Source organism: Vipera ursinii (genome assembly GCF_947247035.1).
Source record: "Vipera ursinii genome assembly, chromosome: 2".
NCBI classification, from domain to species: domain Eukaryota; kingdom Metazoa; phylum Chordata; class Lepidosauria; order Squamata; family Viperidae; genus Vipera; species Vipera ursinii.
Window position 1 is genome coordinate 173,927,911 of NC_139513.1, and position 109,884 is coordinate 174,037,794.

The window sequence follows — 109,884 nt, forward strand, 5'->3', positions numbered from 1 at the left end:
TTAAGAAGAGACTGGACAGCCACTTGTCTGAAATGGTACGGGGTCTCCTGCTTAAGCAAGAGGTTTGACTAGAAGACCTCCAAGGTCCCTTCCAACTCTGCTATTCTGTTATTATTCCGAAAGTTTCTTCTTCTTTACCTGCCTATTGTACTAGAAGCACCAGAAAATGTCTGTTTCATGCTTATAATTCAGAGATGGGAAAATCCATTTGGTGGTCCTCCAGATGTTGCTGAACAAAATATAGTGTTTAGTCCTAACTTGGTGCAATGAACTCTGTCAATTCAAGCTGTAGGCAAAAAAAAAAAAGTTTTCCAGTCTCCATGCATGAAGCATTTGCTGCAGATCTAGTGCAGCAGAGCTTAGGTGCTTGTTTTGTTTAGTTTAATTTTAACAATTAATTTAAAAATTGTATCTCTCCTTGCCGGTACAGTCCATTCCATTCAGAAACTTTCAGGCGAGCTTCCTCTGAGTTGAAGAAATTCAACTCCTACAGATGTTCAAAGAGTGAGTTAAGGCCAGAGAGCAGTCTTTTGCCTTACTGCTAGCATTACTCAGAGAATTCATTCAGCCATGAATAATTGAGTTATAGCATATTTCCAAAGCAATAATTCAGACAGAGTAGGAAGCATTGGATATTTCCAAACGAGACTGTTGTTGGGCAATCATCTGGTCTCAGTTGCAGAATGTTATCAAACTAGTGAGGGCCAAGAAAAATCAAAGTGGTTGTCTACATAATTCCCAAGAGACATGCTTTTCAAGGGAGACTTTATCTTTAGAGTCCAGGAAATCACCAAATTCTTCCTGATAGTAGCTGGAAAGAAGATCATGAATTAAGAGGGAACGATCCAAGAAAGTATCTAATGGGACAATGCCAGTTAATAATGAACCCAGTTTTTTATTGTTGCAGAGGAAGGAGAATGGCATGGAAAAAGGAGTTAGGATTGGCATAAACCTTCAAATACTATCTTCAAAGGGTGGCTTTAAGCTTAGTAGGTCTTTTTGAGCTACTGATTCCAGTCTTAGAGGTCTCTGCTAGAGGCTTTGCAGTTTCAGATTCCCCCTCCAGGTGTTGCCCCTGATCTTTGGTTATTTCCCGTTGCAAATATGTTAAATAGTGGTTAAAAACCAGAACTAGATGAAATGTTTCTTCATACATCCCATCCTTCCTACATGGTTGGTTCCAGACTGCTAAGTCCAAGTTTGATCGAAGCAAATTTTCTTCAGTTATAGATGACTTTGAAAATTTTAAAATGAGTGTTATTTATATATATACTGCATGTGATACCTATTACAGTTTTGTTAAATGTTAAACTTGTTAAAGTTTGCATTAAAATAACTTTTAATTCAAGCTTGATTGTGTTAGGATTTTTTTTTAGTGGCAGAGTTTGAAGAGGTTCTTAAAGAATGTTTAAACTCTTTAGTTAAAACTGATGAGATGGATATATTTATTATTTATTTATTTATTTATTTTAATTCCATTTATATTCCGCCCTTCTCTGAAGACTCAGGGCGGCTTACAAACTTAGCAGTAGCCTTCATTCTATGTATATGCCTGCTTATTAGGGCTTTCGCCCCCTAAGCAGCATTATTACAAAGTCAGCTTAATTGCCCCCAACAATCTGGGTCCTCATTTTACCTACCTCGGAAGGATGGAAGGCTGAGTCAACCTTGAGCCTGGTGGGATGCGAACCTGCACTAATTGCAGGCAGCTGGTGTTACTTAAGGAGGCATTAGCCCACTGCTCCACCAAGGCTCTTCTATATATGATCCACAAGATCTTATAGGTTCATAAAATTGATCTTTTAAAGGTGTCATAAAACTTTAAAATTTTAAAAGAATAAATGCCAAAATAAATGGTACTATACAAGCCTCATGTTTTAAAATTTTGGAGTTTCTACTGAGAATTCAATATGTGATAGGAGGCTTTCCTGAAATTTTGTTCCACCAGAATATCAAAACCACAACTTAAAAGCAAGTTTTGAAAGGAAGAAGAATGATACTAAGATAATCAACACCTGGATGCAACATTTTTACAAGAGTTCTGTTATTTCCCCAAATAATAGTTGAAGGGCCTTTCCCACTGCTGAGATAAAGTGTCATTTCCCATATCTTTTGGCCACACTTTTTAGAAAACAATGACATCCCTTATCCCCGTTGCTAATCCCTGTCCCTCCTTTACCATACCGACTCTGAGTCATTGCTGACTGGAGAATGTACCAGTCATTATGGAGAAGGTGACCAGTATCTTTTCAGGCTTTGTTGCCAACTCTCTTAAAGGCTAACATCAGCCTCTGGGAGCAACAGCTTCTAGTCAAAATGCTGAGCAAAGAAGGGAATGTCATGGTTCCGACCAGTGCTTTTTTTGTAAAAGAAAAAGGTGCCGGAACTCACACATGTCATACAAGCCACCTTGCCTACCCTACAAGGTTCCATCCAAAAAAGGTGCCGGAACTCCATTCTGAGCGTTCTATGAGAAAAAAAGCCCTGGTTCCGACAGATGAAACTCTTCAAAAGAACTTCGAGGCATTGTTTACCTTAAAGAATCTTTTATTCAAGAAACAAAGTATCAGACATTGCATAGTTGAAAGCAAAAACTAAATTCCCCTCCCCTGGATACCAAGTACAATTCCCTCCTCCAATAAACAGTCATAAATCACATTCCCCAATTAGCTTGAAGCGCAGGCTTTCTCCCCAGGACTCCAGCCTGCCAAAACACTATCAGCTCTGGGCCCAATGTCCTTGGGTTCCCACGGCTAAACTATTATTGTTATGACTAGCTGGACTCTCATCCCTATTCCCCCTCCCAGCATCGACTAATTCTAAAAGCATAGAGAAAAGCGTTGACATCAATGGGTTCGAACTCAAGATTCTCTTTGGGGTTTTCTAAATAGGTTTAAGAATAACAATGAGAATATATACCGGTGTATATATATATATATATATATATATATATATATATATATATATATATATATATATATATATATATATATATATATATATATATATATATATATATATAATATATATTTCTGAGGTTTTTATATATATATATAAAAACATATATATATATATATATATATATATATATATATATATATATATATATATATATATATATATATATATATATATATATATATATATATATATATAAACCTCCTCCCATACTTAAAAGGGACCACAGACAGAATCAGCAAGGTCCTCCAAAAACACAACATCAAAACAGCATTCTACACAGACAGAAAAATATCCACCATCCTAAGAAACCCCAAGGACATAATTGGTTTAGAAAACCAAGGAGTATACGAAATCCCATGCACCACCTGCCCCACCACATACATCGGACAGACCAACAGAAGAATAAGTGCACGCATTGAAGAGCACAAAAACTCGCTCAGAAAAGGAGAACAAACTTCATCCCTGGTCCAACACTTTGAAGCCACGGGACATGAAATTGATTTTAAAAAAACCAAAACTATCGCCAAAATTGAACATTTTAACAACAGAATAATCAGAGAAGCCATTGAGATAGAAAAACGCCCCCACAGCATAAACAAACGAGATGATACCTCTCGCCTACCAACCATTTGGAAACCCGCCTTGATTGACAGACGAGTCCCAACCACCAAGAAGGATAGACCCAAACTCATGATAACACCACATGACATCACCACCACACAACCATTCAAAAAGCAAATCCGAACCCACAATGATAACGAGGCACAACCACAAAACAGAAACCTAACTACAGCTGCAACATCAGCCACTTTAAACCCCTCCAAACCACACAATAAGCAAACTGACACCCACTATAAAAACATGGCACCACCACAAACACGAAGCCGAACAAAAGCAGCACAACTCACCAGCTCAGGTCTAAGGCTGGCAGCTGAGACCAGCCCATCCACTCAAAACACACCCCCACCCAATCAGAACACACCCACCATTCAAAACACACTCCCACCCAATCAGAACACACTTACTCCCCCACCCAATCAGAGCACACCACCCACAGAACACACCCCCTCTGGCAGTTTAAAAAAGAGGAACAAACAGCCACATGCTTCTCCCAGAAGAAGGAAGCTGAAGAGAGAGAGAGAGAGAGAGAGAGAGAGAGAGAGAGAGAGAGAGAGAGAGAGAGAGAGAGAGAGAGAGAGAGAGTGTATCAAAGACAAGGCAAAAATCTACTAAAGAAAGAAGGTATAACCAAGAGTTGTATCTTTATATCTATATGTAAATATAGATAAAATCTATAAAAGTAAATTAAAATCCCCAAATCAGTGATGGATTTTGACCTCATAACTAAGACCAGAGACTGTAGAAATTGAAGCCTTAACAGTGGTGGCAAACCTATGGCATGTGTGCCAGAGGCGGCACTCAGAGCCCTCTCTGTGGGCATGTGTGCCGTTGCCCCATCCTCGCCTCCCTCCATGGCCACCCTCAGCAGCAGCCCCCAGACACGGCCCGCACAGAGCAGCGCAGCCAAGGACATAGCTGGGGAGCAGGGACAAGACTCTGCCCTCGCACCCCATAGTGTGCAGATGATGCTGCAGGGTGTGGGTGGAGGGCGTGGCTGCCATGGCGCTGCAGGGCTGCCTGGGCAATCTGCTGCGGCAGGCCATGGAGGCAGTGCATGGCCCTACAGGTGGGCGGGGCAGGGGTCAGGTGCAGGCAAGCACAGGCAGAGCAGGCAGGGCAGGAGACGGAGCGTGGGCAGGGGGCGGTTTTTGGGCACTCGGTCTCTAAAAGGTTCACCATCACTGCCCTAGAAAATATTGCTAACAACAGTTTTGGGAGTTGATGGAACACCAGGAGAACTGTTTGAAATCATGCAAGATAATACATAGAAAGGACTCCTTGAGGGATGTAAGCAGGAATCAAAAATATAAGGGTAAGCAGGGTGGCCAAGAGACTGGAAAGGTTTTTTTATTTATATTTTTATTTTAAAAAAACAATAAAAAGGAGCAGCACATAAACTGCCTTTCCTGAAACTGCATTTATTTTATAAACTATTTAAATAGTTCAAGGTCTTACAGTGTTCAGCACAACATGGAGTGAGAACTACCAGATGGATTTTGAAACAGCAGGGACCCATATCATGTTGCTAGCTTCTGACATAAAATGAAAAAGGCAAAGGATTTTTTTTTAAAAAGAACCCATTTTCCTTTATTGGTTATGCAATAAACACATGCAGAGTTCAACCCTCTCCCCCTCTTATTGAACAGCTAAATGAGACCATTGAGTAAGACAATCTGTTGAAATGTCAGTAATTCCCAGCTTTATATCTCGACTCCTGGCTGAAGATGTGATCCTAAGATATTTTCCCAGTTCTGGAGGCTCTAAGGGGCTGGTTGGGGAGGAACAGGCTTAGAATCAAATCTAGAACAAATGAATCACAGTTGCAATGAATTATCATTTTTAGTTCTCAATGAGGGGACAAAGTTCCCAGGTGGAACTGGCAAGTAATTTATTGGATCTCCTGGACTCTTGGTACTGTGAGGTGACAGCCATGGCCAGGAGGATTCTTGTACAATCTAACTTATCCACCAGTCCAATTTCTGGATCAGAAAGCCCTTCTTACAATCACTTAGGAGCTGGTTATCAAAAGGAGTATCTTCCTCTTACTGTTGTTTTTGATTTGTTTATTGCGTGCTCTAATTTTAGGGCTTGTGTAGAAAACAAGTCACAATTTAGGTCATATTTATGCAGAAATATTGAACATTCAAAAGGGTCATAAACTTTTAAGCACTACTGTAAGTTACGTTTATAAGTAAACATATCTCTTGCAGACATTATCATAGTTCTGCCTCAGTTAGCTAGAAGAATGTGTAAAAAGCAGCAAGAGGATAAAGAGATTTGAGGGGAAAATATCCAGTGTTTCAAACAAGGATATTCTTCATATGAATGTCAATCATCTCGCACAGTAAAGGGACATTACTATATACACGAGCCACATCCCATTATTGTAATATCAAGAAGCTATGGCAGCTTTGGTTATGGCATAAGGGCCATAACTTTGTGGGTTTTTTTACAAATTTTATTAATTTTCTAATATTACATTCACATATTTGAAAAGCAGCGTGGTGGCTGGGTAGTAGTAATTCAGTTACATACAAATATGATTAGTACAGATTTCAGATGGCTACCATAAACATTTCCTCTCTTTTTCCCTTCATATTTGTGAATTTAAAGACAAGTTTTATCATATCAATCACATAAAAAATAACTTCCTTACATATATCCATAGTTTTTAGTTTACACATATTCAAGTTGTTTTAACATACAATCTTTTAGACAATCAATGGCCTAATAAATTTTTTCAATTTTAATTTCCACTAAAATTTAGATTTAACGATTGATATTTATCATTCCCAAGATTTTTAATATACTCCCAATTCATCTATCACCGTTCCTCACAAAATGTAATATTCAAAATACACATCCCGTTTACTTAACTTCTCACCCTTTATGTCAACAAATTAAGGATACAATATGATATCCTTCCTTTTTGCTAATTTTCAGTTGTTTTTTTTAAGTAATAATCAAAATTTCTTTTTTTATTTCAATATTTAATACTTCCTCTCTTCCTCTTTGTATCTGCTATCTCTTGCTTAAACTGATAGATTTTCATTTTTAACGGTCCATATAGACCTATTTATCACTTTCAACAATACGTTTTTAGCTTATCTACATTATTCACCCTTACATGACCTTTATGCACAAATCAATATTTAAATTAGCTATTAGTATTTATACTGCTAAATTTTAATGACCAAAATTTTTCTTTATCTCAGTTCATAACAATGTCTTGTGTTCAACATATACATCTTATCTATTTAAGTACATTCTGTTTTAGACTTCAATAAGATGGTCAAAACTCCATTCTTTTTGAGTCTTATTCTGGCTTTTTTCCTTTGCCAAATCATCTTCCATGTCCTTGTTTTTGGGTCATCAAACCAATCTCCTTGTAACATCATGTATATTAATTGATATTGGCAAAACCATCCAGCCATTTTATTGAGAGGACTTGTAGGTCTAGTGCAGGGGTAGGCAACCTCGGCTCTTTTATGACTCCTGGACTTCAACTCCCAGAATTCCTGAGCCAGCATAGCTGACTCAGGAATTCTGGGAGTTGAAGTCCAGGAGTCATAAAAGAGCCGAGGTTGCCTACCCCTGGTCTACTGGGTCATCTCTTTATTCTTCCATATCGACATGGTTGTTCTGAATTGTATGTCTTCTCATCCAACTGTTCTTTTTCTAGATCCTCTAGTTCCTTCTGTGTTGTGTAAGAAACATTTTCCTTTTTCCAAGTTGTCAATATCTTTTCTGGATTTTCAAATATCAATATTTGTTGAATTGTAGATTCTTCTGTCATAGTATTTGAAAGTTTCATTTTTTCTATTGTATTTTGTAGGAGTATCTTCCTCTTATTGTTTCTGCTTCATCAAATTTACACTTGATGAAATTTTCAGGTTTTCTGCCTCATAGACATGTTGGCTGTGTTTGTTCTCTGAAACAGTGTCTCTTGAGTTCTATACGGCCCTAATCCTGTTAGTCTTTTGTAAAAAAGAAAAGAAAAAAATCAGCAGAGCATAGGGGCTGCCCAATATTGATGGGTTTTTTTGGAAATACTGTATGTTCATGCTGGTTATCCTTCTCGACAGCAGCATATATTCTGTTATTGATTGGTCTCTCTTATTTATTGTACTAGCAGTTTTAACTTCTTTTGTGTAAATTCTCTAGATTTATGTGGGTGATTGAGATGGTCCAGCAGCTGACAAACAAACAAATAACCACTAGATAAAAGCAAAATTCCAAATAACCAGTGATAGGAGATTAATAATAATAATAATAATAATAATAATAATAATAATAATAATAATAATAATAATAATAATAATAATAATTTTATTTATATACCGCCCTTCTCCCGAAGGACTCAGGGCGGTGAACAGGGCAGACATATAAAAAAAATACAAAAATACAAAAGTTAAAAGGAATTAAACATATGCCCAACTAAAAACAGTAAATACATATATTAAAAATGACAAAAAAAACCCAACCCATCCCCCATCAGGTCAGGCCGGCTTGTTCAAATAAGTGTGTCTTCAGATCGCGATGGAAGGAGCGAAGGTCGAGTGCCATCCGGAGCTCAACCGGCAACCGATTCCATAGCTCCGGGGCGCCCACAGAGAAGGACCTCCCCCTGGGGGCCACCAATCGACATTCAGATTTTTCTGAACTTCTTTGCTGACAACTAGTGATCATCTGGATTTTTGCTGCACAGATATGGTAGCCTTAGATTTAAGCCCACCCCAAAGGACAAATTTCCTTTCCTCACAGAATAAGGATTTCATGCTATTCAGGCAGTTGAAGATTGCTACTTGATACTATTCAGTAATGGATTTTCATTGCCCCAGGGAGCAGATACCTTGGGTAGATTGGAGGGCAGAAGGGATGAAGCACTGGAGGAAAGACCACTACAAAAGCACTGACCTGACAAGCAGGACCTGAACCCATTCCAAGAAACTAGTTTGAGTAAATATCTCAAGCAAGCCCCTCTCTAGTTAAGTTGAGGGAAGGGGAAGCACATTCAGACTTGCAAGATGCTGTTAGTATTGCTAATATAATAAAAGTAGTTTTGACCTATACTATACTGCTCAAAAAAATAAAGGGAACACAAGATAAGACATCCTACTATTAAATACAGTACATTGTGTTGTTTAAGTGTTCCCTTTATTTTTTTGAGCAGTATAGTTTTGGCCCTGGTTTCTTAGGTCTGGTCTAGTTTAGAGGGCTGATAAGTAGTCCCTGAAAAGGGTTTGCGGAGGATGGCTAGGCAGAGTTGAACTAGGTTGGAATGCAAGAGGGTTTAGTGTGATCTGACCTCCATCTAAGTTAAGTCAAACAATAACTAGGGAAGAAAACCAAGAATTATGGAGGCTTACTTTGATATAATTATATTGAAAGTTTTAAAGGCAAGAGTAAAAATTAATACAAACTAAAATAGAGTAAGAAGAAAAGGGAATAAAAAATAAGAAAGCCAAGGTATGAAAAGAAAAAAAGATACAAAGAAGTGGCTTCCAATCTTCTTTACAGCAGTTATAAGTACAATAGTAAATTTCCCTGTTTCTCTAAAGTTACATTGTGACTCTCTTCTATCATCTATCCTCTCTAATCATCAGAACTAGAGATAGATAATGCAATTCGCTACATATTATCTTTTCTCTAATTAAACAAGTCAATTTGGCCATCTTAGCCAGTCCTATCATCTTCACCAACCATTCCTCCATTGTAGGGATTGCACAGATACATCATTTTAAAGTAGACTATTATGTCTTCAGAAACTATTGGTTGCAATTCACAATGAAGAATGGTTTATAGATAAAAGAACCGTGAGTCAAGAGCACATCAGCAAAAACCCCGGGGGGGGGGAAAATGTCTTGACCCAGTAGTTTTCCCCCCTAGCAAATCAAAAGAAAAAGAAAAAGAAAAAAAGGGGGCTTCTAACATTGTACAAACCCAGGCTTTGTTTCCAGTATTCTGAAAAGAGATAAATACCTGGCAATTCCACAACCATCTGCATCCTTGCATTGCACATACAGACAGCTAGATAATTTGTTTGAAAGAAAATGTTGTTTCATGAGGTTTTTTTTTTCATGCCTCCCCCATGAAGCAAAAAGAATAACAGGAAAACCTTGAACAATTTTTTAGGAAGGATTATTTCCTTTTGAAGAATATTGAAAACAAGTTGCATGTCCATAGAATGCTTTTTTGGTGGTTTTCCAAGGATGGCTAGAAAAAGGCTGACTAGGCTTTATTGTTAATGCATGACTCACCAGTTTTCACCAGGCCACTTAAGATGTGTATTTAATACAAATAAGAAGCAATGAGAAGTAATTCTAGCAGAAACCGCACAGTAATGAATGTAACTTCAAAGAGAAAAGCAGATTCACTTTGGAGAGAATAGGAACTGAATAATTAGAGGCTAGTTCAGGGATTCCATTGCCATGGCTCAATACTGAATAGGAAATTTAAAAAAAGACAAGAATCAGAAACTGTTTTTAAAAAGGCTCAAGTAAAATGCTCTATTTGTTAAGCAGGAACTTTCAAGAAAGATATACTGTAAGAATTCAAGTCCTCTTCCAATTTATTAACAATAATTCCACTGAACTTAGAGTGATTTTTTTTTACTTCTACGGGAAAAGTTTTTAGTTGACTTTATATAACAGAATAACAGAGTTGAAAGGGACCTTGGAAGGCTTCTAGTCTTAACCCCCTGCTCGAGCAACAGACCCTATACCATTTCAGACAAATGGCTGCCCAATCTCTTCTTAAAAGCCTCCAGTGATGGAGCCCCCACAACTTCTGAAGACAAACCGTTCCACTGGTAATTGTTCTCACGGTTAGGAAATTTCTCCCTAATTCTAGGTTGCTTGTATTGTGTAGTGGGTCCGACGCAAGAGAGACACCAACCGGTGTGTGAGTTCAGCTCTTTATTGGAAGGGGAAGTGAACTGGGGAATGAGGGCTACCTGGCCTCCTTATATACCTGGCCAGGTAAGCTAACAGCCAATGGGGTTGGCCCTAGGTTTCCCGCCGAAACTGTCCAGGCCAACACCCCCTGGTGGCTGTTGCTATGCAGGTGCCTGCATACATAACAGCTTGTCTCCTTGATTAACAAAATAACAGAGTTGGGAGGGACCTTGGAGGTCTTCTAATCCAACCCCCTGCTCAGGCAGGAAACCCTTTACCATTTCAGACAAATGGTTTTCCAATCTCTTCTTAAAAACTTCCAATGTTGGAGCATTCACTGCTTCTGGAGGCAAATTGTTCCACTGATTAATTGTTCTAACAGTCAGGAAATTTCTCTTTAGTTCTAGGTAGCTTTTCTCCTTGATTAGTTTCCATCCCTTGCTTCTTGTCTTTCCTTCAGGTGCTTCGGAAAAGCCAACACAAGAAACAACGGATGGAAACTAATGAAAGAGAGAAGCAACCTAGAACTAAGGAGGAATTTCCTAACAATGAGAACAATTAGGGCTTACCTTCAGAAGTTGTGGGCGCTCCACAACTTCTATTACAATATTCCAGTATTTTATTGGCATCTGGTTTTCTGTTAAATAACAACCAAACAGCATATTGTTAAATGAGTTCATATTTACAACTACTAAAATCATAAAATGATTTAGTGTTAGCTGGAAGCACTATTCTTTTGGCGAAGAACTTGAAAATACATATTGGATCATACCATCTAACCCTCTTCTTAGATCTTTTGGTTTGTAAACACGTTTTCCCCCAAAGCCAGACTCTCTGTTGATTTCGTTTACCTGAAGGTGGTTTTTGATTCTATCATATTTGATCTGAAGGAGTCTATTAATTAGGATCTATTATGGAAAAGTTTCCATTGTGGAAAATATTAAATAATCTAGATTAAAAACTTTTATATCTCATTTGAGTTTTATACGCAAACATTTCACTATAAAGGAGAATATTTGTAACTCAGGGTTGACATGAGGGGTCCTGGGTGCTCTCAGAGCTGGCTTGTTTTCTTGCAGACCTTTCATTACTCAAACTATGATGTTACCTAGTTTGGGTAATGAAACTTTTGCAAGAAAACAAGCCAGCTCATAGAGCACCCAGGACCCCTCATTTCACTATAAGTTAAACTAACCCTACTGTGATTCTAGGCAAGTTAAGCCAAGGCTTGTGCTGACCCCTTGCTCCATTTCTATATTAATGACTTATTATACACAAATTTGTGTATAATTAGGAGTGATCAACCTCAGGAAAATTGGTAATCTTATTTTAGAACTTGGGGGCTGAGGGTGGGAGGTAAATGCTATCTTAACGTTTCAATGGAATTCTGAATATGTGATAACCCATGACTCTTTATTCTTTCATTTTGATTGTTGTGTGTTATGGGCAAACAAAATAAACCATGACTTGGAAAACATTAACATAATTATGCTTTTTGTTTGACCTGAATCTATAGCCTTTACATTTCTTTGGGTAATCCCATTTTACAATGAGTGAAAGAAGAGAAGACATCTTCCAATCCATGTTGTCTATAATATTATGTTAATTATGTTAAGAAGTAATTTTCTTTCGTACATTTTAATGAAATAGCTTCAAATGCTTTAGTATTTCCTGTAAGACAGGTCTTCTTGATATTTTTATGCCTTGAAATCTTTTTTATACAAGGAACAAATCATCAGCCTTGGTGGAGCAGTGGGCTAATGCCTCCTTAAGAAACACCAGCTGCCTGCAATTTTCGCATCCCACCAGGCTCAAGGTTGACTCAGCCTTCCATCCTTCTGAGGTAGGTAAAATGAGGACCCAGATTGTTGGGGGCAATAAGCTGACTTTGTAGTAATGCCGCTTGGGTGGGCGGCGCGAAAGCCCTAATAAGCAGGCATATACATAGAATGAAGGCTATTGCTAAGCACATTGATTTGTGCTTAAATTGTAAGCCGCCCTGAGTCTTCGGAGAAGGGCGGGATATAAATGGGATTAAAATAAAAATAAAAAAATAAAAAAAAATTCAAATATAATTGTCAAAACATTAAAAATAACAGATATTTGAATTTATAAAGCAACAAACATTTGAACACTATATTAATGGGTCCGAAGAATTCTCATTTGAACTGTCACCAATGCGACAGCATGTATCTTCACTGTTTGCAAGCTGAACAATTGTTTTTATTTCTAACTAGGCACAGTGTTGGTAAGTATCTGGCCAAACACACTGCTGTCTGAGAAGGAAGAATGGAAGGGAAAAAGACTTCACAAAGCATTGCAAATTTCCAAAATTTTAGAGTTCATGATTTATGCTTAGGAACAAAAAAAAATATCTTTGACATGCAGATCATTATTTATCACAAACTTTTGAAGAAAAGGGAACTTCACACAAAAAAATGGATTCTGAGTTTTTTTAAAATAGTATAAGATTTTACATAGGGAGATTTATTGATGTTAACAAACATTTTTGGAGTTTAGGGACCATAATTTACTTTGTTGCCAACATCATTCTTAATTCCTTTTTCTTTCCTTTTTATGACCTTGTAATGCCTTGATTTGGGTAGAGTCGGGGCGGCTGAATGGAGTTGAATGTTTATTCGCCGGATGCTCTTCCTGACGCCTATCTAGAGTTTGCAGCAGATATTTTCTTTTTGCACCCTGAGAAAGACACATTTGCTGCTACCAAGGATTTGAACTCTCAAGCTTCTGAATGGGAGGTGAGCCTCTTCACCACTAGGCCACCATGGCATTCAAATTCTTAACTAAATGAAAACCTAAATTTCAGCTAGAATACAGGGAAAATAAAGTTGTAATTTTTTTCCTATTCATAGATCCCCTGAAATTTATCCACAGACCCCCAGGTTAAGAACTCCTAATGTAGAGAGAGCCAGGAAAAGATAGCTTGGTGTAGTGATTAAGGCACCTGACTAGAAACTGGGAGATGGTGAGTTCCAATCTTGCCTTAGGCTTGAAGTTTGCTGGTGACCTTGGGACAGTCCCTCCTTCTCTCTCAGCCTTGGGAAGCAGGCTGTTAAGCATGAATACATTTCACCATTAATTTCACTTTCTTTATATACTGTATATATATTTAGACTCTTGTGTAATTTGTTTTAGTTTTCACTAGTATATAAGTGTTATGAATATAAATCAATGAACGAATAATTAATGTGGTTGCAGTAAACTTTCAATTTCAGCATTCAATTCAGCATATTTGTGAGACAAATCAACTATTTCTTCACTATGATTTAACAGTTTACGGGAGTACCCCTTCTTCAGCTTGTCTTTTGGTTTCAGAGATAGCACAAAGGCGACTTTTAAAAATCAAAATATACATTATGTATGTCTAAATACAAGTGTTAAACTGCAGTTCAAGCCCCTGCCCCAGGCCATTTTAATGCAAACAATACTTTTGGGAGAGTAGACTAAAATTGGAGAAATGATGGAAAGTTTAGATTATATGTTGTTCTTTCCATACAGTTCTATATTGCAGATGAGTATTTAACTGTCTGGAAGTGGCAGAAAGATCTGGAGAGGCAATCTGGAGCAGGAAATTGCAGGTAAGGAAAGGGTTAAGCATCTTCTTCTGCTTTCCACTTTTTGTTCCCCAAACTTTCCTACATGCATAGACTGTATGTTTTATGTGTGCATGAGAGAGAAAGTGGGACCGATTTCAGGCTACTATTATTTTTCTGTACGTGTAACGTGCTTTTGGCCCCTTTAAAAGCCAAATTCATCTGTCTGCTGACCAATAAGGTTGCTGACTCATATGATCTTTGCAACTGCTTTACCCAGAGGGAAATTTACGTAAAGGAAAGCACAACCAACTCTGGGGGTATAGTAAGAACAACCTGTCTTTTTTTTTCCTTTCCATTTTCACCCCACCACTATCACCATCAATACTACATTCATCTTTTTAGTGTCCTCCTTTCTCTTCAGCTCACACACACCGCAAACCATAAACGGGGCAAGTGTGATCTAGCCTGCTTAATTGCAAAACAGAGGCCAACATTTCCACTTCCTATCTTCAGTGGTTTTCTCTCAAAGCCTTCTGAAGACTTTTTTAAGGCCTGCTTCCCTCCTCCTGCTTGCTCTCTACTCCCCCCCCCCACACACAAGGCCTTGGGAGACTGAACAGTTTGTGAGTGGTCAGTGCCAGAAAGATACAATGCTTTCAGCTGCTTATACAGTATTAATAAAAGTATTATTATTGCTTCTCATAGATTTTTGACGTACACTGCTGCTTAGAGGGTTAGTTACAGCAGGTGTTACCAACCCCGGGGCCACAGACCAGTATCGGTCCGTGGCATGTTAGGAACTGGGCTGCACAGCTGGAGGTGAGCAGTGGGCAAGCGAGCAAAACCAAAACCATCCCCTCCACCAGTCAGTGGAAAAATTGTCTTCCACAAAACTGGTCTCTGGTGCCACAAAGATTGGGGCTGTTGTCTTAGAGGACATCTGGGAAAAGTAGGACACGCCCTCTGTCTGCCAGGAATAGCCTTAAAATCAAATATGCTTGACTATCTAAAATGCTTTCTGTTTCTGAGCAGCTTTTATTTGCTTCTTGATAAGTACTAACCACAGGTTAACAAACCTAGTTCTGTGATCTTAATTAATTGATTAGCATTCTCTGCTGGCTTATGCTGCTGTCCTGAAATTGACAAGGCCTGAATCAGCTTTTGCCTCCTCGGTCTAGCACATTTTTGCCATTAAAAAAATAATCTTTCTGATGCTGGAGAAAATAATTTCATATACATATAAGTCTTAAGTACTTTTTTTTGCTCTCAGTTTTTCAATGGAACTTTTAACATAGATATCAAGAAAGTTAAACCATTTTCCTTTCCAATTCTCTGTGTCCTCCTTTTCCTGTTCTGATAAATCTATTCAGAGCCTCATTGGACAGAAGTAGTACAGAAACTACATCAATCAACCAATCAATCAGACTGGGGTGCCTAGCAATATTAATTTGTGTTAGTTTCAATTTAAAAAAAAACATTTGAAGAGTTTTCATGATGTCCCTGTTAAGGAATTTGTTGTGCAGGGTCTCCTTGTGCTACCAAAGAGTTGCACAGACAAGGAAGGGTACTGAGAGCAGTAAGAGTCACACACAGGAGTACACTGAGGTGTTAAAACAAAAAGTATTTTACTTTTAAGGTGGTGTAAAAACAAAAATGCACAATCAAAAATAAACAGTCCAGGTCATAAACAATAGCAACAGTCCAAGGAGTAATCCAAACTACAAAGTCTTCTTACCGGTCCAGAGGTCAATACACAGTTCAGGTTTACAACAGTAGTAAACCAACAGCAGAGCAAAAACAGTAATAGTAGAGAGCAGTGAATTCAGAGAGAGAGAGAAGCTACTTCCTAGCTTCCTCTTATGGCCATGAGAACACTTACACACCCATTGGCCAATTAACTTCTTAAAGTCATAGTATTATGGTTAATATATTTTCAACCCAACATTGTAGGCTAACACCATATGCCTAACAGTCCCCATGAGGACAGCAGTCTGGGTAGAATACACTTAGCCTAAGAGAAGTGTAAGTTGTATAAATTATTGGTTCTCTGTTAAAATTCAGCCATGGATTGACCCTTCATATATTCTTGCAACTATGGTTGCTTCGCTGATATGAATCGATTTTTCAAACTGTTTTTATTTTCTTCACTTATGAAAAATCTGAGAAAAGTGAGAAACCCATGAAATCCAAGGCAGAAACTTCAGTTCAGGAATAATTCACAAGTACATGGTAGCACCTGGAATTCTAGAGCTTTTACAATTGTATTTTTCCAACACCAAATCATAAAATAATTTATAAATTATTCTGTCCCTTATTTTATTTTATTTTATTTTATTTTTTAAAAAAGTTAGTGTCATGTGTGAGAATAATCTTAAAAACTTCAAAGCAGGAAGTATTGGCAGACAGCTCTGGGAAATTGATGGGAGGCTATAGATGCTCTCTTGAGAGGTCTTTGTCAATTCTTTTTTTTTCTGAGTTTATCCTCAAATACCGTTGTGGTGTTTTACACTTTAATAATGTTTTTATTCTTTCAACATATTAAGTTTAAGTTTAAGTTTATTAAATTTTTATACCGCCCTTCTCCCGAAGGACTCAGGGTGGTGAACAGGGCATATAATAAAAATACAAAAGTACAAAAGTTAAAAAAGAATTAAATTATTGCCCAAAATAAAACAGTAAGAATATATAAATAATTAAAACCCTAAGTTGACTCCCCATCAGGCCAGGCCGGCTTGTTCGAATAAATGGGTCTTTAACCCGCGCCGGAAGGAGCGGAGATCCGGTGCCATCCGGAGCTCAACCGGCAGTTGATTCCACAGAGCCGGGGCACCCACAGAGAAGCCCCCCCCCGGGGGCCACCAGCCGGCATTCTCTGACTGGAGGCACCCTGAGGAGGCCCTCTCTGTGGGAACGCACAGGGCGGAGGGGAGTTGACGCCGGCAGCAGGTGGTCTGGAATGCCTGGAATCACTTTTGTGATATTAGGCAGTCATACAAATCAATTAAGCTCTAGAGACCTAGAAGCAAGTGAAACAACGTAGAAAGTAGTTTAATGGTGACTGGAAGGATTGCTGAAGCTGCTGCTGGACACTACTGATCACCTTCTCCACCAGTAAGAAAGGGCAGATGTGAGACATCAGATTTCTGGCCTAAGTGCATAGTGGAGCCATCTCCTCATTCTTTAGAACTGCCTTGAAGCAGAGGTTAGCCCCTCCTCAATAAGAGAGAGAGGGAGGGAGGGAGGGAGAGAGAGAATAGGGACAATCACACAATCTGTCCTCCTTTGCAGGAGCAATGAAATACGCACTGTATTGTATTGTATTTCTGAACACGGTTGTGACACTCCAGACATGTATATAAGCTTCTATCACAACATAATAACGCATCTACCATCATTCTAAAGTTCTAGTTTAGTTTCTCTGGGATGTCTATGAGGGAAATGGTGTCCACTACTGTATACTGTATATAGGGGAAGCACATCAGCAATTGACACCCATGCAGTTAAGCAAGACTTACACGAAAAGAAGCAGATATATTTTTGGTGCCAGTTCTTGGTACGGCAAAGTCCCACTTCACCACCATCTCTTTTCCTGCTGCTCTTGCTACTCATAAGCGGCAGGAAAAGGGAAGTCCTTCTGCTGCTGCTTCTCCACTTCTATGAAATCTGGGGAGCTGACCTGCCTCCAAGGCTCTCTCTTCCACTGATTCCAGATGAGCTGTCATTTCAAAGACCTCTTCCCCTCCTACCACCCGTGAGTCGGAGAAATGGGGGAGGTGGCCTTTTTGGCAAAGGCAGCCTTCAAAATCAGAGGCCAGGAACCAGGGGTGGGGAGGGCGGGGAAGGTTGAAGGCTTGTCCACAGTAGCCTCAAGTGGCTAATGGGAGAAGGGTGAGCCCCTACCTCAAGTCTACATGAAACAATTCATTACAGACTTCTCAGTCCAGCAAGGTGGGCTGGAGGTGTGTGTGGGGGGGAGCCCTTTGGTGATGGAGAAGCTACAGGCTCAGGTTGTCTGGGTAATGGACCAGGGTTGGGTTGAGGAGGCGGCTATGCATTCAGGTACTCAGCAAATATTTAATGGGAAGCCTTTGTGCTGGGACAAACAGGAAGTGGTGGTGAATCAGGGTAAGATTTATGGAAAGTTGTACCATCAACTCAGGAATGGAGGAGGGCCTGAAAAGTAAAACTTGTAAAAGCCTTGGTGGAGCAGTGGGCTAATGCCTCCTTAAGTAACGCCAGCTGCCTGCAATTAGTGCAGGTTCAAGTCCCACAAGGTTCAAGGTTGACTCATCCTTCCGAGGTAGGTAAAATGAGGACCCAGATTGTTGGGTGCAATAAGCTGACTTTGTAATAATGCCGCTTTGGGGGCTGGGCTGAAAGCATATACATAGAATGAAGGCTATTGCTAAGCACATTGATTTGTGCTTTAGATTGTAAGCCGCCCTGAGTCTTCGGAGAAGGGCGGGATATAAATGGGATTAAAAAAAAACCTTTCAGTTTTCTTAGGATGAATTCATTTTTACAGTTAGTGCACAGACCTGTGCTTAAACCCGATTGCCAGGTTTTGAGGCTATCTTTTACAGGTGAAAGGGACGCGGTGGCTCAGTGTGTTAGGATGCTGAGCTTGTCGATCAGATGGTCGGCAGTTTGGCGGGTCGAATCCCGAGTGCTGCGTAACAGAGTGAGCGCCTGTTAGTTGTCCCAGCTTCTGCCAACCTAGCAGTTCGAAAGCACGGAAAAATGCAAGTAGAAAAATAGGGACCACTACGGTGGGAAGGTAACAGCATTCCGTGCGCCTTTGGCGTCTAGTCATGCCGGCCACATGACCACGGAGACGTCCTCGGACAAGCGCTGGCTCTTCAGCTTTGAAACGGAGATGAGCACCGGCCCCTAGAGTCGGAAACGACTAGCACACATGTGCGGGGGAACCTTTACCTTTTACAGGTGAAAAGTCGGGGTGAGCTGCAGTTCCTTCGACTCGCATGGGATGGGCGAAGGGAAGGAAAGGGAAAAAAAATAACCACGTGTTGCGAGATCTTCAGCTATAATAGCACATTTCTCTCGCCATCACTTCCAGAATCCCTTCCTAGGAAAAGGGCTGAGCTCGGGGCTGGGGCTGGACCTGATCTCTCTCTCTCTCTCTCTCTCTCTCTCTCTCTCTCTCTCTCTCTCTCTCTCTCTCTCTCTCTCTCTCTCTCTCTCTCTCTCTCTCTCTCTCTCTCTCTCTCTCTCTCTCTCTCTCTCTCTCTCTCTCTCTCTCTCTCTCTCTCTCTCTCTCTCTCTCTCTCTCTCTCTCTCTCTCTCTCTCTCCTCTCTCTCTCCTCTCCTCTCTCTCTCTCTCTCTGTCTCTCTCTCTCTCTCTCTCCTCTCCCTCTCCCTCTCCCTCTCCCTCTCCCTCTCCCTCTCCCTCTCCCTCCCTCCCTCCCTCCCTCCTTTCAATATTAATTTTTAATCCATCCTTGACTTTTTAAATTGTAAATTTTATACACTTCGTGTTGTAATGTTTTTAACCTGACGAGTCCCTCTGCGAAGTAACTAGGCGGCTTTTAAACATTTGATACCTAAATAAAGACACAAACACTCAGATAAACTCCGCTCCTTCGCCCTTTGCGCGGGGGCGGGGCATGGCCTCGCGGGAGCGTGTCACCGTGGCTGGAAGTTTCCCCAGCGCCACGCGGAGGTTGAGGTGCTTGGGGCGACATTCGAAATCGATCGGGGGTTTTCCGTAACCTTCATCAGGCTGCGTGGGAAAAAAGAGGCGTTTCCCGGAACATTTATAAGGAGAAGCAACTCGTCTCTTCGGGCAAAAAAGGCTCAGGTGCCGGACTGCGTGTGGATCTAGCGGCAGCAAGCAGGCTTTGAGTTTGTTTTCCTGGGCCACTGGGCTACTTGGCGACCGGGTAGACGCCTTCCTCTAAGTTTTGAGTTTCGCCTCGATCATCATGCAGCGGTCTTCCATCTTTTTCCTCCTTGCTTTGGGCTCCTGGGCTTTTGGAAAAGGTAAGGGAGCGGTACTTTCCCCCCCCACAAGGTACAGTTTCTTCCTCCAAACTTTCAGCTCCTACTTCGAAGAGGAGATCTGTCACCGGTGGAATGTGGGATCTATAGGTTTTGATGAGGGAAATTGCCTTTCTGGGTCCTCTGCCTACAACCCTCTGCTCCCGAGTCTGTCCGGAAACAGCTGGAAGATTTTTGTACTCTTAATTCAGGCTGCAGAGTTACTTTATAAGTCTGAGGATTGGCGTTAGAAATGAATACATGAGAATGAACTCGGATCAAACCTCAGCACCGTCTAAGGCGTATCTTAACCGGCACACTAGAGATGTAGTCGTTAGAAACTGGAGAACTCTGAGTTCTGGTTCTGTTTTAGGCATGAAACCAGCTGGGTGACTTTGGGCCAGGCATCCCATGGGCTATGAGTTAGGACATTGTCCAAGGGCAAATCTGCAAAACCTTGCCAAGAAAACTGCAGATTTTAGTCCGAACAAGGCACATTCCTAGACGCAAACTTCATGTTCACTTGTTGCCCTAAATTTATAATTTTCTTCTTCTTTTCCCTCTGCTTATTCCTGGAAAAGAGCAAGAATGGGACTTTTTAATCTTAAAAAATTAGGTGATTCCCCAAATCAGTTTCGGAGACAGCAGTTGCAGATTGTTTGTCCTAAACATTCATTCCCTCTGGTCTTTTAATTATTTGCCCAACCTGAAGGCTTGATAAATAAGGTTTCTTATTTATCTTCCCTGAACTTTTGCACACTGCAGTCAATCTGTTAGAAGGAAACAAACAAGAGGTTTCTCCCACGAACCCTACAATACTCAGATATTTCCACCTCCTTCCATTTGATCTCCCATGAAAAACACAGCAGGTTGAATATTATTTGGTAATCACGTTCTTTGTGGAGGCAGAATATAGATTTTATTGCAGGCTCAGCTGATTAATTAAAGAACTGTAGGGTAATATTTAGATGCTGAAGCCCATACCTTGAGTGCTGGCCAGACATTAGGGAGGATGGGGGAATGAGGTATCTTCTCCAACCTGTGTTTTCTTGTAGATGTAAGTTAGATTTGTCTCTTAGAGACACCAGTTAACTGTTGCTTCAGAAAATAACACAAAGGTTGAGAAAGGAGACTTTGCTGGAGGAGGAACAGACATTCCTCTCTAGAATTACTCACTAAATTTACTCTAAATTTATTCACTTTGACAAAGTGACTAAATTAGTGGACCAGCAAAATGCTGTGGACGTAGTATACTTGGATTTCAGTAAGGCATTTGACAAAGTAGACCACAACCTACTTAGTAAATTAGAAAAATGTGGGATAAATAGTATCCCCACCAGATGGATTTGTAACTGACTGACAAACCACACTCAACAAATAGACCTCAATGGAACTACATCTACATGGAGGGAGGTAAGCAGTGGGATACCACAAGGTTCTGTCTTAGGCCCAGTACTCTTCAATATCTTCATCGATGACATAGTTGAGGGAATAGAAGGGGAATGCACCCAATTTGCAGATGACACCAAGCTGGCAGGAATAGCCAACATCTCAGAAGATGGGCTCAAGATCCATAAGGATCTCAACAGACTTGAACACTGGGCCCTATCTAACAAAATGAAATGAAATTCAATAGTGAGAAAAATGCACATTACACTTAGGCAAGAAAAACCAAATGTACAGGTTTAGACTAGATGGAACCTGGCTTGATAACAGTAAGGGCAAAAGGCATCCTAGTGGACAGTCAAACATGAGCCAGCAGTGTGTGTCAGCAGCCCAAAAAAAAAAAGCCAAAGCAGTCCTAGGCTGCTTTAACAGAGGGAGAGAATCAAGATCACATGAAGTATTAGTACCGCTTTATAAGGCCTTAGTAAGACCACACTTGGAATATTGCATCCAGTTTTGGTTACCATATTATAAAAAAAAAAGATGTCGAGACTCTGGAAAGAGTGCAGAGAAGAGCAGCAAAGATGATAAGGGAGCTGAAGGCTAAAACATATGAAGAACAGTTGCAGGAATTGGGTATGTCTAGTTTAATGAAAAGGACTAGGCGTGACATGATAGCAGTGTTCCAATAGTTGAGGGGCTGCCACAAGAAGAGTGTGTCATTCTATTCTCCAAAGCAACAAAAGACAGGACAAGACGCAATGGATGAAAAGTAATCAATGAGAGAAGCAACCTAGAACTAAGGAGAAATTTCTTGACAGTGAGATTTAGACTAGAGTGACTTAGTTTAGAAAAATATGAAAAATGTAGGGTTAACTTTTTCATCAGCAGTTGCTTAAGAATTCTGGAGAATTCCTATGAAACACAGCTACCAAAGCCCACCCAGCTTGTTGTCCCTGTTGAAATGCGTTTCAGTTGCATGTTGGTTGCTTTTTATTCCCTTGGCAAGAAGGTTATTCAGATAGGAGAGAGCCAAAAGGCTTCTTCTCAAGTTGCAACATAGATGAGACATCTAGCAGCCCCTCCCATGTTGATTCAAGATGATCTCTGAGCTTGGGGGGGGGGGGGCAACAATAAACCTTAGAATTGCAGTCAAGTAACTCAAGGGTTTCTTTAAATGGACATTCTTCTGTTCATTCAGTTGTGCAATTTCTGGGAAGGAGCTATATTTCTTTTAGCACAGGCAAGAGAAGGAGTGGCAGTTAATCCTAGACAGACAGGTGCCTTAAGCCTTGAAGCTCCTTCTGAGTCACATCTGAACACAAGCAGTGAAGTAATTCAGTGATTGTGACTCCCTAAGTATCACCAAAGGCAATGCCTCCAAAATTGCCAGGAACAGAAGATTTCCGCATTCTGTAGGCTACACCTTTTTTGCTGAGCTATCAGAACTGCTTTCTCCAATCCGCCACACTTTGATGTGTTGAGACTCCCAGAATTCCCAGTCAGAACAATGATACATTTAAAAAAAGAAGTAAAGCTTTAATCGCGTGGCCATGGTTGCCATCTTAACTTTTTGGCACTGCACTCCCACCCCCATGGAGATTTCTGCTGAAGCATTCAAGAGTGCAGGAACTGGGCTAGATGAACTAATGAAAAACACTTGTGAAGATTACAGCAATATTTTTGGTGGCTAGAGAACAAACTTCAGGGAGAGAGGGATTTGTCAGATTCCAAAGCAATCTGGACTTATTCAAATTCAGTCTATTTTCCCCCTGTTTTGGAGATGTGTCAGAGGAAATGGAGAGTTTTGGATTAAAAGTGTCTATGCTTTTGGAATATCAATAGTGCAACAGCAAGGACTGAAATTTCTGAATTTCATTTCTTTGGGAAGGCAGATCTCCTCCTTAGTTTGATCTTGCCCCCTACATTGTCCTCCCAAGAGGAGTATAATTCCTCCCTAATAAAGCAGTTAGAACAAATATTGAATGGTTTCCTGCAATTTTACTAGTCTTTGGAAATGAGACATAACTTGGTATTAATCAAAGAACTGAGTTCCTGGTATTCATAATAAAGAAAAGGCAGGAAATATATAGCTCTTAGTTCTGGAAAGATATGCTATGTTCTAATTCCTGCTCATAAGGGATGTGGTGGCTCAGTGGGTTAGGACGCTGAGCTTGTTGATCGGAAGGTCGGCAGTTTGGCGGGTCGAATCCCGAGTGCCGCGTAACAGAGTGAGCGCCTGTTACTCATCCCAGCTTCTGCCAACCTAGCAGTTCGAAAGCACGTCAAAATGCAAGTAGAAAAATAGGGACCACTACGGTGGGAAGGTAACAGCGTTCCGTACGCCTTTGGTGTCTAGTCATGCCGGCCACATGACCACGGAGATGTCCTCGGACAAGCGCTGGCTCTTCGGCTTTGAAACGGAGATGAGCACCGGCCCCTAGAGTTGGAAACGACTAGCACGCATGTGCGGGGGAACCTTTACCTTTACCTTAATTCCTGCTCAGAATTTGGACAGCAACTAAGTAACATTGAGAGAGAATTGTTTTGTCAACACAGTGACCTCTCATATTCATAAGGGGCATATGATGGCCATTGTGCATGTCCCCTTCTCTCTAATCCATCATTTCTCAGTCTTGACCACTTTAAGAAGTGGACTTCAGATCCCAGAATTTGGGGAGTTGAAGTCCACACATCTTAAAATAGCCAACGTTGAGAAATGCTGCTCCAATCTCTTGGGGCTGACTTGGCAAAAGGGGCATTTTTGAAGATAAGAGACTTGTCTTTGTTTCACGATCTCATCAAATCCATGAGAACTATTCATTTACAACACTCAAAAGCCTAACTGACCTTAACAGACAGTCTTGAATAACATAACTTTATTGCCTGCTTTATTTGTCCACATTCGCTAATGCCTGTTATTTATGTTTTGATATTTATATGGCTGCACATAATGCAGAAGTGATTTTGGATGGTGAATATGGTTAATACTAGAAAATTAAATCTCATTGCTTTTAAGCCCTTTCCATTCTTTTATAAGTGTATTTTTATGCAAGTTGTATTTTTTTAATTTCAGGATTCGCAGAGGAAGTCTTTGTGAGAATTTGGCCAGAAAATCCTGTGGTGCAATTTGGAGGTTCACTTCAGATAAACTGCAGCGCCAATATTGAAGCAGAAGCGATTCGCCTTGAAACAGCCTTCAAAAACGAAATAATTGGAAAAGGATCCAATTGGAAAGCCTTCCTTGTCTCCAACATCAGGGACTGGAAAAGTTCCCTCTTGTGCTATGCTCCGGATCACCCGGGAAAATCTGCAAAAGCAATCATTACTACTTACAGTAAGTCACATGATGACTGTATGTTCTGTACCAGCCTGCTACCGGCCCTGCAGCAAAAGCAGGGACGACCCCTTTACAAACGGCAAGAGGCTAGAATAAAGACTGCCAAATTTATTCACATAAAACAGAGCAAGACAAGACACCAACCATAAAACACGAGCTAAGAAGCAGGAACAATCCAAGCAGTTGCCTTCAGCAAACCAGCCCTCCCACACATTCCCCTTAAATACAGTTCAGGGCGTGGCCTCTCTGTGCCTCCTTCCGAGGTGCCCCATTGCCTTCCTCTGTTTACTCCTGACTGACTGCTTCCTGCGTCGGGCGTCCTTGAACAGGGCCAGATGTGGGTCATCTTCATCCACGCTGTCAGGCTCACACAGCTGGGTCTGCATCGTGACCAGATGAGAGGGGCCTTGCTGGGGGCTCTCATCAAGCTGTCCAATCCCCTCAGCAAGCTCTTCGACACCCCCCTCCTTCTCCTCTGAGTAGTCCGACCCAACTGCCGAACCCACAGGCTGACCCTGAATCACAACACTGTAACAGCAGATGAAAAAATATTGGGCATCTAAATTACCCTCAGTTCAAATTCAACAGGAAGCCACAAAAGAGTCCCTTAGTCCAGTAGAATCAAACCTTTTAGCACTGTTGGCTGCAGTGGTCAAATAACCAAGTAATGGACAACAGAAACTGGAATAAAAGCAATTAACAAAGTTTTATTGAACAATTTGGGATACTTATGCAGGAGAGTTTTGTTTTGCCCCAGTTGCAATTGATGTATTTTCTTTATCAAAATTACATAGCTACCCATCCCACTAAAAGTGGGAGCAGCATACAACAAAGGTAAAACAGTGAAGCAATACATGAAGCTGGTATGCAGGGCAGCAGGAGGGGCCCACCATGGCAAGCCACCCAGAAGAGGAGGCTTTCTTAGGCAAGATTTTTAACTCTTCAACATTTCTCTCCCCTCCTCCCCTGGACTCCTTTTGGGAAAATAAGACAGGTCACAGTTGCATAGTTTACATTGTAAGGTGTTCAGGGGAGAATAAGTGAGGAGAATATGTGATCAAGTATTGGGGAAATTGACAAAGGAAAGCTATATTTTGGTGAGGATTAGCTATATTAATGCCTAGCAAGAATGCACACACCTAGCTAAGGGAAAAGATGGAAATAATGATCTAACTAGGGCAAGCAAATAGAAATAGAATGTTCAGATGACAAGAGACAAGATATTCCTTTGGAGAAAGCTAAGGAGTGCCATCCACTGTCCCTTATAAATATATAGAGAATGTACAGGAATATATATATATATTTTCCAAGCTGGAGAATATGTACTTAGACATAGAGAACTTAATTGCCATAGAATAAATAACAGAAGAGCCGTGTTATTGCTAGTTCATCACTTCTAGCATATGCTAATCAAACTAAATTTTATTTCATTTCAGAATCTCCAGACAGTGTTGAGCTGGATCCAGTACCGGAAATGGAAGTGGGCAAGTTGTATAACTTGACATGCCGGGTTTCTGGTGTAGCCCCCATCCAGAAACTCACCATAACCTTGCTGAAAGGGGAAGAGCAACTTCTGGTAGAGACCTTTGAAAAGGACAAAGCTGGTCCTCTTGTGGTGAACCATGGCATAAGAGCTCAGCAAAATGACTACAATAAGACAATCACCTGCCAAACATCCCTGGATCTGAGACCAAGAGGACCACTCCTAAAAAACACTTCCCACGGCATATCGTTACGGACTTTTGGTGAGATCCCATCCATTGCCCCAGTTCTGATTTAGATATACTGAACCCTGTGGCTAGACAATGCTAAATCTCCAGGGGAGGGGTGAGAAAAAAGTTGGTCTGTTTTGATTTTTGTTTGCATAGATTTGATGTCCTCTGCAGTTGCCCCAGCACTGAGAGGCTAGGGAGAGAGTATATTGTGGCTGTGATTTCTTTTGCAATAACTGACATGATTTCTCTTACTTCATTGGCAGATTTTGTAAAGGCTCCCCTGCTCCAGGCTGGCCTGTTCTTAGAAGCTGGGACCATGATGGAAGTGACGTGTGATGTACCTGAGGCTTTCCCAGCTGATGAAGTCATGTTTGATCTGTGGTTTGCAGGGGAACCTTTGAGCTACAGCAGTGGTGTCAAACTGCCAGCTCACGGGCTGGATGCGTCACACGGAAGCCGCGCCCACCCCAGCTATGTCAATGGGAAAAAAGTTGTGATACATCATGACATGTCACATGACGTGGCAACTTTGACACCCATGTTCTACAGCATCAGCGTGATGGGAGGCTTGGCAAGAGCCCAGGCTGTGATAACCTCTTCCTCAGTTGGAGATCAAGAGTTGATCTGCAAGGTTTCTCTGGGACCAGTGACCAAAACCATGACGAAGATGGTGAATGTGTTTGGTGAGTCTCCTATCTGTAATTACTAACACAGACAGATTTAGAAGAGTTTTCTTCCATCTATTTGAACAAACCTAGAAGAAGTTAAAAGTTAGATTGATTTAATTTTGAAAAGCAATGAATTGGATCAATCTAAGTAGCTTGAGAGAGAGAGAGCCCTTTGAAACCAATGGAACAGATCTGTTTATCTGTTCTATTTTCATTGAGATCCAATACAAGTATTTTAGGATGAACCAAAAAATATTCTTATTTAGATTAAATATATACAGAGCTTAGATCTGACAGAAAGCCATTAGACATGAAGCCATTACAACTTATGATTGATTTGTTTTTACTGTATTGCATTTTGACTTGCAATATTTATTTAAAGAGGTCCATATGTCTTACCCAAATAGAGAATGCAGAAATTTTTAAAAAACAGCCACTCTCATCCATTTCACTTCTTTGGAACATCTGGTATCCAGCCATTCCAAATGTGTTATTTCTAAAACATGGCCTCTAGCCAGGTTTCATACAAGAACTGTGAGATGAATGTGGACTGAGAGAGCGTGTGAAGGAGAAAGTCCTTCACTAAGCCTCTATGATTGTAGATGGACTTGAACTTGGGGTTCCTCTGTCCTAGTCCTTACTCACAGTTTTAATATCTAGGGCAGGAGGGGGAGACATAACCTTTAGCCAGCATTTGCTTTAACAATTTGCATTAACCATTTTATAACCATCTAAGTACATTATCACTTCTCTGCTCTATTCCCTCACAGCTTTACCAAAGCCCATCTTGCAAATTGGCAATTCAGAAGTTGTTGTTGGTCAAACGGTGAACATTACATGTAGTGCTGATGGCAGTGCTTCCCCTGGTTTTAAAATGCAGATCAGGAATACTACCAAAATATTAGCATCCGGCAACGTAGATCAAGATTTCCTGCAGCATGCAGTGATCGCTCAACAAGAGGATAATGGGAGGAAATTCATCTGCCAAGTCATCCTGACCGTTGATGGGCACACCAAGGAAAGAAACATATCTCAAAATCTCACTGTCTTCTGTGAGTGGGGAAAAAAATACACTTCATGTTTTATTCCTAGAGTTTCAGTAATCTTTACTTCAAATAGTGTGGCAACAAATTTTGCAGCTAGAATGAACTTTGGAAATTGGGTGCCATTGCATATTTTTATGTAATCCCAGGTCTCTGCACCCTAGAAGAGGGAGGGAAATAGGATCATAAGGCTAGTTGCTTCTATCACCCAGTGGTTCCTTTCCTATAGGAACTCACCCTGTGTTCTTCTCTTTCTAATTATTGATGTGTTGGGAAATTGTTGCTGTTTATTTGTTAAATTTATATCGCTACTTCTCTTAGTTCTGTGTCTCTGGGTGGTATATAGATTTAACAAATAGATAAAAAATTCAATATAACTTAGTAATAACATTACAACAAGAAAAATCATTAAAAAAATAAAAAGCACTAAAAATACATGGAAGAGCACAATCAGTTTCCCTAACAATACAGTTACTTTAATAGCTCCATATCCCTGTTCCCAAATCCCCAGGCCAGATAGCAGAGCCCTGTCTTCAGGCCCTTCCGGAAGGTCAACAAGTTTGGGGTCAGCAAGAATGATGTTTCAAAGCAAATGGACCTCCCAGCTAATTTCTGAAGATGCAAGTTTATTTTTTGCAATTAGAGTTACAGAAGATATACATTAGTTTTTGGGTTTAATTATGGGGAACTTAATATCATTCTCATGAACTAGGTAGGAAACTCAATGCAAGGCTGGCTAACAAAGTGGCAAATGGATTAGTAGGTTTATTTATTTATTTATTTATTTATTTTATTTGTATACCGCCCTTCTCCCAAAGGACTCAGGGCGGTGAACAGGGCAATAAATACTAAAATACAGAAATACAAAAATTAAGAAGAGATTAAACCCAATGCCCAATAAAACAGATAAATTACATAAAAACAGTGATAAAATCCCAAAACCCATCAGACCAGGCCGGCTTGTTCAAACAAATAGGTCTTTAGATCACGTCGGAAGGAGCGAAGGTCGGGTGCCATCCGGAGCTCAACCGGCAGCTGATTCCATAAAGCCGGGGCGCCCACAGAGAAGGCCCTCCCCCTGGGGGCCACCAGCCGACATTCTCTGACCGGTGGCACCCTGAGGAGGCCCTCTCTGTGGGAGTGCACTGGGCGGAGGGAAGTTGATGCCGGCAGCAGGTTGGTGCCATCAGCCAAAATGGAGCCATGAATTATGGGCATAGGTTGTTGTGGTCATTAAGAGAGGCATCCATGTGATCATCTTGCTCAATGAGCACATTCCCGGCTTTTCCCATTGTGGTCATTAAGGAGAGTGTGGCCTGCCTCAGGTTGTGGGAGAGGCCTTATGCAAGCCTAGGCCCAGCTCAGACATGGCCTACCCCCTGAGACACCTTTGCACCCACAGTCTTGGATCTGTTTTCCATCCTGCTGGGTCCCTCAGGCCTTCGGCTTCCTCGCTGCCCTGTCACACCTTGATCCACTTACCTCTTCTGAAGAACTCCTTTTTGAAAGAATACCAACTGATGTGTGGCAAAGGCTGCTATTCTTGCTATCTCTCAGAAGGGTATGATTTTCCAAACGGTGCAAGGCGGTCTCCGTAGGAAGGGCACATGTTGTATTGGCTGCACACTCTTTTAGAAAAGGCAATCTTTGGAAGAGATAAGCGAATCAAGGTGCGATGGGACAGAAAGCAGGCCCAAGGCCTCTGGGCGGGGTGTGGGGAGGAAGACAGGCAGGTGGAGGTAATACAGTCTTCCTGTGGCTGGTTATAAGGACAGGTGGACTGCCAGGCACCCAAATTTTTATTACATGACCACAAGGGCCCTGCAAAGCCCCTAACTGAATCCAAGTTGTATGTTCCTTTGTTCAGAACCATCCTAATTTCAAAAAGGGGCTGAATGAATGAGTGTAAATTGAGGATGATTTATAAGCTCCTGATCCAGAATGGGAACCTGAGCATGTGCTGTTTTAAAGAGGTGTTTGAAGCAGCACTTGGAAAATTTGCAAAATTTGCATAAATCTATTCTGACATTATAAGAAGAGTGATACTCAAATGTTCTATAATTTTTTAAAAAATAAAAACAGTGGTTGATCCTTCTCCCTTGTGCTATGTTCTCCATTTTCCCGAAGCAATAACTTAATGATAAAGGAGAACCATACAAAATTCATGTTGAGTATTCCATTTGGAAAAATCATATAGAGGGGTTAAAAAAAACTTTGCCTTTCTTCAAAGTATCTGCAAGATGGGGGTCTATGCAAATTAGCCTTGGGACTCCCGAATTTTGATGCTATCTGCTAACTTCTGTATTTGGAAACAATGCTCCATCTGTGAAGGAGCATGGTGGTATCGTTATAGATTCCAGGATCCACTGAGAATGCACATTGTATAAACTGCCATAGGTTATCACCAATGCTTCTCCAGTTTTGCAATACATAGTTGCTTCATTTCATCCATTATTACCAGTGAAACTAACCACATTTGACACTATTGCTAACCACATTTCTTTCTCCATTCTAGATGGGCCCCAAATAGATGACTCCAACTGTCCCCAGACATTGACTTGGGAGGAGGGAAGTACGACAACATTTACCTGCTCAGCCTTGGGAAATCCCACACCAATTGTTCAATGCTGGAAAGATGGGAAGTCTTATAACACTGGGGAACCACAGCTGGTCCAGACAGAGCATAATGGCATATATCAGTGCAATGCTACTAACCAGTATGGCTTTGATGTTAGAGATGTGACCATACACGTTGAAGGTAAGTTAACCCATTGACCTAAAGAATGACAAGAATGGCCACAGTCTTAGGTCTTGTAACTATCATCCAAATCTGCATTTATCTTTAGTTCTCAAGTAGTGACTTATAGATTTAACCCAGTGAAACAAACTAATAAAAATTCTGACCATAACAGGCCTTCCATCTATAGCCCAATCAAGAAAAATTAAAAAGGTTTTTGTGCTAAGCAAAGATTCATTGTGAAAAAGTGAAGAGTCTGTTCAAGAAGCATTTAGAGAGAGGGAGGAAGTTGAAGGTTGTCTGCTATGCTAGCAACCCTCATCCTGCTCATTCAATTGTCCTCCAATAATTTGCCATTATCTTTATATATACACTTGTCCATCCTGTGCCTTCACATTTTTGTTGAATTTCATCTCCAGTAATCTTTAGCTAACTTCAGGTTTTGCAATTAAGCTATTGAAGGAAGGACATGTTGCAGATATTCAGCATTAATAGTATTAAACAGTATCATCAGTTATTCAATTCCTTCTCTCTTTCCTGTATTCATCCCTACTTTCTTTTTTTTTGGCCTTTTTTCATCTACTGGCAGGTACTGTAACTCTCTGCCCATTTATCAGACACAAGTCTGTCTGCATCCTCTATTGAAAAAAAATCTTATCTCTTAGCTCTTTCATACATTCAACATTTGCCCATTATCTTTCCTTCCATTCCTATCAAAACTCCTAGGAGAATATATCTTTTTCTCAATTTCCTCCTCAATTTTACATACTTGTTTCAGTGGAGTTTTCATGTAAGACATTCTGTCAAACTGATTTAGACACATTATAATCAATCTTCTGGTGGTCAACGCAAATCACCTATGTTCATTTCTGGTGTTACCCAATTTATCTACTGTTTTTGTTTCCTTGAACCATCATTATTTTCCTACCTGAGTTTCCTTAGTGATATCAAAACTACAGTGATTTTATACCTATTTATCTCATTAATGAGTGACTTTCTCTAAATAACTTCATCAATAAAATGATCCACATTTGTAGTTTTCATTTAATCAATGATTGTAGGATCCACTAGTTCCCTAGCACTAAGATGGCAAAGCAGTCAATCAACTCATGTTTGGATAATTGGAGCAGTATGGATTTACCTGATTCCTCTCTTTGTCACCTGATCCATTTCCAGAATTCACACCGTTTTAGACATTGTTTAATCTATCCCTAATTCCTACATTGGCTGGTGTTTATTCAAATTGCTGATGTTAAATTGCTGATGTTAACTCCTCTGGCCTTATATACACCCAATATTTCTTTTAAAAAATGCTTGTGGCTCCTGTACCAATACAGGTAGGCTTCATGTAACCAGGGACCAGGAACTCTGTAGCTAAGTTAGGCAGTTGTAAAACATGATGTTGGTTCCACTTGCTCTTGTTAGAAGAATCCTGCAGATTTCAGCATCCTGTAGTTACATATTCATCATTCACAACCTCCTGCGAGCTTCCCGATTGACTTTACCTGTCAGAAGCTGGCCGTTAAGGTCGCAAATGATAGTCATGTGACTGTAGAACACTACAGCATTGTAATTTTCAGCTGGTTGCTGAACACACAAATCATGTTCACTTGGCCTCAGGGCCACAGGTATGAGAATCCTTCATCAGTACCCCTCATTCAGCACCATCATAACTTGAATAGTCATTGAGGAAATATAAGCTCAGCAAGGACTACCTGTAAATCCCAGCTAATTCATACCTTCTTATACTAAAGTAGGAAAATCATGTTTGAGTTCTTTCCCAGCCAGTGCCAATTTTTGGAACCAACTTTCATTGTCTAGTTTTTCAAAATTTTCAAATATTTTTATCCTAATGAAACTTTGATGTTGGCTTAAGATCAACTCCTCATGCAGAATTATTATTTTGATTTGAATGTAAGTCTCCATGATGGTTTCCCATACTGTGGGCCATTAACTTAGTGAGGCCTTATATTTTCTGTTCTCAGATTGGAATGTACTATATTATTGTACCAAATTGTTGATGGTGTGTTTTATTATTATGTACCATACCTGAAAAATAACTGCTATTACTACTGCTGTGGAACTATTATGTGCCAAATTTTAATGCATTTGTTTTTTTCCCTTTCGCAGCTCCTCTATCCACTGGCCATATCATTGGCTATATAATTGCTGGGTTGGTGATTATTGCTATTCTGGCTGGTATAGCTTATTGGGTAAGCTATAACCAAAAGATTGGGATCTACCATCTGCGGCAGAAAGGGAAGCAACGGCTATCACCACAAGCTGCTCAAAACTCAGTGGAACAAAGATTCTTGAATGGCAGAGCAAATGTCTAAGCAGACCTGTGTTTACTACGAACAGAAGAACCACTTGTCCCAATGCCAGCGAGATTGTAGCAGTGTTCAGCGTTCATCACTCTACTTAGCTGCAGAGGAAAAGGATGTTGATTACATACCATCAAGTCATTATTTATTTATATTTATTTATTTAAAACACCTGTAGCTGGCCATCTTTCCAAAAACTCTGGGGGGCTCCCAATCAAAGATTAGGGATCACATTGATAGATTTTCTCCATGACATAGAAGAAGAGATATGGGAAACTGTTCTTCAACTCCTGAGCATTTGATGGGCAGTGGTCCAACTGGTCTTTGTCTTTGGACTTTGGAAGGGTGATGACGGTGCACTTTCAGTGAGTGGCAGTGCTTGTGCCTCCTGCCTTTTCCTGAAGCTCTCCTGTACCATCTAAGTGGACATTCAGACTTTTCCTTGAAAAAGCAATCAGGAACTAAAGGTGGTCTTAAAGTCTTTGGGCTACCTCCAGTAGGAGGCATTACTGGGAAACCACTAAGAAGTACTGGAATAGAAAGAGGGTGTCTGCAACACACCAGCTTGGGCTTTTCCTGCAGTAATGGACAACTCAGCCGTAGAGTGTAAAGCATCTTCCAGATTTCTCCTCACACCGTTAAATTGAAAATAATACCACAATCATAAGCAACATAGTAAAATTCTTTAGTCCTTTCTGCTCTCTGAGCTTGGATGTTTTCTTGCAGACATTTCATTACCAAATTGAGTAACACCATCAGTCCTAGAAGGGAGTGGAGTTTGCTTTCTGTTTATATATAGGTGGCCTGCCTGTCATAGTTCCTTAATTAGGCTGTTCTTTACTGTTTGTTTATTTGAGTTAGCAGTTCCTTGACAGTGGTATTGTTTACTGCTTGTTGGTTGGTCTGTTATTAATCCTGGTGCTAAGCTCTGCTTATCTGGGTTCTGATTGCTGGTGAGGAGGCCGTTTTGCTTCCTGTTTAGCTTTTTAATTGTCTCTTTTGGATGAAATGTAGATGCTATTTTTCACTATATGTCTGCTGATGGCTGATTTGTCTAAGTGCCAGACTTCCAGGAATTCTCTAGCATTTCTTGGACTTAGCTTGGTCTAGGATACTCATAGTTTCCCAGTTGAAACTATGGGTAAATCTGTCCATGTGTTGTGCAATTAAGGAGTTTTCATTATGTCTTCAGGCTGCTAGTCGGCATTCTCAAAAACTCCTTTCCCTTTCTGCAGATTTGCACCTACAAATTTTCACAGGTTAGAGCCTTTTTCTATTTTTAAATACTAGTACATGAATTCATGATTATCAAGATGCCACATTCCATAACTCTAAGTCATATTTCCAAATGCTGGGAAGAAATCCCCTGAGGTACAATGATTCAGGACTAGCCTCTCCCAGTGGTGGTTTCTCAACTCAGTGAGTCTTAACCTTCTCATGCAGTTCTGGGTTTTAGCCTCTTTGTTGAATGAGTTATGTTCCCAGGAAAATAGAAGAGATGGTAAGGGCATTATTTCTGCTCTGATATCAGCAGATGTTCTGTCATGGTTCACATTCTTATACAAAAAATAGTACAACCTGAATGAAGACTACATAGGAGAAAAAGATCTTTCTGTTATTTATAGCTGGGTAAAATGGAAAATAACATTCCCCCCCCCCAAATCAGTAAAACAGGTTGCTCTTCTTAGTTTGCCATTGTCGCTTTTCACCTTCAAAACCTTCCCCCACTCTTCTTGGGAATGGCAATGGTCCTCTAGGCATTTTTAAGCAACAGGATTGGAAAAGTCCCAGTGAAAGCAGCATGCAACCGTAAAGGTGCATTCCACCCTCCTTGTCTTGATTTTGTTGAGGAAATCCTACCTCGAGTCCTACTTCATGATCATCTGGGAGGAGGAAGTGTCTTGAGAAAGAGAGGTTTTTCCCCCCCAGTGTATACTTAAGCACTTGGTATAATTGGACAGCCTTCTTCAGAGATGCTTTAATTTGCATCCTGGCACTGAGCAAGTGTAGAACAGTAGTTCTGAATTAGTTGCATGTATGCTGCAGATGGGACTTAGAAGTAAACTGAGAGTACCTGTGTGCAACTCACGTTCATTGCTAACTCACTGAAACTTTAAGCCTTGTGATTGACTGTGAATGACAATATGACTCCTTCTCAGCATATGATATGTTTAATATGTAGGTAAATAATACTTGTTTCTTGGGAGAGGTAGGAAGCCTTTTTGCTTCTATCATGCTGGGACCCCGTCCTTGAAAGAACAACTGATGGACGTTAAGATACAGAAGGCTGAGAACCACTGATTTCAGTATGTAATATTCTTTTGTGAGAAAAAGAAAATGCAATCACTTGTGTTGAAGTATTCTTCTTGGCAGAAAGAAATGCATTTGTGACAGAAAAGAACTCTCTGATAAATTGAAAGACAAAAAGGACAAGTATAAAAAGTGGAAAGAGGGGCACATAACTAAGGCAGAATATCATCAAATAGCTCGAGCCTTCAAAGATGAAATGAGGAAAGCTAAGGCTCAAAATGAATTAAATCTTGCGACAAAAGTCAAAAAACAACCACAACAAAAAAAGCTGCTTTCAACATATAAAAAACAAGAAAAAAGTTAAGGAAATGATTGGTCCATTACTGGGAGAAAGTGGCAAGAAAGTGACAAGCAACAAGGAGAAAGCAGAACTACTTAACTCGTTTTTTGCATCCGTCTTTACACAAAGGGGAAAAAGCAGTCCAACCTATCAAAAATAGTACTGCAAAAAACAGATTAGAAATACAAGTTAAGATAGGCAAGAAAATGGTAAGTGAGCACCTGTCCACCCTAGACAAGTTCAAATCACCAGGACCAGATGGATTACACCCCAAGGTTCTGAAGGAACTGGAGGATGTGATCTCAAAACCACTGAACTATATCTTTCAAAGATCCTGGAGCACTGGGGAATTATCAAAGGACCAGAAAATTGTTGATTTATTTCCCATATTCAAAAAAGGGGGGGAAATGGATCCAGGAAACTACAGACCTATCAGCTTGGCCTCAGTATGTGGGAAGATTCTGAAAAAATAAGCAATGAATCAGTGAACACCTAGAGGTGTTTGCATTCCTGCTGTCTTCAGGTATTTATCTAGGCTGCATTAACAGAGGGATAGAATCGAGATCACGTGAAGTATTAATACCACACTACAATGCCTTGGTAAGGCCACATTTGGAGTACTGCATCCAGTTTTGGTCACCACGATGTGAAAAAGATGTTGAGACTCTAGAAAGAGTACAGAGAAGAGCAACAAAGATGATTGGGGGACTGGAGGCTAAGACATATAAGGAACAGTTACTGGAATTGGGTATGTCTAGTTTAATGAAGAGAGACCAGGGGTGACAGGATAGCAGTGTTCCAATATCTCAGGGGCTGCCACAAAGAAGAGGGAGGCAAGCTATTCTCCAAAGCACCTGAAGGCAGGACAAGAAACAACGGATGGAAACTAACCAAAGAGAGAAGCAACCTAGAACTAAGGAGAAATTTCCTGAGAGTCAGAACAATTAACCAGTGGAACAACCTGCCTCCAGAACTTGTGAATGCTCCAACACTGGAAGTTTTTAATAAGAGACTGGACAGCCATTTGTCCAGGTATAGGGTTTTCTGCCTGAGCAGGAGGTTGGACTAGATGACCTCCAAGGTCCCTTTGCCCATTTGCCCATTCATTTCAACTTGGAGAATGAAAAAGACATTATCATATGAGCATGTACATCCAGCCCATAAAAAATGGGTGATTCTCCCTCCCTCCCTGTTAACATGCCCTTGAAGTCCTTTAATTCTTAAATGCCAGGTCTTGGAAGGGGAGAGGGCAGGAAGCCATGAGAAAGGATGGAAAATACTGGTTATCAGTGATGGGCCCAGGAACAGTGCCCAGGCATTCAACCTAAACTCTGTACCTCAGACTGGAGGTTGCTGAATAACAAAATCTATCAGCTCCTTCCCAGGCTTTTCTCTCAATGGTGAGAGAAGTAAGGTTCTAATTTAGGCAAGAAAAACCCAAATCACAGGTATAGAACAGGTGAACCCTGGCTCAATAGTAGTGACTGTGAGAGGGATCTTGAAGTCCTAATGGACAATCACTTAAATATGAACCCTGCAGCTGCCAAAAGAGCCAATCCAACACTTTATAATGCCTTGGTAAGACCACTCTTGGAATATTGCATCTGTTCTGGTCACCACAATATAAAAAAGATGTTGAGCCTTTGGAAAGAGTACAGAGAATAGCAACAAAGCAACTTCACCCGGGGTGTGGGCGAGTGAAGGCTAAAGCATATGAAAAACATTTGCAGGAATTGGGTCTGTCTAGTCTAGAAAACTAAGGGACGCGGTGGCTCAGTGGGTTAGGACGCTGAGCTTGTCGATCAGAAGGTCGGCAGTTTGGCGGGTCGAATCCCGAGTGCCGTGTAACAGAGTTGAGCGCCTGTTACTTGTCCCAGCTTCTGCCAACCTAGCAGTTCTAAAGCACGTAAAAATGCAAGTAGAAAAATAGGGACCGCTCCGGTGGGAAGGCAGCAGCGTTCCGTGCGCCTTCAGCATCTAATCATACCGGCCACATGACCACGGAGACGTCCTCGGACAAGCGCTGGCTCTTCGGCTTTAAAACAGAGATGAGCACCGGCCCCTAGAGTTGGAAACGACTAGCACGCATGTGCGGGGGAACCTTTACCTTTACCTTTTTAGTCTAGAAAAAAGGTCTAGTGGTGACATGATAGCATTGTTCCAATATTTGAGGGGCTACCACAAAGAAGAGGAGGCCAACTTATTTTCCAAAGCACCAAGAAGGCCGGACAGGAGCAATGGCTACAAACTAATCAAGGACAGAAGCAACCTGGAATTAAGGAGAAACTTCCTAACAGAACAACTAATCAGACTTGCCTCCGGAGGTTGTGGGTGCTCCATTACTAGAGGCTTTTAAGAAGAGACTGGACAGCCACTTGTCTGAAATGGTATATGGTCTCCTGCTTGAGCAAAAGGCTGGACTGGAAGGCCTCAAAGGTCACTTCCAGCTCTGTTATTCTGTAGGCTTAGTACTTTCCTCATCTACCCTTACCTTGTAATCCTGAGAAGAAGGGGAAAATAAACTGGATGTTTGAAAACTTTTTAGTTTCATGAAAAAGAAAAAAAGGCAGACAAAAATATGGGTGATTTTGGAAACACAACTGGACCATGTTATGCTGGTGAAGACAGTAATTAAGAACCTTTGGCCATATAAGGAACAATGTCATAATGTTAGTTTGTACAAATGGCCCCTATGAGCTAAATCCACTGGATTCTCATGCAGTCTGAACCCCAGTAAAATTGGAATAGGACGGTTGTTGTTGACTGAATAGACCAATCACACTAAAGTGCATCCAATTGCTCTGGTTGCTCAAACTGGATCTCTCATTCCTTACCACTTCATGAAGTCAAATAGATCTAAATGCATTTGATGATGGCTTTGGGGACCTGACTCATTAGGATGGAAACATTTATGTGTGTGGGAGGGGATAAGTGTCCAATTACTCTTCTGGGGTAAAATATTGGGGGCAAATTGAAACAGGAAATGCTTTCTTATCACTCATGGACATTAGCTTAAAATGTAAAGCAGGTGTCTTAAGATATAAACTAGCAATATTTGATCTATTTATGGAATGTAAAAATACAATATGTGCAGATACAGTAGCACACTCTCATAGTGCACCCCAAAAATTGAAGGTACAAATTCCTTTTTCTTAAGTTATAAAATGGAGATGGTTTGTGTGGGAAAACAAAAAGTGAAACCATAAAGAACCACCAAGACAAATGAAATTCATTAGCATTTGAATTTTTATGTAATATTAGACCTTAGTATTTACATACCAAAATGGAAAACTGTGGGTATTTTTAGACGTACTGCTAAGACAAAAATGGCTTATTTGACACACAAAATGATATGAATCATGGAGGCTGGTAGTGAAAGGTTGAGAATGGCTGACCAAGAAAGGTTATTGAAAGAGGCTATTAATAGATTGCAGTGATCAGGAAAAAAGGTGATTTCTTGGGCGGGAAAACTAGGGCCGGAAGAACGGGCTCAGTGAGTCTTAGTGAGGAGGAAGCACGTGTTTCCTGAAGCTGCACAAATGTTAATGAGCTTGGCAAGCTGGGCAGACATAGTTGATAAATGTGCTTTCGGAAGCCACTCGTAGCTTTGAGTGTAGGAGCTCACTCTGCCTCTATTTCTTGCTTTCTCCTGCTCTTTGGACTGATACGGATTTTGGCCTGCCTCTCTCAGGGAATCAACCCAGACCACTGAGAGTGCAACATGCAGAAATTTATCTTCTTTTTTGCCATAGGAGCCTGGGCTGTTACTCAAGGTAAGGAAGGAAACCTCCATGTTTCTCCTACTGATTTGGTGCCTCTCTGAGATTAATCAGATCCATTGATTCTCCCCATCTCACAACAATTCACCCTTTCATCCTGGATTGCTGTACCCCAGGGATGGTGACAGAGGGCCCCATTGAAGGAACGTGGCTTCATCCCCAGCTTTAGTGGAGAGATGTGGGGTTCAAAAGGCACCTTTTCTTTCCATTCCTAAAACTGGCATTCCCTCAGATGTCACGGGGCAAAGCACGAAAAGGAGACAAGTGTTCAGAAGGAGCCCGATAAAATGTAATTATAGTGGGAAGTGGGAATGAGATTAATGTCCATATGGCACATTCCTTGGAACTGGCCGGAGCTTTTTTATATATACAATAGCAAATCATGTCCAGATTTGCTGCCATGTCAGGCTAACCCTAGACTATGATTTGAATATGAAGGTTGGCAAGTGGAGATCAAAAACTGCAGCTTTTTGATAAGTTAATTTTATCAGAGGTGCTATAGAGCCGAAAAACATTATAACTGGTATGTTTGGACATGTTTGGGCTCTTTCTATCTGACATTCATCCTTCAAGCACTTATACATATCAGTATGTAGAAGACCATCAAAAGGTAAAAACAATTGATATCTGCTCTACAGAATGGCTTGCCTAGGTAGCCAGTCTTTAGGAAAAAATAATACTGGTGGTATCAGAAGACAGCAAAGCAGGTATTTCTCTTTTACTGTCTCCCTCTCCTAAGTGTAGTTCTATAGTTTAACGTCTATGACAGCAAAGCCAAATCTTTTTTTTTCCCTCTCTCTCTCTCTCTCTCTCTCTCTTTCTCTCTCTCTCTCCCCTCTTCATCACTGTGTCTCCGCTCCATCTATATTTTTTAAAAAAATATTTATATAGTATATTAATAAATCTTTAAAGCAACAAAATAAAACAAAATGAAAGGGGGGGAAAGAACAAAAGTAATGGCAAGAGAAGAAAACATATAGTTATACCTTCCACCCCTTTTCTATCATCTTATTCTTCTCTCCATTTTATTTTGACCTTGTTAATCTCCCAAACCAGAAATCATCTTTTCAGCTTTTTCTTTTTTCAACAAAAAATCCATATAAGGTTTTCACCCAAACCATTTTCTTTAAGCTTTTGGGGACTACAACATAAATCAAGGACTGGCCATACATAGCCCCCAGTTTCTCCAGATAGTGTCTTTAATGATACCAAAGCTAAATAAAAACTCAGTATTTTTTTAAGTTGAAATGATTATACGAGATGTTGGTGTCACCAGCATTTGGTCAAGAAAGCCAAAACCCAACAAGTTTTTACTGGTTTCCCTTATCTGGCCCGTGGGAAAAATACTTACAAATATTTTTATTTTATTTTCATTAGTATCCAAGGAACATGTATATAGTATCCTTACAAACCCCAGGCTGGGAGGATCCATTATGGATCAATGACTTATTAGTATTAGTAAGAAAGAAGGCCAATTGATCAGGACTATGTTCCGATTATCATTTAGTGGCATTTGTAATCCTACCAATTTTTTTTGAAGTTGTCCCCATTTTGGGGAAAAAATGAAGTTTTTTGTGACTGGTGGACTGAAAAAATCAAATTGAGGCAGACTGGGAGAAATTGTCTTGTAAGAAATCTTCATGGAATGTTGCCCTGTTAACCTCCATTCACCTTCCTGCATTATTGATTATAATCATCTTTATTCTTATTGCCTTTATTCTTTTATATATACATACAAATTTTATTTATTTTTTAATATTTATATAAACATGTATTTATGAAACAATATGGTGGTTGGGTAGTTAAAATAAAAAATAACCAGTTGTAAATAGTTCAGGTTACATCAACAGAGATACCCTCTCTGATTCCCTTAGTGATTACATAGTCAAAATAAGCAAGTTAGTACACTTCTAGTTATAACCTAGTCAATCAACAAAATTTAAAATATATTTTCACTAATACATATCAATATCCTGTTTTTAAATTTTATCTAATTGCAATAAGATATTCTAGAATAGCCTATAGTATATAGGAAAAAGCTTAATTTTGGGTAACCCACAATTCCCTATTTCAATAAAGAATAATTCTTTTGTCTACAAAACTTATATTGTTCATTACAAAACATTCTTATGTTTTACCATTAAAGTCTAGTTTTCATCTTAACAAATCACTAGTTATTAGCAATATATTTTTTGCCTTAACCGTTCAACCATTATTAAAATGCTATCTTTTATATATAAAATTCTAGATTCTATACTATGGTTCAAAAGTAACCACTGAATATTCCACAAGTCATCTTGACCGTACCTCAATTATTAAAATAGTTTCTTTTGATATGTCGTTCCAAATTCTATAATATAGTTTGGAGTTATATTCTAAAAGCTTACTTTTGTTTTCCTTTACAGATCTAAAAGCTAAATGTAAAATCAGTGATATTTTTTAGAGATTCCCCTTAATCCATAGAAAGATATTTTTATAGTCTATCTTTAGGAATCCCAAAAAAGAAACAAGTTCAGTTAAATCTAACTGTTGCCTTCCTTTTGTGCCAATCATGCTTCCCTCTTGGCATCTTTAAATTCTCAAATGTATCTTCCTTTCTTCCTATAACCCTTATTTGAATCCAGGGAGCGTGTCCAAATGTCAGTTTTGCAAGGAAAATGTCCCCTTTGTAACCACTGTATTTTTGCTTTGGTAATTCAGTCTTTGGTGGTTGATATAATATAGTTGTCATTAAATCAGTCAAATCTTTTTGTTCTTCCAATTCTATCTGGGTTAGGTAGAAAGTAGTAGCTTGTCTTATGGTTGTCATTTGATTAATTGAATTCTCAATATAGTATATTTGAAGGCCTTTAGGGTCTTCACTCTTGGTGTTGCTTTCTTCAGGTGCTGTTGGTTTTTGGCTTGTAAGTTTTGTAGTTGCCATTAGAGTTTGGACTTTAAGGTTTTCTGTAGGTTGCTTTTGTTGTTCTTTGAAATCTCCTATTTTAGTGTTAGTTTCCACTTCTTCTATTTGGTTTTGGGTTATCTTTTCCTCATTTACAGTCAGAATTTGATTTGGTGGCTTTAAGTTGTCAGATTTTTCTTGCAGTTTGGCTTTAATTTGCTCTGTCATTGCCAAGATCATGTCCAGTATCAGTTTATAATCAAGTGGTGGGATGCATTCATCCATGTCATTGTTGTTTGCAGTTAAATCTTCCATGGAGGCTGTTTTAATAATAGTCAAAGATTTTCCACCTCCTGAAGAGTTGTATTCAGTGCCATGTGTTCCCACACTTATCTTTAAGCATTGTTTCAAGGACAGCTCTGTTATTCAATCAGCTCTCACAACAGAAAAAGGAAATTTACTTGCTGTACCAGGTTACGCCACAAGATGTCATCAATAACATATAACATGCAATGTAAGAATTTTTTTTCCTTTTTCTTTTTTCCCCCCCAAATTAATATAGAACTTTTGTAGGAGTAGTCCAAATTTTTTTCTTTAATTCACAGCCTAGAGACAAGATAGGATAGTGGATCCCCAACAACAAATAGAAGCTTTTTAGTAAATACAGATAAAATTACTTAAATTCTTTGCTGAGTTAATTGAATTTCTTTTGTAGCTTTGAGCCTTTAAGATTTGTTCCCAAAGTAGATATTCGCCATTTTCTAAAAAAATGGGGAAGGAGATTTTCAGGAAAGTCCCACTGGAAGATGGTTAAGGGAATAGGAAAGGTAAAAGCTCACCCAGGTCCTCCAGATTGCTTCTTAGTGCTAGGTAGTGCTTTTGACTTTCGGCAGGGAGTGGCTTAGTGATCGGCCATCTTTCTGGCCAGTCTCTTCTTCTTTGGGCCAAAGGAGATGATCCCGGATTCCAGCAGAGGGCTGCTGCCCTTCTGCGGTCGCAGGGAAGTCCTTCTCTTGGTAATTGTCCCTCCAGGGCGATTTTTGACCCTTTTCAGGGTGCTCCAAAAAAGCAAGAAATGGACGGCAGGAAGCAGACTGTTCCTGAATGTCCGGAAGCGCCACGCGCACGAACCAGAAGCCTTATTGCATTTATTCTTAACATTTGTTTGATCTTTTAAAGCAAATAAACAAAAGGTTAAACCTCTCCCACTGTAATATGCTTGCACCTTACTTTCCAATTGATTTGTGTCTGCTTTAAGAATGTTATCAAAATTCTGATCAAGTCCAGCTGGGCAAGACCTGAAAGGAAAAACATTGGAAACTACTTTGTGACGAGATGTAGCCAGGCACTGGCAGATTCATTCTGTTTATTTAAGCCAGGGGTAGGCAACCTTGGCTCTTTTATGACTCGTGTACTTAAATTCCACGCTGGCTCAGGAATTCTGGGAGTTGAAGTCCACGAGTCATAAAAGAGCCAAGGTTGCCTACCCCTGATTTAGGCAAATGTTGGAAGTCAAGGGGGAGCTGAACAATCATTTCCTCAAATTGTTGCTCCAGAACATCCTAGGCCAATGTAATTTTTCTCCACTGAAAGTCTATGGCCCATTAAACAGAAATTGTCGGGAAATCCAAGCCATTGGATTAATACTTGGGATCAGATTTCAACTGATTACTTTGCAATGCTAATTCTCATTATTTTGTATGATGGAAGGTATTCAGGAGAAGGCTATTATCCATTTACGTTGTAATAAATAATAAAATCCCCTACTAAGCTACTTAGAGCACCAGTTTGATGTAATAGTTAAGGCATCAGTGTAAAAAATCCAGTTCTATGAGAGGTGCTTTCCATTGCCATGCTTTGATTGACAGTTCCATCTCCAATGGTCCGTGTCCCCAAAGTCTGAGCTGCTTACTCAATGTTACTGGTTGTTTGATGGAAGTCAGGAAGAGGATATCATGAGGACTCCTATTAATTTTAAGTTTTCTCTTTTTGAAATTTGAACCAGTCCTCACACCTTATTTTCTATCATTCTCATTGCAAAAAAAGTGAGGGATCTAATTGTAGATTTCCATCGTCATTATTTGCTAGCACAAATGGTTAGGAAAAATATTGAGGCATCCATCACATGGTGATGGGCGACAAAAACAGTTCTACCGAAATCTACTGTTACGAGGCAGATTTCCTGCTTGCAGTTTATGAATCATGAGTTGCACAATCATGGGTTTTAAGTTATTGAAGCACAGAATAGGAGCAACTTAATCTTTCCATTCTCCTTTATAGTTTATTACTGTATGCATCAGTCAAATAAATGTATGCTTTTCATTATAATCTCAAAGATGATTATAATTTATGGTTTAATCCAAAATAGGACTTTAAACCATAAAGGAGAGACCATATATTATAAGACTACACAACTGCAACATTTTGAAAGTATAAAGTACTAGTATGTTGGATCTATAAACTCAGAGAAAATCAAGATTTATTTATTTATTTATTTATTAATGGGACTTATATCCTGCCCTATCTCCCGAGGGACTCAGGGCGGCTAACAACAACAAAAATTAAAGGTCTCTGTACAGTAAATTAAAATTAAAAATTGAAATAAATTAAAGATTAGAGTTAAAAAATTGTAAACATAATTAAAATGCCTGTCAGTCCAGGTCAGCCAGGTGGAAAAGGAGTGTTTTGAGGCCGCGGCGAAAGGACTGGAGATCTGGGGCCATCCGAAGCTCAGGGGGGAGCTGGTTCCACAGGGCTGGCGTTCCCACAGAGAAGCAGATTGCTAGTAATATTGCTTCAACATTTATTTCTTGGTTTATAATCTTTGTTTCCCATTTCCAATTAATATCCCCAAGTACTATATGAAGAAATTGAAAAAGAATCATCTGTAAATTGTAAGAATAAAACATATATGAAAATAGATGTGAGATTGAAAAAATCAGTACACCACCAATCTCCACCATTCACACAGGGAAGACATAAATGAAAACATGGGACTTCAATGGACACCTTAATAATGTCAGAAAGCTGACATCAGGAAGCCCTGTCTAAGAGTGACTGGGAGATGACAATCCACAATCTGGGGCACCAAAAGTAGAATCTCGCCCAAAGCTCTTAGTCATTAACAGAGAAAGAACCCCACTAGATCCCCTGATTTCAAGTTGTTTAAGGTTAGGAATTTTCTCCATTTATGATTCCACGTGGGTGAGGTATGTATTGGAACAATTTTCTATGACAGTCCAGCTTTGTGCACTTCATTCCTGGTCTTTTTAAGGTATGCTAAGTGTCTGGGATCCTGGTCTTCTCCTCACACTTGGTTGAATAGTTGCTGCTAATTAAAAAAAACAACAACTCTCTGTTGTCATGTTGGACTCTAAGCCAACTTTTGATCCAAAAACTTACTTTTCACCTTATTGGAATTTTTTTTTCTGCAGCCAGCAAAGTTAATACTTTTGTGTGTTTCAGAGTTCAGGGCTATTATAGCAACAAGATATTTTTTATAGTTTGATGTCCTTTTATGAAACCCTATTGTGTTATTTTTGGTAGTGCCTTCAGTAATCTTCTCACCAAAATAACTGTTAAAATCTTAGGAACAATATTTAGCAAAGAAAGTAGGCAGTAATTATTATACTAGGGAGGAACCTTCCAAATTACAGAGATAAAAGCTTCATAGAAAGAAGCCGGGAGGGCTTTATTTTTGTAAAGTGTCTGTAATATAAGGGGTACCAATTCCATATGGGTTATCCCTTGGTGGAGCCTTGGTGAGCCTTGGTGGAGCAGTGGGCTAATGCCTCCTTAAGTAACACCAGCTGCCTGCAATTATTGCAGGTTCGCATCCCACCAGGCTCAAGGTTGACTCAGCCTTCCATCCTTCCAAGGTAGGTAAAATGAGGACCCAGATTGTTGGGGGCAATAAGCTGACTTTGTAATAATGCCGCTTGGGTGTGTGTGTGTGAAAGCCCTAATAAGCAGGCATATACATAGAATGAAGGCTATTGCTAAGCACATTTGATTTGTGCTTAGATTGTAAGCCGCCCTGAGTCTTCGGAGAAGGGCGGGATATAAATGGGATTAAAATAAAAAAAAAATAAAAAAATATCCCATAGGGCTAATCTGATATGTTCCAAGAGCTGATAAAACGTATCTGGAATGTCACTGATTTTCTATAACATTAGGTGTGGAGTCAAAACACTTAAATGTATATTTGAAATTTCTGGAAGATTTATTAAATTTTAAAATTATTTATATATTTGCCAGTTGTACATAAATTTTGTAACATTCTAAACATTAATAATTAATTTTATTATAATTGATCTATTTTGCTCGTGAAGAACTTTTCATTAAATATATCATTTTACTTTGTTACAAATATAAGAAGCCATTCATTTCATAGGTTTTTCTCCCTGTTCCCAACAAATTTTTTACATTTTTTAAACAATATTCCTTGTCCAAAGAATACAATTGGTTCAACACTAGGTTAGTAAACCTAAAAGCATGATATATTTCCTAAAAAATTTGCAACAGAATCCTTGAGCACTTTTGGATTTTTTTTTACTTCTAGTTCAATTTTACCATGTAGTGATGCATGCATCTTTTTCTTCCTGGGGTGATAGGCTAGTAGTAAAATAAGTAGAGGTAGAGGACAGGAAGGCCTGGAGGAACGTTGTCCATAGGGTCGCGATGGGTCGGACATGACTTCGCAGCTAACAACAAAATAAGTACTTTAAGAGTAATTCATACTATTCCCATATTAGTGGACTATCTGTGGAAAAAATGGTATATCTTTCTTTTGCTATTTAACAAAATGTGTTTGCTTCAGCAAGGAGAGGTTAAAAAACCTTCTCCCATGAACTGGGATATTTTTATTCAAAGTCAGTGAATTTACCATGATTGCATGGTAAAAAAATTAAAACTGTTGCATATCTCATCTAAATTATCTTCAAAAATAAAAATAATTGAGACTTGAAATGTGCCATAAGGAGTAGATAACACAGTATGTTGGAATTCAACTATATAATAAATAATAATAATAATAATAATAATAATAATAATAATAATAATAATAATAATAATAATAATTTTATTTATATACCGCCCTTCTCCCGAAGGACTCAGGGCGGTGAACAGGGCAAGAATAAAAAATACAAAGTTACAAAAGTTAAAAAAGAATTAAATATATGCCCACTAAAAACAGTAAATACAAATATTAAAATAACAGTAAAACCCCCACCAATCCCCCATCAGGCCAGGCCAGCTTGTTCAAATAAGAATGTCTTTAGATCACGGCGGAAGGAGCGAAGATCGGGCGCCATCCGGAGCTCAACCTGTAACTGATTCCATAGCTCTGGGGCGCCCACAGAGAAGGATCTCCCCCTGGGGGCCACCAATCGACATTCTCTGATCGGTGGCACCCTGAGGAGGCCCTCTCTGTGGGAACGCACAGGGCGAAGGGAAGTTGATGCCGGCAGCAGGTGTTCCCTAAGGTACTCCGGACCCCTGCCATGTAGGGCCTTAAACACCATTACTAGTACCTTGAATCTCATATCTAGATGTGCACTACATTAAATCTTAGATATACAGTATATGCAAAGGATATTGTGACTTTCGACATTTGTTTAGTGCAAGCCAATGATGGATCTAAAACTAAAGGCTTTTTGCTTTTTGCTTGACAGCTATAGGTCTCAATAACTTTGGGAGCTACATTAGTCTCCAACTGCAACTCAAAGGGCTGGCTTTTCAAAGCCTCCATTTTTCACCATCTGGATATCTGTGGGTCTATCTTCTCCCTGAAATCTTTGCTTGTCCTTTTAGATCTGGACAAAACCATTCCCAACCTTTAAGGAATGGCCTCTGCAGGGGTCATGTTGTTGGGCTGTCTCAGTCACCATCTGAATTTTCTAGGACAACTTCCCTAGCCTGATATCTGATGGTCCACAACTCCGTTATCTTTCTGTAGAGCTATTAAGATTTGGTTATTTCAAGAGGTTTTGGGGTCTTGGGGTTTGTTTCTTCTTTCATTGATGTTGATTGCAGACATGGGCTGTGGATATTCCTCAGGGCTTCAGTAAGTCATGTATAGTTGGGTTTTTAATTTTATTACTGTTTGCGGGTCTGTGTAAGCAATCTGGAGTCAGATACGATTGGAGTGGCATATAAAGAACAGTTTGAATTTATTTCCAAATAAATATTTTACAGTAAGTTTGCAAGTTTGTCCCTATTGAAGGTCCACATCTGAACTAGAACACACTGGGCTTCCTATTATTCAGTATTAATTTCTAACTTTTCCTCTACTCATCTGTTTCAGTTCATTTTTGCACCAGCTGTGTCTTGTTTTAATTTCAGGAACTGCGGAAGAAGAGTATGTGAAAATTTGGCCTTCAAATCCTGTGGTGGAATTTGGAGGCTCTCTTGACCTGAATTGCACAAGCACTTGTGAAAATGTTGGCATTGAGTCTCCCTATACAAAGGTTTCCATTGAAAATGGATCCAATTGGAAAACCTTTCGTCTCAGCAATGTGAACTATTGGCCAGCCAGCCCTTTGTGCTACGCTGACTGTAAGACTGGACAGAAGAAATCTCCAAAGGCAAACATCATTATTTATAGTAAGTCACTTGCTGGATTGTGTCAATTATGCTCTAGTGTTACCCAAACTGGAGAACTTTAAGAGGGTTGGACTTCAACCTCCAGAATTCTCAAACCAATATGGCCTTTACTAAGAATTCTAGAAAGTGAAGTCCACACATCTCAAAGTTACAGTGGCTGGTATAAAATAGTATAAAACCATTACCTTGATCCATTCAAAGAATTTGATTTAGAAATTTTTTATTCTCTTCCAGAACCTCCAAGCCATATTGAATTGGATACAGTTCCAAAGATGGAGGTGGGCAAGCTGTATAACTTGACATGCCGGGTTTCTGGTGTAGCCCCCATCCGGAACCTCACTGTGACCTTGTTGAAAGGGGAAGAAGAACTTCTGGTAAAGACCTTTGAGGATCATTCTGACCCTGAATTTGATGATGTTGTGGTGAACCATAACATAACAGCTCAGCAAAATGACCACAACAAGACAGTCACCTGCCAAACATCTCTAGATCTGAATCCAAGTGGACCACTCGTGAAAAACACCTCCCGCAACATAACATTAGAAAGTTTTGGTGAGATCTCTGTCATTGCTTCAATCCCTTGTTTGGATATTGTTTATAAGCTTTAATTTTAAAGTTGCTTCTCTTAAAATGCACGCCTAAGGGTGTTTGGAGATTTTTTTTATCATCTGGGTTTATTGAAAAATATTGTTGGACTTCCTCTAAAATTTGGCCTGGTCATTTATGCTGATCCCACTGTTCTGATTTATGTTTGTGTAGATCTGAAGTCCTCTAAGGTACTTCAACAGTCACCCTCTGAGGGGCTAGAGGGAGAGAGTACTATTGTGACTGTGATTTCTTCTTGCAATAACTGACATGATTTCTCTTACTTTCTTGGTAGATTTTGCAGATGTTCCCCTGCTCCATGCTGGCCTGTTCTTAGAAGCTGGGACCCCAATGAAAGTGACGTGTGATACACCTAAGATTTCCCCAGCCAATGAGGCCATATTTGATCTGTGGTTTGCAGGGAAGTCCCTGAACTTCAGCACCACTGTGATGGGAGGCTTGGCAAGTGCCGAGGCTGTGATAGGCTCTTTCTCAGTTGGAGATCAAGAGTTGATCTGCAAGGTCTCTCTGGGACCAGTGACCAAAATCGTGACGAAGATGGTGAATGTGTTTGGTGAGTCTCCTATTTGTAATTACTAACACAGGCAGATTTACAAGAGTTTTCTTCCATCTATTTGAACAAACCTAGAAGAAGTTAGAAGTTAGATTGATTTTATTTTGAAAAGCAAAACTTCAGTAATGGTTTGGATCAGTCTTTCTGTCATTATTAACACAGACAGATTTAGAAGAGTTTCCTTCCATCTGTTATAAGTTATACTGGCTTATGTTGAAAAACAAAATTTCAGTAAAATATTAGATAGTTTAAGTAGCTGAAGTGAGTCCTCTTTGAAACGAATGGAATTGAAGGAATAAAACATTTATCCCAGTTGTATTTTCATTGAGACTGAAGAGCAACTACAGGATTACAGGATTAATCCTATAATCCTGTATTTAGCTCTGGGAAGTGGGGGGGGGGAAGTGGGTGGGTTTGGGGTGGGAGGGATTTGGGGATATATTGTAAAATTTTGTTTTTGTAAAACTCTTTAATTAAAAAAAGAGACTGAAGAGCAACTATTAAAGGGTGAACCAAACTAAACACTCCTATTCAAATTAAATACATCCAGAACTTGGATCTAATGTAAACCATTGGATTGAATGAAGCATGAAATATAGTGCCAGGGTTTGGGAAAGCTGATTCCAAATGACTGAGAAGCGTAGCTTCCATCAAAGACGTTTTTTCTCATGTTTCCAGCTAACAGTGTCCCTGCATTCCACAAAGATCTAACTTCAACCTTGGTTTTACAGTTTACATTTACATAAGTATGGTAATATAGCAGAGCCAATATTTAAAATATTTTTCTATGTATTTGTCATAAAACAAAACCAAACCCTAGGAATAATCTATTCTGGTTTCTGATTTTTAAGTTTTAAATTGGTTTTAGTGACAACTTTCACACGATGAAAGTAGTAAATGAAGTAAATACACCATTTATTTGCTGGTCTATTTCTATACCCAAGCATCAGGTTATTGTAATACATGTTGATACATAAAGAAGAGTTTAGAGGGATCAATCTGAGTTAACCAAATATATAACAGAAAAGAGCATGGGGAAATGGAGAAAAAATGCCATTCTAACCTTATTTCCTTCTTGTGAATCACTCATACATATGTTCTTCTAAAATACAGTCCTGAATCCAAACTATAGTTTTGGCTCACAACAAGAATCCTGTGATGTATGTTTGGCTGAGAAAGAGCAAAGAGCCAAAGTCACTTAGTAAACTTTCATAGCTAGGATGCCTTTGATCACTAGTCTCTCTTATCCTGCTCCAACATCACATTCATTCTGTCTATATTTACTGATGGATTGAAAGAAAGGAAAAAAGGACCCAGTTTGAGTCAGTCACCAGGAGTAAAGGTTTAGTCTTCCAAGCTTTCAGACTTGTGCTTGCAGCCCATCAGAGAACTTCTCTCTAACAGATGAGTGTGCTTTGGGCTATTCTGTGTGTGGTATTTATATGGTGCCTGGTTTTGCGTGGCTTTTTAGTTGCTGATTGGAATGTTGATGGCCGGCTATTAAGTCGTTGGATGTTGTTTCCTTGTGCTGCCAAGCCTTCACCTCCTAAGTACTTGATAAGCTGGTGGTAAATCAGTACTCCTGCTGACTGATGAGGGACCCAGTTTCTCAAGCTTCAGTCACTTTCCTGGCTGTTTTTATACCTGCTTGTCCAACATCTTAGTAGCTGCGAAATTGGAAGTATGTCCTTATTCGTTGCAATGTGAGGCTACCAATGATTTTGGGTCTCCTCGTCTGACCACTTGGTCGTGTTCTTGCAATTTGGTGGTTAGCTTCCTCCCTATCTGCTCTACATAGTCATAGGGGCAATCCATGCAGGGGATCTGGTAGATTACATAGGGAGCATCTCCCACCTCCAAGCGATCTTTACAATGCATAATTTGTCCTCCTACGGTAGCCTCTGGGCAATGTGTGATGCCCATTTGCAGACCTCGGAAGCTGCATTCTACTGCTTCTGAAACGTTTTGGATACATGGGTACCCATTTGTTACAAGATGCCTGCACAACCCGGTGGAGAGAAAAAGGAAGAAACAAGGTACAACACCAACTACGTGGCACAACCTGGCGTAGATCAAAAATATTTTGGAAGCAGTAGAACAGAGTTTCCGAGATTACATACTCCAAAAGCATACTCTGCTAGAGAGAAGTTCCCTGAGGATGGGTTCCAGCATGAATCCAAAAGCTTGGAAAACTAAATCTCTGGTCCTGGTGACTGACCCAGATTGGATCCTGGGACACATATATTTGCCTTCATTTATGAAAGGAAAAAAACAAGATTAAGAAGGCCTTGATGAGCAATTTTTATAATTAAGTTAGCTCACCTGAGTCAGTCCATCTAGATGCATAATCCCTGCTCTGCTCTATTCCCTCACAGCTTTACCAAAACCCATCTTGCAGATTGGCAGTTCATTAGCGGTCGTCAATCAAACAGTGAATATTACATGTAGCGCTGGTGGCAGTGCTTCCCCTGGTTTTAAAATGCAGATCATGGATGCTGCCAAAATCTTAGCATCCGGCAACAAGGAAGAACATTTCCTGCAGCATGCAGTGATTGCTCAGCAAGAGGATAATGGGAGGGAATTCATCTGCCAAGTCATCCTGATCATTGAAGGGCACATCAAGGAAAGAAACATATCCCAAAATCTCACCGTCTTCTGTGAGTAGGCAAAAAAAATGTTATATTCCTAGAGATTTAGAACTCTGAAAGGCTTACCAAATGTGCAGCAGAATAAATGAAGATGCGTCACACTGAGCATTATTACCAATGAAATTAACGTTTTCTTTTCCATTCTAGATGGTCCCCAAATAAATGATTCCAACTGTCCCCATGCATTGACCTGGAAGGAGGGAAGTACAACATCATTTGCCTGTTCAGCCCTGGGAAACCCCACACCAACTGTTCAGTGCTGGAAAGATGGGAGGCCTTATAACATTGGGGAACCACAGCTGGTCCAGAGAGAGCATGATGGCATTTATCACTGTAATGCTACCAACCAGTATGGCTTTGATGTTAGAGATGTGACCATACACGTTGAATGTAAGTTTGCCTCTTGCTCTAAAGAACAAAAATAATTGGGGGTCTTTTACCACTCAACCAGCACTATGTTGAAGTTTATTTGTCACATGCAAGTTAGAAGTGCAATCCAATAAAATGTTACTTGACAAAGAAAGTGATAGGAACTCTCATCTCAGCTGTTTGTATCACTTCCAATCCAGAAAGACTGGTATTGTTTCTAATAGATAAGGAAGCTATGAACTAGTGAAGAGATTCCCTTATGTGTGGATATTAACTGAGTTTCATGCACCCAAATAATACTTCAATATCTTTGAGTCACCATTTTCTTTTATCAATATGAGTTTTACTGCTTTCTCAAAATATAAAATACAAAGAGAAATTCAAAAAAGTCATGGAAAACTAGAAGAAGGGGAAGGGAAAAAGAAAAAAGATAGTGCTAAGAGGGAAAAGAAAAGAAAAAGGCACCAACTTCCGACTCTCCTTAGCACAGTAGAAGATGCCAACGTTACAATCACAACTTTGTACTTTTACAGAACAATATGTACAAACCATTTCCATACCAAAAAACCTATCTATTTAGCAAAAACAAAATCGAAATTTCATTTTTCTTTTTCGTTGCAAGCACAAAGTCTGGAAGCAATTTCAAAATAGAAACAAGATTAGATATATTCTCTTCTTTGGACAAAAGAATCAATTTGACCACCTCTGTTATTCTTTGCTGTGGGGAATAATACATACCTCTATTGACTCATTAATCTTTATCATAATTTATATTAAGGGAATCCTCTATATAAGTTGGGGGGGGGTTTAACCCGAAAGGGAGAAAACACTTTCCCTGATTTGGATATTTTACTAACTATAAACAATACTCAAAGGTTCGAATCTCAGGTTCGAATCTCAGAAGGGTATGACTGACTGATGAAGACTAAAGAGTCAGAAATGCATCTTAGTCTCCCTTAATTCTTTGTTAGTAATTTACACAAATATATGAACTGTCCGGTGTGACTACAGCCTGTTCGATAGCCTTTGAGATAAGGCTGAAAACAGGAAATAAAGATTTGCCCCATGTTTGGGGCCTAGCAAGATAATCTAAATAGTTAACATTTGACTCAATACTCAAATATTATATATAAAAGGGAAAACGAAATGAAACAAAACAACAAAAGAAACCTATTCATTTTAAACCTAGAACCTAAAACACAAAACTACATTAAGGCTTTCACAACATTACATAAAAAAGAAAAAGTAAGGCAAAAAACAGAGGACATACATTTACATGCATACGTACGTTTGTAAATATATGAATTGTATGTATACATTGACATGCATTGATATGTACATATAAAGCTACCTAAACCTTTTTTTCAATACATATGTCAAAGCTTATATAAAAATTTCTATCTTAACTAATTAAATCATTGTATTTAAGTCACTCCCTCCAGCTTATCTTCATAGAATGAAATCTTTTTCTTCTCAAGGGTATCTATCAAGTCTCTTTTTTTCAAGAAGTTCTCAGCCTTATTTATATCCATAAAAATGTCCCAAGGTTGTTTTGTTATACATTGTAGATTAACCTGGAGCAAATCCTCATAGAGTAAAGTTTCCATCTCTAAGATGGCTATCATGTCTTTTTATTTCTCAAAGAATTCTCAACCTTATTGATATCCATGAGGAAAAACTCCCAAACGTGACCTCATAAGAGTTGTGAGTTTACTTGACACTCTTATTTCAGTTGCACTGGGAGGATTATATTCAAACCATCATCATAATAGTAGCTGGTGTCAGATATTCCTAAGGTACAGTTAGGTTATTTGCGCTGTCCAGCATTCCCTCACAGCTTTACCAAAACCCATCTTGCAGATTGGCAGTTCATTAGCGGTCGTCAATCAAACAGTGAATATTACATGTAGCGCTGGTGGCAGTGCTTCCCCTGGTTTTAAAATGCAGATCATGGATGCTGCCAAAATCTTAGCATCCGGCAATGAAGAACATTTCCTGCAGCATGCAGTGATTGCTCAGCAAGAGGATAATGGGAGGGAATTCATCTGCCAAGTCATTCTGATCATTGAAGGGCAAAAAAAAATACATGTTATATTCCTAGAGATTTAGAACTCTGAAAGGCTTACCAAATGTGCAGCAGAATAAATGAAGATGCGTCACACTGAGCATTATTACCAATGAAATTAATGTTTTCTTTTCCATTCTAGATGGTCCCCAAATAAATGATTCCAACTGTCCCCATGCATTGACCTGGAAGGAGGGAAGTACAACATCATTTGCCTGTTCAGCCCTGGGAAACCCCACACCAACTGTTCAGTGCTGGAAAGATGGGAGGCCTTATAACATTGGGGAACCACAGCTGGTCCAGAGAGAGCATGATGGCATTTATCACTGTAATGCTACCAACCAGTATGGCTTTGATGTTAGAGATGTGACCATACACGTTGAATGTAAGTTTGCCTCTTGCTCTAAAGAACAAAAATAATTGGGGGTCTTTTACCACTCAACCAGCACTATGTTGAAGTTTATTTGTCACATGCAAGTTAGAAGTGCAATCCAATAAAATGTTACTTGACAAAGAAAGTGATAGGAACTCTCATCTCAGCTGTTTGTATCACTTCCAATCCAGAAAGACTGGTATTGTTTCTAATAGATAAGGAAGCATCTACTACTATGAACTAGTGAAGAGATTCCCTTATGTGTGGATATTAACTGAGTTTCATGCACCCAAATAATACTTCAATATCTTTGAGTCACCATTTTCTTTTATCAATATGAGTTTTACTGCTTTCTCAAAATATAAAATACAAAGAGAAATTCAAAAAAGTCATGGAAAACTAGAAGAAGGGGAAGGGAAAAGAAAAAAGATAGTGCTAAGAGGGAAAAGAAAAGAAAAAGGCACCAACCTCCGACTCTCCTTAGCACAGTAGAAGATGCCAACGTTACAATCACAACTTTGTACTTTTACAGAACAATATGTACAAACCATTTCCATACCAAAAAACCTATCTATTTAGCAAAAACAAAATCGAAATTTCATTTTTCTTTTTTGTTGCAAGCACAAAGTCTGGAAGCAATTTCAAAATAGAAACAAGATTAGATATATTCTCTTCTTTGGACAAAAGAATCAATTTGACCATCTCTGTTATTCTTTGCTGTGGGGAATAATATATACCTCTATTGACTCATTAATCTTTATCATAATTTATATTAAGGGAATCCTCTATATAGGTTGGGGGGGGTTTAACCCGAAAGGGAGAAAACACTTTCCCTGATTTGGATATTTTACTAACTATAAACAATACTCAAAGGTTCGAATCTCAGGTTCGAATCTCAGAAGGGTATGACTGACTGATGAAGACTAAAGAGTCAGAAATGCATCTTAGTCTCCCTTAATTCTTTGTTAGTAATTTACACAAATATATGAACTGTCCGGTGTGACTACAGCCTGTTCGATAGCCTTTGAGATAAGGCTGAAAACAGGAAATAAAGATTTGCCCCATGTTTGGGGCCTAGCAAGGTAATCTAAATAGTTAACATTTGACTCAATACTCAAATATTATATATAAAAGGGAAAACGAAATGAAACAAAACGACAAAAGAAACCTATTCATTTTAAACCTAGAACCTAAAACACAAAACTACATTAAGGCTTTCACAACATTACATAAAAAAGAAAAAGTAAGGCAAAAAACAGAGGACATACATTTACATGCATACGTACATTTGTAAATATATGAATTGTATGTATACATTGATATGCATTGATATGTACATATAAAGCTACCTAAACCTTTTTTTCAATACATATGTCAAAGCTTATATAAAAATTTTTATCTTAACTAATTAAATCATTGTATTTAAGTCACTCCCTCCAGCTTATCTTCATAGAATGAAATCTTTTTCTTCTCAAGGGTATCTATCAAGTCTCTTTTCTTCAAGAAGTTCTCAGCCTTATTTATATCCATAAAAATGTCCCAAGGTTGTTTTGTTATACACTGTAGATTAACCTGGAGCAAATCCTCATAGAATAAAGTTTCCATCTCTAAGATGGCTATCATGTTTTTTTTTTTCTCAAAGAATTCTCAACCTTATTGATATCCATGAGGAAAAACTCCCAAACGTGACCTCATAAGAGTTGTGAGTTTACTTGACACTCTTATTTCAGTTGCACTGGGAGGATTATATTCAAACCATCATCATAATAGTAGCTGGTGTCAGATATTCCTAAGGTACAGTTAGGTTATTTGCGCTGTCCAGCATTTGTAGAGTTGACTCAGTGGTTGATAGTTTTCTATAGTGGGTTGTTAATCTTTTTTAATCTCCTTTGTATTATTAGTATCTTGAAACCCTAGGTGATTTATGACATACCGGTAATTAATTTCCTGTATTCTGATTTTTGGAAGATTTCTTTGATGACAGACTTCAGCTCCGAGTTAAATATCTTCCTGTTTAATTTCAGCTCCTTCTAGTGGTCAAAACCTATTTTTTATTTCTTTATTTTTTGTCCCCCCTCCTTTTTTCCCCCTTTTTCTGGCCAATCAGAGTTCATGAAAATCAGATAAATTCCTCCTCCACCACCACACAGATTATTTTAAAAGTAGTAAATTAAAAGCCACAACTTTTATCCTTATATTTAAAAAAAAAAAGTACTCCATGCTTCCTTCTTTTGGCTGCTTCCAGCAACCCTCTTCCTTGTCGTTTAACAATAAAGGAGTTTCAAAGATGGCATATAGCTTCAAAAAGGCATGGTAAGCTGTAACTAAAGAGAGCCTCTTTTAGCTCATAAAAACAATAATCTCACAAACTGATTAATAAATTAAAGGCACAGCTTATTGTCCATTTGAAAAATAAATTCCAAAACGGCTGTTTTATCCAACAATGTGATTTTGGCCTCACGCTCCCCAGCTTCATCTCACCATCTATTTTTGAGCAAGGCTTCTAAAAAAAAAGCTTGCAGACATTTGCTGTTATCGGAGGATCTTGAGGGATGATTCTGGGACTCTCCCTAATCCAGGAGGTCAAATAAATGAAAGGAAGCCTGTTCCGTCTGTTGTTAAGTTGGGAAAATGACAGTCCAAAGAGAAGAGATTTTCTGAGTCACCATTTTCTGACCTAATGCCAAACAAATATGTTAGCTTTTGATTCTCATCCTCAGTGTCTCTGCCATTGGCTAGGGATTAAGAGAACATACAGCTAACATTTTAGGAAGGCATCCATTTGCAGATGGTTAACTTGGAGAGTGTGTATTTAGATGCACCAAAACATTCCCGATATATCTTCTAGAATTTGGAAGTATAAACCCATTTTTTTAACCCAGAACATTTCTTAAAACATGAGGAATCTCAACAAGGGACTAGGTTTTTGGAAGTTAAGTTTGTCTAATAGGAAACAGAGGGTAGGTTGGTTAAAGTACCAGGATAAAAATCAAGAGACTGTGAGTTTTAATCTTGCTTTAAGCTCAAAGTCACCCGGGGTGACTTTAGGCCATTCCGTCTCTCTCTGCCCTAGCAAGAAAGCAATTGCAAGCAAGTTCTGAAAATCTTGCCATGAAATCTGCAGGGATTTCTCTAGGCCGTTGCCTGGAGCCAAAAGCAACTTGAAGGCACGCACAAAAACAGTAAACAGCAAGATAGGTTGAGACTCAGCAGGAAACTATGGAAGAAGAGCAGGCTGACCGGGTAATTCTGGGAGTTGAAATCCACAAATCTTAAAGATCTGGAGAGTTAAAAACACTGATTTACAGTACATTTTGCAATTTGTATATATTTTTTTTCTTAGCTATGGAAGCTAAACCACTCCCTTTTCAGAACAGTTATGGGGTGTGTTTGTTTGTCGAGGGGGTGGGGGATGGGAAGTCCTAATACACTTGCAGCTCTCTGGAATGTTCAGTCATTTGATTTTCAGCTCTTTTGTCTTTTTCTTCCACAGCTTACCAGCCCAATATCTTTGCAATCGTCACGGGAACACTTGCAATGGTTGTGGTTGTTATTTTCTTGGGAGGAATGGTTTTTTACAGTAGAAAGAAGAAATGTAGGATATACCATCTCTGGAAACGGCAACAGCCACAAGCGGCAATAACCTCAGAGTTGCAGCCCTGCCTGAATTCAACCACCAATGTCTAAATGAATGCTACTGTAGTTGCTACAAACTGTAGAAAAACGTCCACCATACCAGCAGGAGTACGGCTACAGCAGGGATCATCACTAAGAAGCTACAGAAAAGCGTTCCTCAGTTCCCAATGCCGGCTGGAGACAATTTTCTTTGGATTTTGTCTTTGCGACTTTCAGATAGTGACTGGTGTCATGCACTACAAGGGCACTGCATTCCTCTGTTTTCTTAAGATCTCCCCCTACCAAGATGGTGTCCCAGCCTCACTGTTCTGGGCTATGGCCTAAATTCAGCCATTCAGTGGAAAACAGCACCAAGAAACGAGGAGGAAAACATCACCAACAGCCTAAACAGTTCCCATTGCAATGGATAGTTCTTTTTGTCTTGCAGTGTAAAACATCTGCTTGATTCCATGTCATATTGTTGTTTCGGCAGCAACATGCTATATATTATAGGAATAATGTCTATATCTGGACATTTACACTTGCAAGCTTCTCATAACATAGATGGCTAAAAATGGGGCTTATCGAGTGACAAATCCTGTATCAAATGTCAGGAAGCCAGAATTATTTTTTTGTCTGTTTCTTTGTTTTTCAATTCTGGCACATGGACGTTTGATGATCTTGTTGAAAGTCATCACATACCATGAATGTGAGTCAGCTTATAGTGAACAGTATCAGGCTAAACACAGGAAGATTTTTCTCTGACAAGAAGATTATTTGGATTTTGGAAAGGACTATAGTGAAAAGCCAATGACGTACAACTTCTTCACAACTCAGCTAATCTTTTTTTTTAACAGTTGTCTTTTATTACAGGGAGAATAAAATGAATGCTTAAATTATTTAGTTAGTTAGTTATTTTATTGGCTGCCCATGTTACCATCAAGGTAACAATGGACAGCTCACAATCATAAAAATTATATGTAGATGTATATACACACATATACATATGCATACATATATACACATACACATAGACATGTACATATGAATATACATATACACCTATTCCTTGCCCACCTAGCAGTTCAAAAGCATGGAAGTGCAAGTAGAGTAATAGTTACCTCTTCAGCGGGAAGGTAACAGCGTTCTGTGCACTTTTGGCATGGAGCCAGGCTGGCCACATGACCATGGAAAACGTCTTCGGACAACCCTGGCTCCCTCAGCCAAGAAACTGAGATGAGCACCATCCCTAGAGTCGGACATGACTAACAAGGAAAACTTTACCTTTTATATATTAAAAACGCAATTAGTACCTGCAATCAATATGATCCAGTTGCAGATGGGGAGGGCAGGGGCAGGATGGGTGGAGGTGGGATTCAATGTTAATCGATCAACCACCTCCACCGTGATGCTTCCCCATTGAGGCTTCGAGCTAACTGGCAGAGCCAGGTCTTTAGGCTCTTATGGAAGGTCAGGAGGGTTGGGGGTTGACCTCACATTGGGGGTGGGGGGAGATGTTCCAGAGAACAGTTGCAACGGCAGAGAAGGCCCTTCTCCTGGACCTCACCAACCAGAATAATCGGGCTGATGAGGTCTGCAACATGCCAGCACAGGTGGGACAGGCCAATCCCAGTGGGTTGCGATCATCCATCAACTAGCCTGGACCTATGCCATGAAGGACTTTAAAGATGATTAACAACACCCTGAATTGCACCCAGAAGCAGTCTGGCAGCCAATGCAGCTCACGCAGGAGTGATGTTACAAGGGCCGTTCTTCAGGTCCCCAAAATTGCCTGCGCTGCCGCACTCTGCACCAGCTGTAACTTCCAAATGCTCTTCAAGAGTAACCCCATGTAGACCCCATTGCAGTAGTCCAGATGAGAGATGACTAGAGCCTGAATGACTGAGCGCAGGGACTCCTGATCCAGGAAAGGCCGCAACTGGCTCAATTGTTACATAAATTTCAATTCTACTCAATTCCCTTTCTTCTCTAGAATAAGTGCACAGCCCTGATCCAGCTTCATTCATTTGCGTGACAGTAAGTAAATAAAACACCCTCTGGGTGTGGCATGCTTTAATGCCTGGATGATTTAAGACATTTAATTTTATTCATAAGCTTGTCTCCTCTTCAAAATCAGCATAAACCAGAGTAAAACTTACTTTCCTCCTCATTACTATTCTATTTGAAAATCTGCCAGCGCCATCTACTATGAATAGCAGGGCTGTACCTGAATTTAAAATGATGGAGAAAATTAAAAACAGTTTAATAGGTACTTGATTGGATTTGGATAAAGCTATCCTACAGTAGCAGGAGTGCAAAAATTCAGATGAACATGAGATGGCAGCAAAGTGATTATGAAAACAGACACATCTCAGCAAGATCAAGAAAGAAATTTTATGCTACTATTAGGGCAAAAATGAAAAAAAAGAAAAAGAAAAGAAAAAAAGAATGTAAACTTATGAATTAGAGGTAATCCATTTGTTGGATCTGAAAAAATATGGCAAGCTCTTATTCTTTCATAAGATGGTATTAAAAAGCCACAACTGACTATGTTTAAAGTAAAAACACCCAACTGTGAGCTAAATGAAAAAAGGATCAAAGTTGTAGGCAAGGCCGGGAATATTAAAATTGATGGTAGCTGTAAAAGCCTACACCAGCATATTGTATTTTTACCTCTTTTAATTTAATTTCTATTACATTAATAGAAATTAATGCTGAAGATTTTCAAATAACAATCCTTTCTTTTAAGTGAACATAACATTGCTTTTTGGGGAGAATGCAATAGAGTTGTAGTAATTTTTTAATGTGTGTAATGGTACACCAAATCTCAAAGAATCTAATTCTGTGTAATAAATGAACCTTGCCTGTTATGTGTATAAATGAATGATTCTTGTTGCTGTCTTCAGATAAGAGAGGCCAAGGCCAGGTTGCCCCATGTATGACAGAGTCAAATATGGCAAGGGTGTGTGAACTTCAACATGGTCACGATGGCCTACAAATCCTGAGTCTGATGCAAGCACAAGGGTTTGGGAAGTCACAGCTATATCTGCAATTCCAGGGACTGTACAGATGACAATTATGTTTGACCAGAGCAACAGAGGAAGGCTTAAAAGACAAATGCCCAATCAATAAGAATTGCTCACTCCCAAAGAAGCCTCACAGAGGGCAGTTCCACCCTGCAGTGCAAGTTGATTGTCTCTCATCTCTCTTGATTGTTTCTCCGGCCAGTTTCGGAAATTCTTTTCCAAATTGCAGCAACCTGGCAAAGGACCCAGGATGATGCTCACTCTGGACTCCTGGCATCCCATGGCTTGATTGGTCATTCCCTGCCTGCTCCCCTTCCCAGCCATGCAGGGAAAGCAAACTTCACTGACTAGCTCTGGTGGGGTTGGGTCTACCAATACCTGCCTTTTCCTCTTAGAGATTGTTCCCTTCTCACTCATTCCCTCTCTTTTGCCTTCCTTTCCCAAACATTTATACATCTGGGTGCCTTCATCCCTCCTTTGGTGCTAGTGTATAGCTTTCATTTTTCTCCCCCCTCCCATGGTATCCTTGCAATTCCAACAATACAATAATGAATGTGGTGGGGTTTTTTCTTTCTTTCCCATTTCCTTCATACATAGGCCCTTGGAAAATCTGATGCAAGGAAGAACTGGATAGTTCAGTTTCACAAAAACAAAGCAGCAGTTATCTTACACGATCACTTGAAGACGTTGTCAAAAACAAAAGAAAAGGAAGGGAAAGCAAAGGGCGTAGGCTTCATCCAGCTTGGGCACAAATCCAAAGAGTGCCCACTGGGAAATGTCAGGGTTGAATGGAGTGATACGATTCTAGCATTGAGGATGGTTATTGGTTTATAAACATAGCAGACCACCATTGGGCTAAGCAGATTATTTAAAGAAAAGCAATTGCCAATTGGCAAACAACATAGCAGCCAGACTGCCCAGGAGTAATGCTGCTTCCCAAGCAGAACAAAGCACAGGACACCATCCCCCCAGTGTGAGGGCTTAAGATGACTCAGATCAGAAAACAGTAATTGCCCTTTTTGAACTGAAGTTGGGAAGAAAATGGTGTGGGGGACGCGGTGGCTCAGTGGGTTAGGACGCTGAGCTTGTCGATCGGAAGGTCGGCAGTTTGGCGGGTCAAATCCCGAGTGCCGCGTAACAGAGTGAGCGCCTGTTACTCGTCCCAGCTTCTGCCAACCTAGCAGTTCAAAAGCACGGAAAAATGCAAGTAGAAAAATAGGGACCACTCCGGTAGGAAGGTAACAGCGTTCCGTGCACCTTTGGCGTCTAAGTCATGCCAGCCACATGACCACAGAGACATCCTCGGACAAGCGCTGGCTCTTCGGCTTTGAAACGGAGATGAGCACCGGCCCCTAGAGTCGGAAACGACTAGCATGCATGTGCGGGGGAACCTTTACCTTTACCTTATATTTGCAAAAGAATGGGAGTAAGTGTAGGAGAACAATGTCATCTGTTCCTACATTCAAGAAGGGGCGAGTAGCATGTATTGCTGATGGGCCAAGAATTAGGTGCAGGTCTAACCAGGATTACTGATAGAGGAAAAGGCAGGTAAGGTGTAGGAACATTGGCAATTGGATATCTTTGTACAGGTAGTCCTCGACTTACAACAGTTCATTTAGTGACCATTCAAAGTTACCACAGCACTGTATGACTTATGACTGTTTTCCATAATTACAATCTTTGCAGCATCCCCATGGTCATGTGATCAAATGAACCAGATGCTTAGCAACTGGTTTATATTTATGACCTTTGCTATGTCCTGGGGTCATGTGATCACTTTTTGCAACCTTGTGAGAGGCAAAGTCAATGGGGAAGCCAGATTCACTTAACAGGTTACTAACAGATTCACTTAACAGGTTACTAACTTATCAACTGCAGTGATTCACTTAACAACTGTGGCAAGAAATGTTGTAAAATGGGGCAAAACTCACAATAAATGTCTCACTTCACAAGATAAATTCTGGGCTCAATTGTGGTCATAAGTTGAGGACTACCTGTATCCCCTTTATATCTTAGTTTGTTAGGAGAGGAATTCCTTGACCCTGATGATGATGATGATGATGATGATGATGATGATGATGATGATATCTGTTGATGGCACTGGGGAGCTGGTTACATGAAACCTTGATTTCATGATCAAGGAGAAATGTGGAGATCTTGTGCTGTTTGGCAAACTACCACCCTGTTTTTCAGGATCTGAGAATTCCTTTATAGTTTGGTGAGGTGATTAAGGTGCTGGCCTAAAAACCAGGAGACTGTGAGTTCTAGTCCATCCTTAGGCCTCAAAGCCGACTCGATAGGTTTGAGCCAGTTATTCTTTCTCAGCCCAATTCACCTCACAGGATTGCTGTTGTGGGGAAAATAAGAGAAAGAAGAAGTATTGGGTAAGTTTGTTGCCTTCACTTAACTTATAAAATAATAAATATGGGATATAAAATTAATAAATAAACCAATGATGAACGATTGGAAAGAAGTGTTTCTTTGATTTCATTTAATCTTCATCAGCCATCTTAATAGATCAGTGGGGTCAGATCAGCTGTACTGGGAAGCCTCCATAAATTGTTGCTGCAGTAATTTCATATATAATGAATGTATATATGTATTAGAATTTTTCAATATTGTAAAAATGAACAAACAAAAGATGAAAGAAAAAGAGCATAAAGAAATGAGAAAAAAATATACAGTTATGCCTTCTGCTCTCTTCTTTATTGAGTAATTATCATCTTAAACATCCTCTCTGTGCCTTTTTAATCCCAAAATTGTTGTCATCTTAATGAATTTTAAGCTTGGAGTTTTCTGGTATCTTACAAGAAAACTATTTTCCAGAAACTAATGCTCTACATTAGAATGCACTTTCCAATTGCCTTTGTAGCACAGCAAGTGGTGGATTTAATTTTTTTTTAATCCCATTTATATCCTGCCTTTGTCCGAAGACTCAGGGCGGCTTACAATCTAAAGTACAAATCAATGTGCTTAGCAATAGCCTTCATTCTATATATATGCCTGCTTATTAGGGCTTTCGCCCCCCCCCCTTCTATAATTTGAGCATAGCTGAAACTGTTGGTTATGGGATCTCTAGACTTCTTCCACTGCAAAGAGGGACTGGATTGGGCACCTTTGGCTGAGGGCAAAAATACCAACTGTCAGACATAACTCTTGAATGAGCTGCAAAGACTTTGGAGGCTGTAGTGTGCATCCCTCCCTTCCCTTCCCTTTAAAAGATGCTATTGATTTCCATGGAAGAGATAGACCTGCCAATACTTGAAAGAAAATACCTGTTTTGTTCAATGAGAGTTACTCCCCAGAAAATGCTGCTGCTACAAAATATATAATTAATAATAATATATGTGCTATTAAAAGTATAGTAATAATAGAATTGGAAGGGACCTTGGAGGTCTTCTAGTCCAAACCCCTGCTCAGGCAAGAAACCCTATACCAGGGGTCTTCAAACTTGGCCCTTTTATGACTTGTGCCTGGCTGAGGAATTCTGAGAGTTGAAGTCCACAAGTCATAAAAGGGCCAGGTTTGAAGACCCCTGCCCTATACCATTTCAGACAAATGGTTGTCCAGTCTCTTCTTAAAAACTTCCAGTGTTTAATTCCTTTAATTCTAGGGTACTTCTCTCCTTGATCAGTTTCCATCCATTGCTTCTTGTCCTGCCTTCAGGTGCTTTGGAGAATAGCTTGACTCCTTCTTCTTTGTGGCAGCCCCTGAGATATTGGAACACTGCTATCATGTCACCCATAGTCCTTCTCTTCGTTAAACTAGACATACCCAATTCCAGCAACCGTTCCCTATACTGTATGTTTTAGTCTCCTAATCATTTTTGTTGCTCTTCTCTGTACTCTTTCTGGAGGCTCAACATCTTTTTTATATCGTGGTGACCAAAACTGGATGTAGTGTTCCAAGTGTGGCCTTAACTAGGCATTGTAAAGTGGTATTAACACTTCACTTGATTCTATCCCTCGGTTAATGTAGCCTAAGACTGTGTTGACTATTTTGGCAGCTGCAGCACACTGCTGGCTCACATTTAAATGATTGTCCACTAGGAATCTGAGATCCCTCTCATAGTTACTACTATTGAGCAAGACACCACCTAAGTAGTGTTAACTCTGGTTGATTAACGCCCAATATTTGTTATTAATGCAAAGACCTTCTCCTTCAGAGTTGTCTTTCTAAGAACTCAAAAGCTGGTGGCCTTATCTTCTCCCAGCAGGAAGACGTTTTGCCTGCCTGACTTTTACTACCGCTAGCAACAGAAACCTCGTGGGCCACTGACTGCAGAAGGCTTGTAGCAAGACAACTGCACCAACCACACGGAAGCCCACTTTGTCTTCCTCAGGTGCTCTTCCTCCTTTGAGCCACTTCTACCACCAGTGCACGTAAGTGATGAAAACCTCCTGAATCTCTTTATCATTTCAATATGGGGAGGAGACCAAAACCTTCATTTCACAGGAAATCAGCCAAATGGATCTAAACAGGCAAAGGGGTGGAGAACAGACTATGGGAGCAAAGTAGAAAGATGCTTTGAGCAAATTTGTTTTTTTTCCAAGCTTCCTTCACTTCAGAAGGCTTTGATGAGGAGAAAATAAAATTGTCCTGAATTTCCTGTCACAAGGCAAGGGAGGAAAAGGGGAGACGTTTAAGAAGAAAAAGCAGCTCTAGAAGATGTGAGAAAACCCAAGAAGCCCTGGGATCAGGGGTTGCAAATATATTTTCAGGGGTGGGGGGAACCTAGCAAATTGTAAAACGGTTAAAAACAGTAAAAACAGTAATTATGAAAGATAAGGAAAGACTAATCTTTTACACCTCATGGCATAAGAAGCACAAAAAAAAAATCGAAAAGCAAAAAATCCACATTCAAACATTACAACACTGAAGCACGTGAAGAAGAAACCAAAATGTCTAAACTGATGAATAAAACCAGCAACAGCAACAGATTAAAACTGTTCCAAGACTTGTAGCAAGTCTTCAGTTTACAAGGAAAAATTAGTTGGAAGAACAAAAGCCCAACCTGATATCACCAAAGGAAAAACAAATGGAAAGGAAAAATGGAACTAAAACATTTCATTTGCACGTTGGAATGTAGGGGAACATTCAGGGCTAGTTATCTTGCATTTGTGTTTTCTAGACAGCATGTCAAGGAAGATTTCAAATATTTCTCTGCATGCCAAAAGGTGTGGACGCTCCTAGGCTATAGGAATGGACTCTTGGGTCCCGGAGTCAGAGGTTGAAACTGAGCTTGGTCTTCCTCTTCACAGTTGTTCCTGGTGATTTATTCTAGTGTGATTTTTGAAGGAGACCTTTTCTAAGTCAATGAGATGCTTCTTTCCATTTCCTTTCAGCGATGGAGGTGAAAACTTGGAAGCTCTTCACTGCCTTTCTGTGTTGCATTGGATTCCTCTTGGCTCTTTCAAGTAAGTGTCCTGAAGCTGGAACCAATGAAGAACTTAATCTCCATTCTGGACTTTGTCTTCACCTTGTAGGTCTTTTGCTTGGCTTTCCAAACTGTGACCCACCATCTGCTTTAAGCTACAGCCTCTGTTGTGTCATTCAACAGGGTGGTGAGGCACAAGCATTGCATGTTTGGGAATTACTCCCCTTCATTTTATGAACTATCCATATGTGAATAATTGAGTCTTTAACTTAACAACGTGAAACCTGGATCTCCTTTCAAGACAGACTACTGTATAGAGAAAGTGCTTTCTCAGGGGTAGCACAAAATTAAGTAGTATTTTAAATTTTTTCCAAGAAGTGAACTCTGGCTATACTTTTAATTTTAGCTGATTTCTGCACATACATTTAACCAGGTTTTTGTGGCTATGGTCTTAAGTACAGTATACATTTTCTTTCAATGTATGTTTATTGTATGGTTGTATATTTTTCATTTAAGTTCATGAGCTGCCTATATATAAATATTGTAAATAAGCTGCACCTGGGAAGAATCTTCAGAAACTACACGTAGAGAAATGCATTATTAATAGTAATAGTAAAGGTATAAGTCTTGCTGTCTTCTGCACAAGTGGAAGATCCAGATACTAGCACCACAGTGTAAATGAATGAATTATAAGATTGGATTAATTAGGGTATAAACTTATAAATGATAAAATGATATTTTTCAATAAAAAGAGTCTTTTCCAGCTAGCATCCCACCCCTCTGGTTTGAGACAAGAAAACTCGGCATGTTTTAACCCTGTCTGGCTTCTTTCCATTTCAGAAGAAGTTTGCCTTGGCCTTTTCTAATCTATACAACTCAGAAAAAATATCCTGAGAGGCAGTGTTTTGCATTCAGGCCATTATCAGGACGGACAGAAACCGTCCTTGTGTGGACTGAAGCAACACATTTCTCAACCGTATTATGTAAAGATTAGATGTAATAAATGCACACTGCAAACGTGGCCACTTGTCACTTTGTGTGCGAACTCAAGAAATTTAACATGAGTTCTTGATTTTATCCTTGCCGTAACGTGCCTGTGAGAAAGGTTAGTTTGTACAGTAGTGATGGACCTAAGATCATGAAGATTCTGGAACAATACTGGTGTTAAATCCAGAACGTTAAATTGGTTCTCTCTGGATTTCAGCATGTTCAGGGGTCAAGGATGATGGATTTGTCTTCCAGTGTACCTTCCCATAGAAAAGCAGGGGGCAAACCTTTTTGGTTCTTTCCATCTCTAGCAAGGGGAAACAAGTGAGCACACTCAGAGTGACAAAAAAATCAGGAGTCTGGTAGCACATTTTCCAGTGTTTTATTAAAAGGCATAGCTGTTATGAGCTGCATCTCACTTCCTTGTCTGCAGAGTGGCTAGAGGGAGGCAAGATTTAAATTGGGGTGAAAAGGGGAGGGAGGATGGGGTGGTTATTAGATGCAGGCTACATGCGAGACACATTACAAGTACCTTATCAATTAATAGTTGTAACGTGTTAAAAAGCCATTGTGCTTGTTGAGACTTTTTAAGATAGCCTGAAATTTTACCGTTCCCTTCTTCTTAGAGTTGAGAGAGGCTGCTTGACATCCAAATGATTTCATGCCTAAGGTGGGACTAGAACTTACAGGCTCCCAGTTTCCAACCTGGTGCCTTAACCACTACTGTACACCAAACTGGCTCTTTTTATTATTAGAATAATGAGATAGGAAGGTAAGAAAAGTTTTGCATTGAATAGTGACATTGAAAAACACAAAAAGAAGCCACAACTAAGCACAAGTAGACAGAGGTAAAAATGTTATGGGAAAACTTTGCCAATTTTTCCTGCATCTGTCAGCATATCTCTCAGTAAAATGTGGCATTTTTTGGTTTAGCTTTTTTGGACTTTTCTGCGAAGTTTTCCCTGTTTATCCTCTCTAGAATCCAGAAAGGCATTGCTGGCAGATGATGGAGTATGTCACTTTAGTTTAGCAGACATGTCAAACACAAGGCCCGGGGGCCGAATGCGGCCCGCGAAGTGGTTTCATGCGGCCCGCGAAGCCATCCTGGAAATAGTGAGGGAACGGCCCCCTCTGCCTTGTCCCTGGCCCAGAGACCCTCCTTCTGCCAGAGACCCTCAGATCTGTCCCACTCCTGCCCAGGCCCACATAGGCACCCTTGATGCGAACGATGTAGAGCTGGCCACGCCCACCCAGTAGGCCATACGCACCCTAGCCACGCCCACCCAGTAGGCCATGCCCACCCAGTAGGCCACGCCCACCCGGCCCCCTGAGGGCAACCGCAATGCTGATGCGGCCCTCAATGAAATTGAGTTTGACACCCCTGGTTTAGAGGGTACTTACTGGACCTGATGATGGTGCCATTGGTATAAGTTGTGGGAGCAAAATAGACATCTGGATTTGTGGCACGGTGAGGTTCCTGTTTTAGCGTCATTGTCCTGTTGTTTCTTGTTCCTTGTGAGAATCTGCTTCACGGTCGATGGCTGCTTATTTAAAATATAGTGCCACTATATTGTACTTGAGAAAATGAAGTGTCACTGTTCATTATTATTAATAATCTATTAATAAGATTATTAATAATCTATTGTGTGATTGAGTGGTGAGTTGTAAGTGACAGCCAATGGTATTCTGTTCTGTTTTTGTGGCTTGTATTTTAATAGTTACTCCCTGGGAACAATTCAGGTTCTATTGATTTGTCTTGTTGGGTGGATACATTCAGCCTCCTGAATGTCTGGTTTAATTCCACCACTTGAGCATGTCCATCAAGTGGGTCATAACGAATGTTGTTGTAGTGCAGTGCCTGGATATAGATGAGAGGGTGGCTTGATTATGTGCTCTGGGTGGAAGCTAGAAGTATGTAGCTATGCTGTATATTGTCTATGTGTCCATTGTGTGATTTTACTGTGACATCAAGGAAGTGGACTTGTTTTGCAGATTCATTGATGCTAAAGTTGATGATAGGATCAGAGTTGTTAAGGTATTGATGGAATTTGTTAACAAATAATTTTTTATGAATCCAGACGGTGAAAACTGCAATGAATCTCAAATAAAGAAGGGGGTAAGAGTTAGAAAATATTATTCTAGATCAGCTGTGAAAATATTGACATACTGAGGAGGCATGTGTGTGCTTTTTAGTGAACATTTAGTAAGAAAAATCTTCCACCAGAATCCTCCTAATTGCTTATTTTATTTTTTTGCTGTGATAGACTAACAGCTAACTTACTCATGGGCAAAATTATATATATATATATTGTTCTGAAACAGATGGTAATCCAAAAATGTAAATGCATTTCAGTAATACTAGTTGACCTCCCAATGCAAAATTTTACAAACATCAGTCTGTATGCCAAGGCAGAAGCAGGTAACTATAATAACTTTCTTTCCCCAATTTTTCATGGTGATATTGGTGGGCAAGATCTCAGCTGACTGCATGAAGTATTTAAATACTTTGGACAAAATCAGGATGAAATGACACTATTTTGTTAATTCCTGTTCTTGACACGTGTGTTTTTCTTGGGTTTTCAGCAGCTCAGCAGAAAAACCCAGCAGTGCCCTTGAGAAAAGCAGTGAAATTTGGAGGCCTCTTTGTGCTAAATTGCACAACAAACAACAGTGGCAACAACAGTAGCTGTGATATTCAGGAGAGGTCCTCTCACAGCTATGATTATAGAGATGACGGGCCCACCTGGAAAGCTTTCACTTTCATTGTCGTTGACTGGTCACTCCGTGCATCGTGTGTTGTGACCTGTAATAATGAACCCAGGTCTTGGGAAACGATCGTCACAGTTTACCGTAAGTCAAATTCACTATGAAAGTCTATCACTTTGAACGTTGCCCACTGTGAAGAAGCCTTACTGCAGTTCGGTGGAAGAAAGGGATGAATGTTTTCTTCTTTGAGACGAGGTGCTCAACTTAACAAGATAAGAAAAGAAAATGGGGGCTCAGGGAGCCAAAAGTCAAACATGAGAGTACAAATCTGCCAGATATAGAGGAAGATTTATAATGTTCAGAAGAAGTCCCCAGGCATCTAGTAGGAATTTTCTCCCTCGCATTTTCAGCAAAGTTTTAGATTTTTTTTCCCCTTGGAAAAACTACACCTTCTCCCATTTCTCCTTCCGACATCAGTTGAAAAGGTTTTCATGCAACTAGGCCTTTATAACAAGCAAACATTAAACTTCCTTGCTGCTAACATCCCATTGATGGAGAAAAGTCATTTGATGTTCTAATGTAATGTCAAGCATTTGTTTCAAAAGCAATGCTTGGCTGTTGGAATCTAATCTAGTAGGTGGTGGTTATCTGGCATTTAGAAATATCTAGTGCTCACTCTAGTCACAATAAAAATTGTATACTAAAATGTCCCCAAAGTATTCCAGTAAAATGAAGCAATAGAACTTGGTTTAGCTGGATGATTTGTTTCTGCCTTAGGCTAGGGAAAGTGTTAACTATTTCACACTTACAGTGTCTCAGCCAGTGAAGTCCCTCCCTCTGAAACCTTTTCAATCATGTCTGGGCACATAGAGGAAAAGCTTGAGAGGCTTCCCTCAAGCAGTACATAGGTAAAAAGAAAACACCTCTATACAAAGTCTCTCTAGGCTTAACGGTCAATCTTACACAAACATACCTCCATGTAAGTCTGCATAAAAACACCGCTGGAATAGGGGCAACCACTTGAGTCTCACAAGCACAGGGCCAGCCACTGGGCAACAGTCTTGCACAGTGAACCAGACAGGAAATATGGCCAGATGAGCTGATTCTACTTTATTGTAAGATTGCAGTTAACAGAATTTTTCAAGTCTGAAAGTATCTCTCTGTCCCCCACTCCCGATCTTCTTTACAGCCCAAGAAACTAGGGAAAGTCTCTTCTGAGCCACTTGCGCTGTTAGTATTTCTGCTGAGGGCTAAGTTGCCACTTACAGTATCTGATCGTCCTCCTGAGTTTGTCTCTTTACCCTATCTCCCAAACTCATTCCCGTATACTATGACACTGGGTTTCCCTTTGCTGCCAATTCCTTGGCAGATGCCTTCAGCTAAACTGAGTGCATAGAGTAGGGCTATCATAACTGGTTTGCAAGAATCCAGATGATCCCTAGATGACTGCAAAGAATGAGAGTTTCCAGTAGTTTTTTGTTTAATTAGAGGTTATGCAAAGTTTTGCACTTCAGACATGATGACCACATGTAGAGCACCATGGTGGAAGAGCAGCATGGGAAGAAGAAGGAGCAAGTGAGAGAGGGAAGGAGGAAGACGAGGATGTTCTGTAGCAACAGCAGCAAGCAGCATGGGCTACAAGGAAAATGTTGGCAATCACAGCTGGATGCTCTTCTCGTATCTCTCTTCCTTCCTCCTTAAGAAGGAATGAGCAGACAAATCCTACAACTGTATATATTAGCTAATGAAGTAAATCAGCCCCTTTTCTGTGATTAGCAGAATATGGCTGGCCACTTTCACGATTTTGCAAATTGCTTTTAAAGAATGCAACCATCAATGCTTCACCCCAATTTATCTCAAGTTTAAATCTGCTGAGAAATTATTTTCCACAGTCTGCATTCTCCCCAGCTCCTTCCCCCGCTCCCTGAACTCAGGGAGATCCATTATCTTTTTCATATGGGAGAAGGAAGCCTTTAGTGGGTGATAGAAAAGGGCAGATGGCCGAATATAGACATATATTCTATCCCAGATGTGCTTTGGGGGAAAAAAATGTCCTGAACTGCAATGGAATTAAATCCAGAAAAGCCATGATTTTACTCATCGTCACCTTTCCTCTAAACATTGAAAATGTTTGGCTATGTCTTATTCTATTACAGAAACTCCAAAGAAGATTGAGCTGTATCCAGTACCAGAAATGGTGGTGGGCAAGTTGTATAATTTAACATGCCGGGTTTTTGATGTAGCCCCCATTCGGAACCTCACTGTGACCTTGCTGAAAGGGGAAGAGCAACTTCTGGTAAAGACCTTTAAGAATTATATTCACCCTGAAGCTGGTACTGTTGTGGTGAATCATAGCATAATAGCTCAGGAAGATGACTACAACAAGACAGTTACCTGCCAAACATCCCTGGATCTGAGACCGACACAACCTCTCCTGAAAAACACCTCCCGTGGCATATCATTATGGACTTTTGGTGAGATCCCATCCATTACCCCAGCTCTGATTTAAACCTACTTCCCTGTGGTTACAGAGTATAATCAGCCCACATGGGGTGGGGGTGGAGAAAAAAGTTCATCCACCTTTGATTTTCTTTGCATAGATTTTGCTGAGCTACCATTCACTTCCTTTAAAGCAGGTCTTCCCAATTTGCCTTTCTTGCCTTTCATTTAAATGTCCTACAGGGACCACCCTCCAGAATAGAAGTAGATAAGGTCAGATAGAGAGGCATGCAAGACCAGGGGGAAAAAAATGAGATGGAACTGGAACTGGAGGGGATAAGCAACCCTGGGGCCTCAAATCTCCTCTGCTATGAAGACAACTGCAGCAGTCAAAGGCCTAAACAAAAACTGTAACAAAAGAAAAGATGTCACCACAACCCCATTTTCAAGGGCACTGATTGGAATATCTTTCAAAAACTAGTGCTGTGGGAACTGAAGAGTCAGCAGGAAAAAAGGAAGGAAGGGAGGGAGGGAGGGAGGGAGGGAGGAAGGAAGGAAGGAAGGAAGGAAGGAAGGAAGGAAGGAAGGAAGGAAGGAAGGAAGATCTCCACATCCATTGCAGTAAATAGCAGTAATTCACAAACCCTTTAACAAGGTATTGCTTCAATGCAAATGCTTCACCAGTTTTTTTTAAAAAAAGACATAGTACAATTAGACTGGAATTAGAGATTAATTAAAGCACCCAATTTCACTTCTCCCTACCACACTGCCACAGGGCTTTTGAAAGAGAGTGATAGTTCAATGGCAAACCAGCAACATCTGGATTTTTGGAAGAGAGTGCCCACTTGGAAGGAGTCTCCCACTCCTCCATCGTGTGTTCAGGAAAGTGATTGCAGTGATTTCTCCTTCTGGTAGGTGATTCTGACTGCAGAAAGAAAGGAAAGTTGGAGAAACCACTGCTCACTCTCCTTAAAGATTCCTGCACTGAATCTATAAGGACAGCCATGCTTTCTGGCCTTGTTGATCTGTATCAGTGTAATCCACGATACTACTTTTCTGTTGCACTCAAGGGTGTGCAGAACATATATTTTAGTAGGGCCATATGTTGTTAGCTGTTGTCTTGAACATCCATAAGAGTCAGGAGAAAGGAAAAAGAATGAGTAGCAAGAGGAGAAAGCTGACAGTTGATTTATAGTCTATTGAGTAGACCATCCAGCTTGTCCAGTGCAGAAAGCAACATCTTCTTCTTCTTGACCTTTTAATTAGGTAAAGGTAAAGTCCCCCGCACATGCATGCTAGTCGTTTCCGACTCTAGGGGCCGGTGCTCATCTCTGTTTCAAAGCCGAAGAGCCAGCGCTTGTCCGAGGACGTATCCGTGGTCATGTGGCCGGCATGACTAGACGCCAAAGGCGCACGGAACGCTGTTACCTTCCCACCATAGTGGTCCCTATTTTTCTACTTGCATTTTTTATGTGCTTTCGAACTGCTAGGTTGGCAGAAGCTGGGACGAGTAACAGGCGCTCACTCTGCTACGCGGCACTCGGGATTCGACCCGCCAAACTGCCGACCTTCTGATCAACAAGCTCAGCGTCCTAACCCACTGAGCCACCGCGTCCATCTGCACCTTTTAATTATGTCCTGCCAAAAGATGAAAACAGACTTTTAAATCAGCATCCCCCCAACACACACACAGACCTTGGCAGCCTCTCTGGAGTAGCTCTTCTCTTCTAGCTTAGGATTGAGGGCTAGACACTACAATATCTTCTGTACATGCCCTAAAGAGAGATGAGAAAGGACAATTCTTATATGCTCTTATATTAGTATTCATTCATTTATATCTTGCCTTTCATTCAAGAGGCATAGTGCTCCTCCTAGTTTTCCCCATAACAACTCTTGAGTAGGCTGGGCTGAGAGAAGGTGACTGGTCCAAAGTCATCCAGAAAGCTTCCAAGGCCAGCTGTGGAGTAGAATTTAAATCTTGCTGCCTCTAACCCAGCATTTTAAGCATGCTGTACGAAGAAATACAACTGGAAAAAGAGCATCATGTTTTATACAGAGGCCATGTTTACAAACAGTTAACTTAATTTTGACACCCTGAAGCAAAAACTAACAATAAGTGCTGGGTTTACACATGACACACTAAAGTCTAAATAGGTTGGCTAGCTTGAAGTTCAGTGTGTAGTTGAAATACAGTGAAGGATAGACATCTGTGATCAGATGAATTAACATATTTACAGACTTTGGTGAGGGGGGGGGAAACTGGCAAAAAAGATGTTCCAGAAAGGTGATTCATCAAAGATGTTGCTACTTAAAAAAGGAGCAGGGTGGTGGTTGAGGTGTGAAAGTAGGTTTTCAAAACAGTTTCAGTCTCAAGACACTCTGCTGCCAAATTAAGGATGATTTATTGTTCCTTGAATAAGATTAGAAATGAAGATTAGAAATTGTTGAGCATTTAATGTCCATTTCAGTGTAGAGTTCCAAGGGAAACCTCACTAGTTTTACCTTTCAGGACAAAATGTTCTCTTACGAGCCTTTACAAAATAGTGGGTTAAGAAACACTATCACAAAATTGGTCCTGAAGCATCAATACTTACCTGTTATAGTAGATAGATTCACAAAGATAGTAATCATTACTTAATTTTGTTTAGATTAACCAAGTACATTCAGTATGTTCTTTTGTTAGATACCTGAATACCCCAGAAGAAGAAGCCTATCAGGCATCATATAAAATGCTAAGACTTATAAAACTGTCTGCCTTTGAACTATTAGCTAGGTATAATGTATGCTGTAATTTGGAATTTAGGGGCTACTGCAAAGATCTTTAAAGAGATGTTTTCCATACAGGATCTAGTCTTTTTATCTGTGATGCACAGCCCTACTTCTGACTCCTTGATTGACTGGAGTCCGTACCCAGAACCTGAAGTGGAAAGAACAATGAAGGAAATTAAGTTTTTAAGATTTCTAATGGGTAGTAGTAGCAATCTTCAAATTTGGCAGAGAGGGGATGTCTTTCTCCTTGAAGAGGTCAATGGGGAATTATGAAAGAACCCCTGAAGAGCCTGAACCCATCCAGCTTTTGGCAGGAGAGCAAGGAAGAGAAATATTCCATCTCTCTCAGAGAAGAAACTCAGCCATTCAGCCCAGTTAACGTTATCTCTTTTTGACCACAGGACCTCTCGAGGTAATGACCCTGGAACTCCAGAAGCTATCGCCAGGCCAAAACTGGGCCTATAACCTGACATGCCACATAATTAGAGTAGAACCCTGCCTTAATCTTGTGGTGACCTTTTTTAAAGGGTCAAAGAGGTTGGGTACACCAAGTTTCACAAACTGTACTTGGGTTGAAATAGAAAACTATACAGTCACTCTCCCAGTCACCCTCCATCCAGAGGATCATGGTCAGGAAGCTTATTGTCATGCAGCAGTGCGTTTGGGCCTACATGAACCAGTCTATCAAACCAAATCCTCAGAAGTTTCACTCAAGACTGCTGGTAAGTTTGCAAGCCAAGAACCTTTACTAAAGAGACATGTCAGACCCTTGTCTCATTGCAGCAACAGCTTCCACTCTCTGGGGATGATCAACCAGTGTGCTTCCCCCTCCTCCCCTTATTATTATAAAAACCTATAAATGGTAAACAGCCATTCAGGCGTACCTCAGATAAAGAGAAAGAGAGACAGAGAGGTGGACATTTACTATTGTATTTTTCTTTTAAACTGCATTAATCCTTTCTCCATTTTTTAAAAAAGGAATGCATACATAATAGCATGCATGTTTAGGAGCAGAGCAGCAGTTCTTATTCATTAGGAAATGTTAAGTGAGCTTCACATGTCAGATGCCATATGGTCAATTTTTTGTCCCCAGTCAGACAAGTAGGGAGAAGACTGCTGCTCCTGTTGTGTGCCACTTGTCCCTAGGTCCCAAGTGAGGATAAAACATGGACAGTGGGAGAAAAAAAGATTACAACATCAGAACTGTAAGCTTTATGACTGCCAAGGACATATTTTCTACAACATTTGGATTAATTGTGGGTGCTTCATCTCTAGAGAGTTTCAAGAAAAGATTGAACAACCATGGGTAGAATAAGGACCCCTGTCTAAGTCTCTTCCAGCCCCATGATTCTATGACAGATCTCAGAATGCCATCAAAGGAAGGCTGATTAGTGTTTAAAATCAAAATGCTGAGATTTTAAACCAGGATCTGCCCAAAAGTCTCTCTTTCACCCACATGTATAACAGAAGACTTTATTATAAGTATGCAGGAAAAGCATGTGACTGCTCAGGTATGAGAGAAAAGAACTTTATACAGTACATGCTCAGAGACTTTTCTTTGTTATATAACATCATAATGTTGAGGTTACCAGCCAGCAGCAGCAGCAGCAGCAGCAGCAGCAACAACAACAACAACAACAACAACAACAACATAATAATAATAATAATAATAATAATAATAATAATAATAATAATAATAATAATAATGATGATGATGATGATGATGATGATGATGATGATGATGTTGGAAGGGACCTTGGAGGTCCAACCCCCTGCTCAGGTAGGAAACCTACACCATTTCAGACAAATGGCTGTCCAGTCTCTGCTTAAAAACCTCCAGTGTTGGAGCATTCACCACATCTGGAGGCAGGTTGTTCCACTGGTTAATTATTCTAACTGTCAAGAAGAATACTATTCTAGATCTCCTCCTCATATCAGTTCCTGCTTGTTTAGTTATGTTTAGAAAGTTACTTTAATTAACTATGTTTCGTCAATATTTTTCAAATAAGGACTAATCTTTCCTACCCTGTTCTTCAGCTAATATATTTCTTCAGCTAATAAAGGCAGCATATTTATTGTGTAGTGGGCTTCAGTAGGCAAGGAGCAGACCAGCATAGTTACAACATCTTTTATTGACTCAAACTAGAACTGGAGAACTGCAGGCAATTGCCTGTAATTTATACTCTGAGCCACAGGGCCTTAACCAATCACTACTAGAAAAATGCCTATAATTTATACTCTGAGCCCACAGGCCCTTAATCAATCCCAATACTAGAAAAATCTGCCCAAATATGAATGTTCCCCTGGAATCAGGAAGTCATCAAAATATGGGCAGATGCCGGGAATGTTCTTCAGTGTTTGTTACATAATAATTTGGAACAACCCTGGTGCTACACTTACCCCAAACTGCAAGTGGCGCACTCGGAATGCACCTCTGTGTATGACAATTGTTTGTGCTTCTGCGGTAGTGTCATCTACCGGTAGCTGCTGGTAGGCCTGGGCGACGTCTAACTTAGTGAAGATTCGGCCTCCCTGGAGCAAAGTGAGAATGTGGCTCACTATTGGTACAGGGTAAGCATGCTGCTGTAGTGCCTTGTTTATGGTGCACTTGTAGTCTGTGCACATGCGAACGTCCCCATTAGGCTTAACTGGGGTCACTATTGGAGTCTCCCACTGGCTACAGTCCACCGGTTGGAGCATTCCCTGCTGTACCAGCTTGTCTAGTTCTGCATCAATTTTAGGCTTCAATGCAAAGGGAACCCTGCACGGTTTTAATCCGATTGGAGTTACTGCTGGATCAAGGCTACATGAAATGGGTGCCCCTTTATATTGTCCCAACTCTGTGCTGAATACGTCACCATATTTTTGGTATACTGCTGCTAGATCAGCTATTTGTGTTTGATGGATGCCCATCATCCTGATGCCCAGGGCCTTGAACCAGTCCAGTTCTATGAGGTTGGTACATGGTCCCTTTATGGCCACTACACTGAGGGGACCCTCGAACTCTCTGAATTTTACTCTAATGGTAGCTTCCCCCCCTTATGGGAACACAGCAATTCTGGAAGTCCATTAGCACTAAGCTCGATCATTTGAGCAGACCCGCCATCAACTACATTTGCAAATGTGGTAGAAAGTCCTGGAGGAGATAATGGACAGGGCCGATACAGTATCTAGCTCCATGGAGTATGGGACCCCTTGTAGTCTTAATTGGAGTCTTATCTTTTCTTTGATGGAACATTGGGCCCCTCTGCTTTGGATGCTACGTCTTCCTGAGCAGTATTCAACTCTGTTCTGTCCTGGGAGCCATTTCCCCTTGTGCTGCTGTGTCGCAGATTTCATTTCCCGCTGACGACCTCTGCAAACTCTGGCAAGGTGCCCTTGCTTTCCACAGGCACGGCATACTGCTGTACGGAATCTGCACTCTGCTCTTTCATGCTGTCCCCCACAGCTTCTGCAGCTCTGTGGGGAAGTTGCTTGCTCTGTGGAGCATGGCCGTCTGGGTGGCTCTCTCCACAAACAATTGATTTCTTCACTCTCACTGGCCTCTCCCGAGCCTTCTTCAGTCTCTTGGTGGATCACTGTGGGGCTGTGTTTTAGGTGGCCGGAGAATCTTCATTGCCCCTCTGGCAGCCTTTTCTGCCATGATTTCCTTCAATGCATCTTGGAAAGTCAGTTTCTCCATGGTGAATAGGCGCTCCTGTAATTCTATTATGCAGGCCGCAAACGAGCCTGTCTCTGAGACTGTCTTCCAGGTCGGGGAACTCGCATTGGCGTAAAGCTTGGTGAAAGGATGCCACAAACTCTGCTGCAGATTCCCCAGATCTCTGCTCACATTGCTCAAATGCATAGCGCCAGGCGATTACTGAGTGTTTTGGCTCAAAATGTTCCCTAATTTTTTCTTGAGATCTGCATAGGCCACAGTCTCTATACGTGCTATCAGGTTTTCAGCAATATCAAATGTGGATTGTCCACAGACACATAGTAAGGTTGCCGCCTTCCGGCCATCATCTGTGATCTGGTTAGGCCAGAGATAGTTGTCTACTCAGGAGATGTGTGAGCTCCACTCTTCTGGATGAATAATATCAAACTCATTGAGCCTTCCCAATTTAGCCATTTTTGGGGAGGCCCCTGTGGTGCTGGTTAATGCCTGTATGTTGCAGTTGGAGCTGTGCTGCACTTTGAGATCCTGGGGACAGATCCCTCAGGTGTCATGTTTCCAACTAACGAGACAGATCAAAGCACATTTCACATAAAGAGAACAAAGCGAGTACCCCTTCCATTGTACTAGGTACTGCAATTTCCCTTTAAAGATTCTAGAGTCAAGAATGCCTTTCACTTCATAGTGTCTCTGACCTGCTACTACAAGGGGCCCAGGTGCCTTCTTAAGGTGGAGTCCTGAAAAGGTTTCAGCAGGCTGCAATGGAAGACAGGGTGAACTTTCCCTGAACTGAAACATGTAAGACTGCAGTCATTGCAACCACCCCAGATTTAGTGTAGCATTGTCTTTATGTAAAATTTTATTTTGCTGTTGAGTTATAAATTCAGTCTAAAATGAATAAATAATTGTTGTTATAATCAGTGCTAATATACTGAAATATTATTTTTTGAAATGTAAGAGGTCTGAAAAATTCATGAGTTCAAGATGTACTAATTCAATGAGTGAAAAAATGGTTCTGAATTTTTGTGTGAATATATGTAAAATGCAATATCCCATCTGACTGCTATTTCTGTTAGTTTTTATTTTCAGCTTACAATATAACTGTAATCTGGTGGTAGGGTATAATCAAATAATAGATACTTATACCTTTGGATGTCATATTCTCTTCAGAACCAGGTTCAGATCATATTAATGTGATATTCTGTTTAAAAAAATATGAAGCAACCTGGTTCTTTGTCTCATGTGAAGTACAGCTTTCCTTATTCATGTTTAGTTTGATTTGGAAAATATGTAGTACTTTTAGCCTTCCGGAATAACATTTACGCAGTTGGATGTTACACTAAATTTTCTTTGCAAAGTTCACCCCCCAAAAAATATCTAAATATTTTGATAATAGTGTTGTGATGTTTCATTCTCTTTTTCTAATTGTCTTCCTATCTGGTTTTCAGAATCCTATTTGGCTATCGTTGTAGCTGTTACTGCTGTTGCTGCTTTGCTAATTTGTGTGCTGGTGGTCTTTCTCATCTTCATCATTAGACTTTGGATCCATCAATGAATATATGATACCAGACCCAAACTCATGATAACATCACATGACATCACCACCACACAACCATTCAAAAAGCAAATCCGAACACACAATGATAACGACGCACAACCACAAAACAGAAACCTAACTACAGCTGCAACATCAGCCACTTTAAACCCCTCCAAACCACACAATAAGCAAACTGACACCCACTATAAAAACATGGCACCACCACAAACACAAAGCCGAACAAAAGCAGCACAACTCACCAGCTCAGGTCTAAGGCTGGCAGCTAAGACCAGCCCATCCACTCAAAACACACCCCCAACCAATCAGAACACACACCCCATTCAAAACACACCCCCACCCAATCAGAGCACACCTCCACCCACAGAACACACCCCCTCTGGCAGTTTAAAAAAGAGGAACAAACAGCCACTACCACATGCTTCTCCCAGAAGAAGGAAGCTGAAGCCACCAGCCTGAGGACTGAGGATGACGGATGGGATTCCGTCAAAACGTTGCTTTTACGCCTTCAATTCTACGTGGGGAAAAACCGAATGACCAAAGATATATATATAGTAAAGTCGTGTGCTTCACAGAGAGATGGACACAGAGCTGGGTAACGATGCGTTTTTTCAGGAACAGAACGAACCGGGGAAAAAGGGGATACCTGGCGTCTATTTGTACCTGCCCAGGTAGATGACATCCAATCAGTTCAAACCTGGGCTTCCCGCCAGTGCAAGTGGCCAATGGGTTTGAATCCTGGCTTCCCGCCAGGGCTGCCCATGCTTGGCGCTGTCAACAGCTTGAACCATTCAGGCTTTTCCCGCGTGAACGGTTATCATCCGGAGCTGTCCAGCCTCCTGCTGAGCTGTTCATTGTGTATGCTGAGTGGCATACACTGCACCCCTTCCCCCATGGTGAGGAGACACCCTCTGTCATTCCTTCTTAACTATATACAGCTTATTTACAAATTTACATTTAACCCTTTGATTCCTCCTCCCCCCAGGCTTAAGAGCAAACATAATCGTTAAGGTAGCTAGGGGCTCTGTGTGCTCTGTTGGATCTTCTCAGGATCGGCTCTGCAGTGGGTGCGGTTCTGCTTCTTGTTTCTTGGTCTGACTGCAGTGGTCTGTTTTGTGTGGGGGTATGTGTTTCTGTGTTAGCTCCTTGTGACCCGCTGTCATCAGGCTCCTGCCTATTTTCACTGTCAGCTACTTGCCAGGTAGATGGATACCCCAGGGCCCTTCCTGCTGTTCTTCTGGGTGACTGTGAATGGGTTTGTGTGTGTGTCTGTGCTTGTGTTTGCACTGCCTCCTCCCCCACTGCCTTCGTTGATGCTTCACCCGTCCTTTCAGGGCCCCTCTTCCTTAATTGATCTAAATGTCTCCTCCACAGGAGTCCTTCCTCCACCCTTACCTTGTAGGAGAGGGGGCCTGTCTGCTCTAGTACCTCCCCTGGCACCCATGGATGGCCTGTGCTGTAGTTTCTGGCCCAGATCTGCTCCCCTGTGTTGAAATTGGTTTTGAGGGTTGGGGTCTTTGTGTCTGCTGATACCCTGTCTGGGTGGAGTCTGTCTAGCGTTGTTATGAGGCGTTTGCCCCACCTGAGCTCCGCTGGGCTCTTGCCTGTGGCTGTGCAGGGTGTTGCGTGTTGATGGAGGAGGAATGTGGCCAGTCTCTGTTTCCAGTCCCCTTGTACTATTCGCTTGAGTGCATCCTTGGTGGTCCGCATGAACCTCTCTGCCAATCCATTACTGGCTGGGTGAAAGGGCGCTGATGTGGTGTGCCTAATCCCCAAGGTCCTCAGGAACACCTGGAAATCCGAAGAGGTAAATTGTGCTCCGTTATCAGATACCACTACATCTAGTAGCCCATGCGTGGCAAACACTCCCCTTAATGCCTGTATAGTTCCTGCTGATGTCATGTTAGTCACAGGTACCACCTCTAACCACTTGGAGTGACTGTCCACAAAGACTAGAAATGTGTGTCCCTGGAATGGGCCCGCATAATCTATATGTACCCTGGACCATGGGGTGTGAGTTTGTTCCCACTTGTGGACTGGAGCGTGTGCCTGCTCTGGACGAGACCTTTGGCATGTGTAGCACCCTGCTACCAACCCCTCTATCTCTCCGTCCAACCCAGGCCACCACAGGTAACTCCTCGCTAGGGCCTTCATCGTTACCACTCCTGGATGGCCCTCGTGTAGTGACTAAAGGACTTTCTCCCTAGGTTTTGTGGGGATGATGACCCTACTCCCCCACAGCAGGCAGCCTTTATGGGTTGAAAGCTCGTGCCTTCTCGTGAAAAATGCTGTGAATTCTGATCCAGGTGATTTGTCTTGCCACCCGCTGCTTACCCAGGACTGAATTCTGCTGAGAATCTTGTCCCTGGGAGTTTCAGATGCTATGTCCCTAGCGTCTAATGGGCATTCAGCCAGCTCCTGTATTGCTAGTATCTGATTAGCAGGGGTGGGGTCTGGCCCAGCCTCCCTTAGGGGGAGTCTGTTGAGTCCATCAGCGTGTCCCATTTCCTTCCCTGGTCTGTGGATCAGCTTACAGGAGTATGCTGATAGAAAAATGGACCATCAAAGCATCCTGGGTGACAGGATTTGTGGCATTTGCTTCTCCATGGTGAATAGTCCTAACAGGGGCTTGTGGTCTGTGTAAATGAGGAATTCCCTCCCATAGAGGTAATCGTGAAACTTTTTTACTCCAGCGACCACTGCCAGCGCCTCCTTATCTATTTGAGCGTAGTTCCTTTCGGCCGCTGACAGGGTCCTGGAATAGTATGCTATGGGAGCCTGCGTGCCATCCTCCCTTAGGTGGCTGAGGACCGCCCCAATCCCATAAGGGGATACATCGCACGCCAGGCAGATGGGCTGGTCCTCCCTGAAGTGAGTGACTGTTGCATCCCCTGCTAGCATGTTCTTTAGGGTCCTGAACGCGCTTGTGTGTGTGGCAGTCCAGTCCCAGGGTGTTTGTTTGTCCAGAAGTCTGTGTAAAGGCTCTGCGATGGTTGCCTTATGTGGTAAGAATGTGTGATAAAAGTTTAGAAGACCAAGAAATGCCTGCAGTTCCGCTTTGTTTTTGGGAATTGGGGCTTCCTTGATAGCCCTAACCTTAGAGGCGGATGGGTGGATGCCCTGAGCATCTATCCTGAACCCCAGGAACTCCGTCTCCGTTACCCCAATTTTGCACTTGTCCTTTTTTAACCTTAGACCCACATCCCTAAAATGACCGAGTACCACTTTTAGTCATGATGCCAGGATGTCCTTTGAGCCGGCTGCTATGAGGATGTCGTCAAAATACAGGCAAACCCCGGGAATCCCCTTGAGCGTTTTTTCCATGACTTCCTGGAAAATCCCCGGAGCTACGCTGACTCCGAATTGCAGCCGGTTTACCCAGAACGCCCCCTTATGGGTGATGATCGTTTGAGCCCTCGCTGCCTCTGGGTCTACCGGCAACTGCTGGTAAGCCTGGGCAAGATCTAATTTGGCGAACACTGCCCCAGGGATGCCAGGATGCTGCTTACAGCAGGGACCGGGTAAGAATGCGCACTTAACGCCCGGTTGATTGTCCCTTTATAATGTGCGCAGATTCTAATGTCCCCATTTGCCTTTAACGGGGTGACTATGGGGGTCTCCCAATCCGCCCCATCTACCGGCGTCAACACCCCCTGTTCCACCAATTTATCCAGTTCCTGCTCAATTTTATGCTTGAGCGCGAACGGAACTCTCCTCGCCTTCATCCTAACCAGCTGGACTAGGGGGTTTAGTTTAAAGGAAATTGGGGTCCCGGTGTACTTCCCCAGCCGTTCGTTGAAAACATCTGTGAATTCCCTGCAGATGCCCTCCAACGAGAGGTGGCTCTGCGTCTGGTGGATCCCAGTGATCCCAATGCCCAATGCCCTGAACCACCCTAGCCCCACGAGGCTGGTCTGCTGACCCTCAATGACCAGCACACTTAAGTTCCCCTTAAACCCTTTGTAATGGACCATCACCGACGCCTCCCCCCTGATGTTAATTGGAGAGTTCTGGAAGTCCGAGAGGGTCAGTTTGGATGGCCTCAGGGGAACCCGTTGGCCGCTCCGCTTGCAGATCTCATTGAATGTCCGCGCGGAGATTATGGATACGGCCGACCCAGAGTCAGGTTCCATTATGCAGGGAACCCCTTGAAGCTTGACCCACAGTTTGATTTTTGGCGCTGGGGCGGATGCCCCCCTGTTACGCAAACAGCCGACCGTCCCGCCGTGTGGCTAATCGTTAGCCTCGGCATCCACTCCCCTGTACCTGTGGCCAGCTGGAAGTCCGCCTCCACCTCGTGTAGACTGTCCCTCGGCCGGCTCCGACAGACCGCCGCAATGTGGCCGTTCTTCCCGCACGCTCTGCACTTGGCCGATTTGAAATGGCAGGTAGACCGGGGATGCTGTCCTCCGCAGCTGGCGCATTGTGTAGACCGGGTGTAGATCGGGGTTGTTCGAGAGCGCCGGGCTGGGTAGACCTGGGGCCGCAGCCGCACTGCTGGGTAGATCGGGAGCGATTGGCGCTGCAGCCGGGAAGCTGGGTAGACCGGGGTCCGCTCGTTCCACACCCGCACTCCTGGTACCGTTGCTCGGCTGCCGCTGGTCGTTGCTCCCTCATGCGGTCCCTGGAGAAGGCAGTCGATCGCTGCTGGCAGTGAATGGCGTCCACCTCGTATTCTGCCCCTTCTGCGTCTCTGTGGCCAGACAAATGATGGATGGCCCCGCTCTCCCTCGCTTCAGACTCCTCTGCTACGTCCCAGGCTAAGAACTCCTGGACGTCCCGTAAGGTCAGCTTCTGCTTGGCAAACATTTTCTGCCGCAGTTTTCAGTCCCTTAGTCTGCAGACCATCCGGTCTCGCAGACGGACCTCTAGATTGTCAAAGTTGCAGAGTCTAGCCACTTGTCGCAGGGCGGCCATGTACTGCTTGGCGGTCTCACCTGGTAGCTGGTCCCGTTTCTCGAACCGGTACCGCCATGCTATTTCTGAGGTTTCGGGCTTAAAATGCTCCGTTAGTTTGGTTATTAGTTCGCTGTACCCGACGGCGTGAATGTCGTCGGGCGCGCAAAGACCGACCGCCAGCTGGTACGTCTCCATGCCACAGCTGCAGAGTAGCGCCGCCGCTCTCTGTCGGTCATCCTTGACCCCGTTTGCCCGTAGGTAGCACTCAAGCTGACCTACGAACACCTCCCACTCCTCAGGGCGGTTGCTGTCGAAGATGGGGTATTGCCCCAGTTGTGCCATAACCGTGGTCTGGGTCGTCCTGCCTCGGGTTCCGAGTTGCCGATGGGAATTCGTCCACGGCTAGCGTTGTCCGGTGCAGGATCCCGCCTTCGTCGCCAGTGTAAAGTTGCGTGCTTCACAGAGAGACGGACACAGAGCTGGGTAACGATGCGTTTTTCAGGAACAGAACGAACCAGGGAAAAAGGGGATACCTGGCGTCTATTTGTACCTGCCCAGGTGGATGACATCCAATCAGTTCAAACCTGGGCTTCCCGCCAGTGCAGGTGGCCAATGGGTTTGAATCCTGGCTTCTCGCCAGGGCTGCCCATGCCTGGGGCTGTCAACAGCTTGAACCATTCAGGCTTTTCCCGCGTGAACGGTTATCGTCCAGAGCTGTCCAGCCTCCTGCTGAGCTGTTCATTGTGTATGCTGAGTGGCATACACTGCATATATATATATATATATATATATATATATATATATATATATATATATAATATATATATATATATATATATATATATATATATATATATATATATATATATATATATATATATATATATATATATATATATATATATATATATATATATATATATATATATATATATATATATGTTTAAGTATTTGTCAAGGCTTTTTGAATGGACCTTGCTAATTAACTCTTTCATTCCATATATATATATTTAAGAAAAGTGACCAGTGTAGAAGTTCTGCTTCATGAACATCTCATTTGCGAGGAATGTGTCATGATATAATAGAGAATCACTTTGTATATAGAAAGAATATTAAGAAAAGCTCACAATATCATATCCAGATTTCATCTTGAGCGTGTGGACATTGGAATCAGGAAAATATGTCCCGTTCTCTGGCATTCTTCCTGCTTGAAATGTCCCATTACAAGGTACTAAAGCTGCAATGATTGGCTGGTGTCATAAACCTTTGTGAGATGGATTCCCATCAATTCATAGCCTGAAGGACTGTTTATATTTGAGAACTTTTTCATAATTATAAAATGAGCAGTGATCGTTCATATATTTTTACAAGAACCACATTTCCTAAGTTGCACCTGTGAAAGGAATGTCAACAATTATGTATGATATAGTCATTCTTTTAATAAACTGACAGGGCAACATTATATTAATGTAAATTCCATTCCCATACTATATACAATATTATAGAATGAAGTGAATAATGCATGTATTAGCAATGCAACAACCTTGTAACTATAGCACTTTCAAAGCAAGTAATGAAATACGAGTACAAATGTATACAAAATTGGGGACATTAGCTACAAGAAAACACATAGGAAAGTGGAGCATCAGGACATAAATTAGCACAATGTAATCAATGGCCGTTTTGTCTTCAATACTAACATTCTATATTTCCAGGTACTCAGAGTATTTTTCAGTATCTAGCTACAGAAATTTAAGGGAACAGGATAATAGCCCAAACCAAATATAGGAGTGATCAATTGCTCTTGGACTACAAAGTAAAAGAAGGGAATAAAGAACTTTATTCAGCTTCTTGTGCTTTACATGGACAAACCCTGAAAGGCTGAAGAATTCCTGACCAACTTTTCTGCAGAGCTTGGGAGGAAAGGCTGTTCCATCAAGCCTTAGGATAACGGCTATTCAATAGATGATAACATGAAGATAAGCAACTGATTAAAATGCTTCTTCAAATAAAATGTCATAATTGCTGGTTAAACAAGATGCATATAAACAGAGATAATCTGAAGGGAACTGAAGAAAGAAAAACATGCATTATTATTAATAATAATAATAAACCTTTATTGTCAAAGTACAACATGTGTACATTGAGATTAGCTGAGCCTCCCCCCGTGCTCTCTCCCCCCAACACACAGTGACAACAAACCCTCCATCCCACCACACTATGTGAACCAACTACATCACACACCGGCCTCCCAAGTCAATTCTGCATAAGATTACGTCCCATTTAAAAGCCTAACAGCCCACGGATAAAAGCTATTTTTCAGCCTGTTGGTACGGCTGGCTATGTTCCTATATCTCCTACCGGATGGTAGGAGAGTAAAGAGATACCGTCCAGGGTGTGACTCATCCCTGAGAATCTTCCTCACTCTTCCAAGGCAACGAGCCCTGGCGATGTCATCCAGTGGTGTCAGGGAACAGCCCACAATGTCTTGTGCTGTGCTCACTACCCTCTGTAATACTTTCCTGTCCGCGGCTGTCAGACCGGCATACCAAACCACAATACCAATAAGTGCAAACAAAGAAGTATACCCACCAGATAAAGAGTGGGAGCCCAATATGATGAGTTCTAGCAGAGTTCATAGTGGCCATGTGCAGCAAGCTACACTAAAGATCCAGCCAGCAGCAACCTTCAAAGAGGGTTAAGAAAAGATTTCTGCACTGAAATTCACTAGCAACCATGAAGAACCAGCACCATGGAACATGACAGGCAAGGGCCATGAGGAAGACACTGCTTGAGAAAGATATTTAAAACTAGCAGAAGTAGCAAACAAATAAAACCTATCCCACCTTATTCTGTTCTATCAGCTTTTTAAAATAGATCTGTTTTTAAAAGTTTGCCAAACACTTACAGTGGATGTTTTTTAAATTGTGCTTTCTTAATCATACCGAACAAAAGTCTATGTGTGTATAACTGGATGAGATGAAATAAAAATTAACTGCTGCCCCGAATACTGGAAATCTATAATACAAATTAAACAAGTTTTAAAATCTGACAAACTATTCATATCTTCTTTCTTGCTCCTTTGTCCAAAATTACTACCAACAAAAGTAAAAGCACACCCAAACTTAATACAAATATTAAGAAACATTTCAACAAACCACAGCTTGGGGACGGTGGCGGTGGTAAGGGGTGAGAGAGTGGCTGTCTCAAAGTCAGTCAGTGAGCTCTATGATTGAGTGGAGCCTTGAACCCGGGTTTCCCCAAAGTCCAGCATCTTAACTGCTACAAAACAAAATATGTATTTTCTCCTAGAGTTTTTTCAACATTCTCACATAAAATCAAGTCATTGTTAACAGAAATCCACGCTGTAGAAAGTTTTCCTATTTCACTGGGAGAAAGCTTTCTCCAACCATTTGGAGAAAATCTGCTTACTGCTGATTAGAAAACCTTGCTCCACCTTCTGCATGTCAACCCTTCAAGAATTTGAAAACAATTATTGAATTTCCTTTTAGCCTAAGCATATATTTATTGAACGTATGAACACAGTTCTGCACCAGGTGCAAAAGTCCATTTGTTTTCTGGGTCCTTTCTCCATTTTCCATAAAATATTGTAAAAAGGGAGATGAAAATAATTGGTCATCCATACCGTTATTAAGAGGAGGATATTTTGCACCTTTGGACAGATATCCACAGAGCATCTGGCTGACAGTGCAGATGGGGGAATGTCTAAATTCACAGAATATACTGATTCACTTCCACTCCCCACCATCTAGTCAGAGCTGAAGAAGCTTCTTGGATGAGAAGCAAAATGTCTTCAAAAGAAACACAAGAAAGTCCAGTTGCCTCCTGAAAAAAGCACCTTTGTCAGGCAACAAGGATTGTTGTTCTGTCTGGTAGTTAGTACCTGTCCACCGAATATCTGACCACAATGTTTCTTCTTCATATTCTCACAATAGTGGTCCTCCCTTCAGCTGGTAAGTCTAGAACCAGTTTGCCCCACTATGCTTTGAATGGAAATTCATCTGGTTACATTCCTACATCTTGTCCCAGCCTTTCCTTTTGCTCATGTGCAACTCACAGTGCTAGTTCAATATGTTCCCTTCCAACTTACGTTCTTTGCTTTCCTTCAACCCACCTAGTGTAGTTAATTGTCATTTTTTTCACAAAACTGCACTAGCTTTGTGTATAGATCTTTTTTTGTGTTTGGTCACTTAATGTGTGGTGATGCCTCAGCAGCATAACAAAGTTCCTTCTTTGATGGGGATGGGCAAACTTTCAATGGGCAAGGTTTTCAGTTTATCCAAGAGCTGTATTCACATTGTGGTGGAGTCTAGACCTAACAGAGGAAGGATGGGGGAAAGATGTGCTCATGATCATCATCATGATCATCAAAAGCAGTGAATTGGTTTCAAAGACAAAAAGGTGCTTCACAGCTTCTATAGGATTCAAGTAAAGATGTATTTGGTTTAAGGACCTAACGATGCTCCCAAATAGCTCCAGTAATACTGACCAGTACTCCAGTAATACCGAGAATCTATAATGTTTCATAAAATGACATTGCTGAATTTTGGGTGCACAATGAGGAAAGGTTTTTTGTCATTATGCAAGGCTTATATAGGGACCCTATGCAGTTTGCATGGGAATCAAATGCAGTTGGAGTTCTAACATTATAGAACCATTCTTGACTTTGGTCACCTTGTTTTACTTTGGCTTTGCAACAATTGATCAGTGAAGAAGCTTGTCTTCAAGAATTGTGGGTGCTCCATCACTGGAAATTCTTAAGAAGAGATTGGATAACCACTGATCTGAAATGGTATAGTATCTCCTGTTTGAGCCAGGGGTTGAACTTGACTAGAAGACCTCCAAGGTCCCTTCCAACTCTGTTATTCTATTATAACAGAAAAGGAATAATTTACTTTGGATTAGTTGTGTCTGTAGACTCAGGCACTTATTCCTTCTCTTCTGTTCTTGATGTAGACAATGCACTTCCCATCTGTTATCTTAACTGGTGTGTCATTTTAAGGTTTCCATGACTCTTTGGGAAGGATGTGTCACAGCAAGTTTTCTTCCAGGACAATCCCACACATGCTAATACTGAAGAAAGAATTGTGAAAGTCAATGAAACATGATTGTGAAATGGGTGCATGAATGGACCCAATTACATTCAGTTGAATTCAGAAATTTGTTCCAATTGTTGCAAATTCCAGGTTTCCAATCTTGATCTGGAGATTAAAAACACAAGGAAAACAAACATACACTCTCCGTGGGAAAAAGAAAGAAAGAAAGAAAGAAAGAAAGAAAGAAAGAAAGAAAGAAAGAAAGAAAGAAAGAAAGAAAGAAAGTCTGCAACAGGTAGAACAGCTGGGAGTGAAGGTGGGGTTGGCTAGGGGTTCAGGATTCCATGACTAAATGCCGGCCTTTGCAAAATATGACAAGAACACCAACAACAGCAAAAGAAATCAACATTAATATGAGTTTTATATAAATACAGCCTCTATGGCCTTAAGGAGTTATGTCAAAATGCCCTGTGTGTATGGACTGACTAGGTTTTGGGGCTTCAATGCCAGTGAAATCTGCAAAGCTATACTAGCTGCATAGTCCAAAACTGGTTTGATAGACCCATCTGGAGCCAGCCACATCATGCTTCACCCACCCACAGATCCCCAGCTATTATTATTATAATTGCCTCCCCCACCTCTCCTGCCTGCAAGGCAGTTGCCTGGAACTCACCTTGAAGTCATTTTTCTTTAATCAGAACATCACTGCACATGTGCTGGCTTGTTCACTCAGGAGAAAAATCTCAGGGGCCAGCTTCGTACAACCAGCAAGACTAAAAATGTTAGGGGATTGGGTCAGTCTAGCCGAGACAGCAGTAGTAGCTGTCCCCTCAAGAGATTTACTCTCTCTAGACAATTCCAATCTGATTTTGGGACACCTTTCCTCTGAAGTGGCTTGCCAAGGAATCCACTCTAGGAGTTGGCAGATCACCTCATCCCACCATCTGAAGCAAGCTCCGTCTCAAACAGTGAAGTCCAATATGTCCCTTTGCCGTCACACCTAAAGAGGAGGATGAGCCATAGGTTGTGGAAAGTATGCCAACACACACTCCTCCTTTTTTGCCGTTGGAGGACCTGCCCGGCACTTCCCACATAAGATTCTTCAGCTCCTTTTCCTGGCCTTTACAGTATTCATCCACTCACTTAGTGGAGGTTTATAACACACCTACTTGCATCCTTATTTTGATCAAAACGGAAGAAAAAGAAATCACACTGCTGATTTTAAGTATCTCCCTGAGCTTTAGCAAAATGGCCCAGGATCTGTGGGTAGTTCTTCCCTATCTTAGAACAATAAAACATCCACAAGGGAAAACCAGTTACCGGTTCTGCTTTAAAAGTCAGAAATACTTCAGATCACATAAACACATCAGACCTTTAAAATATACTGCATTCGGTGTCAATTTATTTTCCAAAGCAGCAGAAGACAAGACAAGAAACAATGGATGGGAAGTAATCAAGGAGAGAAGCAACCTTATTATAGATTGTGACACTAAAGAAATTAATTCGATGTTGAATTTGATAACAGCTGCGAGGTTATTGGTAGGGCAATATTGGAAGAAGGATTGTCTGCCTACTATAGAGGAGTGGACGCTTAAAGTGTCAAATCTAGCAGAAATGGCTAAGATTTCTGCTTACTTGAAAGATCACTCACAAGAGAGATACATTTCGGTTTGGAGAAGATGGATAGATTATATTCAGAAAAAATATGGGACTAAAAAGTTCCATTTAGCTTATGAGTAGATTTTAGATTGTTATTGTTATAATTTAAATTTTTTTTAGAAGTTGGGCATTTTAGAGTGTTGGTAATTATGTTAAAGGTGGGTTAAAGTGTATTATGTATTTGGTTTTTTATATAGTTGATTAATGTTAGTTAGATTATGATTACTATATATTTGTACCCTGTAATCAGCTTTGGGAAGTGGGGGAGGGGTGGTTGGGAAGGGGATAATATTGTAACTTTTTATAAAACTTTTCAATAAAAAAAAGGAGAGAAGCAACCTGGACTTAAGGAGAAACTTCCTTGTATGGTCAGGCCCCTCATCGCTCGACCCCCTCCCCATTTATCTAGTTGTGGAAAAAAATACCTCTGCAAAAAATACAGCATAATCCTTTCTCACAGCCTCCTTTTCCAAAACAGGTATTCAAACAAATGAGGAATCCATTTCCCTGGAAATTCATCCATTCTGCACCTCTGCATTGCTCTGAAAAGGAGAAATTGTTCGTATTAGAGGGCAGAAGATCTCCTTCCCACATGGACAAAGTCAAGCATCGTCTTTTAAAGCCCGAGAGAGGATTCTGCCCTTTAGCTTCCTAGAGAGGCAAATCCCTTGTGTCGCTTCTCGGGATCTTTGAGCATCTCCTAGCCGTGGTCTTTGTTCACGGCCTGAAGATGTGGGAGTCGGTCTGGGCTATTTTCACAATCCTCTTCAGGGCTTCAACTGCCACACTGCAAGCAGGTACATGAGATGGCAGACTGGCTCCATAGGCTGATTCTGGCTCCATGCATCAGATGAGAGAGGCTGCTGGATGGGGGGACCCAGAGGGCCCAGCTTCACCAACAGAGATCTCCCCATCCCTGGAGTCCACCACAATCTCCTGGGTGACAATAGCCAAACCCCCATCCCTGCCCCGGATTCTTGAAGGATACCAAATGCAAAACTCAGGTGGCTTCCTCTTTCCTTTTCCTTTTCCTTTTCCTTTTCCTTTCCTTTCCTTTCCTTTCCTTTCCTTTCCTTTCCTTTCCTTTCCTTTCCTTTCTTCTCCTCTCCTTTCCTCTCCTCTCCTCCCTCCTCTGCTATCCTCTCCTCTCCCCTTTCTCCTTTCCTTTCCTTTCCTTTCCTTTCCTTTCCTTTCCTTTCCTTTCCTTTCCTTTCCTTTCCTTTCCTTTCCTTTCCTTTCCTTTTGGTTCATTACTCTGGCACCAAATCAATATCTTGCGGGAATGAATCTAAATTTGATAATATTAAATAAAAAATTAAATTCTGCAATAAGGCTGCAATGCACTTTGGCAAGAAGGCTTAAATATAGCATTTTAAACCATTTAACTTTTATAAATGTGCAAATATTGGCTCTGTGCCTCATATCCCTTTGGCTCCAAGCCTTACTCCATCAGTTCTCAGTTTTCTCACATTGAACAACAAGGTTTGGGCTGTGATAACCTCAAGGATTTCCACTTTTTTCCAGCCATGAAAGTAAGAGGGTTGGGGAACTTAGAGAGCAGTGGAATTAGCCCACCCTCCACTCTCTGATGTTCCCGCAGCCATCAGGAGCTCTGAAGGATGCACACTGGCATTCAGTTGGATTCAGATGTTCTTCAAATGTCTCAAACCTGAGACTGGCCATCAGCTTGGCGAGTTCATCAGAAACAGGCCCAGCAGATACCATCTCCTATCTTCCCTCAAGGCTAACACCATTCAGTTTAAGGCTTAAACAGAAAAAATTATGGGAAGAAATCATAATGAATCACCTGCAGGGGCTACAGCTGTCGCTCTCCTTTGGGCCAGTCACAAAGGATTTTGTGCTGGCCCCAGGAAGATAAAATAAGCAATAATAGAGAAGAGTGTCCCTTTGGGCAATTCTTCCTTTTTCATCACCGCAATGAAGTCCCAAAGGGTGGCACACAACTGTTGGGAGAGAGAGACAGAAGAGGAAGGAGAAGAGTCAGAGTTTCTGGGGTCTTCTCCCCAAACCCTCCCAGGAATGACAGATGGAGAGAGACCCCCTCAGGTGGGCAACCTACAGCAGTGAGCAGTTTGAACTCCATCTCTTCCACCACTTTCTTCATGGGGGGGGGGATTTTGCTGAGAAGATGAGGGAGGACTTTGGGGTAGAGAAATGCATCGGCTGCCAAGCAGCTCCAGATGGCTCAAATTTTGGTGGAGGAAAAAATAAAGATTATGAGTGACAATGACCCAGAAAAATTGGCAAAAGTCATCCTCAAGGACCAGAACAATGATGATGACATATCATATCAATAAATTATTTATTGATTGTTTGTTTTTAATTTTCCCAATGTTAGTCTGGGCCCCATACAGCAAAGCTAAAACAATAAAAATACGTAAAACAATTATACTATTATTATTAAAACATTAAGAACTATCACATGGGGCTAAAACAAAGAATTCACATGCAAAGAGCTGTAATCATAATAATGAAGCCTCTTTACTGGGTCTCCGGTCCCCTTGGGGCTCCAGGCTTTTAATTATTCCAATATCAAAGATTCAAATATTTCGGGGCTTTCCAGAAGGTGTGTTTGTTATCTTTACCAGTTGTCGTGGGAGCCGCACATTAGAAGTGTGTCCACTGCCTTTGGGGGCTGCAAATGCACCAAGGCAGCCATGATGCTTCTCACAGCCCTCTTCACCTACACATTGTCACTGCTGAGCATGGTGTGAAAGAGGCTGAGGAGAAGATGCTCCACCTGAAAGGCCAAAACATTGGAGAGAAACCCCAGGAAGAAGCAGGACGGGTGAGATCCAGGACAGTCAGTTTCAACCCATTCTAGACACATTCACTAGTTCTCCCATGTTAGTCTTTCTTTTTATCCCCCTCAAGATTCTGGGCACGTTTCACAATCAGAGGGATTAGCTTCACATCAATTCAAATTTGGACAGTACTAATATTATTATTAAAGGGATGTGGTGGCTCAGTGGGTTAGGACGCTGAGCTTGTTGATCAGAAGGTCGACAGTTTGGTGGGTCAAATCCTGAGTGCCACATAACAGAGTGAGCACCTGTTACTCATCCCAGCTTCTGCCAACCTAGCAGTTCGAAAGCACGTAAAAATGCAAGTAGAAAAATAGGGACCACTACGGTGGGAAGGTAACAGCGTTCCGTGTGCCTTTGGCGTCTAGTCATGCCGGCCACATGACCACGGAGACGTCCTCGGACAAACGCTGGCTCTTCAGCTTTGAAACGGAGATGAGCACCGGCCCCTAGAGTTGGAAACGACTAGCACGCATGTGCGGGGGAACCTTTACCTTTACCTTTACCTTAATATTATTATTAATGAAATGCATTGTGTCTAAGACTTCATGGCATTAACATTCTTCTCTCTCCCTCCCTCCCTCTCTCTCTCTCTCTCTCTCTCTCTCTCTCTCTCTCTGTGTCTCTCCCTCCCTCCTTCTCTCTCCCTCCCTCTCTCTCCCTCTTTCTTTCTGTCCCTCCTCCCTCCCTCTCTCTCCCTCTCCCTCTTTCTTTCTCTGACCCTCCTCCCTCCTCCTCTCCCTGTCCCTCTCTCCCACCCTCCCTCCTTCTCTTACTTTTGTGATGTACTGATTAGCTTCAGCCTATTTTACCTGGTTCCAGGGTACATGAGGTTGATGGAGCATCATAAGTTTCAAAACAGCCCCTACCGTCTCAGACCAGCCTTCCTCCCAAAGCATCCTTGATAACAGGACTTTGATAAAGAAATTGAGATCTTTGGGAGGAAGGTATTTTATGATCATCTGTGAGGGAAAAGCAAAATAATCTGTTAATCAGAAAATTTTTACATCACAAACTAAGACCGAGGCCAAATATTGTTGATCCATGAACATCTTTTTAAACTTAATTGTTCCTCACCATGGCTATTTTGAATATTCTGGTATTCTGCCATTGCTCCTTCTCGTCCACATCAATGTTAGCCACTTCGGTACTGTACAATTCTGTGGAACAAAGACATCGTGGATTCTGGATTAAATTATTTCCCAAATATTAGCTAGCTTTCCAACAAAAATGGCTTTTTCCCCCCAAAGTTCCATTCTTGCTAAAATTTGTGGATGCCCATAAAAATTGAGTACTTGGTGTCAATGGGGGAAAAAAAGACAAACCAACAGATGAAGAAAAATGAAGAAAGAATAAGACAGAAGAGGTCAGAAGTGTTGGAGACAAGGATGGTCATGCAGAGAGGAAAGGGGGTGTTGCGAACAGTCTGAACTCTGAAAGAAGTTGTGGCAAACTGACTTTGCTTGTCAGAAGCTCATAATAGGAGGACCCCGAGATACTGTAACCATCATAAATGTGAGTCGGTTGTCAAGCATCCGAATGTAAATCATGTTACCACAGGGGATGTTGCAACGGCCATAAGTGTGAAAAACAGCCATAAGTCACTCTTTTTTTGCTCCCTCCACCAAATTTGAGGGAGACCTACCGGTTGCTGGTGAAAGGAATAAAAGTATTATTCAGAAATTTCTAATGAGTCTAAAGGTTGAAGCAGAAGCCAACTGAAGATCAGAAATAATATTTTATCTAAGTATTGACAAGTAGAAATGTGAAAAGCAGAAGTTGCAAATTGTAAGAGGAAATATCAAAACAACTATAGGAGACGGACTGTGGTAACAGAAAATTAGATGGTGAAAGATAGGATATGGACAAAGGGACTTCCTGGAACCTGGGAAGGGATGATTAGGGAAGGGGCATTGAGTGTGATAGGGGAGTGAGAATCTGCATCGGGGATAGGATATAAAAATGTGTCAAACAACTCCTGTGTGTGTTTCAGTCCACCAAGCCTTTGCAAACGCTTCTTTTGAAATAAAACTTTGTTGCTGGAATTCCAAGAGAGTTTGTTTTGTTTTGGATCTTGAGCCACGTTCCAAACACTGGGGTGGGAAAGTCCATGGTGAGGAGCCAGGAGGTGGCAGTCTGGCACCAGTACCGAAGGGCAGGGCAAGGGTGGACAGAGAAGGGGACGAGCAGCACGACCCATTGTCCCTTCCTCAGGATTGCCGGTCGTGTCTGCGGCACAAGAGAGGTGGAGGGTGAGTTCCCAGGGACCCAACCGACAGCCCATCTCCTCCAGGCATAGCCAAGGGGGCTTCCTGGTGGGCATTCCTCTCACTCACCTCAGAAGGGACCTGGGCCTTGAACTTCATGAGGACTTCCACCAGGGCCCGGGTTGCCCTCTCCCGCAAGGGGATATTTGGGGAGAGCAGCCAATTCCCCAGAGCCTGGGAAGAGCGGAGAGAATTTGTTTTTCTACAGATGCCGTGTGTGAAAATATCTTTTTTTTTCTTTGCTTTTTTGAAAAAAAAATACTTATAATTAAGGAAAATCAATGGCTTTGGCTTAATATACTGTATTGTACGGACAGTATGCTTATGTTGCATAAGCCATGATTTATGATTTGGCAGGATAACACAGACTTTTTTTTACCTTGTGTGTATATTGTACTCTTTGATTTATTTGAGAATCTCTATGAAAATTTCATCATGTATCAGTAATAGAAAAATTGCATTGCTCTTATCTGTAATTAAGCAAGCTTACTATAGAAAGAAGCCATTTCTCTAAGCTTTTTTAATTTTAATTTAATTTTTAAATTTACTATACTGTAGTATGTTTTCAATAAAACCACAGCTAGGACGATGCTGGTTAATGTAGCAACAATGGCTTACAAGTATTTACATTTTATTGCAAACTGCTCTTTCTTAAAAATGCCTCATCTAGTTAGGAATTGGCCCCCTCTCTGGTTGAAATAGCAAGTCCTGAGTCCTCTCTGTGACTGAGGAAAGGGCAACCCATCTACTGCGATTTATGGGATGTATCCGGCATGGTTTTAAATGCCTTAAAACTCGACAGTCACACACCCCCATCACCTGGGATCATACTGCGATTATTTTGTTGAGGTGTGCCCGAACTTTTTCCCAGTCTAGGAGGCTCTGGAGAATGTCCGAAACCGCCTTGCAATGGAGAGAGGAACACCTTTGAAACAAAGGGAAACCAGCAGCAGGGAAGTGAAATAAACTTCGTCGCATGGAAAGAAATAGCAAATCAGCTGACCGTCTTTCATGATTCTACCAAATTCCTAAGGGTGTTAGGAGCATCCCAGACAAGGGAAATACAAGTGGTGCATAAATGGTTTTGCCAAACTGGGGAAATGGAGACTTCAGTGGCAAATTCAGGGTTAGGTAGCATAAAAGCAATGCGTCTTTGGGAGAAAAATGAACAATCCTAGCCACTCTGGGCTGTCGGTTGATGGCAGATGATCAAGAAAGAAATCTCGGTTTCATTCGGCAGCCCAAACAGACCCTGAAAGCAGACGGTGAAGTGGAAAAAGCAGATTTTATATTATGTCCCGCTAGACTGCGAGATAGCTCATGAAGAAGATTGGATGGTCCTCCTGTCCCCTTTGTGTTTTCCCAAGCTATTCAGGTAGTCCTCGACTTATGATTACAATTGAGCCCCCAAATTCTGTTGCTAAGGGAGACATCTGCTACTAACCTGCCCCATGAATTTTTCTGCAGACCTTGCCTGATGTTGTGATGAGTTGCAGGGATGGAGCTTCATCAGGCAGGAGACACACAACTCCAGGATCCCAATTTCGCTTATGTAGGCCGTTGTAGGTCCTAGCCGAAAAATAACAAGGTTGCCTGTCAGTTTGGAAGGAGAGGCACTTAGGAACAAAGGCATCCAATCAAGAACAATAAAAGAGGCATCCTACTAGTGTCCATTATTTTTCATTGAACCTTCCAGGTGTGTATTCTTTTCATAAGAATGCATTAGGGATCACTCTGCACCTCAGGACAAAATCATGGGAGATTTTCCAAAAACCCAGCAATAGGAAAACAGTGCCTACCACAAAAGGGTGATAGCCTTGACTGCCTTTGCACAGTTTTGGACCCCTGGGATGGAGGTGGGTATCTCCCGCAGTATGTTCTAGATAAGAGATAGATTAATTAAGAGAAGCAAGCACATTCAAACTCCAAAATAGCTCTTTAGGAGAAAGAGAGCTATACTCACACGCTTTATTGTACATACCTTTAGAAACTTCAGTGCCCTTCTTTGATTTCTGCTGCTTCCTTCAACAGCCCTTCTCAGCTATACCAGACAACCAAGAAGGGCTACATTAACAAGATACACCCTAGAACAGATCATGAACATTATTACATTAAGAAGTGAAGCGTCTTCAAGAAAAAAACAAAGAAAGTCCGGTTGTCTTTTGAAAAAGCACCTTTAGGACAACCCTGACCTGGATGACTGAGAAACTCCAAAGACATTCATCAGGATTAATCCCAAAATTTCCAGTTAGAGGTTGTTATTAATTCTCCAAGTAGTTGTGATTTTGAACCAAAATGAGGTCCCAAACGGTTACACTTTTTGGAAGAAGCATCCTGCTTCGGTGTTCCACATCAAGTTGTCAAGCAAAATCAAACTATTTTGCTAGACTTGGATGGCATTTTGCACATTCCTATCAAATGCAAGAAACATCTCCACCATGGCAAAGCAACTTTTCCAAATCAAATGGCATTCAAATATAATGTTTCACTTCTCCGTGTTGAGAGAATGCCTCAAAGTGGGTTGCTCCAGCAACTGTGAAAGGTGCTGGAAGTCAAGAGGGAAGCTACACCTCCTCAAGGGCTCTTAATAACTCCACTGATGGACTCTACACCCAAGTAGCTTCGGGTTTCTTCCAGTTGCACATAAACTCATGACTTCTCTTAGATTCCAATAAATAAAGTCAAAGACAGTAAATAAAGTCAAAACAATAAATTCCTTACTTGGATTATCCTCAACTATCGCTATCATTTTGATTTTATGTTAGATAGACTAGGCTTAGTGGCCTCAGTTATTGCACAGTTTGCATTGATTGGGGTTAGGATTCCAAGAACTGTAATTAAAGGCAAAAAGCAAGTGATGCACGGTTAATGATTCTAAACATGTATCTCAACATTTTGCCCTGAGGAACACAATATGTTTCTAAGAAAACTAGAATTCTCTTGTTTTGTTTTCTGTTGTGGTTTTTTTTTTTTTGCACACCCCTAACGAGAAAATGATTTATCCAAAATAGGTTGCCTGAGAGCAGACAAACGTGCACAGTTCTGGGAACCCCCGTTAATCATCAACTCAGTATCATCAATATTAATCAGCAACTCTGTTTCATGAATGTTGCATGAGTACATTGTGTGAAGAATGCATTCAGAAATATCCTTGTATGCGGGCAATCAACACAGGGGAGGAAGAGAATTGAAGAAGGCACTAAATCACTGCTGGGCGGAAACATTTTGGCAGGAGCCCGACTGAAAAGAGAATTTCTAGGAAGGCAACCTGTGCATAAGATTAAAGAACACCTATTTTTAGGCTGTGTAGAGGGAAAGGAATGTTTCCCCACAGGACTCTTCAACACTTTTGTTTCAAGGACTTTAAATATCAGAGGAATGTCTCTCTCTCTCTCTCTCTGTGTGTGTGTGTGTGTGTGTGTGTGTGTGTGTGAATGTTTCTGCTGTGAAAACTCATCCCTTACCTTTTTTCATAATTATCCAGGAGCCTGGAGAAGAGGATGGAGCCAGCCTCTTCAGCCAGGCTCTCCAGGGCTAGGAGGGCCAGGAAGTGGCAACCAAGGACCAGCAAGCTCCTCTGCTGGTCCTCGGACACCGGCACCTAAGAGGAGAAAGCAAACACTAAATGCTTTTTGCCCCAGATATCAACTTCTTCTAGAATTAGGAGTCGAGGGGCTCTTTAGAAGAGATCCAGAGCTTTGGAGTGCACTTTACACACCCACGCCAGAAGTCCTGAAAAACCCTTATTTCCCCCTACACTTAAAAGTAAATTAAGCCATTCTCACCTCCCTGCCCTCCATGTTGTAACCCTCAGTGGGGTGCTGATGAATCCAGCGATCGCACCCCTGAAGGAGCCAGAGGACTTCGATGATGAAGTCGTTGCATTCCAATGATGCAAGCCGAAGCCTACAGAGAAGAGAGGATGGGGTTTTTATTTCCTCTTTGTTATGCATGACTTTGACATGCTTTGTGAGATTTTTCATTGTTGAATTCCGGACAACAAGAAATTATAGCAGGACCTTTGCATCTTGGTCCCCTCCTCCTACTCTCCCAAGAACAAAGCAGCAGCTGGGACAACAGTTCCTGCTTTTTGCTGTCAGTCAGTCCAATTTGAAAAAATAATGAGAGGATGTTTTTGAAAATACTTTTAGAAGTATTAAACTGTAATACCAGAGGAAGGAATGGTAGCACAATTCTGCTGCCACCCATTGAGGGAAAAATACTCTTTAGAGTCTCTTATCAAGACTTCCCCAAAGATGGGGTGCTGAGTGGCAGGTGGTTTTTCTCTCCTGATGACAAACAGCTGATTTTGCTGCCAAAGCTGGCTGTTTGGAGGCTTTGCTCCCGAAGTTTGGAGGGTAATAACATCACCCGAAGTGTTTCAGGAAACAACACTTTTGGGAAAAGTGGAAACAACATGGGAACTTTGGTGAAATAGGAACCTGTCCTTGTTCCCTTCACTAGCTGGCACCAATCACCTGAAACCAACTGTCTCTATCTATCCCCCCTTCCCAGCACTGAGACCTTCCTTCAAAACGTCATCCTTTCCTTCCTGGTGAGGACAGAATCTTTTAGGAAGTCAGCCACTGTGCACAGAGCCTGCATACTGAACACTCTCTTACCATGGAGCGCAGCTCCTCCAAAGCGCCAGCAACCTGAGCCTCAAGGGCTCACACTTCCGTTCTACGGATGACGTGTGATCAGAGACCCGAACAGTGGAAGGAGAGAGCAATACGAATAAGGCAGGAGCCTCCCCATTCATCCTGTCCCATTCTTTAAGACAAAGTTCAAGATTCTCATGTATTCCCTCCCTACCCCGTAAGCGAGACCCTCAGTAACAAAGACCACGTCCTTGAAAAATTGGAAATTATACCTGCTCTTCACACCCGTCCCTGGCAGAATGTCCAAATGACGTCTGATCAGAGACCTGAATAGCAGAAGGAGACAACATTGTCACACGCAGAAGGATCCTGAGAGAGAAAGAGGCAGATCAAGAGCAAAGGGGAAGGTGCAAGGCTCACAACATCGCGAATGCTGTACTAATCAGCAGGAATAATTACACTAACTTTGTGTACAATGGAAGCCACCCAGAGTCATCTTGTGGGGAGATGGGGGAGCAAAGGAATTTAATGACTAAATCATCTCTCATATTTTTATCATTTCAATGATAATAATCATAAAACATGCAGGCAGAGTCTGCCTATTATGGTTGCAGGATGTGACTGCCATTAAGTGAAGTGTAAAACCTAACGTCCCCCCTCTGCTCTCCTCGATGTATCGGTAAATAAATATCTAGATCGTTAAGTGGAGCTCTGGGTGACTTGGGGTTGGAGGAGGTCCTTCTTGTCCTACTTTCAGGTGCTTTGGAGAATAGGTGGACCCCCTTCTTCTTTGGGGTAGCTATGGCAAGACTACTATCATGTCATCCCTGGTTCTTTTTCTCTCTAGACTAGATATTCCTAATTCCTGTAACCTTTCTTCATATGTTTTAGTCTCCAGGACCCCAATCATCTTTGCTGCTCTTCTCTGCACTCTTTCCAGAGTATCGACATCTTTTTTATATTGTGGTTATCATAACTGGATGCAGGATTCCAAGTGTGGTCTTACTAAGGCTTTATAAAGTGGTGCTAATACATGATCTTGATTCTACCCCCCTGTTAATGCAACCTAGGATTGCTGCTGCCAGACACAACTGGCTCATATTTAAGTGGTTGTCCACTAGGACTCCAAGGTTCCTCTCATAGTTGCTGCTATTGAGCCATGGTTCACCGAATCTGTACTTGTACCTTTGGTTTTTCTTATGGAACCTTTCTTTCCTCTCTAGTGAATTTCATTTTGTTAGAGAGGGCCCAGTGTTCGAGTCTGTTGCGATCCATCTGGATCTTCAGCCTACCTTCTGGGTTGTCGGCTATTCCTGCCAGCTCAGTTTCATCTGCAAATTGGATGAGTTCCCCTTCTATTCCCTCATGTAGATGGTTTATAAAGATGTTGAAGAAAACCGGGCCTAAAACACAACTGTGGGGTATCCCATTACTCCATGTAAATGCAGTTCCATTAATTACTACTTGTTAAGTACGGTTTGTCAGCCAGTTACAACTCCATCAGGTGGTGGCGCCATCTATCCCACACTTTTTTACCTTGGTAAGAAGTAGGTTGTGGTCTACTTTGTCTAATGACTTACTGAAGTCCATGTATATTAACTCCACAGCATTTCACTGATCCACTAATTTAGTCCCTTTGTCAAAGAGTGAAATACGATTTGTTTGGCACAATCTGTTTTTGGCAAACCCATGTGGGCTTCTAGTTATAACATTGCTTGTTTCCAGGTGTTCACAGATCTGTTGCCTAATCATCTCATCCAGGATCTTCTCAGGTATTGATGTCAGCCTGATTTTTCTGCAGTTTCCTGGGTCTGTTTTTGCCCCCTCTTTTTTGAAGATGGGAACCATATCAGCTCTTTTCCAGTCCTCTGGTAATTCCCCAGTGGTCCAAGAACCTGGAAAGATATGGCTCAATTGTTCCGGGATCACATCTGCCGGCTCCTTCCAAAGTCTGGAATGTAACCCGGAGGTCCTGGTGATGTGAACTCATCTAGAGCAAACAGGTGTTCTCTTACTATCTTCTTGCTTATTTTAATTTGTATTCCTAGTCTGACTTTTACGGTTCTGTTTTTTGGTAGGTTGGGCTATGTTTTCTTTTTGCATGAAGACAGAGGCCAAGAATGAATTAATCAGCTCTGTTTTCTCTCTACTGCCATTACTTTCTTACCATCTTCTCTCAGTAGTGGTCCGATCATTTCCTTGACTTTTTTCTTATTTTTTATATATTAAAAGATGTTTTTGAAAAATTATTTTTGACATTTCTTGCAGATCTTACATTATTTTGAGCTTTGGCTTTCCTGACTTCATCTTTGCAGGTTCGGGCTATTTGCTGGTATTCCACCTTAATTATTTGTCCTGCTTTCCATTTTTTTGTACTTATCCTTTTTGTCTTTCAGTTTATCAGAGTATTCTTTGTGCAACCATGCTGGTTTCTTCCAGGATTTTTCTTTTCCAGTGGTATTGAGTTGGGATGGGCTTTTATACTCATACTTTTCAGAATTTCCCAAGCTTCTTGAGTTGTTTTCCCTTTAAGATTTTCACCTATGGAATCCTTCTGAGATTCTAAGTTTATTAAAGTCTAAGGGGCTGGACAGTTGTAAAGTGAGCATTTGAATATGTATGTGACATATATGTGCCTATGTGAATGAAAAACAAATCAGAACATTAGGAGATAAAAATAGGCCTTTAAGAAAAAAGGATGGAATAAAAAAATGTGGAACAGGACTATGTGAATTTATTAATGTGGGATATGAATACACACACAGTTTGAAGAAATGTGACTGGCTGGCATAAAATCAATGAAGAAATAAATAAGTAAATCATAATAAACCTGTAGAGTTAAAGATGGAATATGAAACTAATAAACTAACAAGCATGCAAATTTGCCTTACAACACTCCAGCTGGAATTCCAATTTCCTTGACCCCAAGGATTGAAAGAAATTGCAGGGTTTTAGTGCCTTTTCAAAGGTTGGCCTGATAAGGTCAATAAAACACTTGGGTCCCCCAAAGGCTTGTGGAGCAGTGGGTGTTACATGGTTTTGTAACTTTTAGATGGTCTTTGAGGGAAACCCTATGTGGATTCAGAGGTCATAATCCAACTGGGATACGAATAAGGCAGGAGCCTCCCCATTCAGCCTGTCCCATTCCTTAAGACAAAAACCAAGATTCTCGCCTGTTCTCTCCCTACCCTATAAGCAAGGCCCTCAGTAAGAAAGATCAGGGCCTTAAAAAATGGGAAATTATACCTGCTCTTCACACACGTCCCTGGCAGAACATCCAAATGACGTGTGATCAGAGACCTGAATAGCGGCAGGAGACAATATTATCACACACAGAAGGATCCAAAGAGAAACAGAGGCAGATCTAACAATCCCCTCCACTCTCCCCAATGTATGGATAAATGAACATGCAGGTCGTTAAGTGAGACCCCCAGTAAGAAAGTTCAGGTCCTTGAAAAACTGGAAATTATACCTGCTCTTCCCTGGCCAAACGCATCGGCCACACCATCAGCTCATCCACAGAGGACGATCCCTCCAGAAGAGGACTATCTACGGGAAGGAAGGAAAGGCCACAGTGAGCGAGAATCACTCGCCTAATCTATTGTAGTTTTCCAAGTAAGCCTTAAGACTCACAAACTCTTATCCTGGAGCTGAATTATATGTTATCTCTGAAGGTCTGGGTACTCTTAGGCAAGACAAAGGAGGCAATGATGATTCTCCAATTGTTGTAAACGCAATAAGAGTCACAGTAAAAAAAACTAGTTTTATCTCATAAATATTCATTGTGGCAGATCATAAATTAATCGCTGCCATCTCTACGCCAATAAAATTTGGTTCAAGGTACTGAAAATACATTTATTGGGCCAAAAAGTCTTTTTTTTATTGAAAAGTTTTACAGTACATTTTTTAAAAGACAAAACCCCTCCCCTCTCCCCAAACCTCCCCAACTCTTCCCTCCCCTCCCCCTCCCCCCTCCCCGACTTCCCAGAGCTAAATACAGGGTATAAAAATACAAACAATCATAGTCTACCTTATACAAACAATAATAAAATATTAAATCTATCGCACTTTAACTCTTATAAAATAACTGCAAGCAATTTAAATATCACATCAATACTTATTCAAATGCTAGATGAAACCTTTTAGTCCCATATTTATTCTGGATATAATCAATCCATCTTCTCCACTCCACAATATATCTCTGTTGCGACTGATCTTTCAAGTACGCTGAGATCTTTGCCATTTCCGCCAGATTGGAAACTTTTAAAGCCCATTCTTCTATAGTCGGCAGTTCTTCCTTCTTCCAATATTGCGCTACTAAAAGTCTCGCTGCCGTAATTAGGTTCAACATCAGCTTAGTGTCCACAACAGTAGTATCAGTAAGAGCCTTGGTGGAGCAGTGGGCTAATGCCTCCTTAAGTAACCCCAGCTGCCTGCAATTAGTGCAGGTTCGCGTCCCACCAGGCTCAAGGTTGACTCAGCCTTCCATCCTTCCGAGGTAGGTAAAATGAGGACCCAGATTGTTGGGGGCAATAAGCTGACTTTGTAATAATGCCGCTTGGGGTGTGTGTGAAAGCCCTAACAAGCAGGCATATACATAGAATGAAGGCTACTGCTAAGCTTGTAAGCCGCCCTGAGTCTTCGGAGAAGGGCGGGATATAAATGTAATAAAAATAAAAATAAAAAATAAAATAGCCGGCAGTTCTTCCTTCTTCCAATATTGCGCTACTAAAAGTCTCGCTGCCGTAATTAAATTCAACATCAGCTTAGTGTCCACAACAGTAGTATCTGTAATAATGCCCAGTAAAAACAATTGCAGACAAAACTTTATCCTTTTCTTGAGTATTTTTTGCATATTCCACCAAATTTTAATCCAAAAAGCTTTAACCTTTTTACAAGTCCACCATATATGAAAATACGTTGCATCCTCACAACCACACCTCCAACATTTGGGCTGGCAGTTCGGATACATACTTGCTAATTTTTTAGGATCTAAGTGCCACCTATAAAACATTTTATAAAAGTTCTCTCTTAAATTTTGGGCCTGTGTAAATTTTACATTTCTAACCCAGATCTTTTCCCAAGTATCCATTGTTATAACTTTTTGAAAATTCTGAGCCCACTTTATCATACAGTCTTTAACAAGTTCCGTCTCTGAATCAATTTCTATCAATGCAAGATATATCCTTTTAATATGTGCTTGACCTTGAACTCTAATTTGCTTTACCAAATTTTCATCAATCATTGAGAAACCAATTTTCTGGTCTTCCTTCCACCTAGCCTGTAATTGCCCATACTGAAACCAGGTTTGTACAATCTTTTCTTTTTTTAAAATATTATGTGGCTTTAATTGCCATACATTCCTCTCAAAACACAAAATTTCCTTATATGTAATCACATCAATTTCTTTTTTTTTATTGAAAAGTTTTACAATACATTTTTTTTAAAAAGACAAAACCCCTCCCAACCCCCTCCCCTCTCCCCAACCCTCCCCAACACCTCCCTTACCTCCCCTGCCCCCCCGACTTCCCAGAGCTCAATACAGGGTATAAAAATACAAACAATCATAGTCTACCTTATACAAACAACAATAAAATATTAAATCTATCGCACTTTAACTCTTATAAAATAACTGCAAGCAATTTAAATATCACATCAATACTTATTCAAATGCTAGATGAAACCTTTTAGTCCCATATTTATTCTGGATATAATCAATCCATCTTCTCCACTCCACAATATATCTCTGTTGCGACTGATCTTTCAAGTACGCTGAGATCTTTGCCATTTCCGCCAGATTGGAAACTTTTAAAGCCCATTCTTCTATAGTCGGCAGTTCTTCCTTCTTCCAATATTGCGCTACTAAAAGTCTCGCTGCCGTAATTAGGTTCAACATCAACTTAGTGTCCACAACAGTAGTATCAGTAATAATGCCCAGTAGAAACAGTTGCGGACAAAACTTTATCCTTTTCTTGAATATCTTTTGCATGTTTCACCAAATTTTAATCCAAAAAGCTTTAACCTTTTTACAAGTCCACCATATATGAAAATCTTCACCGCCACACCTCCAACATTTGGGCTGGCAGTTCGGATACATACTTGCTATTTTTTAAGAACTAAGTGCCACCTATAAAACATTTTATAAAAGTTCTCTCTTAAGTTTTGAGCCTGTGTAAATTTTACATTTCTCACCCAAATCTTTTCCCAAGTATCCATTGTAATGACTTCTTGAAAATTCTGAGCCCACTTTATCATACAATCTTTAACAAGTTCTGTCTCTGAATCAATTTCTATCAATGCAAGATATATCCTTTTAATATGTGCTTGACCTTGATCGCTAATTTGCTTTACCAAATTTTCATCAATCATTGAAAAACCAATTTTCTGGTCTTCCTTCCACCTGGCCTGTAATTGCCCATACTGAAACCAAGTTTGTACAATCTTTTCTTCTCTTAAAATATTATATGGCTTTAATTGCCATACATTCCTTTCCAAACTTAAAATTTCCTTATATGTAGTCACATCATGTTTAAACCCAACATTTATATTTTCTATTGCGTGTTTCGGTATTGCCCATATAGGTATCTTATAATTTAACTTGTGTCTATACTTTTTCCAAACTCGCAACAGAGCATACCTTAAAATATGTACCTTGAACACATTATCCACCTTCTTAGCATACAATAAGTATGCATGCCATCCATATAACAAATCATTGCCTTCAAGATT

At 40.9% G+C, this 109,884-nt stretch overlaps 2 protein-coding genes across 4 annotated transcripts; both read left to right on the plus strand.

Moving 5' to 3' along the window:
• The first annotated feature begins 19,730 nt into the window (after positions 1–19,730).
• Positions 19,731–60,223, plus strand: LOC310635085 (intercellular adhesion molecule 5-like). Of its 3 annotated transcripts, XM_083353701.1 has the most exons (9): positions 19,731–20,035; positions 24,495–24,755; positions 26,195–26,503; positions 26,737–27,156; positions 27,912–28,193; positions 30,700–30,942; positions 53,056–53,298; positions 55,485–55,727; positions 59,209–60,223. In XM_083353701.1, exons 1-9 carry the CDS (start codon positions 19,978–19,980, stop codon positions 59,400–59,402), a joined length of 2,253 nt encoding a protein of 750 aa, XP_083209827.1. In that variant the 5' UTR covers positions 19,731–19,977; the 3' UTR covers positions 59,403–60,223. The 3 variants fall into 3 exon arrangements, with proteins under 3 accessions (XP_083209827.1, XP_083209829.1, XP_083209828.1); XM_083353702.1 differs by lacking the exons at positions 19,731–20,035; positions 24,495–24,755; positions 26,195–26,503; ... (1 more) ...; positions 27,912–28,193; positions 30,700–30,942 and adding exons at positions 38,895–39,608; positions 48,841–49,101; positions 49,336–49,653; positions 49,982–50,260; positions 52,636–52,917; XM_083353703.1 differs by lacking the exons at positions 53,056–53,298; positions 55,485–55,727; positions 59,209–60,223 and adding an exon at positions 33,052–34,783.
• Positions 60,224–66,629: 6,406 nt separating this feature from the next.
• On the plus strand, positions 66,630–82,427 carry LOC310636572 (intercellular adhesion molecule 4-like). Its single transcript, XM_083356517.1, has 6 exons — positions 66,630–66,738; positions 67,702–67,773; positions 71,304–71,570; positions 73,583–73,900; positions 77,036–77,356; positions 81,741–82,427. The coding sequence occupies exons 2-6, from the start codon at positions 67,704–67,706 to the stop codon at positions 81,845–81,847; spliced, it is 1,083 nt and encodes a 360-aa protein (XP_083212643.1). The 5' UTR covers positions 66,630–66,738; positions 67,702–67,703; the 3' UTR covers positions 81,848–82,427.
• The last annotated feature ends 27,457 nt before the right edge of the window (positions 82,428–109,884 follow it).

What these genes read in the sequence shown, in the direction of transcription:
- LOC310636572 (XM_083356517.1), top strand. Translation starts at nt 67,704, where the DNA reads ATGGAGGTGAAAACTTGGAAGCTCTTCACTGCCTTTCTGTGTTGCATT. An exon ending in AACGATCGTCACAGTTTACC is followed by an intron (nt 71,571 to 73,582) that starts GTAAGTCAAATT and finishes ATTCTATTACAG; the next exon opens with AAACTCCAAAGAAGATTGAG. An exon ending in AGTTTCACTCAAGACTGCTG is followed by an intron (nt 77,357 to 81,740) that starts GTAAGTTTGCAA and finishes TCTGGTTTTCAG; the next exon opens with AATCCTATTTGGCTATCGTT.
- LOC310635085 (XM_083353701.1), top strand. Translation starts at nt 19,978, where the DNA reads ATGCAGCGGTCTTCCATCTTTTTCCTCCTTGCTTTGGGCTCCTGGGCT. An exon ending in CTCCTGGGCTTTTGGAAAAG is followed by an intron (nt 20,036 to 24,494) that starts GTAAGGGAGCGG and finishes TTTTAATTTCAG; the next exon opens with GATTCGCAGAGGAAGTCTTT. An exon ending in TGTGACCATACACGTTGAAG is followed by an intron (nt 30,943 to 53,055) that starts GTAAGTTAACCC and finishes TTTCCATTCTAG; the next exon opens with ATGGTCCCCAAATAAATGAT.